The 119361-nt window shown below is 45.9% G+C and overlaps 5 protein-coding genes and 1 long non-coding RNA gene across 7 annotated transcripts; 3 read left to right on the top strand and 3 right to left on the bottom strand.

The window, feature by feature from the left end:
- Nucleotides 1-35085: 35085 nt before the first annotated feature.
- Nucleotides 35086-40903, bottom strand: LOC105910636 (zinc finger protein 883). Its single transcript, XM_012839359.3, has 2 exons — nt 39843-40903; nt 35086-38209 (listed from the first exon to the last, which is right to left on the bottom strand). Exons 1-2 carry the CDS (start codon nt 40321-40323, stop codon nt 36756-36758), a joined length of 1935 nt encoding a protein of 644 aa, XP_012694813.2. The 5' UTR covers nt 40324-40903; the 3' UTR covers nt 35086-36755.
- A 1633-nt stretch (nt 40904-42536) lies between these two features.
- LOC105910647 lies at nt 42537-45641 on the bottom strand. Its single transcript, XM_042709018.1, has 3 exons — nt 45190-45641; nt 44286-44767; nt 42537-43723 (listed from the first exon to the last, which is right to left on the bottom strand). Exons 2-3 carry the CDS (start codon nt 44704-44706, stop codon nt 43467-43469), a joined length of 678 nt encoding a protein of 225 aa, XP_042564952.1. The 5' UTR covers nt 44707-44767; nt 45190-45641; the 3' UTR covers nt 42537-43466.
- Nucleotides 45642-45776: 135 nt separating this feature from the next.
- On the bottom strand, nt 45777-88939 carry megf8 (multiple EGF-like-domains 8). 2 transcript variants are annotated; one of them, XM_031577070.2, is made up of 44 exons: nt 88443-88939; nt 87053-87332; nt 86037-86200; nt 83021-83230; nt 82064-82244; nt 81755-81843; nt 81094-81307; nt 80535-80715; nt 79582-79727; nt 79193-79303; nt 78391-78542; nt 78045-78146; nt 77640-77787; nt 76697-76860; nt 75837-76028; nt 75161-75361; nt 74182-74439; nt 73180-73298; nt 72084-72215; nt 71434-71547; nt 70518-70601; nt 69803-70054; nt 68956-69140; nt 67300-67513; nt 66582-66837; nt 65918-66050; nt 64375-64631; nt 63959-64069; nt 63530-63648; nt 62833-63061; nt 62449-62620; nt 61283-61446; nt 60987-61122; nt 59941-60172; nt 58821-58947; nt 56983-57193; nt 56377-56591; nt 55565-55760; nt 54978-55146; nt 53791-53983; nt 52750-52914; nt 50632-50762; nt 49592-49721; nt 45777-49348 (listed from the first exon to the last, which is right to left on the bottom strand). In XM_031577070.2, the coding sequence occupies exons 2-44, from the start codon at nt 87222-87224 to the stop codon at nt 47783-47785; spliced, it is 8697 nt and encodes a 2898-aa protein (XP_031432930.1). In that variant the 5' UTR covers nt 87225-87332; nt 88443-88939; the 3' UTR covers nt 45777-47782. The 2 variants fall into 2 exon arrangements, with proteins under 2 accessions (XP_031432930.1, XP_031432931.1); XM_031577071.2 differs by lacking the exon at nt 88443-88939 and adding an exon at nt 87865-88409.
- A 2838-nt stretch (nt 88940-91777) lies between these two features.
- On the top strand, nt 91778-95807 carry LOC105910627 (E3 ubiquitin-protein ligase TRIM35-like). The gene is made up of 6 exons (XM_031576031.2): nt 91778-92533; nt 92899-92994; nt 93233-93463; nt 93644-93666; nt 93882-94000; nt 94546-95807. Exons 1-6 carry the CDS (start codon nt 92117-92119, stop codon nt 95079-95081), a joined length of 1422 nt encoding a protein of 473 aa, XP_031431891.2. The 5' UTR covers nt 91778-92116; the 3' UTR covers nt 95082-95807.
- A 996-nt stretch (nt 95808-96803) lies between these two features.
- Nucleotides 96804-101488, top strand: LOC122133251 (zinc-binding protein A33-like). Its single transcript, XM_042709017.1, has 6 exons — nt 96804-97450; nt 97788-97883; nt 98139-98369; nt 98505-98527; nt 98904-99022; nt 99278-101488. The coding sequence occupies exons 1-6, from the start codon at nt 97037-97039 to the stop codon at nt 99811-99813; spliced, it is 1419 nt and encodes a 472-aa protein (XP_042564951.1). The 5' UTR covers nt 96804-97036; the 3' UTR covers nt 99814-101488.
- Nucleotides 101489-105049: 3561 nt separating this feature from the next.
- LOC116222393 lies at nt 105050-109003 on the top strand. Its single transcript, XR_004164622.2, has 3 exons — nt 105050-105406; nt 108683-108854; nt 108963-109003. It is a non-coding gene; the product is annotated as an uncharacterized LOC116222393 (long non-coding RNA).
- The last annotated feature ends 10358 nt before the right edge of the window (nt 109004-119361 follow it).

Here is a 119361-nt window from a genome sequence, read left to right as displayed (position 1 = left end):
AGGCTTTATCTGTCACCAAATGATCAGGTTTTTCAATGTCACAACAACACAAACAACTATTTAGGTCTAACTATGTAGGCAATATGTTTAGCCTTGACAATGAAGGTAGATGATATAGTGCCAAGGCAGCTGAAGTTTAACACATGTTTCTTGACATGCTTGTCCCATTCCACCTAAATAAAACTTCAGCGCCATTAACCATATAGAAAGGATGTTAACCATCATCGCCATTAACCATATAGAAACGATGTTAACTATCAGCGCCATTAACCATATAGAAACGTTTGCCAACTCGGTGTCCCCTTACAGTTATGTTTGAGGCAAAGAGCCAGACCTCCACTGGGACGCCTTGTTGACTGACTGAGTCCTGAGCCCAAATGATGAGGAAAATCCAAATTAGCACCAAGATAATTTAGTCATTTCACTTGGAAGTAAACATCAGCACAGTACCATAAGCACGGCGCTACTGAGCAGCTGAACACATCAGCATAGTACCATACGCACCGCGCCCCAGAGGGGCTGAACACATCAGCATAGTACCATACACACGGCGACACTGAGGCCCTGAACACATCAGCATAGTACCATACGCACGACGATACTGAGCAGCTGAACACATCAGCATAGTACCATACGCACCGCACCACTGAGGCCCTGAACACATCAGCATAGTACCATACACAAGACACCACTGAGCAACTGAACACATCAGCATAGTACCATACACACGGCACCACTGAGGCCCTGAACACATCAGCATAGTACCATACGCACGACGATACTGAGGCCCTGAACACATCAGCATAGTATCATACACAAGACACCACTGAGCAACTGAACACATCAGCATAGTACCATACACAAGACACCACTGAGCAACTGAACACATCAGCATAGTACCATACACAAGACACCACTGAGCAACTGAACACATCAGCATAGTACCATACGCACAGCAACACTGAGCAGCTGAACACATCAGCATAGTACCATACGCACGTCGATACTGAGGGGCTGAACAGAGGCTGAGTCTCAAAGAGTAGCGTTCTAGCTCTGTGACACGTCGTTTCCGCTGATGGTGACATCTCTCTCATCATAGGCCCTCCGCTCCCCAACAGAGACCGTTGAGATTGAGAGTTAATTGGACGCCTCAGTGGACGTGGCGTTCCTCTGCTCATCAGGCCACATCAGATGGGTTTTCTCCCGACATTGAATTTAAAGATTACATCAGGGTGCAAAGGTCAAAAGGACCTTCCATCATCCCGCCTGTTCCCTTTCCACCGCAGACAACAGAGGAGGGCAGATGAGGACGTTCTACGGGGGAGACTCTCTGAGATGGAAAAGATCCCCCCCTGTCAGAGTCTCTTCTCTACCTGCCCAGTCAGATTCATGGAAACAGATGTGAGAGTGACAAAAAAGAAAAAAAAAAAACAGAGAGAAAAAATGATGTGCCACTGTAATTGATTAAATTTAACAGTGAGAGAGGATGATGAAAGCTAACCAAGCATCAAAGCAGGGAACAACAATAAATCAGCAAACAGGGAAGCAGAGAGAGGGAGGGAGAGCAAACCGGGACAAGTGTCAAAGAAGGCGAAGGGAGGGAAGTCAATGCGGAACAGGTGAAGGCATGAGAGGGAAACCGCTGCTGTTCAGGAAACCGCTGTGCAGGGGAACAGCAGACGTGGGATTTGGCAAAAGACAGGGTGAAGTTTGGGAGAGACGGGAGAGATGGGAGTGGCAGGGGTATAGGTATGCGATGATGTCATACGATGAAAATGGCAAGATACAGGACAAGACGTGACTTATAGAGAGAGAGAGAGAGAGAGAGAGAGAGAGAGAGGAATAGTATAGGGAAGAAAGCAGATGAAGAGGAAAGAGAGAGAGAGAGAGAGAGACAGGGAGAGGGAGAGAGAGAGAGAGAGAGAGAGAGAGAGAGAGAGAGAGAGGGAATGGATTGTAGGGCCAGAGGATGAGAGAGACAAGGAAAGAGGGGATAAGATAAAATGAGACAAAGACAGAGGGGCAGTTACAAAAGATAGGATGAAGTGTGTTTGTGTGAGTGTGTGTGTGTGTGTGTGTGTGTGTGTGTGTGTGTGTGTGTGTGAGAGAGAGAGAGAGAGAGAGAGAGAGGGGGAATGTTTGTGTGTGAGAGAGAGAGATAGCTATGGTAAGACAGTGTGAAATGGGGAGAAACCAGACTCCCAATGGAGAGAGAAAGGACAGGAATGGGTAAAGTGAGGGAGACACACAACAAGGGACACACAGTAAAAGAGACACAACAAGTAAGAAACGAACACCAATAGAAACAGTATGAGGAGACCTCAGAGAGAGAGAGAGAGAGAGAGGGGGAGAGAGAGAGAGAGGGAGAGAGAGAGAGAGAGAAAGAGAGAGAGTGACACAGAAAGAAAACCTGAAAGGAGGGCATATAAGAAATGGGGTAGAAATTGAAGGATAGAACAGGGGTAACAACAGAGAAAGCAAAAGAGAAAGAGGGAATGAGAAAGAAGGAGAGTGAAAGAGAGAAAGAATGAGAGAGAGAGAGAGAAAGGGAGAGAGTGAGAGAGAGGGAGAGAGGGAGAGAGGTAGAAAGGGAGAGAGTAAAAGAGAGAGATAGAGAGAGGGAGAGAGAGAGAGAGGGAGAGAGAGAGGGAGAGAGACAGAGAGAAAGGGAGAGAGTTTGAGAGAGAGAGGGAGAAAGGGAGAGAGGGAGAGAGAGAGGAAGAGAAAGGGAGTGAGAGAGAGGGAGAGAGAGAGGGAGAGAGAGGAAGAGAAAGGGAGTGAGAGAGAGGGAGAGAGAGAGGAAGAGAAAGGGAGTGAGAGAGAGGGAGAGAGAGGAAGAGAAAGGGAGTGAGAGAGAGGGAGAGAGAGAGGAAGAGAAAGGGAGTGAGAGAGAGGGAGAGAGGAAGAGAGAGGAAGAGAAAGGGAGTGAGAGAGAGGGAGAGAGGAAGAGAGAGGAAGAGAAAGGGAGTGAGAGAGAGGGAGAGAGAGAGGGAGAGAGAGGAAGAGAAAGGGACTGAGAGAGAGGGAGAGAGAGGAAGAGAAAGGGAGTGAGAGAGAGGGAGAGAGAGAGGAAGAGAAAGGGAGTGAGAGAGAGGGAGAGAGGAAGAGAGAGGAAGAGAAAGGGAGTGAGAGAGAGGGAGAGAGAGAAGGAGAGAGAGAGGGAGAGAGTGATGGTGAATTGAGTGTGTGTGTGTTAATGTGCTGCGCTGTGGATTAGTCTGGGCTGGAGGGGCAGCTGAGCAGAACCAGCCAGCCCTCACAAACCAATCAGGCCTTCATTAGCTCAGGCGGGGGGGATCGATGGGGAGCCCGCATCAATTAAACAGCCCCTTCCCCACCCCGCTCGCTCTCCGTAGCACGTCACCACACACACACACACACACACACACACACACACACACACACACACACTCACACACACACTCACACACACACACACACACACACACACACACACATATTCACACACACACAAACACATACACTCACACAAACACACACACACACACACACACACATATTCACACACACACACACACGCACACACCACAAATATACACACACACACACACACACACATATTCACACACACACACACACGCACACACCACAAATATATACACACACACACATACAAACACCTGACCACTTATATACACATGTGTGGAAACACACACAAACACTGACATAGGGATCTACCTACCACACCTACTCCCACACACACACACACACACACACACACACCACAAATATATACACACACACACATACAAACACCTGACCACTTATATACACATGTGTGGAAACACACACAAACACTGACATAGGGATCTACCTACCACACCTACTCCCACACACACACACACACACACACACACACACACACACACACACACGCACACACACACACACATATTCACTTTTATACCTACAGTACATGAAAACACAAACACTCACCAAGAGACACAAACTTCCTCTCACACACATATTCACTTCCATACACATATCTGCCCTTCACACACACACAAACAGACACACACATTCCTACACACACACATTCCTACACACACACACACACACACACACACACACACACACACGCACACACACACACACACACATAAACAGACACACACATTCCTACACGCAAACATAACGTATCCATTGAGATGACCATATACATATTAGAGTCAAAAACTAAAATATGTGAACACATTAGGGATTGTAAACTAAGTCACCTTGCTCTGTACAAACACACAAAAAAACACACACAAACACACACACACACACACACACACACACACACACACACACATCCCCACACACAGCTCAACAAGGAGGCCAGACTACAGGCCTAGTCACAACAACACATCAGAAAAAGGTCACTTCTTAGCCTTTAATAGTTAAACCAGGACCCTCTAGACTACAACGCTAACATCCCAAGGAGTACCGACCATAATATGTGACATGTACATACAGTAATGCCCAGGACGGTCTAGATGTTGTCTGAAACTACAGGACTGTCTAGATGTTGACTGAAACTACAGGACGGACCAGATGTTGACTGAAACTACAGGACGGACCAGATGTTGACTGAAACTACAGGACTGTCTATGTTGTCTGAAACTACAGGACGGACCAGATGTTGACTGAAACTACAGGACTGTCTATATGTTGACTGAAACTACAGGACTGTCTATGTTGACTGAAACTACAGGACGGTCCAGATGTTGACTGAAACTACAGGACGGTCCAGATGTTGACTGAAACTACAGGACGGACCAGATGTTGACTGAAACTACAGGACTGTCTATGTTGTCTGAAACTACAGGACGGACCAGATGTTGACTGAAACTACAGGACTGTCTATGTTGTCTGAAACTACAGGATTTTCTAGATGTTGACTGAAACTACAGGACTGTCTATGTTGTCTGAAACTACAGGACGGACCAGATGTTGACTGAAACTACAGGACTGTCTATGTTGTCTGAAACTACAGGATTTTCTAGATGTTGACTGAAACTACAGGACTGTCTATGTTGTCTGAAACTACAGGACGGACCAGATGTTGACTGAAACTACAGGACTGTCTATGTTGACTGAAACTACAGGACTGTCTATATGTTGACTGAAACTACAGGACTGTCTAGATGTTGACTGAAACTACAGGACTGTCTAGATGTTGACTGAAACTACAGGACTGTCTAGATGTTGACTGAAACTACAGGACTGTCTATGTTGACTGAAACTACAGGACTGTCTATATGTTGACTGAAACTACAGGACTGTCTATATGTTGACTGAAACTACAGGACGGACCAGATGTTGACTGAAACTACAGGACTGTCTATATGTTGACTGAAACTACAGGACGGACCAGATGTTGACTGAAACTACAGGACTGTCTATATGTTGACTGAAACTACAGGACTGACTGAAGTCCTATAAAACAAAACCAACCCCACATGCACAATGGGAAAAAAATGTATAGATTATCAGGTTGATCATGGCTGTTACAAACCAGGAATGTGTTCATAGTTTAACGGTGTTGGTTTAATGGTTTAATGTTTTTATAAGTGGGTTTCAGGATTCAGTGCGCCAAAGATCCATTTTTCAAGTAGTAGGCCTAAAACAGTTTACAAGTGTAACTGCAAGGTGCATTATCCATTTTAAATGAGATTAAACACAGCCTGGTTTCATGCAAAAAAAGACTGGCTAAATTCCACTTTTCCGGATGTAGCCAGTAACACCGAAACCAAGGCCATGAATAAAGCAGAGCTCAAAGACCCATCAGTTGCTCTCAGTGTGAGAAGTCGGATTGCCCACTTATTCCACTAGCAGGAATTCTAACACAGTAACCGAGATGTGTCCAGATGGCTTCAGACACACCGAGAAAACGCGCGGCATCGATAACACCCAATTACACACACCCTCGCACACAGAAAGTCTTGAACACACAATTACACGCGCTCCGGACACACTTTTATTAACACTCAATTACACACGCGCATAAATCACAAACGAAGCGCGCACGGCAGCGTGACCACAAGAGCGCGCAAGGATCGTTAGCTCGCCCGGACACTGAATATAGGCCGAGACAGAGCGAGCCAGGGAGAAATAGGCAGTCGGAGGATGAGGGTAAAGCGAAAGAAAGCCTTTCTTCTCTAAAATAAACGTGTCTGCTTTTGACTATTACTGGGGCGCGCTTCCTGGCCCCGGCTCGTCACCTGTGCGCGGTAGCATTGACACGTCAGTCTCTGGTGCCTAACGCGATGTGACAGGGCTTAGATTATAATATCTGCCCCATATTACTGAGCATTAACGCTATTACGGCGCTCTGCCCTCACTCTCCCCGCGCAGGTGGGCTATTTGGAAGGTGCCGGGACAGAGAGAGGGCTAGGGAAGAGGGATCAAATGCAGTTTTGAAAGAACTAAGATGTAAAGAACTGAGGTGCGGGTGTGGAAAAGGGTGGAGAGATGAAAAAATGCAAAACTTCGTTCACATTTACGTATTCGTATTCAAATTCTAACCTCAGGAGAGGGCCTCGATAGATAGACGGAGATGTTTTTAAGACAATTTGATGCGGGATGGGTGACTGGGGTATTTTCTATGTTGTGTATGTGAATTCATTGGAATCTCAACAGTTATATGCATGAATAAGTGCCCTGCAAGTTAACCAAATGACACTTGGAGAAGTAATAGAAAGGCATGATGAAAGATAAAAACTAAACTGGTTGCATTCGGCCTGATGATGAGAATCTGCTCTAGGCCTTCTCCCTGCTAGCCTACACATGCTCGTCTGATGACATGGCGTACAAAAAAAACATACAGGCCGGTGTAACTCTTGGGGACGAATATATTTAAAATGTCGCCATGGTAATAACGACCAACTCAAAGCCACCCCAACACTTAGTATGATTTAGTGTTTGTACACGGGCACGCTCGAATTGATATTGCTTTCCACAGCCCTCATTTATTTCACAAAGAAAAACACTTACATTTCTAGTCTTGTTGTTTTAATAAGGGAAATTAATAAGTAAGAATAAATTAATACTGCCTCGCCTATTCCCAACCCCTTACCCTCATCTCCCACGTCAACATCCAACGGGCTCTCCTGCTGAGGATATATTTGCGAAGCGTAATTAACAGTTAATAAGTAAGTGATTAATTATGATTAGAGTGCGGATTCGCCGTAATGGCCTCGTTGTGCGTTTGCAATCAGGCCCGGGCTGTTTACCCGCACGCGAACCTCTCGATTCGTCTCTGTCGGCACGAGCCCATCATCTCAGCCCCAATCTACATATCCGCCTCTGAGCGGGTCGCACGCGCCCGCTCTCATTTGCGCACGGGCCGATTTGTTGTCTGTTGTTGTGGATGAGGCCGCTTTTTCGTCTATCCATCAGACGTTCATTAGCAGCTCTGCCATCAGACAGGTTGCAAACACACACACACACACACACACTCACACACACTCACACACAGAGGGAGAGACAGAGAGAGAAAAAGAGAGATTCACATACATCACACAAAATCATTCTCCTCTACTTTGTGCCTTTATGCCTGTCTGTGTGCATGTGTGTGTGTGTGTGTGTGTGTGTGTGTGTGTGGGGAGGGGGTGAAAGAGCATGGGCATATGTGTGTAAGAGGGATATAGAGGGTGGGGGTGGCACTGCCGGCGTGTAGTTTGGGGGCATCATTTGCCCCCACCAACTGTCAGCCCCCCTTACCTCCCAGACAGCATAACGGAGTGGAGTTTTGAGCGGTTCATCAATCGAAGGGGGATGATGTTAGCAATTGAAGACTCATGCCGAGAGGCACCAATGTTCCACGCTCTGTTTACTCATTTATTTATTTATCTGTCTGTCTGTAACTTTGACAACCATGATGGAACTCTGGCAGGTGGATTAATGACGTCACCCGGCATGTCTGAGGCCTGAGTCCCGAAGACAGGAGCGCGAGGTTCGAGGAGAGGAAGAGGAAGAGGAAGAGGAGAGGCGACGGGTCAAAGGTCAACTAGTTACTGGTCATTTTTTACTTTTCAAAGCTTTTCACTGCGGCATGTGGTTGACAGTAGATTGTTGCGAGGCATTTTGTCAGAAAAAGGTTGTTTTTTTTCCTCTCTCCCTCGGTCCCTCTTTTCTCTTCCCCCCGCCCCCCCCCCCCCCTCCCACTTTCTTTTCCTCTCACACTTTTCCTTTCACTCTCCCCATCCCAAATGTGCATTGCCCAGAAAATTATTTCTTGGTCTTTTCAGCCCCTTTTGTGAACGGCAATCCATTTTTCTTCTCTTCACCGGTGCCGAGTGTGAACGCCAAAGTTTGACCTTCTTGGCAAGATCTATCACTCTATCCGTCCTGCAATCTATCTATTTAGGTTTTGATCTGTCCGTCTTTTAGTGTGTGTTGATGTGAGAGCATGTATAGGCTCATCCGTTCGTCAATCAGGCCTCTTTTGTGGCTCTGTGCAATTATGAGCCTATCTCGCCCGGACACGGGGAGGATGTGAAACTGAAACAGGAAGGAAAATAACAGTCATTTGGAAAATATGCTCTCGAGACAAAAGGGAATACATTTATAGCCTTGTAATGGCCTGGTCAGGACCCTGGACAGCAGAGGAAGAGGTAAAAACTAAAAAAAATGGAGGAGAATGAAATGCATTTGATGTATGCTTTTGCACAGGCTTTCCAGCCATCCTTTTGTATGTTTTTTTTTTATTTCGATCCATCCATCCATCCATCTCTCTCTTCATCCATCCGTTCATTTCTAAAAGGGTTTGTTCTCGTGAACGCTCTTAGATGTTCAGTATGTTGTAAAGAGAATGGAATCCCAATGATAGCTGCACTGAGGCAGGGCCTGATGCGATGGACCTTAGACACACAGGCAGTAATTTAAGGACACAAAGTGACTATTCCTTAATACTGCTGTCTCGGTGTCAGGACCTTGGAGAGCGGAAAAGGCTATGATTGGACGGTGTCTGTTCCACAGAACACAACAAATTGGGGAAGGCGTGGAAACCAAATCCAAGATCAGACTGGAAGAAATATGATCATTAAAGAGGATTAGTTAGATGGTTTGGTGCTATGCTATGTGCTATGTCCAATGCATTTGGATCTATTTTGTTGGGATGAGAGACAGAAGTTCAAAGGGTTTGTATCATTTTTGTTTCTTTAATTTTGTTAACACACATACAACAGCCACCCTTTGTTGCGCACAGATACCCTTTATCTCTCGAGGATAGTCCTCCAAGTCCAACTAGTCCCTGTAATCCAGACTCTAAGATTTAACTCCCACAGATGTATCCCCTGTGAACCAGTAACCACATGTTTGCCTGAAAAACGCCTCCCCCTTTCCCCCTCACTTCTAGGGTGGTATTGGTGAAAAGAGGCTTGAGGTGTCAGATACTGTATTTTCTCTCCATCAGAGCACAGCGGGATTGACGGCGGTTAGAGCTCTCCCGGTAAATGATTTGAGGGAAGATAAAAGCAACAAGAGTTGCAGCCATCGAGGCAACTTGAACTTGAGCGCAGCGGAGCAGGATGAAGGCTGAATGTCCCCCGACTGAAAAGCCTGCCTGTGATGAAGGGGCCCCGTGTCACTCCACCCCTGTCTGCATCTGTCCGTCTCTGCTCTTATTGTGGCATCCATCAATCTGCCCGGCGTCTGTCTAGAACATTCCCACAGGTATCCCACAACACACACACACACACACACACACACACACACACACACACACACACACACACACACTTTCCTCATGGCCCTCTCTCTATAAAGCCTTCCTACGTTTTTTTTCTTTTCTCTCTTTCTCCCTATTTTCTTCCTTTAGTTCCTCGTACCCCTCCCCATCAATTCTCTTTTCCTCTTTCACCATCTGCCTCTCTCCTTTCTCTCTCTCTCCCTCCCTCCCTCCCTTCCCTCTTTCTCTTTCCCTCTCTTTCTCCTTCGTTCTGTCCCACCACCTCTATCCCTCTCTCCTTCTCCTCTCTCCCTCTATCCCTCTCTCCTTCTCCTCTGCCCTCTGTCCCTTTCAATCTCCCTCTTCCTGTCTTCCCCCCCTCTCTTGCCGCGCGCAGGACAGGATTATATATTCCAGTCCGATGCTTTGCATGATTTGGGCAGTAGATGAAGCCATATCCCTCTCTGAGACGCGGGCCCTGCCGCTCTGCCTTTCTCCCGCCTTGTTGTTTAATGTTTCAATTTGGAGGAAGCAAACATTCAATCAGACAGATTAACTGTTTAATGCATGTCATCAGTCAAACTGTCTACAGGAGAGGGGGGGGGGGGGGGGCTCCCTCTGCCTGCGCTCACTCCCACCCCCAACCCCCTCTCCCCGCGCCCGCTCCAGCTCCTGCTCCACGCGCACCCCGTTGGCTCGGAGGCTCCGTCCTCCTCCTCACTCCCCCGCTCCCCGGACCTGCACACACTGTCTACTCTCATATAGAGAGCGGCTCTCCAAGAAGGCAGCCAGACACCAGGCACGCACGTGTGCACAGCCGCCCCGCTGATATACATATAAATACACAATACACGCTGACTACAAGCCACAAGGGGGGGGGGGGGGGGGGGGAGAGATGATGATGCACGTGCTGTAAGGAAGTCAGCGTTAAGGGTGTCGTCGTGTGTGTGTGTGTGTGTGTGTGTGTGTGTAACCCAAAGCAGCTTTATAGCGTTGTTTAGGTCTTTCTGGTTGGTAATTCAATGTGCATAATTCATATGCATAAGTATAATGTCCACAAATTCAATCACCCTGAAATTCATTTTTACAGCCCACTTTTTTTTTTCCTGTCAAGTTGAACTACAAGGACAGAAACTAATACACGCATATATAGAAAATAAAGACATAGACAGGCTGAAACACACACGGACACGTTTACACACACACACATACACACATACACAAAGACATGCACACACACACACACACACACACACACACACACACACACACACACACACACACACACACACACAGACACGCACACACACACACACACACACACATACACCCCCCCCCCCCCACACACACACACACACACACACTCCCACACACACACACACAGCACAGACCAGTGGATAGGGAAATCAAAGTGACAGGGCAGAGGAGAGTGGGGGGAGAGAAAGATTAGCGGAAATGAAAAGCGTAAAAAGGAAAGAGGGAAAGGGGGAATGAGAGGTGGAGCGTGGAGGAAGTGGACTAGACTCTCAAACAGGCTACAAAGGTGTTATCCCATTTCAACCGCAATCTGCAAACAATCCATGCAGATCAACACAAATTAAGCATGGAAACGTCGGCAAATAATCTCTCACAATGACATTGATGCTTGTGGGAAAAATAACTTGATGTGGTGCACCATGTCAATATGTGTATTTGTGAAAAGAGTTTGTCAAAAATGAAAAATAAAGACGCCCCTATGCACTGAACTTCTCTCCTCTTCTATCTGACTCTTCATCTTGTCTTTCCATCTCTCTGCATCCATTTGGTTCCTCTCTCCCGAGCGTCTCCTCTCTCCCCCCTCTCCCCCCTCTCCCCCGACGTGTCTGCTGGATGACCACAGCTCTGAGGGTGTCCAAACCAGGTAAGTATCGACAGCTAGCTCAGATGACACGGAGCCCAGCAGTCAATGCTGAGACTGAGACGCAGGCCAGGGGGTCAATGACAAGAGGTAGGAAGGGAGTGAGACAGAGAGAAGGAGTGGAAGAGAGAAGGAGTGGGAGAGAGAAGGAGTGGGAGAGAGAGAGAGCTATCACAAAACAAAAAGAAAAGTGACTGAAAGAGAACAAAGAGGACAGAGGACAGTGAAAGGAATGGGGAGAAGAGAGTTTAGCTGCTGGAGCTGCGGCAGGAAGCTGCTGTGTCTGTGTTGTATTGAAGTCGGAGTAAAACAGAGGTAGCTGGTGTGTCTGTGTTGTATTGTAATGGAGTAAAACACAGGAAGCTGGTGTGTCTGTGTTGTATTGTAATGTGAGTAAAACAGAGGAAGCTGGTGTGTCTGTGTTGTATTGAAGTGGAGTAAAACAGAGGTAGCTGGTGTGTCTGTGTTGTATTGTAATGGAGTAAAACAGAGGAAGCTGGTGTGTCTGTGTTGTATTGTAATGTGAGTAAAACAGAGGAAGCTGGTGTGTCTGTGTTGTATTGAAGTGGAGTAAAACAGAGGTAGCTGGTGTGTCTGTGTTGTATTGTAATGGGAGTAAAACACAGGAAGCTGGTGTGTCTGTGTTGTATTGTAATGGGAGAGAAGAGAGCTAAAACAGAGGTAGCTGGTGTGTCTGTGTTGTATTGAAGTGGGAGTAAAACAGAGGTAGCTGGTGTGTCTGTGTTGTATTGTAATGGGAGTAAAACACAGGAAGCTGGTGTGTCTGTGTTGTATTGTAATGTGAGTAAAACAGAGGAAGCTGGTGTGTCTGTGTTGTATTGAAGTGGAGTAAAACAGAGGTAGCTGGTGTGTCTGTGTTGTATTGTAATGGGAGTATCTGAGAGACACCGCTTTGGCACTTATTATCAATTTCTATCATATTATGCTGAGATGCCAATGATTGAATCGGCCCAAATTGAAGTGGCATATTAATTGAGTAGAGGAAGTGCTGAATGGGGGGAAGAAAGGGTGAGAGGGCAGATAAGAGAATGGCCAAGAGAGAGGGGGATAGAGAGAGGAACAGGATAGAGAGAGAGAAGAGAATGGCCAAGAGAGAGGGGGATAGAGAGAGGAACAGGATAGAGAGAGAGAAGAGAATGGCCAAGAGAGAGGGGGATAGAGAGAGGAACAGGATAGAGAGAGAGAAGAGAATGGCCAAGAGAGAGGGGGATAGAGAGAGGAACAGGATAGAGAGAGAGAAAAAGGTAATAAAGACAATAGGAAGTAAACAGAGCAGATTGTTTGTTGTCAAATCTATTGTTTAAACACGGTTCTTTGTAGGTTACATAGCAACAATGATGCTATCAGCATAATAAAACTGTCGGTCCTGTTTGGCCGAAGAAAGTTCTCATTCGAAATGTCATCTTTTTTCTTGCCCTCTGAAGGGGAAAACAGAAGACGTTTCAGGAGATTTGGTTTGAAAATTGAACTAACAGAGCAAAGAGGGTCCAGAAATAACAAAAACATACATGAACCGATACAGGAAGACACAAACACGCACACTAACACGCACGCACGCACGCACGCACGCACGCACGCACGCACACACACACACACACACACACACACACACACACACACGCACACACACACACACGCACGCACGCACGCACGCACACACACACACACAAAGCCTGGCTATTGACACCGAGGGAGAGTGTCAGCATGTATTGAACACCAGTGGTAAGCATGCCCTCCTCTCTCCTCCCCCAATCTCCTTGTTCCCTTCTTCCTCTCCCTCCGTTCCTCTCCCTCCACCTCTATTGGATATCAGTCTCTTTTCTTCTAATCATTTCCTTCCTTCTGGTCCCTCTCCTCTTTCTAATGCAATTATCCCTCATTCATTCCTTCCTTCTCTCTCGTTCTCTCTCCCTCTCACTTTCTTTCCTCCCAGGTCACTTCATCCCTCTTATCCTCCGCGCCTCCTTCACTGGGTGGGGGGGGGTACTCTGGCCTTTTTGTTTCTCCTCCGCGCCTCCTTCACTGGGTGTGGGGGGGTACTCTGGCCTTTCTGTTTCTCCTCCAGTCCGCCGTCGATGAGTACTGATCCTCTCCTCTTTTGTTTTTGGGCACTGTTGTTCTTGTTCTCTGTCTTTTATTCTTTTGTTTGTTTTTTATTCTCTTTCTGTGCTTTGGTCTTTCTCTCCTTTCTCAACCCAAACACACACCCTCCACTGGCGTCTCAAACACACACACCCTCCACCGGCGTCTCAAACACACACCCTCCACCGGCGTCTCAAACACACACACCCTCCACCGGCGTCTCAAACACACACACCCTCCACCGGCGTCTCACACACACACCCTCCACCGGCGTCTCACACACACACCCTCCACCGGCGTCTCACACACACACACCCTCCACCGGCGTCTCAAACACACACACCCTCCACCGGCGTCTCAAACACACACACCCTCCACCGGCGTCTCAAACACACACCCTTCACCGGTGTCTCACACACACACACCCTCCACCGGCGTCTCAAACACACACCCTCCACCGGCGTCTCAAACACACACACCCTCCACCGGCGTCTCAAACACACACCCTTCACCGGCGTCTCAAACACACACACCCTCCACCGGCGTCTCAAACACACACACCCTCCACCGGCGTCTCACACACACACCCTCCACCGGCGTCTCAAACACACACACTCCACCGGCGTCTCACACACACACACCCTCCACCGGCGTCTCACCTATCTACCTTTGCTCCACCACGATGGGGTTTGTTCTCCTGCAGACTAGTCTCGACAAAGTTAAGTCTGTGGTTTAAAACAACTTGGCAAAGCAAATCCAGACATGTTGATCTGCACTGCATGATGTATAATAACTCAAAGTGAAGATTCGAATGGTGAAGAGTAATATACATTACGTGATGCATATGTGTTTACTAGTGATCATTTAAGATCATTTAAATGTATATGGTACAGTAAGACTACAAGCATGTGTAAGTATAGAGTATAGAGATGGCATAGACGCATTCAGGGGTATTAGTATCAAGAAGAAGAAGAAGAAGAAGAAGAAGAAGAAAAAGAAGAAGAAGCGATACAGCAGTTGTTCCTGTATTTACTGTTTTCTACTGACTGTAAATGATCTCCAATGGCACTTCAATAGAATAGAATAGAATAGAATGGAATGGAATAGAATAGAATAGAATGGAATAGAATAGAATAGAATGGAATAGAATAGAATAGAATAGAATAGAATAGGTGTGCAGATGGAGCCCAATAACAAGTGAATCCAATTCAGTCCAAAGTCAACAGTCCTAGTTTGTTCAAACTCTTTGTTTTACCTTAAAGACATGTAATGCAAGTTCATCGTGCACAGTTGGTTATTTGGTGATTACAAGGATGACAAGAACTTGGGGGTTAACAAGGCTCTGAACTATATCTGTCAAATAAACTTAGAAGCTACTACTGTTCCATGGCTGTTGATTTCTAATGATTCCAATGGCAAGAGATCAGTGATTACTTCTACCGCTATTTCTGCATGTTCACAACCACCAGTTTAGACTGTTTGTAGATCATTAGGACAGCTCAGCCATCAGTGGACAGGTCAATTAGGCATTAGTTCATCTCAGGACCACAGGCACAGTTTTTGAAATACCAAAAGAAAAGTCTCTTTACTATCCCCAAAACAGCAGGAGATTGCACTGCAAAAGCATACTGTTTGTAGTCCATTGGTGTGAAATGGTTTGATATCCCTATGAGTATTTTGAATATATAGGTAGTAAAGTTTACAGTCCTTGACACGGTTAAAAGATTAAAGATTAAAACCCTGCTTTTTGGAATGTCTCTAACACCTAGTTGATTTATAATGAATCTGTCATGCTATTCTGCTTCTCTTAAGGACTTATTTTAAGTCAATCAATCCACAGTCAGGCCTGCGATCTTCATAGGTGCCATATTCTTGTTGCAACTGTCAATGTACCTTAAAATTAGATTTCGAAAAACTCCTGATTAATTTGCAAACGGTGATGAACCAGTGGTGTTTGCTAGTGTTAAAATTCCAACAGGAAAAACAGACACGCTGTGCCAAGGAAAAGTGAAAAGGAAAACATGCCTTTCATTACCTCCTGTTCGGTCTTAAGAGAAGTTGGAAAGGTCGTGAACGTAAACAGAACGGGGCAATTTCACAGAAACAAGCTCATTGGCTGACAAACACCTTTTCTCAGAAAAGTTGTGAAATCAGCTTCCTGCCCCGCGCGCATAAACAGATGGTTGCTGGAATTGTCCTCGAGCGAAGTTCTAATATAGTTTGCCAAGAACGCGGGTGAGCTATCTGCTTAAACTCCTTATGCAGTTTTAACACAAAAGCTTGTTGAAAGTGAAAGGCGCTCACTTCATTCTCTTCTCCTAATATTCAAATGTATCACTGACATACATTAATATATAGTTTATCATACTGTTAGCGATTCAGAAAAGTAAATAAAGGATTTGTGGCGACGTGATTACATCGCTGTTTAAGTGGGACATTTCTTCGACAGGTCTTAAAGGGTGCTGTCCTTGGTACTGAAATGCTGGTATTTGAGGACGTCTTAACGGTGCTTAAAATACTGCAGACCAATACAATTACTGTTGTGAAACTAAATGAAATGTCTAAACTGGAAAACTGCCCATGGGAAAATGAAAAAAACATCGGATAAAATTGGCCACATCTCCTTAACGAGCATCAGAAATATCTGAGGCCTCATTTAGCGTCCGGACTGAGGAACATCCATTTCAATTAGCCGCTGTAATCCGCGGTGCTCCTCGGTGCTATGCACAGCTTGTCCAACCATGATACCAGCACTCGATACTTTGATCTGGACTGAGGAACCCTGACGCTCCAACTCTTTGTTAAGGATTGTGAAAGAGCTAATCTGACTGACCCGGCGTAACCTTGGCCACCTACACCACGGCCTTGGTTTTGGATCACTGTGCCACGGACACGAAGGCTTCCCGTGAGAAATGCCTTGATCGTTTCATCAACTGCCGTCCAGCTGCGTGCCGAGCACTGTCTGTCGACCTCCCGCTAGCGGAGACAACAGCGAAGACGTCGATGGGAGATTATTTACAAACAGTGAACAATAAACTTATGACCCTTTATTCAGCTTTATTCAGTGCAGATACACGACAGAGCAAATGAGATGGGGTGTATGGAGGCGTTGCGATGGGTTAATAGATAGATGGATGAATGAATGGATGAATGATTTTGTAAACGGTAGGATGATGGAAAGTTTGCTCTCTCTGATAGGAGGGGAGGAGGAGGAGTGGGTTATTTGAAGTTTACAGTGGGGCTAATTGGAGGGTACGATACTTGTCACTGCGTCATTAATAACCACAAATCCATGAAACTACATTTTACATATGAAGAGAGAGGAATGGGCGCGTGTATTTTTATGATTGCGTGTGTGTGTTTGTGTGTGTGAGTGTGTGTGTGTTTATGTTGCCTGTGCGTGTGCGATGGAAAGAAAGAGAGTATGTTTTGCTGATCTATCGGAATAATGCAAATATAATACAGGCCGCAGGATGTAGCTACAAGAGTCCGGTAGAATGCTTTTGATTATTAAATTAATGATGGACAACTGAGGTATCTTGTGTTGTTTTTGTACAACAGAATCGCTTTTTATCCACATAAACTACAGACCCGATCACAGGAGAAGAGGGACTAAGGGACTGGGAAAGCGTGTGTGAGGGAGGCCCTCAAACATGCCCTGCTACCCCCACCTCTCACAGATCTCCTCCAGCACCCCGCTCTCTCTCTTTCTCTCTCCTCCCTCTCTCTCTCTCGCTCTCTCTCTCTCTCTCTCTCTCTCTAAAAAAAGAGCCAGGGAGCGCGACGCGGAGGGCCGCACATAGCTGATCAATATTCGATTTAGTTGCTAATTTAGGGCCTTTCTATAGCTGTCATCGCGTGATGTATGAGTCCTAACCCGAGGTCGCCGCGGAAAAGAAGAAGAAAAAAAAAAGAAAGAAAAAAAAATCAAACACCAGTCAACTTTTCACTTAACAATAGAGCGACTTGAATATTATTTATGGGCGAAAGCGCCAGTTTATGGGTGAATTGCTCCTATTGCTGGCTGTATGATGAAGCGCCTTGTAAGTACACGACATCCAGAAATTGACACACAGGTAAACACACAGAAAAATGTAAACATGACAAAAATACACGTATACTGACAGGCAAAATGTTCGAGCTGAAAATATCCACAAGTCTACATGAATATACCTTTCCTTACAAAGATTAGACATGAACCTGGCCATAAGCTTCGTAGTCATCTATATCATCAATGCTTCGTGCTTCGACATGAATAGATAAAACGTTATGTCAATCATCTTCATGTTTGTTGTTCATAATGGTCATAGCATGTCACTATACATAAAGGATTTGTTTTCTGCAGTAGTCTTTGAACTATTAAATATAATAAGTAGATATATACTGTAACCAAGCAAGACAAATTCCTTTCTTCCTCAAAACCAGCAAAACAGACACACACATACATAGCCCACACTCAGAAAGACAGACACACGAGTATGCTTTATTTCGCCACTTAATGTGTTCTCTATCGATCACTGTTCTCAGGATGTTATCAATAATTTGAAAGCTTGATTAACTTCAACGTTTCCCTAACAATTCTCCGCGTTCATAGTGTCTGGAATTTTTAATTAACATTTGCTTAATTAGTTCGAGATCGTTTAGGAGTAAGTCGCTTTATTTTGGGGGGCAGGGTAAGAAATTAACATAAAATCTCGGCTGATAAATTGATATATTATCAGGAAAGAAGTGTTGTAGGAATTTCTTAGCGGAACGGATCATAAACAGACATCAATCAACGCGAGGCAGCTCTAGACAATGTATAATTCTTTAAAGACATTATTTAATTATTTTGAGGCCTACGACGTTCTCCCTTTCACAAACAGAAATAATGAATGCCGCCATATAACGTCTACTCCGCGTGAAGTGGAAAATTAAATAGCCAAGGCAGCCTCCAAGAAATACAAGGCCATTTAACAAGTGAAACAATTAGCAGAATGGTTTATGCGTTTATCACTCAGCAATGATTGTTGTAGGGCATCTCATAAAAAAAAGTACTTAAAGTCATCTGTTTGGGACAACTTACTGTTGGGGGTGGTCTTTTTATGGCCTGTGAGGCAAGTGGTAGATGGAGACTGTATTGGATCTGTGTAGTATTCCTATAGGCCTATCAGGAGTATGGCTGTGTCCTGACCATTAGAGTCACCCTTTCATTAAAAGTGAGGTGTGATTAAAGCAACCAGCTCATACATCTTAATTGCAATGCACATCACTATTAGGCCTCTGTGAGCGCGCCCTAATAGGAGACGAGGGGTGTTCACATTCATTCGCCCGACTGCAAAGCTCCGGCATCATTGCGTGTCAGCGCTGTGCAATGAGCAGCCACATGCTGACTCAATGGAAGGCAGCAGTTTTAGGCATTTCTATAAGCTAACAGCGAGGAGTATGCATGACCATGCACTACAGCAGATACAGTACTTAATTAACAGGCAAATAAACAATGGAAACTAAACCTGACAGTCTAGGGACATTTTTTCTCTCTCTCTGTGTGTGTCTTGACCCAGACCTTGCACATTTTAGGTGGTCATGCCTTTTCTTAGTCCCTCTTTATCCTCTTTAGTTTTGCTGGTGACTGAAAGTTGTGCATTCTTGCCAGATTGGGATCACTGCAACTGTAGTTTCTGCAGTACGGGCCCCAGGGAGCGCGATGGTTACCCAGGGAACGGTGTTGGAAGGACTTCCTGTCCAATAAACAAATTGTTCCAGCAAATTGCAGATTGGGAGCCTTGGCAGGTGCAATTGACTGTTGTGAGGCGACTTCGACTCCATCCACCTTGCCAAATCCCAATGATCCCGTGCTTAGCACTTTGGCAGGTGTGGATGACTAACTGTAACCTGTTTCATATTCCCTACAGACGGAAAGGTGACTGAATACACAAAACAATTGTAGCAATTCTACTGCTTCTGAGGTCTGGTGAGCATGGACGACAATACGGAAGACTTGTTTTACTTATCATTTCTCAGGCAATGACCAGCTCTCCATACAGCTGATGACAGTCTAATACTAGCTTCTGAAGTTTCCTTAAGGAATGAAAAAAAGAATAGAATAGAAAGAAAAGAATTCTGTACTAGTGTATGTGCATTATAGAGTAGTAGTTATTATAGTTAGTATACTAAACAACTAAATACTTACTTTACCAAGTGCATTATCATGCAAACTCTCAAAGGATGACCGGTATCAACATTACAACACAATATCTGAAGTCCACGCTGAGGTCAAACCAGAACATCTGAAATCCAAATGACATGGAATGGCACATTTAAGAATTTGAGTTCAAGTTAAAAGACTTTTAAGTTATGTATATCGTGCTGCTCCCAGCTGTCAGTGACAAGCGATGCCCATCGCTGTCACTATGTGGCGGTGGTGGTGGAAACCAGGGGGTCGTAATGAAGTTGTGATATGCGAGCTCGGCGCATGGCAGCCCGTCATTAAAGGCAGGCTCTGTCTTCATCACACCCCACTTCCCCACGCGGTGTCGGCGCGGCAGCTCAGGGCCACGCGAATAATTGCATGTTAATGGAGAAGGGTTGTGTGTGTGTGGTGGTGATGGGGGGGTGTTAGGGGGCACGGTGGGCTCGGCTGAGTGGGGGATTGGGGGGGGGGTCGCTGAATGAGCAAGAGGGAAAACTACAGGGTCATTATTTACAGCAGTGATTAGTGGGGTTGACCGACCTGTGCCAGCCATGGAGGCACGTGCTGGAGAATGATTGACAGAGGAGCGTTTGAGAGGCTAAGAGATGGAGAAGGGGTTTATAAGAAGAGTGGAGGAGATTGGGAAGGAGATAGAGGGGTTCCTTCCAACACATATTCTATAGCAACGTAGATTCAGTGAGGGATCATGGACTTGGAGAATTCAAAACAAATGAGCAAGTAGGCAAACAAACCACAAACATGGCTGGATAGTTACATAGATAGATAGATAGAAAGATAGATATATAGATAGATAGATAGATAGACAGATAGATAGATAGACAGATAGATAGATAGATAGATAGAAAGTTATATAGATAGATAAATAGATAGATAGATAGATAGATAGTTATATAGATAGATAGACAGATAGATAGATAGATAGATAGATAGTTATATAGATAGATAGATAGATAGATAGATAGATATATAGTTATATAGATAGATAGATAGATAGACAGATAGATAGATAGATAGATAGATAGATAGATAGTTATATAGATAGATAGATAGATAGATAGATAGATAGATAGATGGAGTCTGTGTGTCTTACAGAGATATAGAGAGTGAGAGCACCTTAAACAGCAGGGTTGCCTCACTTCTAAACTGGCACTGAAACTGAAGGGGCCAAAGAGCTGAGGGACTGGGGGGGGGTATGGGCTAGGGGGGGGAGGAGAGCATGATGGTGGTGGAGGAGCAGCCATAGTAGCAGCATCAGGAGGAGGAGAGGAGGAGGAGGAGGAGGAAGAGGTGGAGGAAGAGGTGGAGGAAGAGAGGGAGAAGAGGGAGGAGGAGAGGGAGGAGGAGGCGGGGGAGGAGAGGGAGGAGGAGGAGAGGGAGGAGGAGAGGGAGGAGGATGAGGAGAGGGAGGAGGAGAGGGAGGAGGAGAGGGAAGAGGAGAGGGAGGAGGAGGAAGAGAGAGGAGGAGGAGGAGAGGGAGGAGGAGGAGGAGGAAGAGGTGGAGGAGGAGAGGGAGGAGGAGGAGAGGGAGGAGGAGGAAGAGGTGGAGGAGGAGGTGGAGGAGGAGGAGAGGGAGGAGGAGGAAGAGGTGGAGGAGGAGAGGGAGGAGGAGAGAGAGGAGGAGGAGGAGAGGGAGGAGGAGAGGGAGGAGAGGAAGGAGGAGAGAGAGGAGGAGGAGGAGAGGGAGGAGGAGAGGGAGGAGGAGGAGGAGAGGGAGGAGGTGGAGGAGGAGGAGGAGGTGGAGGAGGAGGAGGAGGAGAGGGAGGAGGAGGAAGAGGAGAGGAAGGAGGAAGAGGTGGAGGTAGGAGGAGAGGGAGGAGGAGGAGGAGGAGAGAGAGGAGGAGGAGGAGAGGGAGGAGGAGAGGGAGGAGGAGGAGAGGGAGGAGGTGGAGGAGGAGGAGGAGGAGAGGGAGGAGGAGGAAGAGGAGAGGAAGGAGGAAGAGGTGGAGGTAGGAGGAGAGGGAGGCAGGTGGGACCCGGCTCCAGTGGCTGATGGCTCCCCGTGGCTGCCTGCTGCCTGCTGCCTGTGCTCTCCTCATCTGCGGCCTCTTACTCATTTCCTCCACAGCGCTCTCTCTCCTCCTCCCTCCTCCCTCCTCCCTCCTCCCTCTCCTCCTCCCTCCTCCTCCCTCCCAGAAACAAACACAGTGGCCTGGCCTCTCAGGAGGCTTCTCAAGGAAGGGGGGGAATCACCAGCTCTGGGAGAGGGGGGAGAATGGAGTGGGAGACAGAAGGAAAGAGATGGAGAAAGGGAGGGAGACGAAAAGGAGGAGGGAGGGAGGGGGGATGAGGAGATTGAAGCGTTTCTAATTTAAATAAACCCTCTAGCAGACTAAAACTGGCAGGCAGCTTCCCCTCTGTGCAGGGAAAGAAAGAAAAGTAAGGGAAGGAGGGGACAGGGAGGCTGGGGGTGGAGGGGTAGTGAGGGAAAAGGGAAGGAGAGATAGATGGAGGGATATAGAGATGTCTCCATGTGTGCTTGGTCTGAGTGGATGAGCGGAGGAGGAGGAGGAGGAGGAGGAGGAGGAGGGGGGGGGTTAAATGAAAAAGAGAGAATGAGATTAGAGGGAGAAGGAGCGGTCACACAGAAAGAAAGAGGAGAGCATATTGAGATGAGACTCTGGTCAGAGACAGGAGGAGGAGGTGGTGGAGGTGGAGGGGGAGAGGTAGAGAGGCGCTGAGAAGTGTGAAAAGTTTGGAAGCGAAGAGGGACTGTAATTGAAAGAGAGAGCGAGAGAAAAGAGCCATGACACTCCCCTGGTGGCCCTCGCACAACCCCCCCCCCTCTCTCTCTCCCTCTCTCTCTCTCTCTCTCTCCCTCTCTCTCTATCTCTCAGACAGACTGCCTCTCAAACTGCCGCTGTCTGTCTCTCCACTCTTGGGACAACAAAGGTCTGGTGAAGTTTTCCAGAATGTTCTCAGACACCACAGCACAATAAGAGTTGCAGACGACAACATTATCACAGATGTTACATAAACACAAAACCAAATCATTTTCAGTGCGGTTTACAAAACCAAAATAATGTGTAGCTCCTACACACAAGTGAACTATTTTTTTTTGTACGGGTGTTACAATAATAATATTTAGCTTAGAGTTAGAGTTTAGAGTTTTTGAAGGTTGCTATATGATTATGCAGAAACCTTTGAATGCCAGAGGAGCTTTAAAAATAATGACTGAGATAAGGTGTTCCTTTTATGACTAATGGAAAAATCTGCCCCCTCCCAGTCAGAGGAGAGGGAGAGCATGAACTGCAGGTGGTGATTCAAACAGGCAGCGGTAAACGCCATGTAGATCCAGGCTCTGGATTAAAACATGTGTCAAAGAGAGAGAGAGATGGGAAATATGACACGCATCCAATATTTGACAAGATAGGATTACACAGTCTCCCACTACAACGGCACGAGTGTGTGTGTGTGTGCGAGAGCGAGACCTGCGTCTGTTTGTGTATACACTCGTGGGGCAGAGAGTGTGTGTGTGTGTGTGTTTGTGTGAGAAGGAGAGGGGGGGAGAGGGAGAGAGAGAGGGAGAACTCACACTCTCTATTTCCCTTTATCTCAAACACACACACACACACACACACACACACACACACACACACACACGCACACACACACACACACTCTGGTTTGGGTTTGAGCGGCGCTGGAGTGGAGCGGCGACGCGGGGAGAACCATAAATCTTCATATAGCGGCTGTTTTGATTAATGCTGCAGAGTCGAGCTAGGGGGCTGGACCTAACCCATTACGGCCTAATGGAAGATGGAGCGGCGCTGTCTCCACCACTAGGCCCCTGTCATTTGTTCCACTTTGCAGTCCATTTGGCCGAGAGACTACAAGCCACTCCATCAAAAATATTTTCAGAGTTAATTTCCGCCCGCTTAATTCGCCTTGATTCGGATTGCGTATCGAATGGCAGGATCGATTTTCGCCTGGCGTCTAAATTAAATAAAAGAAAGGGGGGGTATACTTTAAGACTGCGCTTGCTTTCTTTCTTTTTTCTCTTTCTCCGTTTCTTTCTCTCTCTACCCCCCTATTTCCAGCTATCCTTCACTTTGGGTTCCCCCTCATTTTTTCGTTGCATCTCATTTCCCTCTCTCTGTGGGTCTGATGATGTTGGGGGGGGGGGGGGGGGGGGGGCGGCACACTGATCCCGCCGACGCTGTAGTTACAGATCAGAAGACTGATGGCTGGGGACCATGGATTTATAGATTCGTTATAAATCGTACACGGACATAAACAAAGACATGAGCTGCATGTTGTATAGATGTTTTGACAAGACATAAGGTTGTAATGTTTGTGTGTTTGGGGGGTGTGGGTGTGTGTGTGTGTGTGTGTGTGTGTGTGTGTGTGTGTGTGTGTGTGTGTGTGTGTGTGTGAGTGTGTGTGTGTGTGTGTGTATGTGAGTGTGTGTGTGGGGATAGCATAAAAACACATCAAGAGTTTTTTAAGACACAAAGGATAAACTAAATTGTGTCAAATCATACAAAATAGAAATGGGATAGGGGGAGGAAGAATTGAAAACATGTTAAAAGTGATTAGGGGCATTAGACTACTGAAGGGGCAAAAAGGAATAAGGAGAAGAAAGCCCCCCACAAAAGGAGAGAGAAAAAAGCAATGGAAAAGAGGTAAAAAGCGCAGTGACAAATTGGTCGAGTGTGTCGCGAATTCCCTTTTAGATTTAAAGCCGCGTGTAGCCTATCGTCATATCTTTCCAGAGTAATTTATTTTCTCATTTCTCTCTCTCCCTCAGTCCCTCTCTCTCTGAATTTATCTGTTGGCCCCCGCGCGCTCGCCCCAGTCACGTGCCAGTGAAGAGGGAAAAAAAGTCAATAAAAGTCTCCAGCGACAACTGTTTCCCCCGCCGGCCTTGCGTCTCCCCTGCACTCTCTCCTTCTCCCCATTGTTTCTGCCCTCTTACCTTGATAAAACTTTCCTTCACTCCGCATGACTCTGTGTCTAGTTGGCCAGGGTCTCTTTCACACCCTCAACATTACTTCACGGCCCTAATTTAAACCTTACCTTACCTACTTTCAGGGGAGATAGCAGGGAACTTCAATCAAGCCAGTTATTCTTCAGGTATTTGATGACTTGCCGCCCCCCTCACCACCTGCCACGGACGCATATAAAACGTGTTGGAGTAATTAAACGGCACGGCTGTCACCTGCTGCAGACTATGATATACAGTGGCAGTCTGTTTAAGCACAGAAGTTAATAGCAGGGCTCAATAATACTTAACCCTCAGGTCATTCCTGCTGTGTCTGCTTTCCCTATGGTGAGGTGCTGTCACAACAGCAGCTATTAGCTCCACAGCGCACACAGTGTGCTCCGACTCAGTGGGTACCTAAAGAGTGTCCCTATAAGGGACCGGTACACCCAGTCCCTTTATGTGCCGCGTCTCTCTTTAGGTCCTCACGTCACTTATTGTGTGATTCTTAAGAAAAAGTGACCCAGCACAGAATAAATGAAACGAATACACAACACAACAGAGTCAACAAGCCTCTGGTAAGAAACACACTGTGTCAATATTAATCTCACTGACAGAAGATCGAAAGATAGCATCTGTCACACATCATCCTCTCTCTGTGCTGTCTGACTGTGGGAGGTAGAGAAGAAGAGAGGGAGAAGGAAAGAGAGAGAGAGAGAGAGAGAGAAAGAGAGAGAGAGAGAGAGCGAGAGAGCGCGAGAGAGAGAGAGAGGCTGATGGAGGTATGAATATAGGGAGTTTGTGTGGGAGAAAGACGGGCAGGTACGGGAGATGGAGAGTCTGTGGAGGAAAGGAGAAGGTGATGGACACAAGAGGAAGGTCTATTTGCCGTGTGAGTGCAGAGACGACACGTTGCATGTAAGGAGAGAGGAAGAGGAAGGTCTATTTCCCGTGTGAGTGCAGGGACGACACGTTGCATGTATGGAGAGAGGAAGAGGAAGGTCTATTTCCCGTGTGAGTGCAGGGACGACACGTTGCATGTATGGAGAGAGGAAGAGGAAGGTCTATTTCCCGTGTGAGTGCAGGGACGACACGTTGCATGTATGGAGAGAGGAAGAGGAAGGTCTATTTCCCGTGTGAGTGCAGGGACGACACGTTGCATGTATGGAGAGAACGAGAGGAAGGGGGGGATTGAGGGCGCACACAGGGGATCAGTTTATGCGTTTTATGAGCATCCAATTGCTTTCATTGAGGCACCATTCTCCCCCCTGTCAATTTCCTCGTTGTGTTCTCCATTTAATTTATGGACCTTCTGCGTGCTTCTACAGTCATCGGATCCAGGCTGCTCCTCGAGAACCGACCAGAGGACTCCGAGGACTTCATATTCAATTCACCAGAGGAATGGTTTGTTAATGAATAGCAACACTAATTAAATGGGGTTCTGGGCTAGATTACTGCTGAGGTCAAAAATTAACACAAATTATGAACTCCCAAGATTATAAAATGACACAACTTCATTTGTCAGAAAAAAACTCTAAACACTGACTTTCATAAACTGAAGTGTCTACATCCATAACATCTCAGCATCGCCTCTGGAAGACGGCATGTATAGATAGGCACCAGCCCCGATAAGTGACTGTGTGGAGACACATAATAGTGACTAGCAGCGTGGAGGAGTTTTTTGGGCCTGACGTGATATCCTGTGCACAGTGGAATTATTTTCATAGTTCGTTTTTGATTGACATACTGAGCTGACCAGGGCCACATGTTCCAGAGTGGCGTCGCATCTCTCCACGAGGTTTAGCAAGAGTGGATTCATGTTTTTGCAAGGGATCATAGAAAACCAAATGTATTTGAAATGCAACTTTTTTTTTATAAACGTTTTTGTTGTAGATTCAGTTTTCCACAGTTGAATAAAATGTGCATTTTATTTTTTGTATATCTGTTTCTTCTTCTTTATGGCTCTTTTGAAATTAAGTATCAAATTACATCAATGCCCTTCGGTTCTTTTGAGCTATGTCTATTTTGTACCTTTTTAAGAGGAGAGCCTTTATAAAAATCAATAGTCACTGGCCATTTAAAGCCCTCTTCATAGCATAAAAGACTGTGAAGCTATCATTAAAGCAATGAAATCTTCCCCAAACTAATAGCATTGGGTCTTGTTTGCATTGGACGTATAATAGAGCAAGGGTTCTGAATTCCTCTCCTGAGTCTGCGGTACTGAAAATAGTCTATATTCCTGCTCCATGCACACCTGACTGAAGTAAGTGTCACTGTCATGCTGTTGACTGGCATCAGATATACCATCCCCTCCCTGTCAATTTCCTCGTTGTGTTGTCCATTTCATTTATGAACCCGGCTCAGGTCTTCTGCGTGGTTCTACAGTCGTCGGATCCAGGCTGACAGTCGTCGGATCCAGGCATCAGATATGCCAATCGTGACATAATCAGCTGAATCAAGAATTTCACTGAAAAGATGTCAAACATGCAGAGCCAGGGGGAGCCAGGGGCGAGACAGAGAGACACGGCCCTTTGAGAGGTCTCTAAATGCTCATGGGTGTGCCATGTACATAGAAACTTGTTCACACATGAAGGCCATTTTTAGGGACGACAGCCAAAAATGGTTGCCAAGCCGATGGCTTTCTCTGAGGGTTCTACACGGAGCTCTTTGTCAGGGCTTCTCCCCAAATGGAAGAGCTATTCAAGAAGCAGACCCATCAGGGGTTCTAGGTTACACCTTTTCTGCCTCCTTGTCTGCCAAGTGTACGGACCGCACATACACAGAGTATACATGTGCATCCTTCTCTGTGGTTCCCAGGGAAACCATCCTACCTTCCTACTGCTGAGTGGTCTTTAGTTCATAGGACCAACACCAGCAGGACCCGTTCAGGTCAGGTGGATAACACCGGCATAGTATTGAAAAGTTATCCATCTACTTTATAAAATGTACATTTCTTCCTTTTTTACTTCATTTGTGTATTTGCTTAATTTCTGTGTTTTTCATTGTGCTTGTTCTACTCTCTCCTCCAGTCATCCTGTTTTTTAGTTGTTTTTAACTGTCATGTTTGCCGACTGTGTCTCCATCTCCGTTCGTGCCTATCAGCCTCCTGCCTTCTGACGCAGTACTTCTCCATTCCATCCTCCATCTCCTCTCCTCTCCTCTCCTCTTTTTTCTCCTTCCTCCACCACAAGTCCAACCACATCCTCCACACGCTGCCTGTTTCCTCCGCTGCCTTCTCCTCGCCTCTCTTCTCTTCCTCTACACTCCCACAGATCCTTGCCTCCTACACCCGTTCGTCCGTCCACCCCTCCTCCTCCGCCCCCCTACACCCCCCCCCTCTTCTCCCGCTCTTTCCCCTGTGATAAATGAGGCTGTCTGTTGGGTGCAGTTCATATTTACTGAGCAGGGGTGCGCTCACTGTCAGCTCCCTCGCCTCTCCCTGCACAGCTCTATCCCCACGCTAAACAGACAGACGGAGCAAAAGGTTAGGCTGGGGGCGGAGAAGAGGAGAGGCGAGAAGGAGAGAGGGAGAGAGAGGAGGGGACACGGAGGAGAGAGGGAGAGAGAGGAGGGGGACACAGAGGAGAGAGAGAGAGAGAGAGGAGGGGACAAGGAGGAAAGAGGGGCCTGGAGTGGCCGCAGTGCCGTAACTCGGCAGCCGTGGAGGTCTAAAGTAGCTACCTGTGATTCTAGTGGCAGGGCTGGGGTAAGAAAGCAGGGTGGTAATATAGCACGGGTTTGGGTCGTTTGTGTGTAGGTTTGTGGGGTAAATGCAAAATGGCAAACTCTGTTTTGTCCAATGCTGACCTCGTCCATTTACTTCTGCTAACTATTACACCCCCCCCCCACCTTCTCCACCAACACACACACACACACACACACACACACACACCACCTGGACCATCTCACTTCCCCAGTGCCTCTTCAAGAGAGATCTCTTAGCTGCAACCACCACAGCTCTGGGCCATTTTGGCCCTGCAATCAAAGCTGGCTATTACTGCCTCTCATTCTGGACAAACAGCGGCAAAATTATACTCTGCTTCATTTGTGTCCTCACACACAGTTTACACACACAAAATACACACACACACACACACACACAAGGTTTACACACACAAAATACACACACACACACACAAGCACTCTCCGGCTCGCTCACACAAGGGGTGTTTATAAGGACCAAAGAACCTGACCTGTGCGTTTGACCCCCTCATGAATGAGAGAAGTGGATATGGGCTGGCCTGAGCCCAATGGGACGCAGAGAGGAGCATCGCAAAGCCCCTCCGGACCCCGGCAGATGCTGGGCTCTTCCCACACACACTGACCTCCGGGGCCACTCGGAGCCAGAGGCGGCGTAGCGTGACGACACCGGTGACATTGGCGCGGCTATTCAGCTACGTGTTCCTCCTCGGCAAATTGACAAAAGCATAGACAGTAAATATGGCGAAAATTGGATGGCGCAAATTACATACACTATCCCTGCCACAAAAGAAAAAAAAAGACATACTAGATTTTTATGGGATCCAATGTTGGGGTAATTCAATTTTCCCTTTGAACCCGAGAGCCGAGTGGCTGTCAATCAAAACAAAAACAAAAATGTTTTTGGAAGTCATTTCAGATAACATGCTACATCCTTGATGTATTTAGTAGGGCTACAATGCAATTCATGTTTCCCTTATTGATACCTGTTAGGCTATCATATACCGTTATATCCTTGTATTTATGTATCAATACCACGATAAGCACACTTTAAAATCTGAACACCAGTAAGAGGTCAAAGGTATTGACTGAACTATGGAAAAAAGACTCTTACGGTCACATTAGACCAATTTGTTTAGCCTCATGAGGAAATAAAAACACAGTTACTGAAAATTCTATCCAATGTGTGTCAAATTGTACAAAAGGAGATGTTTTTTAGATTCCACCAGGTTGATGAACATACAGCACGGATGTCAACAACCCCCCAAACCCCCCCCCCCCCCCAAAAAAAAACAACAACTAAAAAACTAAACACATGCTTATTTATTCTTGGAGAGGTTCGTCTTGGAACGTGCAACATGCTCGGCGTGTCCTCGGGCTCGATCAAGGAGCGGCGTGTGAGAGAGAAAACGCAAGACAAACAGATGGCACTGCTTCTCACTTCAAATTCCCAGTTGCCTCTGTGGACAGCTATCTGTTTCCCCCTGGTGCCACAAAGAAGGAACTACTCCCATTAGCAGACCCCGGTGACAGGCCCAGCAGGGTAACTTATCTGCATTATATAGCAGCTCAAGGGGACAAACGGTGTCACATCCGCCCAATATGATCGTAAGCAGAAGGATGGTGACGTGCCGTTAAAAATCTCCATAAGCATTTGCCCTCGTGTTTGGAGGATGCATATTCTCTTTTCCTCCTTGATGACCTGATCTCGAACTGTCCATCTTCCTTCAGTGCTCCCATTGAAACACCCGAAAACATGTTTGGTGCGCAATCTATCTCAATTTAAAAAAAATCTATTACCTTTCTTTGTACGGCTCGCTCTCCCCGGCACCCGATCTTTAAGAACCGCGCTTGTTCTAACAATTATTACTATGACTACGGCGACACAGAGACAGAGAATTAAAGAATACACTGTGCCCATTCATCTCTCCAACCCTCCCCCTCACGAAGACATCAGGCCGACTAAATGAAAAATGGACACGCTTTAAGAAGTATTGATTCCAGCTTTAAACAAAGGTACACTCAATATTATGTAGCCCTAAATACATCTTTGTTATCTGTGTTGGAGTGCCAGTTACGGCCTGGTCCTCGTAATCACAGACATAAAAATAATAGGCCAATTCCCCATGAATTAACCGAGACAGGCTTGTTTTGGGGCCTTGACCGAGTGATCCATCTCACCACCTCGTCGCCGTGGAGAGAGAGGATGTGTGACAGAATGTCTGCGGGCGTCGGTTGAAGTTTGTTGCCAAAGGGCGACGTTCTTTTCCTTTTAAATTCAGGGGGCTCATAACTATCCTGTGCAGAAAACTATATAATCAAGAAATTATTCTTACATTAACACAAACATCATATAAGAATCTTGGGGACTGAACAAAAGATATTACTGGATTATTACTTAATTATTAATACTATTCAGTATTACTGAATGAAATAAAGATTATCAGTGGACGAAGTTGTTAACTGATAATGTTTATATTTATTTAATTTGTATTTAGCCTATAAAAAGGAGAGGTCAATAAAAGCATGCAATTCATTGCTTTACCCAATTGATTTCAGCTGAACTGGGACAAAAGATCGTCCCTGGCATTTTGTCTCAGGCTGGCCCACCACAGATCACAGCACACTCCTCACCTCTCTTAAATGTGTTATGTGTAGGCTACCCACTGGACCAGATACCTAAACCACACTGCAGTGTAGGCTACCCATTGGACCAGATACCCAAACCACACTGCTTTGCAGTGATTAAACAATTGCAGTGGACAATACAACTGTAAGATCAAATATTTTAAATAGACCAATGAGATCATTTTATGAAGAGAGATAATTGGGTATTAACATTTCAGATCCGAGATTATTGAATTCCCTGATAAAAATGTGCAAAAAGCATCTTTATCAAAAAAGCTATAATATTTCAATAATACTAGTGGTTAGGGACACGTTCGTATTGGAGGTTTCTGTTCTAAATATTCTCAGAGTCCCTCACAGGAGTATGAACCCAGGTCAGGGTAAGAGAAGAGGTTGTGGGTGATTATGAAGCTGGATTAGGGTAAGGGAATCAAATGGGATACGAACCCTGGTCACCGTAGGCACCCAAACATCTTGCGAGACCAGGCTTCCTCATGTAATATGGTTAATTTACATGTGCCCAATTAGTCTATGAGGGCCTCAGCCATAACCAATGGCTCTCTTTTATCAGAGCCACGTCTTCAGGCTCCTCGTTAGACGGATTGCTAAACTATTCCAGTACCTTCCATGACAGTTTTGAGGAATAGAGGAGTCTGTGATGAATCTGTTTACCTCATGAGGGATATGCTTTATTGGAGTGTTCATTGTACATTCCACAAAACGAAGATAAGAAACTGCAGTCACTTTCGTTTTTTATTATATTCCTTTTCTTAACTTATTCGGTCGTAAGTGCTTGGCATCCAGACAACTTGACCTTCCCACTCGCTTGTGAAATGAGTGACGTTTACACCGAGGAGGCATGTTACGGGCGGGTTTTAGGGTAAAACGGCGGGGTCATTGGCCCAATAGTAGAAACGCAAATGGTTTTGTTCTCGCGCTCGAGGCCCCAGGCCATTAGCCCCAGTTGGCCTCAAGATAGCCCTAGCTCACACTGGCCTGATAGCCAATCACGGCTATTGGGAACTCCAAAATTCCCTTTCCATACAGTGCTTAGAAAACTCCATTACCCTGCTGCCTTATGTATGATTCTGTCAAATTTTTCCACCTCTGAAATAGCAACTTCATACACGGTCAAAGGCCACGTTACGCATGGCAGAAGCCCAAACTGCAAGCACCACACTTTAAATGTACCAAGCAAGAAGATCTTATCAATGGTATTGTTCACAATGAATTCTGTTCTTTAACCTGCTCTCGGTCACTCAACATATAATTGTACAACCTCCAACCTCATCTCCTCATCAATATTAAAAACTCTCTTCCACCAGTTTCCCCTTACTGATAGATACACTTCGACATTAACTGGGTATCACTTTTATCCTTGCCCATATCAGATGTCAAATTGGTTAACAGCTGAAGGGTACATGAGGCAGTTGTTGCAAACGTTGTCATGTCAGCCATAAGCTTGGATAGGAGGTATACTGGTGCCGTCCTGCAGCCTCTCACCACAACCAACCCATTTAGATGCCCTTATAATGACCTCCATTGCCATGGTGAAAGCCAACAGTGAAATGGTGCATCCAGCCATGATGCCAATCTCCAGGACATGGTGTAGTTACATGTGTTGGAGCACAACTGAATATCCTCAATATATGCCCCGACTAACGCTGAAATCTTCTCAGGGACCTGAACGCAAGTGAATGCCTTCTGCAGCAGACTGTGTGACACCGATCCAAAGGCTTTAGTGATGTCCAAAAACACCACACTGAGGTCTCTGCCTTCTGTCGTTGCTGTCTGAATTTGATGCCAAATCATGCTACTATGTTTCAAACATCCAGAAAATCCTGGGATTCCTGTTTTCTGCACAGTAATATTTCTCAAGCTATTTGCCTTCTATTAGGAGACCACCATCCCTGCTAAAGAAGATCTTTCCTTCCACATTAAGAAGAGTGAAGAGTGAAGAGTGATGGGTCAAAATTGGTCTATGGTCACAGCGGTCTTCTCTTTTGGAATGAAAATGGAATTACTTTGGAATTATTCTTTTTTTCCATACAATCACTATAAGATTCCATAGATAACATCATCAGGTGTTCCTTTACAGACATGATACCCTAAGGTACCCCATTAGGGCCAGGAGCCGACGCAGCCCTTGCACAAGGCACAATCTCTTGCACCTCTTTCCACCTGGACAGGCCAGCAGTACACTCTAATCCTTCAATAATTCCTCATGAGTGCAACTCCATTCCTAAAACACTCTGGATCATAAGGCCTGTTAGACTCTTTCAGGCAGTTTGCCATGCCTTGATATTTTTGTATATTTCACCTAACCAAGCCCCTGGCCATCTAACCTTTGGTTTCTGTCCACAGAATGTTTTTCTTTCCTACTCTGCTTGATTTATTCTTGCTGCTCACCAGCCGCACGCTGTGTGGACAGGCACAGTCCCGCACCGAATCTGAACTGCCAAAAGAAGAGGAAAAAAAAGCACTGCCACCAAATAGCCTTATAAATAAATGAACAAAGCCTCAACAACTGATTCTTATTTTGTAATGTTAATGGGTAGCAATATAATGCTGGGCCAATAAGGTTCTACTTCATAGACAACATATATAAGACAACATATGTAAAATATATGTTTCGCCCGCTGAATCACAGAGAGCCAACTCTGCTGTTGTCTAGCTAACATGCTACGTTCTACCTTAACCTATCAACCTCTATTATAATGGAAAGGCTACCCTACAAGCACTATTTGGCTCTACTTTATCAACTGAGTTTTTTGGGATGAGGAACTTGAAAGTAGCATAATTAAAAACGTTTTTAATCACCTTACTAATGACGTACTCCAGCTCGGTACTGACATCAGCTAAGCCATCTCAGCTTCTGCTTACCCACTCTACATCACCTTATTGACACTTCTGTTCAATACGGACGGCATGTTTTCAGATGCTGCAGCCCCCTCATGTGGGGTCCCTCGAGGTTAAATACTTCTCCCTTCTGTTCTCATCTTATTTCTTGCCTATTGGCCAGATATTCAGAAAGCATGGGATCTCCTGTCACTGCTATGCTAATGATACTCAAATTATATTTTCCTCTTCATTTCAGTCAAGAAAGTGTACCACCTTATTTTGGCTGCCTTGAAGACGTTAAACTCTGGATGGGTATTAGCTTCCGCAAACTTAATGAAAATAAGACGGAGGTTATTATTTTGGGTTCTCTTGACGTTAGTATTGTTCTTGGTCCACTCACACCACACAGAACGCCTCTATTAAAGGCTATTGAGGTGTGACTCAGATCTAAATTTCGACAGGGAGATAAGTTTCGTTGAGCTTCATTTTACCAGTTGAGAAATGAGTGAGAAGTAAGAAAGTGAGACATCTCCTATCCCACAAAGACTGTGAGAAGGTGGTCCATGCTTTTTTTCCCGTCTTCCAGACTGGACTGTTTCGATGCATTATTTTCAGGGAAAAGCCAAGCATCACTTAATAAGTTACAACTGGACCAAAATACAGCAGCTAGAATTTTAAGACCAAGACGTTTGACCACATTAGACCAGTTTTAGCAGGACTACACTGCCTCCCAGTAAGGTTCAGGGTTGATTTCAAGATTTATGTTTTTAAGGCTGTGAATGGACTAGCTCCAGCCTATACTTCCAATCCTCTGACAATTAAACTCCATCAAGGGCTTTATAATCTAATTTTAAATCAAAGGGTGGTCAAGCTTTTCTGTCATTGGTCATTTTAGGTTTCGATCTGCTGCCTGCTTAAACACTTTCAAAACAAGATTGAAAACCCCTCTGTTACACACTGACCTTCCCTGGATCTTAACTTGGTGATGCGCTCTTTTAACTGCACATAGGCTAATTGCGCTCTTTTAACTGCACGTAGGCTAATTGGAGGTCAGGCTTTTAGTTATGCTTTTAGTCAGTCTGAGGATTGCGCTATAGTTTTTTGGTCAAGTTCACTTTTAATGTGTGTGTTTTTTTTTTTTACTGTGGTTCTTTTCTGTTCTTTTATCCATATTTATGGTTTTATGTTCCTATTTATTTTTCTGTTATCCATCCTTTTTTTGTCCATTTTAGATTTGACTTGCTTATGTTCATTTTGATTTGTCTTAACCATTTTCCTTTTATTGATGTATTAGTTTTAGCTTTTGCTCATCTATCTCTTTTATTCTTTCACTTTTATATGTCCAATATATTTCATTTGTTTTTAGTCTCTTTAATATTTTATTGTTTTCTTCAATTCTTGTTGACTTTCATTGTAAATGTAATAACCTTGACTGGAAAGCACTTTAGTAGTCAGAGATACAAACACAGTGTCGCTGGCTGAAGGACATCTGGCGTACCAAACAAGCTAGTGATAGTAGCAGATCCAACCAGTGGGCTAGCAAACACATACGGTAGTCTGCGTTGAATTTAAACTTGCTTTATGTACACAAGAGGCAAAGCATTTTAACAGCCAAGGCCTGCATGGTTATAGTTAACCACAGTATTTCCATAATTAATGATTGGGCCAATCATCAATGAATCAGTGATTTATATGTATACTACCATTTAATAAAATCTACTGTTGCGATACAAAGTGAAAAGAGAAAGGGAGGGAAATAGGACCAAGAAAATAGCATTCCAACCTTGACCTTCACCTAAGTCCATTGGGTAAATGTATTGATAAATACTAGTTACACGATAATGCCCCACTACTTGCTCTGTGAACAGTAAATGTGAAACAAGAACAAAAAAAAGAGTTTGTCAAGCCGGGCCTCTCATGTTTATTTATTTCATGATCATAAATACGAAAACAAAATTCAAACAATCATCATTTCTCTCTCCACCTCAATCTGACAGGAATAAATTACGCAGCTTTTGGATGTAAGCATTAGCCATTATAACGCACACTGTAGTCAAAGCCCTGCATGTCATAGCAGTAATAATTAGGATATAATCATATGACCAGCAGATTAAATGACAGTTGATCATTGGGATGAATGAAGCATCAGGCCTCAGTTGAGCCAGAAGTACCTTCATCTGCGGCAAGTTAACAATCATCTCCACATTTGGTGTTTGAAACAATCAATGCTTTGGTGTTGTGGTAAGTGATCACTGTCATGCAACAATGGGAAAATTAACATCAACACCAAAACTGTGAGGAAGTCAACCTCAACCCTACTCTACTTGTTAGTAAGTTACTGCATATATTTATAAATGAACCTGTTCATTTGTTTTACCAATTCATAAGGGATGGCCAAATCCCACCTGCCTTTGTGAGATTAGAAACGGCCTACAACATCCGTGGTCAGATAGGGCACAGACTCACTGAAACGGATATTGTAACAATTCAAAAGTGCAAATCAGCAATCCTGTCAGTAATCACTTCATGGACTAATTAGGATTTATTGTTTAACTTTACTTCCAATGCTCTATATATTTTAATGTTCAGTGTTTCGGACAGGAGGCATCATTAGCAGAATTCATGCTGTTAGTGTCAGTCATTATTTCAAAATAGTGAAGAGTGTAGTCAAAATAGAGCCTTGAATCATAACAATAAATAATATGCATGTTCCAGTGGCCCTCTGGCATCACAGCCCTTGAGTGACCAGTGACCATATCACCACGATGCCCACAGCCCTTTGCCCAGCGCTCGCCCCTCAGTGGCTCTTGCGGATGTGCCCACTCAGGTGGTGTGCCCGGCTGAAGGTGAGCGGGCAGTGTGGGCACAGGTAGGGCCTCTCCCCGGTGTGCGTGCGCATGTGGGTCTTCAGGTGGTGCAGCATGATGAAGTTCTTGCCGCACTCCTGGCAGGCGTAGGGCCTCAGGCCCGTGTGGCTGCGCCGGTGTTTGCCCAGGTCGCCCGAGTTGTTGTAGCGGCGCGGACAGTCGGGGCACGCGTAGGGCTTCTCCCCCGTGTGCGTGCGCTTGTGCTTGGTCAGGTCTCCTGACTGGGCGAAGCTCTTGCTGCACTCGCCGCACACGTACGGCCTCTCGCCGGTGTGCGTGCGCTGGTGGTTCTTCAGGTGGGCCACGCGGGTGAATCGCTTGCCGCAGGTGGTGCAGTGGTACGGCCGCTCGCCCGTGTGCACGCGCAGGTGCTTCTTGAGCACGCCGGCGTCGCCGAACTTGCGGCCGCACTCGCCGCACTGGTGCGTCTTCTCCTGGCTGTGGATGCGCTGGTGCACGCGCAAGTTGCCCATGATGGCGAAGTCCTTGCCGCAGTCGGCGCAGCGGAACGGCTTCTCGCCCGAGTGGCTGCGCAGGTGGTTGCGCAGCTCTGTGCGGTGGCTGAAGCTGTGGCCGCACTCGGTGCAGGGGAAGGGCTTGAGGCCCGTGTGCGTGAGCAGGTGCGAGTTGAGGTGCGTCATGCGTCCGAAGCGCTTGGCGCAGTGTGGGCAGGCGAAGGGCCGCAGGCCTGAGTGGATGCGCGCGTGCTTGTGCAGGCTGCTGCTGTCTTTGAAGCGCCGGCCGCAGTCGGAGCACACGCATGGCCTCTCGCCCGTGTGCGAGCGCGTGTGGATGCGCATGCTCTGCATCGTCCGGTAGCTCTTGCCACAGTCGGGGCACGGGAAGAGCAGCTCCTTGCAGTCAGGACCGCTTTCGGCTGGACCTTTGCTGTCTGCATCTGCCCCATCGGCGTCTGCTTCGGTTTTGGCTTGCGGCTCCACTGGGGCCCCTGGCAGCTGGCAGTGGTGCGGCCCCTGGCCCCAGGTCCCCGCAAAGCTCTTCCCGCAGCGGGCGCAGCTGAGCTGGCCGTCTGCGCAGACCGTCTGCAGCCTGTGCCAGCGGACGCAGTGCTTCTGGAGGCTGGCCAGGTAGTGGAAGCTGCGGGCGCACTGGGGGCAGGTGTGGCGTTTGCGGGGCGGGGGGGCGACGGGTTTGGGGTGAGCCTGGCGCTCGTGGGCCTGGAGCTGCCGGAGGGTGAAGAAGCGGCTGTTGCACCTGGTGCACTGGACCATCTGCTGGAGGCCCTCTGGAGCCTCGGAGGCCTGCTTCTCCAGGAGGGCATGGTACTCCAACTGATGGGTCCACTTCAGGTGCTTGTCCAGGTAGGAGCAGTCGGTGAAGGACATGGAGCAGTGCGGACAGGGGAAGAACTGACCAGCGTGGACTGTGAGTAAAGAGGGAAAAAACACACATATTTATGAGAACTGTATTCACATTCATTCAATGATATTCCTTCAGTAAATATAAATCCCTAATTGTATTAGTTGTTACACTAAAATAATTCTGAGAATTCTGTCAGCTTTTACTAGAAGTTTCTCATTTTGATGGGGCGACAGTGGCACAGGAGGTAGAGAAGTCGGTTAGTAATCAGAAGGTTGCTAGTTCGATTCCCTGTCGAAGCGTCCTTGAGCAAGACACTGAACCCCTAATTGTTCCTGATGTGCAGTGTGCCATCAGTGTAAATGTAAAATGTGTATACTATGTAAGTCGCTTTGGATAAAAGCGTCTGCTAAATGACTAAAAATGTAAAAAAAAAAAAATGACTCCAGGCCCATAAGCACCGGTTCCCCTCAGGGCTGCGTTCTTTCCCCTCTACTCTTCTCCCTGTATACCAACAGCTGCACCTCCAGTCACCAGTCCGTCAAACTCCTTAAGTTCGCGGACGACACCACCCTCATTGGGCTCATCTCTGGGGGGGATGAGTCCGCTTACAGGTGGGAGATTGACCATCTGGTGACCTGGTGTGGGCAGAACAACCTGGAGCTAAATGCTCTGAAGACAGTGGAGATGGTCGTAGACTTCAGAAGGAACCCAGCCCCACTCACCCCCATCACCCTGAGTGACTCCCCAGTCGACACTGCGGAGTCCTTCCGCTTCCTGGGCACCATCATCTCCCAGGACCTCAAGTGGGGGCTGAACATCAGCTCCCTCACCAAAAGAGCTCAACAGAGGATGTACTTTCTGCGGCAGTTGAAGAAGTTTAACCTGCCAAAGACAATGATGGTGCACTTCTACACCTGCATCATCGAGTCCATCCTCACCTCCTCCATCACCGTCTGGTACGCTGCTGCCACTGCCAATGACAAAGGCAGACTGCAGCGTATCATCCGTTCCGCCGAGAAGGTGATTGGCTGCAATCTGCCCTCTCTACAGGACCTGTTTGCCTCTAGGACCCTGAGGCGGGCAGGTAAGATTGTGGCCGATCCCTCACACCCGGGTCACAAACTTTTCGAGGTCCTTCCCTCCGGCAGGAGGCTGCGGTCCATCAGGACCAAAACCTCACGCCACAAAACCAGCTTCTTCGCGGCTGCCGTTGGCCTTAGTAACAAGGCCACCTGACGTGGACTCTCATCCCGCCCCCACACCTCAAGCCTGTGTTATGTTAACACACTCTACATTGCACACTGCACATTGCACATCCACTTTTGCACTCCTGCCCTGCTTTTTGTATTGTAGTACTTATTGTGTTTGTGTAGTACTTACTGTGTTTTTATGTTTTATGTTATGTGTAGTACTTACTGTGTTTGTATGTTTTTATGTTTACTGTATGCACCTATACATCAGAACAAATTCCAGGTAGGTGTAAACCTACTTGGCAATAAATACTATTCTGATTCTGATTCTGATCTGATATAGTGTATAGCCGATATTGGTCTAATGATGTAGTAATCTGACAAATAGATTGTATATTATTATCATCTATTTAAATCTTAAAATCTCTCAGGAATTTATTGTAGATGCTTTAGGTGCAGCGCATGGCATGATCTGCGTGTATGTGTGGTCCTGACTGGTCCTACCTGTAGCCAATGACGCACCATCCTCCGGTGCCTCCAGCTTGACGTCTTGATCTCCTTCATCTTCTCTCTTAACAGGCTTGAGATCTGCCTCTCCTGGCTGCGGGATGTCGAAGTCGGATTCTGGTTCTGTTTTTATTTGCACAGCCCACACACTCATCCCCTCACAGTCCGGCTCCAGCTTGGGAGAGATGGCTTCCGAGGGACAGGGCTCTGCAGATGTCACCTCTTCTTTGATTGCCTGCGTCTCATCGTGACTTGGTTCTACTTTAATTCGGATACCGTGAGAAATGCTACTGCCAACAGTAGCCACGGTGTAGACACGGGCAGGGTTTCGCTTGTTTTCGCACTTGACAAGTTCATCTACTTGAGGCGAGCGTTCTAACTTCACACGCACTTCAAGATTGTCTTTGAGGCCTGTTATGCCACTAGCTTTAAGTAGCTTATTTTTCGCTGAGGTGACATTCATTTTTCTGCTGAACATTGTGAACAAACACTGCTAGCTACTGTCGCATGTTCCGTGCACCTAGCTGAATACAATTCCATATATAACAGACAAACATTACCAGCTCAAGTTAGCTTGGCTAATGGTTCATTCCCCTTAGTAATGAAAATGGGCAAGGTGTTATCCTTGAGACAAGAACGTTAAAAGTACCAGATCATGTGCATCGAAAACTACACAGAAAAGAACACTCTATACTCCATAAGGGCATTCAAAAAAACTCGACACGACGAAACTCGGCTTGCTAATTAAGTGTGTGTACAGCACAGACAGGAGCTGTCATTCTGTAGCTAATAAGTAGCGTTAGCTAGCTAGCATAGCTGAACAAAGTATTGTCAGACTACTGATCTAGCTAGCAAGCAAGCAACCATCCAATTTCTCACAGCCAGCCGTCCCTTGTCCACGCCTTGCAATGGCACTGGAAGAAGAAACACCATGACTCTTTATGGTAACTGTTCGTTTGTGTGCATGTACTAATGTACCTGGCTAAATCTGTCAAACAAAAACCTCCTGTACACTCTACCACCTGATCAAGTGTTGATACCGGAAGGTGTCTTTGCCTGCGTCGCGTCTTACAATACGCATGTGACATTCAGCCAACCATGTCGTTCTGCTGTTGTGACGATGAGGGGGTGGGGACATATACATATATATGTCTATGGGTGGCGAGACTAGTAGCCTACTTAGTCCAGCAACTGCACATTTCTAATATAGCAATATAGTTCAGTTAGTAAAGTAAATAATTGGTGTAATTCATCCCACGGAACAATTGCCGACAGAGTCGAATTAGCGCCCTTATAGGTCATACTACCAAATGCTGTTACCCCTTTTCACTCTTTGGACTGTTTTACAATAGTATAATCCCCAAATCATAAGATTGGTGTGTCTTTTTATGATATGAATATATTGAGAGAATTACACCAAACATCTGTGTTAGGGCCTTTTTTGCATCTTTTGTTGTAGATGGAAAGGAAGTGAGAAAAGGCTGCAGATTTAGACAAACATTTAGTGTTTTATTAGTTAGATTTACCGACTGCAGAACAGGACGGAAAGTCAGGCATATAACAACCATCTTCTGTACAACAGTTTCTTCCAACAAGCTTACCAATGGAATGTACAAAAATGAGAGAAATAAAAAGCACAGTGGTAAACAACACAAAATATCAATAATACAACCCAAACAAACACAGAAACACCAACTATATATATATATATATATATATATATATATATATATATATATAAAATAACAAGAAAGTACACACTACATTAGTGGAAATTAAAAGAACAAAGACATAAATAATTAAAAGAAAGTACACAGTACATACATAATTAAAAGATAAATAATATTACATTTTAAATAATTAAACTTTAAGAGTAAAGTACAGTAAGAATATAGTGCAAGTTTAAGACCTCAATTGTAGGCACAAGAAAAGAGAAATGTTTTTAACCTGGATTTATAAATAGCTCCATTTGGGGCACATCTAAGACATTCTGCCGGTTTGTTCCAGATGTATTCTGGGCCCAAACCATTCAGTGATTCAGACTAGTAGCAGCACTTTAAAATCTATTCTGCAACTAACTAGCCAATGTAAAGTAATAAGCTCTGTTCTCTGTATAAAAGTCTAGCAGCAGCATTTTGAATGAGCTGCAGCTGTCTAAAGGTCTTTTTTGGGAAGACCCGTTAAAAGACCATTACAGTAGTTCACCCTACTGGGAAAAAAACCATGAATGAGCTTCTCGTGGTCTTTGTGGGACACCAAACCGTTGATTCTGGCTATATTTTCAGATGATAGGAGGCTGCTTTGTAATGGTTGGTAAGAGTGAGATCTGAGTCTGTAAGAATGCCAAGTTTTCGGACTTGGCCTTTGGTTTGTAAATCTTAAGAGTCAAGGTGGTTGCTAATGCTAATGCTAATTCTCGTCTCTTTTTTGCCAATCACAATAATCTCTGTTTTATGCTTATTGAAGAACATTTTGGCTCATCCAATTATTTATTAGCTCTAAGCATTGACACGGTGAGTTGTTTGGGCTGAAGTCATCTGGTGCGAGAGCCAGATGTATCTGTGTATCATCTGCATTACTATTGTAATCAATGTTGTTATTATATAGAATTAGAGATTGAACAGAAGAGGTCAGAGAACTGATCCCTGGGTGACTCCTCATGTCATCGCCACTCAGATTCATAACTGCCAGTGAAGGACAGCTCCGGAAAGTCCTACCCAATTTCCCCACCTCTCCAGCAGTATTCTATGGTCTACAGAGTTAAATGCAGCACTGAGATCTAGTAAAACCAGAACTGGTATTTTACCTGAATCAGTATTCAGGCGTTTATCATTTAACACTTTTATAAGTGCGGTCACTTTGGTGAGGATGGAAGCCTGATCAAAATTCGTCAAAATGACGCTTGAGTTAAAAAAAAAATTGTTGAGTTGATTGAAAACAATCGAGGAGGACACACATCTATAGTTGTTTAACACAAAGGCATCCAGAGTTCTCTTTTTGAAGGGTGGTTTAACGGCGAATGTTTTTAGTGACTTTGGGGAAATGCCTGATAGCAGTGGGCCATTAATTATTTGCTGCAAATCAGTTTTTACAAATAGTTTTTATAAACACTCAGACGGCAGTGTGTCGCAACACCTCTAGTGTTTAGGCCATGGACCCTGGTTGAGACATAGTCAAAGTGATGTAGAGAAAAATCCATAAAATGTTGCACTAAACGGAATGGGGCTGAACCTTTATTACGTTTAGGAGTGCAACAAGTCATGCTGTACTCTGAGGAATGATAATGGAATGTTAAAATGGCACCTAAAACAGGATAGACTGATGCGTAGGCTAGCCTTTCAATGGGCATATGTGTTCACCATGTCTTAACCCTGTGAGTCCTGACACATCAAATAACAGGCAGAAAATATTTTTTTTGTGTGTGTTTATTAGACCTTTTTTTTATTTAATTTTTTACAAAATACAAAAAAAACTAAAAGATCGTAATCATTTCCATATATGATATATTTGATTCATCGGGTCTTTATGGCAATTTATTGATAACAACTTTTATTTTAGTAACTTGTAATTAAATTGGGCTTAGTTTCTTTTTTTCTAAACTCGAACCTTTATACAAGCTTTTTATTTGGCCTTGTGGTAGGCAATGAAACAGTTTCTGTCCTTGTTCAGGCAAAGATGGACTTTGCATTTCCCACAGTAGACGTGTGAGAAGTGATTGCCTGTGCAGTACTTGCATCTCTGTCGAGTTCCCCACGTGGGGAAATGATCAATGCCGTCCTTCCTCACGTCGGGAGGGACGCTGGAGTTTGGCCTTTTCCGAGGGGGTGTTGCGTGCGCTTCTGGAGAGGATAGTGGTCTGCCACACTTGATTTGGCCATCTGAAATTACACACAAAAACCAAGGAATTGTTTTAGTGAAAACCAAGAAAAAGACATTAGCAAATGAGCCATTGCAACATCCAAGTGATTATCAAGAGAACAGGTGACAATTCAATCTTCAAATTAGTTGAACTCAATAATCAGAACAGTGTATTGGCCAATGTGGTAGGCATAATGCAGATTGCATCATGAATTGCAATACAATGACGATGACTTTCTTTGTGTATCGATCTTTTAGGTGTGGTAGTGTATTATCAAAGGGGTATTTGCTTGCATTGCGTTTGCTTTCGTAAACTGTAGCCTTCATATCAACACCATGAGGGTTGTCAGGCACAACCAGAACCACACAGAGGAGGGCCACCACAATTCTTCATGTTAGTATTCCGGTAAAATATATAGTATGTGGTCTATACTGGTTTAATGGTGTAGTAATCTAAAAAAGTAGATTGTAGGCTATTCTTATATATCTATATTTATTTTCAGGTATTTCTTTTTGGTGCCTCTGGGTGCAACAGGTGACCTGAGTGTTGGCCTAGGTAGGGGCAGCCTTGACTGGTCCTACCTGTAGCCAATGACGCACCATCCTCCGGTGCCTCCAGCTTGACGTCTTGATCCCCTTCATCTTCTCTCTTAACAGGCTTGAGATCTGCCTCTCCTGGCTGCGGGATCTCGAAGTCGGATTCTGGTTCTGTTTTTATTATCACAGCCCACGAACTCACCCCCTCACAGTCCGGCTCCAGCTTGGGAGAGATGACTTCCGAGGGAGAGACGGCTTTCGAGGGAGAGACGGCTTTCGAGGGACAGGGCTCTGCAGATGTCACCTCTTCTTTGATTGTCTGCGTCTCATCGTGACTTGGTTCTACTTTAATTCGGATACCGTGAGGAAGGCTGCAGCCAGCAGTGGCCTCAGTGTAGACACGGGCAGGGCAGTCTTTGATCCCAGTAGCATTGAGTGGCTTCTTTTTTGCTGAGACAACATTCATTTTCCTGCTGGACCTTGTGCACAACCACTGCTAGCTACTGCCGCATGTTCCGTGCGCCCAGCTGAATAAAATGCCATATATAACAGACAAACGTGATCAGTTCTGGTTAGCTTGGCTAATGGTGGTTAATTCCCCTTAGTAATTAAAATGGGCAATCTGTTAACCCGGAGACAAAAAGGTTAAAAGTACCAGCCCAAGCGCAACTCGTTTTGGGCATTAAAAATACATAAAAATAAACTCGACACGACGAAACTCGGCTTAGTATTTAACTGTGTGTTTAGCACAGAGACACGGGGACTGTCATTCTGCAGCTAAGTTATCTAGCAAGTTAAACAAAGTCTTATTGTTTGTTATATTGTTTATCTGTAGCTAGCAAGAAACCATCCAATTTCGTCACTTGGTCACTGCTTGCAATGGCACTGGAAGAAGAAACACCACGACTCCTTATAGTAACTGTTCGTTTGTGTGCATGTAATAATGTACCTTGCAAAATCTGTCAAATAACAACCTCCTGTACACTCTTCCATCTGATCAAGTGTTGATACCGGAAGATCAGTCTTTGATTGCGTCGCGTCTCACAACACGCATGGGACGTTCAACCAACCACATCGCTCTGCTGTTGTGACGATGAATATAACATGGTAAAAGTAACAACTAAACAATTTGAAATTGAAAATACATTTGCAAATGGAAAATGGTCGACTGGTACTTAGTCTAGCAACTGCAAATATATACGGCAGCAGTATGATTTAGTTGGGTGTAGAAGTAAATAAAGACAATTCATCCCACCGAACACTTTCCGACAAAGCCGATTTTGCGCCCCTATAGGTCATACTGCCTAATGCCGTTACCCTGCTTCACTCTACCCTTCTTCACTTTACTGTCTTACAATTATATAGTCCCAAAAGCAAAATATTAGTGTGTTCTTCATGATGAGCATACTGAGAAAATTACACATAACATTTGTACTAGTATTTCTTTAGTTTTATTTTTGCATTTTATCCTGAACTGTAGATGGAAAGGAAGCAAGAAAGTAAACGGACAGAAAGAAAAGGCTGCAGAGTGAGGCAAACATTTGAGTGTTTTATTAGATTTCCCGACTGCAGACCAGGACAGCAAGTCAGGCATATAACAACCATCTTCTGTACAAGAGTTCCTTCCTTAAAGAGACAAGCTAACCAAAGTAATGTACAAAAATGAGAGAAAAAAAAAGAAAAGAAAAACACAGTAGCAAACACAAAATATCAATAATATAAACCCAAACGAGACAGAAACACCCGCTGTGGATGTTGCCTAACCGATGTGCATCATCGACAGAGTGAGTGAGGCAGACTGAGCTGAGCTTTTGTGGAACCTAGATAGAGCAACATTAGGAGTTCACTTATGTAATGCTGAATTCTAAAGAAAAAGGTAGGATAACCATGATCATTTATCATATCTTTTTTACTTTTCAGTCCTTAAATTAAATTTCAGTGATTAAATTATCATGGCATTTGGAGTATAATGTTGACTGTGCGAAGAAGTCTGCAACCTTACAGTCAGATTCCGTCTGTCCCATTTGATTTGCTCAACATAAGTGTGTGTGATGAAATATCTCTAGGTTTGGGCCTACATCAAATGCTGCATGACTAGTGACTAATATTAGAACTGCACATACATAACATAACTAACAACAATGTAACAAAATCCTGCAAATGAAAATACTGATAAAGTCATTTCATGATTAGGTCCTTTCTCTCGTGACAATTTTAATTCTCTCTCACCAGGAGGCAAATTGACATCACGTTTCGAATGGACTTAACCCATTAGAAATATTAATTTATTTTACATTTCTCTTTATTGTGGTTATTTTCTAGATTTCCCTTTGCCTGATATGGTTTTAACCAATCAGAACGTGAGAAAGAACCACTGTAGCGCTCATTGGCTGACTCAATCATCCAATTAAAAAGAGCTAAAAAAAAAAAGAACATCACAGTGTAGCATTAACATGTCCAGACTAGTCTATCAAGCACATCAAATGTGTTTATGTGAAAGATAATCATACCAAAACCAATAAACAAATAAAAAGCTACCAACCAAACAAAAAAGGGCTCCCGAATCAGAGATGACAGAGCTCCTTCATGTAGCGTGTGTGCACAAAAAAATAAAATAAAAATCTAAACCACCTCCAAAACAGGTAGGCTTACAAAACTCAAACTAACCCTTCATTTGATATCCACCACAAGTCTTGCCCATGCAGCGGCATTCAGTCACAGCACCTCAGGAGCGCAAGGCATTTGCAGAGAAGGCTTACGATTGGGAAACTCAAGATACACCGTCACAACCTACACCAAGGAGGGCTGGATGTAGACAGAGATTCCTATATATAAAAATGTGGGCATAAGTAAGCAGTTATAGGTTTCAATTTACAAGCAGGTATCATCATTCTCATAAAAAAAAGCACTACTAGACAAACACATTTCAAGTGTTTGTTTTTCCTTGTTTTGTTTGTTCCCCTTGTGATGGACAATCAGGTTTTTTAGAACATTCAGGTGGACTTGATATCCACCATATCTTTGCTCTCATTGGCTGTTCAGATTGTCACTCAAGGGATCATAAAGCACATATTGGTTCTGATGCAAGTGCACACTCTTACCATTGGTCAGTCCTTAAGCAGTCTGTCTGAATGAATGAGCGGGTCCTTGGCCAAAGCATAGTGCATTTCTGTAGGCTGCTGCCTTGGTCATGTGACATTTAAATGAACAGAGAAGCCATAAATAGACATGTTATGTAAAAGAGGTTGCTTAACTCATTAATTACAGTGTATTTACAGGTACGTGGACACATTTAGCCTTCTGACAACACATCCCACTCCACTGCCATCCCTTTTCTGGCCTACACTTCACTGACACTCTCCGAGTAACATTTCAGAGCTAATGACTTTCAGCCTTCACCTTCAGTAATATTCTCCCTCTCTCTCCCTTTCTCTCCCTAAGCTTATTTCAGTCTCAGCTTCCCTTCTTTTTGCCCGCTTTGCCCTCTTTGGCCTCTCCTCTCCTCTCCTCATCTCTCTCTCCACTGCCTACCCCGACTCCTCTCACATGGCCATGGTGGTGAGATGCTGGTGTCCCAGCAGCCCCTTGCGCCCGCTCCCCGCCCCCTGGTGCGTGCCGGCGCCCCCGTGGCCACAGTACTCCTGCAAGTTCTGCCGCAGGGTGACCAGGGCCGAGCCCAGGCAGGCACGGTTGGGTGCCAGGATGCCCCCGGGCAGCTGGAAGAGCACCGTGGCCACGCCAGCCATGCCGTCGTCGGTGGGCTCCAGCGTGATGGGCCCCACCTTGAAGGAGGAGTAGGAGAAGCCCATGAGCTGGGAGAGGAAGGGGTCGGAGCGGCAGAAGTGCTGGTAGCCGCTGTGGGTGGAGGGAGGGTGGTGGTGGTGGTGGTGATGGTGGGCCGGCGGGTTGGCCGTGGACGTGGGGGCGTAGTGGTGATGGGCGTTCAGGTAGTGCAGAGGCAGGTGCTGCCCGCTGTTGCCGGAGCTCAGCGCCGCCAGGTGGTGGTGGTGGTGGAGGGCGGTGCCCGAGCCGGGGTCTTGCTTGTAGGACGGAGCTCCCGAGCGGCCCCTCTGCCCCATCACCACCCCGCCCAGCTTGCCCGTGCGGGCGTGGGCCAGTGAGACGCTGCCGACGCTGCCGCCTCCGCCGGTCGAGGGCAGGAAGATGAGCTGCGGCTCCTCGGGCTCCAGGTAGACGGTGAGCTTGGCGAAGGGCCGCGACGCCATCTTGGTCATCTCCTGGATGTGGCGGCGCTGCTCGCGGCGGAAATCCAGGAACTGCTTGACCTTCCACAGGAGCACGCACACGGATAGGAAGAGGAAGAAGCAGGAGAAGAAGACGGAGAAGAAGACAAACAGGTCGATGTGCGCCTGGTCCTGCCGCAGGAAGAGCAGGCCCTGCGACTCGCCGCCGCGATCCGCCGTGCCCACGCCGCGCAGGGCGATGTAGAAGCGGCTGGACTTGAGCGAGTGCACCTCGTGCGGGAAGGTGATGACCACGCGGTCGCGCACCTCCCGCACCATCAGCACCGTCTGGGGCTTCCACACGGTGATGTAGGTGATGAGGCCCAGAGCCTTCGCCTCGCGGATCTCCCGCTCGCCCGCCCCGCCTCCGCCCCCACCCCCGCCCCCGCCCCCGCCCGACACCACTCGGCTGGCATGCAGCTGGAGGGGAGTGCCCAGCGGTGCGGAGGGAGACGACTGGTTGGCGAACACCTTGATGGGCGAGGGCTGGAAGGGCATCTCCTTGTTGCCGCGGGCGACGGAGGCGCCGCCGGCCGCCGCGCTGGTCTCGTCCTCGATGCGGATGGCGTGCACGCCCGAGCGCTGGTCCACGTCCACGATGAAGGTGTCGTGCGAGTTGGACACGAAGACCTCCACCTCGCCGAACGTCACGTCGATGGTGACGCGGATGTCCACGTTGGTGAACTTGGGCTGCGCGGCGAAGAAGACGGTGCGTCCCCGCGGCAGGTTGCGGATGGCCGGGTCGTGGAAGCAGTTGGTCTGAGAGGTGGGGTCGAAGCAGCACTCGTTGTCCACGTTGAACTGACGGTAGCACTGACGCCCGTTGATGGGGGCGCCGTTGAAGGAGTCCTTGCACTTCGCACACTGTGGAGGAATGACAGGACATGTGAGAGGCAGGCAGACAGACAGACAGACAGACAGACAGACAGACAGGCAGGCAGGCAGACAGACAGAGACAGACAAAGAGACAAGGACATACATACAGACAGACAGACAGACAGACAAAGACATACATACAGACAGACAGACAGACAGACAGACAGACAGACAGACAGACAGACAGACAGACAGGCAGACAGACAGGCCAACAGAGGGGAAGAGGTGTACCTGTATCTTGTAGCACTCCTTGCGGTCGCTGGCGGCGGAACTCAGGCAGTTGACGGTCTCTGTGTTGTTCTGACAGGGGCAGCCGGAGCCGTCCATGTTGCAGGTGGAGGCGTGGCCGTTACACTGACACCTACAGGCAAGGAGGGAATAGTGAATGAGCACGTCTATGAATGTGGGAGCACAATGTGTGTTATTCTGACCAACATTCTCCCACAACACAGTGATTTCTTTATTGTAAAGACACAGGTAGTGAGTACACACTTAAGAGTTGAAGAAAAATATGACGCGAGTGAAGCTTTCATGTTCCACACACACCGAACGAGAGAGGGAAAGCATTTCAGTTTGCCATGGGAGATTCAAAAATGTAGGATGTCAAACTAACAAATCCATTCGCTGCGGAGGCAAATGCTCAGTATTGAAATTTGGATTTGAAAACCTCAATCAACCGACTCAAACGTCGGTAAACAAGGTCAGGGAGAGGGAAACAAGGCGGCTGATGCTGCACATGGGAATGGGAATATTAGCTCCCATCCACACAAACCTCCTCCATGGCTGGGATCTTTCCCAGGTGATCAATAACGAGGAGAGGAATGGGAGACGGAGAACCTTGAGGCCCCACTGCCTCCGTGGAGGCGCACACACAGGAAGCACATTTGATTCCATTTCCATTCTTTTTTTTATTATTTTTCACAGCGCATCCAATCATACTGCAGGATGCTTGTGCATTTCCAGGGAGTGATTTCACCAAGGTCATACATGGGGTAAGTTGGGGGCACAAGTCCTGCTTGTTGTCACCACCCCAACATTTAATTCAACACAGTGCACGCAGTAGGCAAACAAACTGGGTCAGGTTCACACTTTACTTCTACTTCCACCACCTATCAGTTTCACTCACAAACAGCTGATCTGCCCACCGTGCCACCTGTTCATCTGTTTTGGACAGAGACCTCTGTGAAGAACACCGACACCTGTGCCTGTCTGTGCTGCTCTATTTACAGTCCTGTCAGGGCGGAGAGGAGCGGAGAGGAGCACAGACTCACTTTTCACACTTCCCCAGCAGCAGGAAGTAGCCAGTGAGGCAGTTGTCACACTTGTCGCCCATGCTGTTGTTCTGGCAGTTCACACAGACCACGTCATCCTCCGTGGGGCCCTTGGCAACCCGCTGGATAATCTGCAGTAGGAGAGGTTTTAGTGAGACAAAGAAAGGTGCACAAGACTTAAATCAAGCTTTTACCCTCAGGGCAGTTATGCTGTACGGATGAAAACATCTCATAACATTCATGTAATTTAATCATACTCAGTACACCAGCACTCCAAATGGTTTCGCTGTTCACGGTAATTGCTATGGAGACGGTCACGGCACCAGTGAGAACAAGTTTAATTCACACAGGTGTCTGGTGTGACAGAAACAGAGGACCTAGGAAGACCAATTTCATCACAGATGTTGTATGGTTGTGTTCAGCTTCATCATTATTTACCTCAGTGTGAAGTAGTGTACATATCAGAGATTATAATATCAAAGTAGTCTACATATCAGAGATTATCATATTAAAAATAGTGTACATATCAGAGATTATCATATTAAAATAGTGTACATATCAGATATTATCATATCAAAGTAGTGTACATATCAGAGATTATAAGATCATCATTATTTACCTTAGTGTGAAGTAGTGTACATATCAGAGATTATGATATCAAAGCATCTCTATACTCAGAAAAAAGGACAGGGAACCCATCAATGGAAACTATAGAAACTAATTATTAGGAATGTCATAACAGATCAATATACCAATTATTGATCGGCACGTTATTTTTCTCGAAATGTTTAAGGCATTGATGCAAATTGCAGAGAATTCAAATAGACTTCTAGCCTGGATACCAGACCGAATTTAGCCCCGCCCACAATTTTTTTGGTTGGGAAGTTCGGTCTGGCATTACTCCATTGAGGAGAAATTATCTGCGGACAGACATTGCCGTACCAATCAAATTGTCAAGGCGGGCTTTATACGATGATGGACAGATGATCAACAGTAACGTAACCAACCATGTCATAAAAAGGCGCTTGGTTTGAATTCGTTTACAACAAACATGGCTGCCGCTGGAGAGCTGAAATGTATATATTCGAGTCCATTTAGACATTGACAGTGCATTCATTTTGAAAGAGGAACAAAGAAACGCGATCAATGCATTTGTCAATCGAAAAGATGTTTTTGCCTTCCTTCCTACGGGATCCGGTAAAAGTTTAATTTATCAGCTGGCCCTGGTCACATACTACATTGTTCTGATTGGTTGTAGGTAACCAATTGAGCGAAGAGGCATTTTTTCTCCTGGTTCGGTTGAAACACGCCCCATAATCACAGCCCAATGGAGCGATATCAGACTCATATTCTGACTAGAATTATGAGTATGACATCGTCAGTCTAATAGACTTCTACTATGTGTGTGCTTTCCGGTTCCGTGGTCTGGAGTAATAGCTTTGGGAGTCCACAAGGAGGCGCTATAAAACCTAGGCCTTCTATAGTCATCACTAAGTTACCTTGCTTACCTCTCTAACCCCTACTTTTGTGCTGCTGGTGGATGCTTATTTGCGGTTAGGCTAAATTAGGCTAATGCTATGGCGTATAAACATACTGGAGAATTTGGGGCAAAAGGACAAAAGAAGCTGCGTTCTGAGAGATGCTTAACGTGGCGGAGTGTTCCTGTTTCCCAAAACATGCAAGAGGAAATCTAATAAATAAAGGCAGCCACAAACAACAATCATCGGGGGCCACACAAAATTTACGAACTGCCCCAAGTAGCGAAAGGTTGAATGATTCCACTGCTGTAACAGGTGAAAGATGATCATTTGTATTTTGTAAATGCCATGTAAGGATTTAAAGAGAAAATGAATAAGCCTATAAAATATCATTACGATTGACCATTCACACATACATGTATTGGCTGCTGAACTTTGATTGGCCGTTGGTGACTATTTTATTGAGCAATCCAAATGTACATAAGGAGATGTGTAAGCTGGTGCGGCGGTGGTCATAGTAACCATTGTGATGATATTAGCGCCACGGCTGGAGGGGGTGAAGGCCAAACAGCACAAATAGCACAGTTTCTGCAACAGAATGCAAATGGTATACATCTGAGAACTAAAACGAAACGCTTACGCTGTCAGGGTCCAGAGGATAGTTGTTGATCAGCGCTTTCTCATACTCGTCTCTGGAGAGGCACACGGCACTGTTGCCACGGCAAATCTCACGGCACGGACGACACGTGCCCCCGCCCACGGCCGAGCCCACAAACAAAGGCTTACACTTATCACATGACTCTCCCTGCAGACAGAGAGAGAGAGAGAGAGAGAGAGAGAGAGAGAGAGAGAGAGAGAGAGAGGGAGAGAGAGAGACAGAGAGAGAGAGAGAGAGAGAGCGCGAGAGGGAGAGAGACAGACAGAGAAAGAGAGAGAGAGAAAGAGAAAAAGAAAGACAGAGAGAGATGGAGAGAAAGAGAGAGAAAGAAAGGGAGAGAGAGAGAGAGGAAACAGAGGGATGGAGAAATGGAAAGAAAAGGATAGAGGTGTGGAAGAAGTAGATGATCAAAAGACATCATCAAGACATACAAATAAAAGTCACTTACGACTACACCATGTGTTTATCTATAATGTGTGTGAGTGTATGCATGTGTTTATGTATAATGTGTGTGAGTGTGTATGCATGTGTTTATGTATGATGTGTGTGAGTGTATGCATGTGTTTATGTATAATGTGTGTGAGTGTATGCATGTGTTTATGTATAATGTGTGTGAGTGTATGCATGTGTTTATCTCTGATGTGTGTGAGTGTATGCATGTGTTTATGTATGATGTGTGTGAGTGTATGCATGTGTTTATGTATGATGTGTGTGAGTGTATGCATGTGTTTATGTATGATGTGTGTGAGTGTATGCATGTGTTTATGTATAATGTGTGTGAGTGTATGCATGTGTTTATGTATAATGTGAGTGAGTGTATGCATGTGTTTATGTATAATGTGTGTGAGTGTATGCATGTGTTTATGTATAATGTGAGTGTGTGAGTGTATGCATGTGTTTATGTATAATGTGTGTGAGTGTATGCATGTGTTTATCTATAATGTGTGTGAGTGTTGTCCATGTGTTTATCTATGATGTGTGTGAGTGTGTGTATGCATGCTTGAGAGTGTTGTTCTAACTCACCACAGTGTTGTTGTGGCACTCCAGACACTTGTCCAGCTGACTGACTCCAGCACAGTTGCTGTGTTTGTTGCAGCGGCACTCCGACGAGCAGTTCTCCCCGACGAAGCCGAAGTGGCAGCGACACACTCCGGGAGACACACACGTGCCGTTCACACAGCCCTGAAGACACACGGGCTCACAGTGGCCTGACACACTGCAGAGGGGAAGGGGGGGGGGGGAGAGAGAGTGGGAGAGGGAGAGGCAGAGGAAGAGAGAGAGGGAGGGAAAAAGAGAGAGAGGGAGAGGGAGAGGAAGAGAGAGAGAGTGAAAAAGGATGAGTACAAATAAATGCACAATCACAGTGGCAGCGACAACAGAGAGAAAAAAAAGATGTCCCCTCAAAATGACTGACCTTTTGGGATATTCTCCAATAATGTTTGGCCTTAATCTCTCGCAATTTTAGAGCTACTGAGATATTTTCATAATGTTTCAGCTGTTGAGCTATTCTCTAAGAACGTCTCATTCTCTGTGTAACGATCATGCTGCTGTGATATCCTCCTATAATAACGTCTCATTCACTGTGTAACGATCATGCTGCTGTGATATCCTCCTATCATAACGTCTCATTCTCTGTGTAACGATCATGCTGCTGTGAACTCCTCCTATAATAACGTCTCATTCTCTGTGTAACGTTCATGCTGCTGTGATATCCTCCAATAATAACGTCTCATTCTCTCTGTAACGATCATGCTGCTGTGATATCCTCCTATCATAACGTCTCATTCTCTGTGTAACGATCATGCTGCTGTGATATCCTCCAATAATAACGTCTCATTCTCTCTGTAACGATCATGCTGCTGTGATATCCTCCTATCATAACGTCTCATTCTCTGTGTAACGATCATGCTGCTGTGATATCCTCCTATAATAACGTCTCATTCTCTGTGTAACGATCATGCTGCTGTGATATCATCCTATAATAACGTCTCATTCTCTGTGTAACGATCATGCTGCTGTGATATCCTCCTATAATAACGTCTCATTCTCTGTGTAACGTTCATGCGGCTGTGATATCCTCCTATAATAACGTCTCATTCTCTGTGTAACGATCATGCTGCTGTGATATCATCATCCTATAATAACGGTGCTTTTCTGGTGAACCTGCAGTGCTGTTCTGGTGAACCTGCGGTGCTGTTCTGGTGACGTACCTGCTGAGCACGTAACCCTGGCGACAGGTACAGTAGTAGCCCTGGGGCAGGTCGTGGCAGTCCTGAGACTTGTTGCAGTGGTGGTGCCCGTTGGCACACTCGTCCTCCTCAGGGCAGTGCAGGAAGGACCAGCTGCTGTTCCACTGCGGGCACATGTCCTCGCTCACTCCTACACACACACACACACACACACACACACACACACACACACACACACACACACACACACCACAGACACACAGACACACAGACACACAGACACACACACAGAAAATAAGACCTCATCTTCAGCTCAGCTCACCAGCCTTCCAGTCAGCCTCACATGTTGTAGATCCCTCTACATGCCTCAGTTATTGTCGAACTTTATGTTCCAACCTTAAAAACTAACTAACTAACTGCTCTACCTCCTAAACCTAAATTACTCACTGCCACCCGAGAGATGCCCACCAGTACTGCCCTAACCACCCCCCACCCCAACTCTCAGAGCAGCCTCACCACCAATCACCCCCCCAACCCCCCACCCCCCTCCCCCCGGGTATCCTTCCACCAATCCAATGAAGAAGTCCCTCTAGTGCCCCGGTCCTCACCGTCCAGACCTCCCTGGAGGCAGTGTCCAGCCCCGTTGCCCCCGCGGCCCGCGCACCACCCACACTGGGGCCGGCCGATGCACTGCGAGCACTGGGTGAGCTGGGAGCACTGGGGCGAGCACGAGTCCCCGCTGGACAGCAGACGCCCACACTGCCCCGCCTCACAGCGCAGGGGCACGAACGAGGGGCTCATACACTGCAGCGGAGAGAGAGAGAGAGAGGGGGAGAGAGAGAGAGAGAGAGAGAGAGAGAGAGAGAGAGTGAGAGTGAGAGAGAGGGAGAGGGAGAGAGGGAGAGAGAGAGGGGGAGAGAGGGGGGGGGAGAGAGAGAGAGAGAGAGGGGGGAGAGGGAGGGAGAGAGAGGGAGAGGCAGAGAGAGAGAGAGGGAGGGAGGGAGAGAGAGAGGGAGAGAGAGAGAGGGAGGGGGAGAGAGAGAGAGAGAGGGAGGGGGAGAGAGAGAGAGAGAGGGAGGGGGAGAGAGAGAGAGAGAGATGGGGAGAGGGAGGGAGAGAGGGGGAGAGAGGGGGGGGGAGAGAGAGAGAGAGAGATGGGGAGAGGGAGGGAGAGAGAGGGAGAGGCAGAGAGAGAGAGAGGGAGGGAGGGAGAGAGAGAGGGAGAGAGAGAGAGGGAGGGGGAGAGAGAGAGAGAGAGGGAGGGGGAGAGAGAGAGAGAGAGGAAAAATAATATATGTGATTTAGATGGACAGAGAAAGAAGTTGATGAGAAAATGTAAGCATGATTTACAGGGCAAAGACAATACACTCTAAAAGATCTCCTGTTAAGGGTTAGTGTTAGCGTTAGTGTGTGAGCGTACCTGCTGCAGTGCCATGCTCCAGACGCAGTGCTGCCAGCCCCCGTCGGCACCATGCGATGCCAGGCACTGGGTGCAGCCGGGCAGCAGGTAGCAGGGCACGGGGCAAGGCAGCGGCGGGGACGACTCCACCTGCATGGGCGACACATTCAGCAGCCCGTAGCTCAGGCACGTCCAGTCGTAGGTGGGGTTGACGCTCACGATGCGCCGGGTCTCGCCTAGACACGCACACACACACACACACACACACACACACACACACACACACACACACACACACACACACACACACACACACACACACACACACACACACACACACACACACACAAAGGCACACGCAGCACACACACACAGACACGCACACACGCACAATAAGGAAAGGGAGTGGAAAGCTCACAAATGCTTTCTTGTAGGACAGCCAGTCCCACTTTGATAGCCGTAACTATAAATACATTCAACTGAACAGAACCAATGATGCTCTCTTACTAAAATACAGGCTTTGTTTTGGTCGAACATGTGACGTTTTCTGTGACAATGATCTTGTGATCATATTCCCTGTGTACCGGCGTCACAAGACACCAAAGACACAAAATGGCCGAGTCTCACCGGTGCGTTTGAACTGGCGCGTCCACATGCACTTCCCGGAGGAGGTGCACTTGGGGCAGTCGGAGGCCTCGCAGCTGGTCTCGGCGCAGTTGCTGGACAGGAAGACCTCGCGCTGGTTGATCTTGCAGTCGTGCTCCGAGGTGCAGCTGACGCCGCTGCTCATGCAGGCGCCCTCGGGGCAGTTGGTGCACCACTTACACTGCAGAGCGGGCTGGGGGGGTTGGGGGGGGGGCAGACACAGACACAGCGGGGGGGACTGAGTATTGATACAGTCTCACATATCCACATCCTTTCCCTGCTTCCCTCTGTGCCTGTAAGCACACTCACATCAGAGGCCCTGGGATTCCCTAAGGCATAAACTTTAGTGTTACTGACGGGAGAATTTTTAAGTGCGTCTCTCGCTCACTCTCATACAAACATACAGCGGCAGGAAAAAAGTAAGTGAACCCTTTGGAATTACCCGCATTTATGTATAAATTTGTCTTAAAATATGGTCTGATCTTCATCTAAGTTACGATAGTGAACAAACGCAATTTGTTTTAACTAATAACACAGAAGTTATTGCATTGTTCTTCATCATTCAAACTTTGACAGTGTAGGTTGGAAAAAGTATGTGGACCTAAAGCTAACTGGAGTCAGGAGTTGAATCAAACCTGTCATGAGCCATGCCATGAGTTTGGAGATGTGAGTAAGAGCTACTTTGATGCAACATTTTGAGTTTGCTATTCACAAAAAGCATCTGCTGACGTGAACAATGTCTCGCAAAAAAGATCTCAGAAGACAACGATAAAAAATTGCTGATTTGCATGAAGCTGGAAAGGGTTACAAAGTAAGTTTAGATATTCATCAGTCCACAGCTAGACAAACTGTCTCTAAATGGAGACAGTTTAGTACTGTGGTTAGTCTCCCTAGAAGGCTGTGCCCAGCCAAGATGACTCCAAAAGGCACAAGGCAGAATTCTCAGTGAGGTAAAGAACAACCCTAGATTAACAGCTCAAGGCTTGAAAGGATCACTGGAACTGGTTAACATCTCTGTTCATATATCTACCAGACGCAAAACATGTAGGGTGTTCCATGGCAAAAAAAAAAAAAAAACATTGTTGCACGTCTGAAGTTTGCCAAAGAGCACCTTGACACTCCACAACACAACTGGGAAAATGTTTTGTGAACTGATGAAACTAGGGGTAGGCTTTGTTTGGGAGGAACCTACAGCATTACGTATGGTGTAAAAAGGGCCCTGCATACCAACATGAAAGCATCATCCCAGCGGTGAGAGACGGTGGAGGGAGCATCATGATTTGGGGATGGAGGCTTTGCAGCCTCCAGGGCCGGGACAGTTTGCCATCATTGAGGGGGAAATGAATTCCCAAGTTGATCAAGATATCCTGCAGGATAATGTCAGGGTGGCTGTTCACCAGCCCAAGCTCAGTAGAAGTTGGGTGATGCAGCAGGACAAACCAAACCTACAAAGTAAATCTACAGACTGGCTTACATTTTGTATTTTTTTAAATCCACCTTTTGGAGTGGCCCAGTCAGAGCCCAGACCTTAACCCAATAAAAGATGCTGTGGAATGACCTCCAGAGAGCTACTCACACCAGACACCCTCACAATATGGCTGACCTGAAGCAGATGGCGTCTATGTGTGTGTTTACCTGGATGGGGCTGGAGAAGGTCTATGTGTGTGTTTACCTGGATGGGGCTGGAGAAGGTCTATGTGTGTGTTTACCTGGATGGGGCTGGAGAAGGTCTATGTGTGTGTTTACCTGGATGGGGCTGGAGAAGGTCTATGTGTGTGTTTACCTGGATGGGGCTGGAGAAGGTCTATGTGTGTGTTTACCTGGATGGGGCTGGAGAAGGTCTTAGGGTGGCGAGCGAGGCACTCACTGCAGGTCTTCAGCCGCCGACACTCATCAGGCAGGCGAGGAGTGGGGGAGCAGGGAGACAGACTACTGGAGCAGCCCAGCCTGAGAGAGAGAGAGAGAGAGAGAGAGAGAGAGAGAGAGAGACAGAAGACAGAGAGTTATAGATGATGAAGAAACTTGTGTTGAGTTGAGTACAGTGTGGATGCATTTCAGTCAAAGGCAAGAGAGGAAGGACATAGCATATTTGTGTGTGTGTGTGTCTGTCTGTGTGTGTGTGTGTGTGTCTCTCAGTTTTGGAGTTGTCCTCCATCAGCTGCCACAAATGACAGTGAGGTGGACCACATGTTGACCTCAGCCAACAGGAAGCTTTTTGCTCTGTGGCGCCAGAAGAAATGTGGTGTCCAGCACCCAGAACTGGGTTCCATCTCCACAGGCTACGCGTCCCTGTCTGGCGTAGTTCCCTGACTAAAGTCAGGCTAAAAGGCTGGCAAACATGCAGAAACAGCCTTGTAAAATTATACTTGGACCGAGTTACTTAAGGTACCCTGAGGCCCTCTGCATTGTGGGATTGTACACTCAACCAGAGAGACACACTCAACGCTGTCTTGGCTTTGCCAGAGAGCGGCTCCAGTTCAGCTTCAGTGACTGGGTACCGCCGACCTAAGGTCATAGGTCATTAGACAAGGAACTCAAACTAATTAGGAATCCCAAGAGTTGGATCGGAGAGATACAGGAGATTAGATTCCCTATATGTGCAGAGTCCTAAATGACAGTGGATTTGAGGTTTGAGATACGAGATTAGATTTCAGCTTAGGTAATTGCAACATTGTACATGGTTAGTCTACTTAGTATTGATGTGTTATTGTATCTGCAAAATAATTAAGTGTTTTTAATGACAATTGTCTTCATGAAGCTGTAATAATGCTGAAAGGTCGATACACTAAACTAATAAACTAAACTAATATTTGTGCCTCTGTGTTTATCTCTGAGAGTGTGTGTGTGTGTGTGTGTCTCTGTGTGTGTCTCTCTGTGTGTGTGTGTGTGTATGTGTGTGTGTGTGCCTCTGTGTGTGTGTGTGTGTGTGTGTGTGTGTACCTCTCTGCCATGTCGGAGGAGGCACAGGATCCTCTGCACCACACACAGCTGCCCGTGCTGCTGTTGCAGGCGTCCTGAGAGGTCAGCAGCACACAAGGGTCAGAGGGCAGCGAGAGGGTGAGCAGGCGGCCTAGGGTCACGCCGTTGAACCCGCCCGACAGGAACAGAGTGCCGTCCAAACCCGCCATCGCCAGGGAGACGGAGCGGTTCACGGGATCACCCACACCGGAGCCTGGAGAGCAGGAGAAGAAGAGATAGAGGTTAAGAAAGAGAGGAGGAGAGAGGAGAGGAGAGGAGAGGAGGATAGAGGAGGAGAGAGGAGAAGAGGTGAGGAAGACTCAAAATGTGGATGGATATATTACATTGGAGGAGAGAGGGAGAGGAAAGGTGATGCACAATGACAAATGTTTGAGCACTATGACACGAGTGAGAGTGGGGTTGGTAAAGGGTATCTCCACGCCTGTGATTGGTCCACAGGTCGAGTGCTGCAGGTAACCACAGCTGTGGGAACATCCTTTATCAACCCGACAAACACAAGTGTCATATTGCTTTTATGGAACAGTTCTACCACCCACCAAATTGGGTTTAAAGTTTTAAACGTTGCCAAGCAACGGATACTGTCATTCTGCAGACAAGCTGAGTCAGAGAGGCTATTTGTGCACTTTCATTTGTACACGCAACTGTCTTTATGTTATGTGTTCATTTGTACATTCCGCCAACTTCATTTGCCAATTGCTTATTCAAAAAATAAATAATAATAAATCACTGCCTCCCATTCTGACCTCTCTCTCTCGCATTTTAAGAATAAATGGACCGTTGATGTTGTACAGCTCAACGGTTAAAGTATATCAAACGTGGAGAGTCGGAGTGGGGTTGTGCCTAGATATCCCCACTCATAGAATGCCTTCTGTCCATTCAGTGTGAAGTTTAATAAATTGTTCGAGCGGATCTAAGTGTTTCATGAAAGACTTGGTCATTCTCCACTTCATGTTCATGTGTGCATCGCTGTTTGTGTAAGGGTGGACGTTCACGAGGCTCAACGGTACCAGGCTGTATCCAGGTGTTGCAGTTGATCTGGTAGAGGGACACGATGTTGCTGTAGTCCTCCTCTCCGGTCCGGCCGCCCACGATCACCATGGCGTCCTTCAGCAGGGCAGCGGCGTGGAAGAAACGAGAGAGCGGCTACACGCAGCACGGGGCGGTCAGATGAGCAGCACGGGGGAAGGGTGGAACATAGGAAGTAGGAGAGGAAAACAAAAAAAAGAGAGAAATGGAAAGAGTCTTTACTGTAGGTGACAGGAGCTGCATGTCCAGGAGGGGGGAGGGGGGGGGGGGGTATTACCTTGTTGCCCTGTGAGGGCACCAGCAGTGACCAGGTGAGGTTGGGGTAGTAGAGAGTGTAGAGTTCTCCGGAAGGTTCCACTGCCTCCACGTGGAAGCGGTATCCTCCAAACACGTAGACGGCGTCCGTCTGCTCATGATACACTGCCGTGTGGCCGTACAGACCTGCGGCAAGGACGAGAGGGCAAAGAGTTAATATGGAGGACAGGAGATTTGTAATCATTGCACATTCGAAATAAAATAAACATTGGATAGTTGTAAGGACACATGATTGAATTGAAATGTAATTGAATTGAAAGCCTTTATTGTCATTCAAAATATGGAGCGCTGCTCCTGTTGATAATTTAAGGTTTGAGGACAAACCCATTTTTATTCATGATCTGATTGGACGGTAACCCAATATGGATAGTACATTCTACAACATACCGATGTAAGCCTGTTTGGTGACTTGAAGTGTCTACCTGTGGGTGGAGTGCCCGTGTGTGTGTGTGTGTGTGTGTGTGTGTGTGTGTACCTGTGGGTGGAGTGCCCGTGTGTGTGTGTGTGTGTGTGTGTGTGTGTGTGTGTGTGTGTGTGTGTGTACCTGTGGGTGGTGTGCCCGTGTGTGTGTGTGTGTGTGTGTGTGTGTGTGTGTGTACCTGTGGGTGGTGTGCCCGTGTGTGTGTGTGTGTTTGTGTGTGTGTGTACCTGTGGGTGGAGTGCCCGCGTGTGTGTGTGTGTGTGTGTGTGTGTGTGTGTGTGTGTGTGTGTACCTGTGGGTGGAGTGCCAGTGTGTGTGTGTGTGTGTGTGTGTGTGTACCTGTGGGTGGAGTGCCAGTGTGTGTGTGTGTGTGTACCTGTGGGTGGAGTGCCAGTGTGTGTGTGTGTGTGTGTGTGTGTGTGTGTACCTGTGGGTGGAGTGCCAGTGTGTGTGTGTGTGTGTGTGTACCTGTGGGTGGAGTGCCAGTGTGTGTGTGTGTATCTGTGGGTGGAGTGCCCGTGTGTGTGTGTGTGTGTGTGTGTGTGTGTGTGTGTGTGTGTGTGTGTATCTGTGGGTGGAGTGCCCGTGTGTGTGTGTGTGTGTGTGTGTGTGTACCTGTGGGTGGAGTGCCAGTGTGTGTGTGTGTGTGTGTGTGTATCTGTGGGTGGAGTGCCCGTGTGTGTGTGTGTGTGTGTGTGTGTGTGTACCTGTCGGTGGAGTGCCAGTGTGTTGGGCGATGGTCCAGTTGCCCGTGTGTGGGCTGAACTCCAGCAGGAGCTGGTTGAAGCCGTTCTCAGGGGAGTAACCCCCAATCAGCAGCACACAGGAGTCTCTGCGCACCGTCAGGGTGTGGCCGGCCACCGGGGGCAGCAGCGAGCTCTACAAGAGGAGGGGATGACAGAGGAATAGGAAAAATGAACTTTAGAATTATCTTTTCTCTAAAATCTTAAAAGATAATCTGATTCAACCAAAAAGGCAATTGGAGCTGAACCATCCTCTGACAGTAAAACGTGAACGGACATGAAAACAAAAGGGGCGATAAAAAGAAAAGATAAAGATAAAAAGGAGATGAAAATAGAGTTAGTGAGCACCTTGTATTCCCTCCACACCAGGCTGCTCAGGTTCAGGCTCCACGTATCCGAGACGACGCCCTTCTGCGTGGCTCCGCCCACCACCAGCATCATGTTGTGAGTGGCGGCTGACATGGGGTCGTGATTGGACACCAGGGCGGCGGCGTGGTGGTAGCGTGCTGTGGGGGTGGAGCCTTCCTCCACAGAACTCGTCAGCATCTGAGTCCAGCGCCTCTCTGGTACGGAGTACCTGAACCAATCAGAAAACAATACCATTCACCCACATGTCAACCAATCAGAAAACAATAACATTCAATCACATGTCAAACTATCAGAAAACAATACCATTCATTCAACCACATGTCAAACTATCAGAAAACAATACCATTCACCCACATGTCAAACTATCAGAAAACAATACCATTCATTCACCCACATGTCAAACTATCAGAAAACAATACCATTCATTCAACCACATGTCAAACTATCAGAAAACAACTGAGCTTCATTAGTCACCAAATCACCTATGCCCATTTACAACCATTAATATTATAACTACAGAGATAAAACACTATTTGTCATTCTACAAGACTTTGAGTAGGATTGTGTTGCTATTAACTGCTATTCATTTCAACCTCCACCACAGACCACACAGAGGCTGACAGGACAGTTGGTTAAATGAAGCTCAAAGACGTTACTGAGAGCCAAGCTCTCCTACCTGTAGACATTTCCCAGAATGCCCTCTGAGAGCGAGAGGCCGCCGTACATCCAGAGCGTGTTCTGAGGGCCGGCCACCATGGAGTGGCCCATCCTGTGCAAGAAGCGGTGGGCCTGGTTCTGTGGGGGAGAGGGGACAGCACCTTAGTACCTGTAAGCCCTTGACCTAAGGAAGTGTGTGTGTGTGTCTGTGTGTGTGTGTCTGTGTGTGTGTGTGTGAGTGTGAGTGTGAGTGTGAGTGTGAGTGTGAGTGTGAGTGTGAGACACACAGTGTATCTGTCGTTCACACTTCAAAATGATTCTACATCCGTATGCACCTCTACCTTGGAGGGCTCTTAAGCGGTGTATTTAATCTAAACGAGACGACGCAGGAGTGTGTTTATCTGTGTGTATTCTTCATGGACATAAACGGTGGGCTTGATTGACTCACGGCTGTGAGCTGAGTGTCCAGAAGGGTCCTCCACACCAGAGTGTTGGGAGTGGAAGGGGACGAGCAGTCGGCACCGGCCCAGCCGTCAGCGCACACACACACTCCCAGCGTCTGCGGACCACAGGGAGAAGATCAACACACACACACACACACAGCATCTGCCAACCACAGGGAAAAGATTAAACACGCAACACACACACACACACACACACACACACACACACACACACACACACACACACTCCAAGCGTCTGCCAACCACAGGGAGAAGATTAAACCCGCAGTGCCATCTAATAATGGACACATGCACACTGTAAACTCATGTGGAGAATAAACCTTCCAGGTTTTCCAGAACGCTTGTACGTACACACACACACACACACACACACACACACAGTCCAAGAACCCTATGTTACCCTGTTGCAGGCTCCTCTGTTGTCCTCTACGCCACAGTCCTTGGGGCAGATGGGTCGGTCACACTGGGGTCCTCCGTAACTATGGGGACACTGGCACAGGCCCTGGTGGCAGCGGGCGCCGGCCGGGCACGACGGAGCAGCATCGTCCTCCTCCTTCTCAGACGCCCCTTCCTCGCAGCGGCGCACCCAAAAGGAGGCGTTGAAGCCCTGGGGCTGGGCGGAGGACACGTTGGCCTCGAAGTAGACGGAGATCACGCCTGGGGTAGGACAGCAGGGGGAGGGAGGAGGCGCAGGCCGGGGTCGGAGGGGGAGGGAGGAGGCGCAGGCCGGGGTCGGAGGGGGAGGCACAAAGACATCTACTCAGCCTCAGAAATACATGATGGGGGGAAATGTTGAATGGACACACATTTATGGATGTGTTCACATGTAATGTCTTTTTTTCTGAAGCTGTCAGTGTTTGTTTAACATAATGATGATGTAGACGTTACATAATGATGGTGAAGACCGTGTTTTCAAAAACATCCTGAGCTTTTTTTTACACCGGTTTAACAACAGTGGCATTTTCTTTCTGAAGCTGTGTGATTTTTGTTTTGTTTTGGTTGAAAAAAGTTCAACTTCTCAGGAAAAAAAAACCGCCTACATCAAGCTGACCAATCACAAGAGTAAAGCGAGACCTGTGGTGTCCCATAGCAGGACAGATAGCGATGGACACACTTATTATGTTCCCGTCAGAGCACAGTTAAATATATGACATGCTGGTTAAGCTGTATCACCGATATTCATTTGTGGAGAATAACTGGATGGGTCCTAAGAGTTTCTGGTTTGTCTTTGTGTTTATCTCAGTCTCTAGCAAAACTAGCTAACCTTAACGCTAGCGCTTTCTTCTAAATGAAAACCGCAGGTCAAAGCATTTTTTCATCAGAAAAAGAAGTTAAACATAGCGGACGGCTCCAGCTTTCGAAAAACTAACAAATATAAGAAAAGAGCCTAAGCTGTGTAGCCGACGGCTCTAGATTTCGAACATAACACATATTAGAAAAGAGCCTAAGCTGTGTAGCGGACGGCTCTAGATTTCGAACATAACACATATAAGAAAAGAGCCTAAGCTGTGTAGCGGACGGCTCTAGATTTCGAACATAACACATATAAGAAAAGAGCCTAAGCTGTGTAGCGGACGGCTCTAGATTTCGAACATAACACATATAAGAAAAGAGCCTAAGCTGTGTAGCGGACGGCTCTAGATTTCGAACATAACACATATAAGAAAAGAGCCTAAGCTGTGTAGCGGACGGCTCTAGATTTCGAACATAACACATATAAGAAAAGAGCCTAAGCTGTGTATCCGACGGCTCTAGATTTCGAACATAACACATATAAGAAAAGAGCCTAAGCTGTGTAGCGGACGGCTCTAGATTTCGAACATAACACATATAAGAAAAGAGCCTAAGCTGTGTAGCGGACGGCACATATAAGAAAAGAGCCTAAGCTGTGTAGCGGACGGCACATATAAGAAAAGAGAGACATCGATGGGGAGGTTACTGACCAGAGATGGCTTCCACTGTGATTGGCTGAGTGCGCGTTGTGCCACAGAATGCTCCAATCAGGTTGTGGTCGGAGTGCACCACACCATTTCGCAGGAAGCGAGGGAGGCCGTCGAACACATACACAAAAGAGTTCTGCGGGATCGGCATAGAGAGAGACAGAGAGACAGAGAGACAGACAACATTTGAAAGTCAACATGGAAGGACTTAGTTCTTGACAAATAGATTAGTGGTCATATGTGTTTGAGTGCACAAGCAGAACATGTAGACACAAGTAACCATAGATGCCAGCATAGTTACATTTACATTTAGTCATTTAGCATAGTGATTGTGTGTGTGTGTGTGTGTGTGTGTGTGTGTGTGTACACTGTGTGTGTGTGTGTACACTCAGTACTAACGCTGCACTGTGTGAGTGTGTGTGTGTGTGTGTGTGTGTGAGAGAGTGTGTGTGTGAGTGTACACACATATTCACTCAGTACTCACGCTGCACTGTGTGTGTGTGTGTGTGTGTGTGTGTGTGTGTGTGTGTGATTGTGTGTGTGTGTGTACACACATATTCACTCAGTACTCACGCTGCACTGTGTGTGTGTGTGTGTGTGTGTGTGTGTGTGTGTGTACACTGTGTGTGTGTGTGTGTGTGTGTGTGTGTGTACACTCAGTACTCACGCTGCACTGTGTGTGTGAGTCGGGGTGGAGGGTGAGGGCCACAGACGGGCAGGACTGGCTGGGCGCACAGGGCACCAGGTCCTGGGAGACGGACAGCACCCACAGGCAGTGGGACAGACCGCCCTGAGCCCCATACTCACCCACCGCCCGGTGCCAGCCCAGCGAGGAGGACAGCGGCAGGGGGGAGGAGGAGGACGAGGATGGGGCTAGAACCACAGAGCGGCCCTGGCACTGACGGAAACACGTGCCGTTGTTCCTGAGGGGGAGAAGGAGAGAGAGAGAGAGAGAGAGAGAGAGAGAGAGAGAGAGAGAGAGAGAGGGAGACAGAGAGACAGAGACAGAGAGGGGAAGGAGAGAGAGAGAGAGAGAGAGAGAGAGAGAGAGAGAGAGAGAGAGAGATGTACAGATCAATGGGAGGACATTATTCAGAAAGGTTGGAGATAACACAGCAGAGGGAAGTCTCATACTGTAATTTGATCCACTGTTCTGGCATGGGCCAGTGAGGTTGTATTGCTTAGCTGACTCCTATCAGTATGAACTGTTCAACACCGAAACAGCCAACCAAAGCTTGGAGGGAGACACTTTGTTGTTGATTACAAGAAACACAATAGCAATCATAAATACATAAATACAAACAAATGACGCCCCCCTCCCTCAATATAATCCCCCGCCCGTGATTCATGGGGACTCCCTGTGACCCCTGCCCCCTCCCCCATACCTGGGGTCACCGTAGTACCCGGGCAGGCAGGTGTCGCAGTGCGGGTCCTGGGTGTGGTGGGTGCAGTAGCACTGGCCCGTCTGGTTGTGGCAGTAGCCCTGCAGCGGGTCGCCGTGCCCGTTACACTGGCACGACACGCAGCCCCCGCCCCCCGCCAGCGCCGAGCCGAAACTGCCCGCCCGACACACCTCACAGTGGGGACCCGTCGTCCAGTCTGGAGAAGAGAGGAGGAGAGGAGAGGAGAGGAGAGGAGGATAGAAGAGAGGAGGAGAGGAGAGGAGAGAAGAGGAGGGGAGGAGAAGAGAGGAGAGGAGAGGAGAGGAGAGGAGATAGGTAGGCAGAAAAGAGTTTAACTGGGTGATCCCGGTGTTCAATGTAAATACTGAAGTAAGTGTTGAAATGGCTTGACAAGTGTTTAGTGTGTTGAGTAAATAGAGCCTCTTTGTCTTGGCAGTCTGAGTCACAAGGGGAGTATTCCAAGGACGTGGTTTAGTGACAAACCTGTGTAAGTTAACTCAGAGTAGGTGGTAAACCTCCTAAAAGAAGAACCTTGAAGAATGGCTTTGTTTTGCTGTAGCCACAAGGCTCTTCTATTAGGAGATGTACTACTTACTCTGAGTTTACTTACCCAGGTTTGTCCCTAAACCACGTACGTGGAATCCCCCCCAGGTCCTTAAACAACAAAGCATTTCACTTGTTCACAGAGAGACATGGCAAAACCGCTGGTCCTGGATAGATTACACATGCCTCTTTTCATCCTACGAATACACTTGGACATTTAGAACTATAATCAGTGGGGAATACTGTACCAAAACCTAAAGAGTTCTCCTCTCTACTCTCTCCTCTCTCCTCTCTCCTCTCTCCTCTCTCCTCTCTACTCTCTCCTCTCTACTCTCTCCTCTCTACTCTCTACTCTCTCCTCTCTACTCTCTACTCTCTACTCTCTACTCTCTCCTCTCACTCTCCTGAACAGCAGCGATCCTCCTAGCAGCAGCTCTGTGCTTACAGCCTCAGAACGGGGAACCTGTGTGTTTGTGTGTGTGTGTGTGTGTGTGTGTGTGTGTGTGTGTGTGTGTGTGTGTGTGTGTGTGTGTGAGAGTGTGTGAGAGTGTGTGTGCTGCTGCTGGGGGCTGGAGCTGCTGACCTCTCATCTGACTCTTTATACGGGACAGGCATCGCACACAGCTGGAGGCGGTGGCCAGTTATTTGGGAGAGGAGAGCTGCAACCTGGCCTCTACAAGATGTGCCATGGCGTCATGGGAACAGTCACCATGGAGACAAATAATAGGTGCTGGAAAATAGTCTGTGATGTCAGGACACTTTGTCCCATTTACATTCACTTTGTTATGGTGGCTGTGAACTATTGACACTGTATCTAGGAGGAGAAAAATAAACCTCCCTTTGCCTTGCAACACATTGTGAAAGAAAACGGGTTAGAACCTCTTATCTAGCAAAGTGTTTGTGTTCTTAAAAAAAAAAAGAAAGGGCAGCAAATGTTCTCTGTGCAAAACTGAATGGGTTGGAAATGTGATCATCTCATGACAGCTGTGGTTTAAGTACGTCATCAGTGGGTAGTTCCAGCTGACTCATACATACAGACACACACACACGCACACGCACACACACACACGCACACACACACGTCTGCAGGCTCACCTTGGCAGTCGTCACAGATGCCCGGGGCCGTGATGCAGGTGCTGTGGAAGTTGCAGCCGCAGTCCACGTCACACTCCACCCCGCTCAGCACCAGCGTGGCCGGGTCCGAGGTCCAGCCCAGGGAGCACTCGCACTCGAACCTGGGGCTGCCACTGCACCGGCCCTCTCTGCACTCATTATAGCAGCTGGACACACACACACAGACACACAGACACACAGACACACAGACACACAGACACACAGACACACACACAAACAAACACATTTACATTCAGCTCCTCAGCAGAATTCAGCTTTTACCCTGACACACATTACTTCACTGCTATACCAGTGTAAACATCAGAGAGAGAAAACAAATGGCAGAGAGAGAGAGATAGAGAGAGAGAGAGAGAGAGTCTATCCGCCCGGAAAGACAGATGCGTTAGTGTGTGGGTGTTAATGATACAGAGAATAGAGGCATATTCATTCATGGCATGATGAGTATGAGAGATAGCCAGAGAGAGAGAGAGAGAGAGAGAGAGAGAGCCAGAGAGAGAGAGAGATTAAGTCCCTCATGAGAAGCACAGAATACAGGGAGATGCTCTCTCTGAGAGAAAGAAAGAGAGAAAGAAAAAAAGAAAAAAAGAAAGAAAGAAAGAAAGAAAGAAAGAGACAGACAAGACAGACAAGACAGACAGACAGACAGACAGACAGAAATAAATAAAGAAAGAGACAGACAAGACAGACAAGACAGACAGACAGACAAGACAGACAAGACAGACAAGACAGACAAGACAGAGACAGACAGAGACAGACAGACAGACGGATAGAGATCTAGAGAGACAGACACATTTGACGTCCCACTCACGTCTGGTTGCAGTGATGCACGCCGTCGCCGGTGTAGCCGCGCTCGCAGTGGCACTCGTAGGAGGTGGGCGTGTTGACGCAGGTGGCGAAGGGGTGGCAGTTGTGCAGGCCCAGGCGGCACTCCTCCACGTCCGGGCAGGAGGGGTACGACCACACGGAGTCACTCTGGCCCTCCATCCCCTCCAGCAGCTCATCAAACTCCTCCATCTCCATCTCCTGCAGCAGGGGAGGGGAGGAGGTGGGGGGCTCGGGTCTTCAGCAGGAGAGAGGGGAGGAGAGGAGGAGAGGAGAGGAGAGGAGAGGAGGCACACAGGGAGGAAATGAGTTAGTCAGAAGAAGTAGAAATGGTTTTCACACACGAGAGAGTTTGTCAATATTCATCAAGGCCAGGTCTGAATGACGACATGACCGACACCTGTGGCCCCGTGAACTCTGCTCCTGAAAAAAAGTTGTCACCTGTGGGCTAGTGTGTGTGTGTGTGTGTGTGTGTGTGTGTGTGTGTGTGTGTGTGTGTGTGTGTGTGTGTGTGTGAGAGAGAAAGAGTGTGTGCATTCATGAGTGTGTGTGCGCATGTAGGGAGAAACGTTTTTTGTGTGACTTTGAAACCCAGTCGATGGTCTTACCTGGAGGGTTAGGGTTAGTGTGTGTGTGTGTGTGTGTGTGTGTGTGTGTGTTTGTGTGTGTGTGTGACTCTGAAACCCAGTCGACGGTCTTACCTGGAGGCGCGGACCTCTGCCACAGCCACGCTGCAGTTATTGGCCAGTGGGTCCTCCATTCCTGACCAATCACCTTTCAGACACCTGTCACACACAAACACATACAGCAAAAGCACATTTTAAAGGTAGAGTCTGCGATTCTGGTGAATGGTTCTTGTTATTTGAGCTGAATGGCCAATCAAACTGTTTGCTTCCCATTTACAGAGGCAGGACTGGGTACAAACACCAAGGGTTTCTTAAGCACCTGCTAGAGGACTGTGACGAGTCATTTGGAGAACTTCACAAAAAGTGTATTGATTAGAATCATGACCGGCTCCTTCAACCCAGATCAGTTCTAGATATTGCTGAGGGGAGTCACCAAGATCCAACAGTACAGCCTCTATGCCAACAGCCAACAGACATTTTCATTTGAGCATGGGGCGATGGAGAGAGAAGGGCACATGTGTTTCATGAGGACGTTTGGTCTGTGAGTGCTGCTGTACCTGCCGATGGTGGGGTTGTGTTTGGTCTGTGAGTGCTGCTGTACCTGCCGATGGTGGGGTTGTGTTTGGTCTGTGAGTGCTGCTGTACCTGCCGATGGTGGGGTTGTGTTTGGTCTGTGAGTGCTGCTGTACCTGCCGATGGTGGGGTTGTGTTTGGTCTGTGAGTGCTGCTGTACCTGCCGATGGTGGGGTTGTGTTTGGTCTGTGAGTGCTGCTGTACCCGCCGATGGTGGGGTTGTGTTTGGTCTGTGAGTGCTGCTGTACCTGCCGATGGTGGGGTTTTGTGTGTGTGTGTGTGTGTGTGAGTGCTCCTGTACCTGCTGATGGTGGGGTTGTGTGTGTGTGTGTGTGTGTGTGTGTGTGTGTGTGTGTGTGTGTGTGTGTGTGTGTGTGTGTGTGTGTGTGTGTGTGTGTGTGTGAGAGTGCTCCTGTACCTGCCGATGGTTGGGTTGTTGTAGTCACCACACCAGCCACACTGGAAAGTCTGCAGGCACTCGGAGCACGTGTTCAGAGCGGAACACTGTTTGCACTGAGGAACGGAGTGAACACTGAGAGAGAGAGAGAGAGAGAGAGAGAGAGAGAGAGAGAGGCAGGGGGCCAGAGGAAGAAAGACAACAGAAAGCAGGGGAGAAAGTGATGGAAGAAAAGACAACGTCACTAACTATAAATGTTAACTGACAGACAAATGTGGTATCAGATCTTTAAATCAGATTGATCAGTTTATTAATCTCATGCTTAGAATCAGATCTTTAAATCAGATTGATCAGTTTATTAATCTCATGCTTAGAATCAGATCTTTAAATCAGATTGATCAGTTTATTGATCTCATGCTTAGAAGTGCTGGGTGCCATTTATCTGTCGTACCATCAGATCTTTAAATCAGATTGATCAGTTTATTAATCTCATGCTTAGAACTGCTGGGTGTTTTACCTGTCGTACCATCAGATCTTTAAATCAGATTGATCAGTTTATTAATCTCATGCTTAGAAGTGCTGGGTGCCATTTACCTGTCGTACCATCAGATCTTTAAATCAGATTGATCAGTTTATTAATCTCATGCTTAGAAGTGCTGGGTGCCATTTACCTGTCGTACCAGTCCCTGCACTCTCCGTAGGGGAACTTGGTGAGGTACGCCGCAAAGTAGAAGCACGTCTGGGCTGATTCACACCATGCACACTGACTGGAGTTAGCCAGACACTCCCCACATGTTTGCCTCCTGAGAGAGAGAGAGAGAGAGAGAGAGAGAGAGAGAGAGAGAAAGAGAGTAAGGGAGAGAGAGAGAGAGAGAGAGAGAGAGAGAGAGAGAGAGAGATTAAACACTTACCGTATCTATTATCTATTGTAAGTGAAACATATAGCCTGTAGCCTCAATCACGGCATTGCTGCAAAAGAGCCCTGTGCTCAGTCAATTCTCCCTGAATGAATAATGATGATGATGATATAGTACCTAACCACATGAAATCTTTGGGGTTAAGGCTTCCATCATACCAAATCTTTCCTGTAACCACTACAACTAAAGTTTCGTTTACAGGCTTTGGTTGCGGAACTTAGCCTCTCATGAACAACGACCAAAGCAACACCCAAGCATTTCATCGAATTTCCCCACGAACAACTAGGCCATCTGTTTCACAGAATAACTCTGCCAAATCAGTCAAAGAATAATGGAGTGAATGTCCTGCAACCCTGCAAAGCCTGGAGCTATGAAGGACCTCTATGCACAGACTCCACTTTGATCTTACCTCTTCACAGTCAACTGTACGTGTGAGTGAGAGACCGAGGGGAGGAGAGGAGAGGACATATGGTCACATCCGTGTCCTGGAGAGGGGGGTGACTGGTGTGCTGACAAGAAAGGCTAATTGTCCTGGTGTGAGTGGAACTCCGTGTACTGATGTATATCTAATGTATATCTAAACCCAATTATCTCCACTGCATTGGGGTTGGGTGCAGAGAGTATAGGGCACGTAAGGACAAGCATACATGCTTAGAAAACAGGCCGCAATCTAGAGCCCCAGAGGGTCCTTAGGAGCATCTCCAGAGTAACATCTGAACAAGCCATTTCTCTAGGAATCATCTCTGTGATTAGGATCACAATAATAAAGGAATAAGCACACCCACCACTACATACAACCACACACACTGCCACAGAGAGAGAGAGAGAGAAAGAGAGAGAGAGAACTCACTGGTTGCAGACTTTAGGACAGCCCCCAGGATGGCGGATGGATCCCTCCTGTCGCCCGCGGCGACTGCACTGGCTGTCCCCCTTCTTGGGGTAGTTGAACTGCCACTCACAGTATGGATCCTGCAGCCAACAACACAACAAAATGCTCATCACACCCAGTCACACACACACACACACACACACAACACAATGCTCATCACACCCAGTCACACACACACACACACAACACAAAGCTCATCACACCCAGTCACACACACACACACACAACACAATGCTCATCACCCCCAGTCACACACACACACACACAACACAATGCTCATCACACCCAGTCACACACACACACACACACACACAACACAATGCTCATCACACCCAGTCACACACACACACACACACACACACACACACAACACAATGCTCATCACACCCAGTCACACACACACACACAACACAAAGCTCATCACACCCACACCCACACACACATGACACTAGGCAGTTAATCCACTACAAGCCACGAGACTACAAAGCTGAGAAGGAGGGAGACTCTTATCTTCTCGGAATCACGGAATCTTGAAATCCTGAGACCCGGTAAACCCCCCAATTAATTTATTTTATATGTTTCTTCTTGTCCCTCCACCTTTCCCTGATCAGCCTCTGAGCTGCTGAACGTGGAGCTGACTGGGCTGGCTGGGTGTGTTTACCTGGGAGCAGGTGAGTGCGGAGCTGATAGGGCTGGCTGGAGTGTGTTTACCTGGGAGCAGGTGAGCGCGGAGCTGACAGGGCGGGGGCTGGAGTGTGTTTACCTGGGAGCAGGTGAGTGCGGAGCTGATAGGGCTGGCTGGAGTGTGTCTACCTGGGAGCAGGTGAGTGCGGAGCTGACAGGGCTGGCTGGAGTGTGTTTACCTGGGAGCAGGTGAGTGCGGAGCTGATAGGGCTGGCTGGAGTGTGTCTACCTGGGAGCAGGTGAGTGCGGAGCTGATAGGGCTGGCTGGAGTGTGTTTACCTGGGAGCAGGCGGTGCAGTCCCGGTACTCGTCACACAGGGTGCAGTGCTGCGGTGCCAGCAGCAGGTGGCGCTCTGCCCCGTCCTCGGGCTCGGGCTCCGGCTCGCGGCAGGGCGGCTGGCTGGAGTTGTCCCTGGACAGGCACTGGTTGAGCGTGGGGCACCAGCCACACGACTGGTCCGACAGGCAGGCCAAGCACGAGCGGTACTCCCAGCACGAGTCCGAGCGGAAGGGCTCCAGGAAGAGGAACGAGATCTCCTGTGGGCCGGCGGAGAGAGACCAGAAACAGAGTTTGAACACGGGGATTTCTGCCATGTACACAGTCCACATTCTGGATTTTTCTCTGTGTGTGTGTGCGTGCGTGCGTGCGTGCGTGCGTGCGTGCGTGCGTGCATGCGTGCGTGCGTGTGTGTTTGCATCTGCATTCCAGCTCTGGGTTGGGTTTGTAGTACTGGACTGTTAGCATATTAGCGTGTTTGCGCTACAACCCGGTATTTGTGTTATTTATCTAATGTGTGCTTGCTGTCTACAGATGGACTAGGTAGGCCAAGTAATCAGTAGTTTCTCTATGAACATGCTGATGTATGTGTATGCTTGGTAAGGAAAGATGTACTGCCCTATGCTGACATTAGACATTGGTCACTACCATAAAGAGGGGGATGTACGCCCAAATCATGACGGTAACAGGTCACATACCTGGCTGAAGCCTATATACAGGTTGCAATTTATGAGTAATAGTAGTTCTTGGGCAGAGAAAATGTCAGGGCACCTACCATCTCACCCTAAACAGAAACTCTGTCTGACGGAAATGCCCAATAAACGTACTGCCTACCAGCAACAAGCAGAGTCAAGAGCATTTCTTACACTGTGTGAGTGTGTTAGTCAGACATGTGTGTGTGTGTGTGTGTGTGTGTGTGCGCGTGTGTGTGTGTGTGTGTGTGTGTGTGTGTGTGTGTGTGTGTGGTCCCGTGTAACTCACGCTTCCTCCTGGCAGCGCGGTGCGGTTCCAGGTGAGGGCCATCTCGCTGGAGTGGCCCGAGCCGTTGAGGTAGCCCTCGGCCTGCACCAGGTAGCGGTTCCCCCGGGTCAGGTTCTGGAAGAGGCGCTGGCCCGGTTTGGGTCGGTTCAACAGCCGCGTCTCCTTCTCCTGCTGAGCCACCCACTCGCCGACCACATCCGTCTGCAGAGAAACACACGCCGCTCAAGAAAACAGCAAATCTGAAATCTGAGATCTGCTCTGAGGGCCAGGAGCCCCTTCAGGACCCCTCACTCTGTGCAGAACCATCGGTCAGTAGATGCACATCCAAGTGAAAAATAATCTCACTGATACCTGAGGTGATCCTTGAAGAACAGAGGAATACTTAACTCGCTGCACTTTCCTTTTGAGGTGCTTTGAGCACAAGGTTTTAGTTCATGCTTCTTGATCTTGATTCATAAAAATGTAACTTCATGTTTCAAGAACTGACATTTGAGCTGAATATAAAATGTATCCCAAAACTATTGCTGCATTTGGCATAAAAATGTAATGTGGAACACAAAAAATTGATTCTCAGAACTCTCCCACTACTATCATTACATTCCAATTCAATGATATTCCTCGGTCCTTTGAGTTGCTGTACTAGATCTCTCCATCTTCTTCCTCATCCCTCTCTCACCAGCTCTAGGGAGTTGGGCCCGGCGGCCATCTTGGCGGTGAAGTAGAGCCTCTGGATGCGGGCCCAGACGGAGACGCTGTCGGAGGGGGAGGGGGAGCTCCAGAGCGGGTGGATGAAGCCGCGGAACTGCATCGTCACGTCCATCTCTGTGGAGGGGTTCAGGATGATGGAGGTGCTCTGCAGGATGGACACCTGCGCAGAGAGGAGAGGAGAGGAGGAGGAGAGAAGGAGAGGAGAGAGGAGAAGAGGAGAGGAGGAGAGAGGAGAGGAGAGGAGAGAAGAAGAGAGTAGAGGAGTGGAGGAGAGGAGAAGAGAGGAGAGGAGAGGAGAGGAGAGGAGAGAGAGGAGGAGAGGAGAGGAGGAGAGGAGAGGAGAGAAGAGAAGGAGAGGAGGAGAGAAGGAGAGAAGGAGAGGAGAGGAGGAGAGGAGAGGAGAGGAGAGAAGTGGAGGTGGTTTAGAAGTTACTGTACAGCGGAAAGGAGGCCATGTTGCCATAGAAGACACAGTGGTCTGGATATAGAACGCAAAGACATGCAAACAAAGAATATCACAATCTTTGATTTCAACAGAAAGCGAGAACAGGAGAGAACAGAGGCAAAGAAAAAAGAGGACCAAAACAAAGAAGTAAAACAGAAATAAAAGACGAAAAGTAGACACAGAAACAGAGAGCGGCCTCTGGGCCTCTGGGCCTCCAGCACGAGGTGGCCAGGAGCTGGGGAGTGTCATTGCCCTGTGCTCTGGAGAGAGAAAGAGAGAGAGAAAGAGAAAGAGACAGAGACAGAGAGAGAGAGAGATAAAGAAAGAAAGAAAGAAAGAGAGAGAGAGAGAGAGAGAGGTGTGGGGGCGTGGCGGGTGCGTACCTTGTCAGGCTGTGACTGGTTGCGGGGGTGGTGGTAGGTGAGCAGGTGCACTCCCGGGACATAGTTCTCGGTGCGACAGGAGTGGAGGGAGGTCAGGAAACTGGTCCGCTCCCCCCACCAGCCATACGCCCCTGAGATCTGGTCCACGTGGCACGAAGTGCGCTCTGCGAGAGGGGGCAGAGGTCAGACACATACACACGTTACACCTGCCGAACGCTCCACACATGGAGTGAACACATCACACACACACACACACACACACACACACACACACACACACACACACACACACACACACACAAACACACACCCCGAACGTTCCACACATGGATTGAACACATCACACACACCACACACACGCACGCACGCACGCACGTGCGCGTTATAGCCGCCGAACGCACACATGGAGTGAACACATCAAGGAATTTGCCACAAAACAAAACGCTTGAGTTATTCCCTCTCAGGTAATGCACACATAAAACCTGACATGAAATAGGGATCTATGATCAGTGGGTACCACACAGGGCTGCTATGCTGTCATAGTTACAGTATGTTCCCCTGCGCGTGCGCAATGGTGTTAAGCAGATGAGCTGATCGTGGTCTCCCACAAGGACACGCAGCCTCAGTAGGAGTAGTAGTTCTCTATTCCACTCGGACACGTCAGTGGTGAAATACAGACTCACTGGGTATACTGAGGGTGCAGACACTGTATGGCAGACCAACGCGGCTCACCGGAAGTCACAACTCGTACAACAAAGGGTCACATGCCGCAAAGCTAAAAAAAGCTAAAGGGGTATCCATTTTAGCAGTCAACTTGAACACTAGAAAATCCTGTCTGCTTGCTATTGATTTAAATGCAAAAACAAGAACAAAAACAACAACAACAACAACAACAATAACAAAAGCTGCCCCCTTTTCCCTATCCTGTGCTCCTTCCTCTCACCTGACACAGGTAGGCAGGACTCGTTCTGGACACACCAGCCCAGGTCGCTGGGGGCGCGGGGCAGTGCCCCAGAGGTGCCGCTGAACATCAGGCAGGACTGGCAGTCGGAAAGGAACCGCGCCAGGCCCAGGCACCCGTTACTGCCACACTGTGGGGCGAGAAGGAACTGCAGTTAGAGGGGCGATCATCAGATGGCGGAAAGAGGGCAGAGGAGGCGTGATGGGAAGGATTGGAAAAGGCAAACATGCTAGAGAGATGCAGACAATGTCCGTGAGACACAGAGAGAGAGAGAAATAAAGAGAAGTGGAGATTGAGAGAGAGAGAGAGAGAGAGAGCGAGAGAGAGAGAGAGAGAGAGAGCGAGGGGGGGGGGGGGGGGGGGGGAGTAAGGATAGAGGAGAGTTACCGGATTGGTCGGCTGGTACTCTCGGCAGCGGCCCTCACACCAGCTGCATTCTGGGTTTTTCAAACAAATGCTCTCATCTGGGGCCTCAGCACACAACGCATCCTGTCACACACACACACACACACACACACACACACACACACACAGAGCAAAAACACCAATCAATGAATCTACTGTACTAGGACTCACACATTGCACTCAAAAACATAGCAACACCACAAGCCATGGCTGGTTTCCGTAAGCAGGCGGCCGGGCGGACGTCTTTCCCCCCGGGGGTAGAGCACACATGTCCAGGTGAACAGAGAGGCTGTGGAGAGAGTCAGGTGACCCTGGTCAGGTGACTCACTCTTTTCCCTGGGTCACTGCTGACGAACAACGGGACCTTGTACGCCACCAGGTCGCCCTGCGCAACCCCGCTGTAGCCCCCGGCAACCAGAAGCACGCGGCCCTCCATCACGGCAGCGACGTGGGAGTAGCGACCTCTCACTGCATGGCCCCCTGAGAGGAAAGAGGGAACAACAGAGAGAGAGAGAGAGAGAGAGAGAGAGAGAAAAAGAGAGAGAGTGTTAGAGAGAGAGAGTTAGGGAGAGAGAAAAAGAGAGAGAGATTAGAGAGTGACAGAGAGAAAGAGAAAGAGAGAAACCCATGAGTCATGTCAGCACTCAGACAGGATGAGATCATTGTGTGGTCCTACAGGTGAATCCATTAGCATGTTAGTATGTCAACAACCTGGAGCAAAATGAAAACACAGAAAAAAACATATTTTGGGTCTAATGACGAACACATACATTTGGTTGGCTTTTTGAAGAAAAACAGCATGTGTTTTGCTTGACCTGGACCCAAATTAAGACATAATTGTGTTTGAAAATATGAATTTATGTCAAGCGCTGAGTGGATGAGGTGACAGACACAGCACCATAGAGTCCAAACAGCCCAGACGTTACTGGCCTGGGGCACTGGAACAGAATATGTTCCATGTCCCTTTTAGTATGGAGTTTCTCATCTCCTGGTCTACTCCTGTTTCTCATGACTTGTCTGTTATGGTGTGACAGAATCGTATCTGTCGTTCTGTGGTAAATGACTCCTGTTTCTCATGACTTGTCTGTTACGGTGTGACAGGAGCGTATCTGCTGTGGTAAATGACTCACTGTTACTGAAGGTGTCGCCAGCAGACACCCACTGGTGACAGCCCAGGTGGTAGAAGAAGATCTCGTCGTCATAGCACTTCTCCTCCTGGTAGTGGATGTGAACATTCCCTCCTGCAGGAGAAAGGAGGGAGGTGAGGAGAGGGGAAAGATGGGCGGGGAGCAGAGAGGAGCAAAAGTTGAAAATCAAGGTACAACAAATATTCAACTATTCCAAGATGATTAGTGTTAATCATTAACAAATATTCAAATATTCTAAGTGATGAATGTTAATCATTAACTCTAATGAGAAGCTCCTGAGCACACTCCATTGGCCCAGTACGTGACCGGTGCACAGAGCAGGACCTGAGACGTACCCTACACCACCATGTAGTTGCCTATGTGAGACGTACCGTACACCACCATGTAGTTGCCTATGATGGCGGCGGAGTGGAAGGCCCTCTCCCGTGGGCCGTGGGCCGGGAAGCGTGAGCGGAAGGAGGTCCAGAAGCGCTGGTCCACGTGGAAGGCATCAGTGGAGTTGACACGCTGGCTGAACCTGGAAGGGGGCGGGGAGGCAAGACTCAGGACAGCACTGGAGGAAAACATCGATCAGCTACCAACTACTAGGGCTGTCAGAGGCCATTCTACTATTTCGATACAATTTGATTGTTCAAATAGTTGGACTTTCTTAAAAAACCTTAATAATAATAATAAAAATGTTTTTGTTCAAACGCTTTTGTGCAACAACAAATTGGTGAGGTAGCTAACATAGATGGTTATACACAAGAAATATTCTTTTCTCATTGGCTGGCAGGTGTGTCGATATTTCTGTATAACAGGACACCTATGAAGTAGATCCAGTAATAAACGTTTCATCACCATTCTATATCAATGCTCTAGAAACGTTGAATGGTAACTATAACAACCGTAGTAAATAATGGTTGATTGAAAAGCTGCCCATCGATAAAGGGCACTACATTGAGTGTGTAATCAGGCAAGCTTATGAATGAACAGAATAAATGGATTCTCTCATTTTGCCAAATAGTGTAAACACAATGAATTCTGTGGTTAAATAACATTATCTGCGATTACTAGCAAGCTGGCAAGCTAGCAAGTATAGAATCAGACAAAGCTAGCAAGTATAGAATCAGAAATAGCTAGCAAGCTAAAGGATTCGATTCACTTGTAAACTAGCACAAACTATCCAACGTTATCCATGTCTGTGACTAAACAAACTAAACAGTTTGGGTTCTTTTTAAACTGAACCAAATGTTCCCTTTGTGGGCTATATTAAATTATGATTTCATCCTTCTCTTTCTGAACGTCTGACTGGCTCGCTCTATCTCCTTGTGTGTTGTTGTACCTGGCGGAGGTGGGTCGGTGGCCTCCGTACACCAGCAGTGTTCTAGAGAGGGCGTGAAACACCATGCTGTGGCCAGCGGTGGCGGGAGGTTTGCCCCCCGACGGCTGAACCCCCTCCCACACCCCCTCCTTCAACTTAAAGCGGCTCAGAGACGACGAGAACATGTCCTCCTCCGTCCGGCCTGCACAGGGGGCACAAACAGGCAGAGAGAGGGAGAGGGAGAGAGGGAAAGGGAGAGAGAGAGGGGGGGAGACAGAGAGAGGGAAAGGGAGAGAGAGAGGGAAAGGGAGAGAGAGAGGGGGGAGACAGAGAGAGGAAAACAAAGAGACACACACATGAAGAGAGGTTGAGACAGAGAGACAAAGGAGGTCATGTAAGGCCAGGCCACGTCCTGAACAGGGGCTCATTATGTTGCCATTATGTCTTATCTGTGTATCTGTGTGTGTGTGTGTGTGTATGTGTGTGTGTGTGTGTGTATATGTGTAATGATGCCTACTCCAATGCAGTTAGAGTAGACAGCACAACAACTTACATTTTGAAGTCAGATGGCCTTACTTACCCCCAAACACATAGAGATAGCTATCCACTAGGGCTGCCGCGTGATTGGCTAGTCGCGGTGCTCCCGGGGCGTCTGATTGGCCCAGCTGCTCCCATACATCTGGCTGGGGCCGGTAGATCCATACATCACTGGCTAGAGAGTGGTCGGATAGCTCCCCACCGTAGATCACCATACAACCCTGCCACTCTATGGCAGTGTGGGAGTGCCGCGGAGCCTTAGGGAGAGAGAGAGAGAGAAAGAGAGAGAGAGAGAGGGAGGGAGAGAGGAAGAGAGAGAGAGAGAGAGAGAGAGAGAGAGAGAAAGAAAGAAAGAAAGAAAGAAAGAAAGAAAGAGAAAGAGAGAGAAAGAAAGAAAGAAAGAAAGAAAGAAAGAGAGAGAGAGAGAGAGAGAGAGTGAGAGAGAGAGGGAGGGAGAGAGGAAGAGAGAGAGAGAGAGAGAGAGAGAGAGTGAGTGAGTGAGAGAAAAAGAGAGAGTAGATGCAAAGAAGATAGACAAAACGAGACAGAGCAGAGACAGACAAAAACATTGGAATTGGAGATAAGATCAGATGTGTACACCAAAGAAAGCAAAGACAGAGAGAACAAAGAGAATGCGATGAGAGAAAACTCAGTTCATTATATATTGTTTCTGACATTGATGTAGTGCTATGGTAGGCTCTTACTGGGGCATTGGAGATGGACATCTTCTCCCACAGGTTGGCCTCAAAGCTGTACCTCCACAGGTCGCCCAGAGCTCTGTTCAAGTCAAACCCTGCGCAGAAAACAAGCCAGAAAGATGATCAAAGGCAAAGTGCTCGAGGCACACACACACACACAGACAAACACACACACACACACACACACACACACACGTGACTCTCCTTAGTCTCCCCTCATACTCCCCTTCATCCCATTATTGAATTCCAAAGTCTACAAGTCCCTTCTAGTTATGTTTTGTCTTCGTCCACCACACCATAGGCAGCTTCTCTTACCTCCGAACAGGTACATGGCCCTGGTGGAGGACAGGTAGACCCCTGCGGAGGCCGTGCGGGGGGGCACCTTCACGTCGCCCTCACTCATCTCCCACCACTGGCCCGCACTGCTGTCGTCATGGAGACCGAGCTGGCAGCTCCGTCCAACGTAGCCAGAGCTGCAGTTGCAATGTTCACCTTTCTGTGTGTGTGTGTGTGTGTGTGTGTGTGTGTGTGTGTGTGTGTGTGTGTGTGTGTGTGTGTGTGTGTGTGTGTGTGTGTGTGTGTGTGTGTGTAAGGGTGAGATAAAGAGAGGGGAGGATTCACATGAAAAGGGTTTAATGGCTTATTATGCCTTCTAGACAGAACCTACAGATGAAGCATTTTGGGCAGGACAGACTGAATACAGAACATAAAATGGCGAGCTGTTTCTTTAAGAAGACTCACGCCTGATCTAAGGGCCTTTCAGCATGGCTGCCACAGCACATTTCTGGCCTTTCTGGCCTTGTGTTAAATCGTATGTTAAAATGTTAAAAAGTTTTCTATTATGCTTATGTTAATTCATTTTTATTTTATTGTATTATTATAGTTAGTTTTTAATATGTTGGCACTCTGAGATTCTTTTGAATGAAGAGTGCATTACAAATAAAATAAATTATTATTATTATTATTAGCACACAGCCGGGGCGACACGAGGCGAAGGAGAGTCCAACGTCAATGACTTAATGCTGGAATACATTCTTTAGTTTCCCCCTTTCTTGCTTTCCCTCTAGGTCTACCTCTGTTTGTCCATCATACGCACTGTTCTCGATCTCTCCCTCCCTCCCTCCCTCCCTCCTTCCCTCCCTCTCTCTTTCCCTCTCTCTTTCCCTCTCTCTTTCTTTCCCTCCCTCCCTCCCTCCCTCCCTCTCTCCCTCCCTCTCTCCCTCCCTCCCTCCCTCCCTCTCTGTATCCTACAGGAGCTCCTGCCCTCCTCACCTCATCACAGAGTCCGTGTCTGGTGCAGGCCACGGAGCAGAGGGGGGTGGTGCAGTCCTCTCCCCCCCAGCCCTGGTGACACTGGCAGCGGGACGAGGCGGTGTCGCAGCGGCCGTGACCTCCGCAAGCCCCGGGGCAAACGGAGAAGGAGTAGGTGGCATTAAAGCCCAGTAGGTTGTAGTTGGCGTCGCTGAAGAGATGGAGCAGCATCTGATTAGGGGGCCGGGGGACAGATGGAGGGTGGAGGTGGAGTTGGAAGGGGATGGACATGTGGAGAGAAAGAGGGGGGAAAGAAATGGCAAAACAAGCAAGCATTAAATGTGAACATAAACCACACACACAAAAACAAACAGCGACACACAAACAGTCTCACACACACACACACACACACACAGTGAGACAACAATCCTGTGGTTTGCAGCTGGTCCTGCTCCATGACTCACTTCCCTCATAAAACAGGAGCTCACGCTGGCAGTAGGGGAGGCAAGAGACAGTCCAGTCCTCTCCTCCCCTCCCCTCCCCTCTCCTCTCCTCTCCTCTCCTCTCCTCTCCTCTCCTAACACATTCCACAGACTCAAAGAGAAAGATGAGACAGGAGCTCAGGCTCCAGCACAGCGTAACACAGGCTGTCTCTTCTCTCCAGCTCGTCTAAAGCTCCAGCACAGCGTAACACAGGCTGTCTCTTCTCTCCAGCTCGTCTGAGGCTCCAGCACAGTGTTACACAGGCTGTCTCTCCAGCTCGTCTAAAGCTTCAGCACAGTGTTACACAGGCTGTCTCTCCAGCTCGTCTAAAGCTTCAGCACAGTACAACACAGGCTGTCTCTCCAGCTCGTCTAAAGCTTCAGCACAGTGTTACACAGGCTGTCTCTCCAGCTCGTCTAAAGCTTCAGCACAGTGTTACACAGGCTGTCTCTCCAGCTCGTCTAAAGCTTCAGCACAGCGTTACACAGGCTGTCTCTCCAGCTCGTCTGAAGTTTCAGGTCAGCACTGCTGGAATCAGCTAGCCTGCCATAACCAGACCCAAATTCACTTTGTGAATAGATAGGGTCTGATCACGCCCCATTCGGGATTGTTTGCAGTCGTTGCATCCTAATGGGCGTAGACCTCGGGTTAATTGGGAAACCACTGGGCCAGCCTTTAACCAATAGGCATTGACTACTATATGATTGCTACACTTCCAACTTGGCCACTAACGGTGCAAGCTGATATATTAGCCTTTTCCCAAACCACCTCGGCAGTAAGGAAGCAATGTCTTAGCAGTTGATGAATACGTTCTTCTTGCTCGGGCATCAATTCTTCGATGTTTGTAAGGGTTGCTACTATTGTTTGCATCGCTTCGTCCAGCTCTAGCACTGGCCCCATCGTTGTAACTACATTTCAAACAAACGCTTCAGTTTAACGTCATCGCACTTAGCCACCCTCACTGGTCACTGATTGCAGACCACTCAGAATCCCAGCCTGTTTTCCAAAGAGAGTTCCCGGACTATAATCCAAGCCTGTTATGACAAGAGAGTTCCCGGACGATAATCCCAGCCTGTTATGCAAAGAAAGTTCCCGGACTATAATCCCAGCCTGTTATGCAAAGAGAGTTCCCGGACTATCATCCCAGCCTGTTATGCCAAGAGAGTTCCGGGACTATAATCCCAGCGAAAATTGAGCTGTGAGCAGTAGCCAGGCGGAGTCATGCTAGGAGTCAGCGGCATCAATGACAAACTAGCATGACACAGCTAGAGCAGAGGGAACATAGAACTAGTAGAACTGAACCAGCACCGGTCCACTGTTAGTGCTCTCCCAGCCCTTTACATGTGGTGGAAGTTAGCCTAGCGGGAGCACATTTAGGCCACACTTAACTACCGTTGTCTCCAGAGTTACAGGCTATGCCTAGACATGCGAGTAGGTGAAGATTTGTTTGAGTTTACAAAACATTACATATAGGTCTCGTGCAAGCATGCAATGACTGTAGATGTATTGATGGGCTTACCAGGAAGACATTCCTACAAGACTGCATCATATATGCAAAGCTCATTTAGAATATTCACTTCGGTGTTACAAAATGAACCAAGCATCATATGTAAGCCTCATTATCTCCACCAAAGAGGTTATGTTTACAGTACTGTTTGTTTGACTGTCAGCAGGATTGCACACCAAAAAAAACAACACTGGGCCGTTTTTCATTAAATCTGGTGCAGGGGAAAAGCATGGGCCAAGTAGGAACCCATTAAATGTAGGAGGGGACTCCGGATCTAAGGATTTATTTTCACTTAATTTAACACTGCGGGATAGGACCTGTTGGCGTTGGCAGAGGTCTGCACTCTCAGAGTGCTCTTCTAGTGTAGGTATGTAGTGAGGGTAGAAGACTGTTGATGAGCCCAACTATGGTCTGACGGGAGGACATTCCCACAACACTGACTACAAGCAAAGCTCTTTTTACTATCTACAGCTATTGAGAACGAACTAGGTATTTAGAACGTATTTTAAGAAAGTACTGTAGGTCATATTTCAGCTCTATTTTCTCAAGAGGCTAAATAATTCATATGTCCGTCAGAACACAGATTGTACCTTTCTAAAAGAACATTGCATCCATCTTAGTTATGTGTGGCAGTGATGGAATAGGATGATTCAATTATCTCTGTTATGACCCAGGCTCAAGGTTATGAACAGAGCTCCTATAAGTGTGTCAAATAAAATGAATCATTTTTCAGAATTACCACAGCCACACAACCACATACCAAATTTACAAAATCTGGTCATAAACTAAACCAAACAACTAGGCTGCTATTCTAGGCGTCAACTATACTGCCAGTATTTTCAGACCATTTCTTCCATTCAACAAAATAAGCACTATTAAGCTCTCATTCAGTATAATTTACTAGAAGCCACACAGCTCTTCTATAAGGGGGTACACCACTTACTCTAGAGTTAACTTAGCCAGGTTACCAAACTAACACACGTACTTGGACTACCGCCATGGACAGACAGGATGAAAGACTGAAAGAAGGCCCATGGAGGAGGTTACCTGGCCAGACTTGGCTTCGATAGGCTGGGGCAGGGTGTTGCCACTCAGGCTAGCCAACAGGGGGCTCTGGTAGGAGTCACCGTCGTAAACAAACAGGTAGTCGTAGGTGCACTCCGTCTCCATGAAGGTGAAGTTCACAACGATGCGGTAGTTGCTACCAGGAGCTAAAACAGAAGATAAGGCATCAAAGTCAATCGCACTGACAAGCATTATTCAAACAAGCATGATGTGAGCAACATTTTGTTCTCAGAAAAGCACTTCAGTGATTTCACATGACTAACAACAATATTAATTCTGCATGGGGTTGTGAAGAAGCCCTTTGAGAAGCCCAATCATGCAAATAGGCTGATGGCAGGACGGTCCTGTTGTTCCAAAATGATGTTTATCTGACTCAGTCCTGATATGACCAAACCACTTCATTATCCATTTCACCATAAATTAACACTTTAAGAGAGTTTAAGAGAAAATATGAGGGTAAAATGCCTGCTGGAACTACATACTGCAATGCATCATACATGAGATTTCAAACTGACTCCGTCTGGTGAAGCACATTGCTCTTTCTGGTGGTTAGGTTTATGATGTGTACAAGTGTGGTCCCTATGAGTAAAACCTCCACTTAATTTTGTCATTGAATCATATCCTGGACTTCCCCGCGGCTCCTGAAGATAGCATCAGAGTAAAGCTTCACCTCTCTCATTCCTTTCACACCTGTCACTCACTTAAACAGGTCCCCTCTCACCTCAAACATGACCAAAATCTAGATTTCTCAAACATGGATTAAATTTCCCATTCCAAACGTTTAGCACCTTTAACATCCTTCTCACGTCACATAATCAAGTCTCGCATCCCTGAGACTTCTTCAAAGTTTTTGTCTCTCAACTCTCACATCCATTTCACACCCACTCTTAGTGTTTTACTTCTTCTAATTATTTCTCATCTGACCCATTTCCCCTCAAAAATGACTTTGAAATGTCATCCCAACAACACAAAATGCATTTCAAAATCTTTAAAATCACCTTTGATGAGCCATTCACAGTTCCCATTCACGGAGTAGTTCCCTGGTCCGTCTGAAACATATCCTGGGGGCCCCCTCAGGACCAGTCTGTGGCCCTTACAGTCCCCGGCAAGGCACCCAGGGACCCAGCTGAGCAGTCCCATCCACAAAAGGGCAAGGAAAAGGACCGCCATCCTCTCCTCCACCCCAGGACAGGAGGAGGGAGAAGAGGGAGGGAAGATGTAGCAGAGCTGGGTGAAGTGGTTGAGATGCCAGAGGAAGTTGGTTCACAGGCTAGCAACCTTCAGAAAGAAAGGAAAACGTGTTAGTATTGTAAAGGCCAGTTTTGGCCAAATGGACTTTTGAGACCTAAAAGTGTTGTAAAAGTTGTTATGTCTTCATTAAGAAAACCGCCGTAGCAAATCAACGGCAGGCGCAGTTGCAATAAATAAATGAAATGTTAACCACCATATTATATCTTATAATATCTCATATTATATGTTATAATAACACACCGACACGTCCAACAGTGGTCACAAACGTAGAGAGAGATACACCATAAGCCCAGTCATTTTAGCATACATAGCCGTGTTGCATTAACCCAATGTTTTGGTATCGAAGTCCTTGCCGTTCTTATTGTAATGGGGGGCAAGGGCACGTGATATAGGAACAGATGTATAAAATACCTTGATTTGTATGATTTACATCGTTTGACAGCTAAAATTGTGATCCTGATCTAAGCTTGTTAATACAGCTAAGACAACTTGCAAATCACTCAACAACAGCAGAAGACAGCGTTAATATAATAACGATGAAGACCAACGTAAAAGTTACCGTTAGCATCCCAGCCAGAATAATGAAAACAGGACATACACTAGCAAGCTAACTTAAGCATAATATCGATTGCACCGTTAGATGGCTACGATTTACAGTAAGCTACCTCCAGGAATAACAGATCAGTGCAAAGCAATAGAGATCAAAGTTAGTTGTTGGTTAACATTATAAACCTTCTCTTGCTGGAAGCTATTTTATTTAAATCTAAGAACATTTAGGTTAGCCCACGTTAACGTTGGTCGACATCACTGTCTCTTTAAACGGCTAGCTTGCATTAGCGTTTGTAGCTTAACCAGCTGTTTTGCTAGCTAGCTACGGTAGCAAGAAATGTCATACCTAGCAGACCTTCTTGCCTAGCTAGTTAGCTTGCTCGAATTAAAATGTGACTATCTGTAGAGCTATAATTAAATAGTTAAATGTACCAATGTTCACATACCAAATTGCACGCACAACTACGGAGATATGGCAGTAAACGTCTTACGGACATTGTGGAGATAGAGCTAGCTAACTATGCTAGCTAGCTAACGACCAGCTGTTCCCATCACTATTGTTGACATTATGAATATAACATTACTCACCAAATGCAATGTTTTTATCTCCATGGCTGTAAAGTCCAACTACCGCCAGATACATGAATCACATCATGTATTCAAATAATAATAATAATTATAATCCAGTGTACGATCTAATATACGTCCGCCTCTCGTTTTGCACCGTTCAAGCAAGAATACCTTGCCTGAATCTCCACGGATAACAGTCCTGCTGAGCTCAGCTAGCAACAAGCTGCCTGCCTACATCAAGCGTTGGCCTGTGTTCGGAATGGTACCTGGGTGAGCAGCCCAATCACTTATCCACATTTGAGATTATTATTTTATGTACCCAGCGTCGTGTTAATTGTATAATGCTATTCGTGCATCGTGTATTGTGGACTCAGATGCGCCCGATTCTCTATCCTAGTGCGTCCAATTTGCAGACAATATAAATTCTCAGCAATTACACTCAGTTGTCTTTGATTGCAGCGCCGTGTGTTTGTTAGTGCGCGCTGGTTGTCATCACAATGCCGTTATCAAAACCCACAAAATTGTGCCCTCTACTGACAAAAACCGGTGAGGTCAACATTAGCTGTATTTCCATTCCATATTAATAATAATTCATAATAATGTTAACTGCATGGAAATGTATTGATGAAATCACCGTTTCATCGAGATAATTCCTTGGACTGTTGAAAGGTTTACATTTTTTTTTTTCAATTTTAGTCATTAGGCAGACAACCAGTGTTATTTAGGCTACATTAGACAAACTATCAAACATCAGTGTTGTTGGTGTCAATGGTTTGAGTTGGGAAAACTAGCAACATTTCAGTTTTCACTTTTATATATGTGTAGCCTACTTCCAATGAATAGATTCTTACAGAACTTTACAGAGCCGGAGATCTAAACCGCACGTCGATCCGAGTCCAGCTCAGAAGGCTGGTAGCACTCAAATAAAGTTCCCCTTGGAATTTCTGTTTCCCTTCTGCCACTATACTAGTATTCTTTCGTGCTTGCTAGGTTAGAATAGAATAGAATAGAATAGAATAGACTTTATTTGTCATTGTGCATTAGATACACAACTAAATTTGTTTGTGAAACCACTAAAAAAAGTGCAGTTGTGCTGGGTGGAGGGTATGAGAGTTGTGTGATTATTTAGTTCTGTGATGGCCCTGGGGATGAAACTGTTCTGCAGTCTGGAGGTGCGGGCTGTAGTGGCCCGGTAGCACCTGCCAGAGGGTAGCAGGGTGAAGAGATGGTTTGCGGGGTGAGTCTCATCCTTCAAAATGCCACATGCTCGGCGGAGGCAGCATGTTCTAAAGATGTCGTCCAGGGGAGGCAGTGGAAGTCCAATTATTCTCTCCGCAGACCTTATGACCTGACTGAGGGATTTCCTGTCCTTGTCTGTACAGTTGACGTACCATGCAGTGATACAGTAGGCCTATGTGAGGACACTTTCAATGCAACAGTGGTAAAAAGACTTAAGCAGCTCGGGAGACAGGTTGTTTCTCTTCAGTATTCTCAAGAAGTAGAGCCGCTGCTGTGCTTTCTTGACTGTGGCGGTTGTGTTCATCACCCATTTCAGGTCCTCTGAGAGCATAACCCCCAGGAACTTAAAGCAGGAGGTCCTCTCCACTTCCTCACCATTGATGATGAGGGGTTGAGGGTTCGCCTTTTGCCGTCTGAAGTCAACTATGATTTCTTTTGTCTTTTTGACATTCAGTGTCAGGTTGTTTTGTTTACACCATCCTGTCAGTCTGTCAACTTCGTCTCTGTAGGCACTTTCATTTTCGTTGGTGATTTGTCCTACCACAGTCGTGTCATCTGCAAACTGTATTTGAAGTATGGGTGTTGGTGCAGTCATATGTGTAGACGGAGTAGAGCAGGGGACTCAATACACAGCCTTGTGGAGCTCCGAACATATTCACAGATCTATCGTAAGCGAGGAGTGCAACTGGATGCATGGGAAGTGAATGGTTCAAGAAGTATTTTCTTGCGACTGAAACTTGGAAACCACTGACCTTTGAAAAATTCGTTTCACAATATTTCTAGCCAATTTCATAGTTATCTTGAGATGAAACCAATAATGTCTATGTTTATAAAAGCAAAAATGCCAGTCTTCATTTTCTCTGTGACTGATTTATTGTCTCAAAACAATCAACAAACAAACAGCATAGACTGCTGTGTTTAGAGCTAGGCTCAGGCAGAGCAGGTGAAAGCTTAATGTGACATATAATAATAATAATTCATTTAATTTATAGTGCACTCTACATTCACCTGAATCTCAGATTACCACAGTACATATTGAGAACATAGTTAAAAACAACCTATAATAAAATACATTTAAAAAGTAAGAAACGCCTTTCTGAATAAAAAGGTTTTTAGGCCAGTCTTAAAACAGTCCAGTGTCTGTGTTGCCCTTAGGTGGTCAGGGAGGGTGTTCCACAGGCACGGCGCTGCCGAGCAAAAGGCCATGGTGCGGAGCTTGGTGTTTGGGACCCGCAGGAGCGGCCTGTTTGTGGATCTGAGGGTGCGGTTGGATGTTTAGGGAGTGATAAGTTCTTGTAGGTAGGGGGGTGCATGTCCATTTATACATTGATGGGTGAGTAGTAGGACTTTGTAGTCAATACGGAATGAGACAGGGAGCCAGTGTAGTGAGTGTAGAATGGGTGTTATGTGATCGAATTTCCGGACTCTCATCAGGATCCTGGCAGCGCTGTTTTGGATGTACTGCAGCTTCTGGATGTTCTTGCCAGTGATCCCAGTGAAGAGCGAATTACAGTAGTCCATTCTTGAGGAGATAAAGGCGTGGACGAGTCTCTCTGCATCTGGCAGGGGTAAAGTTTGGAGATGTTTTTGAGATGATAAAAGGAGGTTTTGCACAGGTGTTTTATATGGTCATTAAAGGTGAGGGTCAAACCTAACTCCTAGATTAGTGACTGTGGAGGAGAGGGGTATGACCTGACTGTCGAAGGTGCGATGAGTTATGGAGGATGACTGAACCTGGTGTGGAGTGCCAACAAGAAGGACTTCGGTTTTGCTACTGTTGAAATGGGGAAAGTGGTTTCTCATCCATGCCTTTATCTCTCCAAGACAGGCGGTGAGACATGACATGGCAGCAGAGGGGCTTGTGACATATGACTACTGTAAAAGACAAAAAGAAAAACAAGGAAACGAGGAAATTAAATAACTGAACTGAATAGGAATGTAGTCAACCACTTAGGTCTATTACGCTATTGTATGTGTGACAACACATACAATTTTCGTTTGGGAAAAAATGCTTTTGCATAATTTTGGGGACATTTTATGATATTCAATTACGTCACTCGTATAGTGTAGAGTCGCCAAAATCACTTCAAACTAAAAATAGTCTACTTTACTTTTAACCGTCAATTTCAGTAGACCTGTGACTGAGGTTAATTATTAAAGCATCGAAATAAAATCCCAACAGAGGGCAGCACATGCAGAGATACATACAGCCTCTGAGATGATCTCACATCCTCATTTCTGAGAAGCAGGAAGTCAGGCGAAGTAAGTAGCGTAGAACATTCTACAGTAGTCCAATACATACATATGTTCTGCATATGTAAGTGCTAAATATAAACGATTCGGCAAACTTCATAAGGAACAGAAAAGTTGTTAAACGCGATCTATTGAAAGCGAAAGTAAAACGTGTGCGAACGTAGGCTACCAATAATACCGTAGCCTAAACATTTGGAACCATGGCTGATCAAGATGACATTACAGACAGGCCATCTCCACTGGAAGAAGATTTAACTTGCCCTATATGTAAGAGTATCTTCACGAACCCAGTACTGTTGTCCTGTACGCACAGCTTCTGTAAAGACTGCTTGGACCAGGCCTGGAAGAATAAAACGAGGAGGGAGTGCCCGGTCTGTAGGAACAACTGCAACAACGAGCAGCCCATACCTAACCGCTCTTTGAATGCTGCTTGCGAATCCTATCAGAGGCAGAAAGGATGGTTTGGTTCCGAAGCTCCGAAGATGGTGTGTGGTCTTCACAATCGCGATTTTGCACTCTTTTGCGAAAAGGACGAGATACCTGTGTGCACGGAGTGTTTGCCGCTTCACTGCGGGCACAAGCTTATTCCACTGGACCAGGGGATCCCGATTTGTAAGGTGAGGCAATGACAGGTCAAGCTATTCAGAATTTGTGTTGTGTGTACGTGTAGCTACTGTGGAGCTTTATTTGACTACTCTTCGTTAAACTGTAAAACTTTAGCAAGGTATGACTGTAAGCGTTATCACGCATGCGGACTACTGCACGTAGTGTACTGAACTTTGACCTCATGAAGTGCGTGTCTCAGCAAGCAGTTACACACTTCGACATATATATCTATGGTTACACACACACACACACACACACACACACACACACACACCAAGGCTGATCTGTATGTATCTGATTTACATATAATGTTGTTGTCAGTGTTGAAACAAAGACAAGATCTTTGTCCTGTTCTAAACCGTTTTGTTTCCTGTAGGGCGAGTTGAACATAAAAATTAACATCTTGGAGGACAAAGTGGACTCTTTCAAAAGGATGAAAAGGCGATATGAGAATACAATTTCCTTCATACAGGTAATACAAGTATTTCAACTCAATCACACAGATGTAAGAGATCATAAAGTAATTTACTTTACCATCTGTTATGCAATATATGGCTGTAGGCTGCCAGACCAGTTATATTCAGAGGTCAAATTAGTAAACATCTTCAAAACACCTCAATGATTGAGTTTTAGATATTTAAAAGGTATAACGCCTCAGTTTCAGCTTCTGCCTTTCAAAGCCTGTTGTCCTGTTCTTTCTCCTCCCTCAGGACCAATCAGAGACAGCGGAGAAGCTGATCAGGCAGGAGTTTGATCGCCTACGTGAGTCCCTCAACCAGGATGAGGAGTCGCGGATCCAGGCCCTGAAGAAAGAGGAGGAACAAAAGAAGCAGGCTGTCAAAGAGAAGGTGGACATTCTGGCCAAAGACCTCGCCAGTCTAAATGATCTCATCAATAACGTCAGGAAGGAGATGGGGGGCGAGGACCTGGACTTTCTCCTGGTAAGGCAAACGCACATGACTACGAATGACCAATGTTCTGTTGGTATTATGCCAGCCTTCCACTAGAAGTCAGCAGCTGCGCATTAAACTGAGTCTCTGTCTGTTGAGTTCTATGGAAGTTTCAATCTGAACAATGTTGAATGTTGTTGTTTTTTTCATGGTTCTTCTTTTAATTTTCAGAACTTCAACAAACTGAAGCATCGGTATGTACCACAGTGTTTGCACTCCCATACCATACCTCTTGTGTTTACCTGTAATTCTGATATCAGACTATTATATATGCATTACACTATGAATCTGTGCCCCCATTTGTTATATTTGATGGATGAGTCCTACTTAGCGGTAAACCCTGTAAAATGAGAACCACCCCATGGCAAACAGTCAGTACTGTGCTTATGTGCTCTCCTGTGTGTCCCAGTGCACTGTGGACAGATGAGGGCCCTCAGAGGGACCCGGCTGAGCTCATTCATGTGGCCAAGCACACCGGAGCTGTGGGCTACAAGATTTGGGAGAAGATGCAGAACCAAGTGCAGTGCCGTGAGTAGTCCTGGAGCTGGTGTGGAATGGTGGGAACAGTGAGACAGCTGTGCTGCTAGTAACTTAGAAGCTGAATAGAGTGTGTTTGGTATAGTTAGTCTCCCTTCTTGACATGAAGTCAGATACGAGACAGATTGGGGTACGCAAGGAACTGGTTGCTCTTAAATTGAAGTTTAGTTTAGTTTAGTTTAAAAGTTTAATTTAAGTTAAAAATGCCTCATAAACAGAAAGTAATCTTCTATAGGACAAGATGACCTGGTACACTTAAAATCTTAAAAGTGTTAAAAGTGTTTATGTGGCGGTCTTTAACATATTATGATTATCAATATAATGTTCAGTGGACATTGGAATATTTGACACCAAAGGCATTGCCTGATTGTCATGGATGTAGATTACTTTGCCAAATACATTCTGAAAGGACACAGAGATGTCCTCCAAAACAGGGCATTCTTTTCTTCCTTTGTCATATATACTCTGCCTAATGCAAAAAAAAACATCATTCAATTCCATGTGTGTTTCACTGTACATGTTTCTTCCATCATCAGTGCCCGTGATCATGGACCCAAACACCATCTCGCCCTGGCTGCGCATTAGTCCTGACTTCAGCAGTGTGATGGAGAGCAAGGAGCGCCAAGCCTTCCCAGACAACCCAGAGCGCTTCGACCCCTGTGTGTTCGTGCTGGGCTCTGAGGGCTTCGGCGCCGGGCGGCACCGCTGGGACGTGTACGTGGGCGACAACCCTAAGTGGGTCCTGGGCATCTGCAAGGAGTCGGTGGTGCGCAAGCGCAGGTTCACCGTCACTACCAATGGCGGCGTGTGGACCATCGGCCTTAGCAAGGGCGTGTACAGCGGTCTGACCTCGCCACGCACCGAGCTGAAAGTGGACCGCCGGCCCGAGACCATACGGATCAAGCTCAATATGGACAAGGGCCAGGTGTCCTTCTGGGACAAGGTCAACGGCCGCCACCTCATTACCTACACTGACAAGTTCCCCAACAGGGTGTGGCCGCTGTTCGGGCCCAATCTGCACAGTACCCCCATGAAGATACTGCCCTCCAAGGTCACCATTCACCAGCAGTAGCCCCTGTTGCCCAGCGTTCCTCTACCCAGGAGCTGTTTCACAGTGTTGATGTCTGAATCACCAGTCGGAACAAGCCAACAATGTGTCACAGCACTGTGAATGAAAAGTGAATGGAATGAATGAGAAGGGGAGTAACTGCATATCCTTTGTGCCTTAAATGCCTTTTTTTCTGTTTTTGCTTGTGTCATGTTTTAGAGATATGTAATTTCCCCTCTGGTAGGTAGTTAAACGCACTGTGGTGGACAACTTTATCTTTTTTCCTCTTCTTTTTTTTTTGGAAAGGGTTTTTTGTCATAAAAGTCTTTGAATTCCTGTTTTGAGAGAGAGGATTGTGAATGCTATGTCTTGTTTTTATTGTCACTCCGCATTCTGGCTCCTCTGGGTTGACTTGTGTGCGCCTCAATGTTGGCAATTCCATTTTTTAGTTCAGTCTGTCAGTTTACCACTAGGGGGCAGAGTGTGGCTGTGCTGAAGTTACAGCCAAAATAGTTTTTGGGGAATGTATTTACATGGTTTTGCTGAGGATATGTGCAGTCTATGCACAGAAGTCACCAAATTAATGTCGCTGGTATGCAGCAGTCTGTCAGTATTTCAAGCTGTACACAGAGTCTTTTAACAGACCCTAATGTGGAACATTGGCTTGTGGCAGAGCTTTCTGTGGAAGCATGGTTTTGCAGGTTTCATTTCTAACCAAACATCAACTTATAAAAAGAAATGAAATATAAATCAGGCTTTGAGAAAAGTTTCTAAAGCATTGTCACACAGATGTGAAAACATATTAATCTGAAAAAAATATGCATTTAATGGCAATAACAAATGTTTTAATCAATATTGTACAACCCCAAATCAGAATCAATTGGGACGGTATGGAAAATGCAAATAAAAAAGAAAGCAGTGATTCATAAATATACCTTGACTTGTATTTCATTGCAGACAGTATGAGCACAAGATATTTCATGTTTTGTCTAGTCAACTTCATTTGATCTGTAAATATACATCCATTCCTGCCATTCACGCCTGCAACACCTTCCAAAAAAAGTTGGGACGTGGGCAATTTAGGGGTGGTAATGAGGTAGAATAATGAAATTTTTTTGTGATTTAAAACTAGTGATGTCAGCAGGTCATTGTAATCATGATTTGGTACAAAAGCAGCATCCAAGAAAGGCCTAGTCTTTTAGGAGCAAAGATGGCCCGTGGATCACCAGTTTGCCAACAAATGTGTGAGCAAATTATTGAAATGTTTAAAAACAATATTTCTCAATGAAAGATAGGAAGGGATTTGGATATTTCACCCTCCACGGTGCATACAATAATTCAAAGATTCAAGGAATCTGGAGGAATTTCAGTGCGTAAAGGGCAAGGGCGTCACAAGGCGAGGGAATCTGCAGAGGAGAGCCCAGGCAGATAAACAGTGGGCTGATGTCTTGAGTTTTTGGTTTGGTTTCTAGTTTATTGTAGAAAGACCTTAAAATAGGGTTTATCATCCAAAAACCTTGACTAATGATTTAAACATAGAGAAATATTGTCGTTATGTATGCGTTATAATGCTATGATTTTACTGGTCTGGCCCACTTGAGATCAAAGTGGGAAGTATGTGGCCCCTTAACTAAAATGAGTTTGACACCCCTGGTCTAATCTAATTGTAACCGTCAAGTTAGGTAGACCTGTGACTGAGGTTAATTATTAAAGCATCGAAATAAAATTCCGACAGAGGGCAGCACAGCCTCTAAGATGATCTCACATCCTCATTTCTGAGAAGGAGGAAGTCAGGTGAAAAACATAACAACTTTCTACAGTAGGCCAATACATAATTTTGATCTGCATATGTAAGTGCTAAAAATAAACTATTCGGAAAGCTTCATAAGGAACAGAACATTTGTTTAACGCTATCTATTGAAAGCGAAAGTAAAACTTCTGCGAACGTAGTCTACCAACAAGCCTAAACATTTGGAGCCATGGCTGATGAAGATGACATTACAGACAGGACGTGTCCACTGGAAGAAAATTTATCTTGCCCTATATGTATGAGTATTTTCCGGAACCCAGTACTGTTGTCCTGTTCGCACAGCTTCTGTAAAGAATGCTTGGACCAGGCCTGGAAGAATAAAACGAGGAAGGATTGCCAGGTCTGTAGGAACGACTGCACCCAGGAGCAGCCCATAGCTAACCGCGCTTTGAAGGATGCCTGCGAATCCTACCAGAAGCAGAAAGGATGGTTTTGTTCGAATGTGAAGACGGTGTGTACTCTTCACAATCGCGAGTTTCAACTCTTTTGCGGAGAAGACGAGACACCTGTGTGCGTGGAGTGCTTGACGCTTCACGACGGACACGACCTTATTCCACTGGACCAGGGGATCCATTTTTGTAAGGTGAGGCAATAACAGGACGAGATATTCATAATTTGTGCTGTGTGTACGTGAAGTTGCTGTGAAGATTTATGTGACTATTCTTCGTTAAACTGTAAAACCTTAGCAAGTTATGGCTGTAAGCGTTGTCACGCATGCGCACTACTGCACGTAATGTTCTGAACTTTGACGTCGTTTGAAGTGCGTGGCTCAGCAAGCAGTTATTACACACAGCGACATACACTGCATATATCTTTTACACACACAGGCTGACCTGTATGTATCTGATATACATATAATGTTGTTTTCAGTGTGGAAACAAAGATCTTCGTCCTGTTCTAAGCTGTTTTCTTTCCTGTAGGACAGGATGAACATACAAATTAACATCTTGGAGGAAAAAGTGCACACTTACAAAAGGATGAAAAGCCGATATGTTGATACAATTTCCTTCATACAGGTAATACAAGTACCTCAAGTCAATCACACAGATGTAAGAGACCATAAAGTGATTTACTTTACCATCTGTTATACTGCAATATATGGCTGTATGCTACAAGACAAGTTATATGCAGAGGTCTATCAAAATAAGTACAATTAGTAAACATCTTCAAAACACCTCAATGATTGAGTTTTAGATATTTAAAAGGTATAACGCCTCAGTTTCAGCTTCTGCCTTTCAAAGCCTGTTGTCCTGTTCTTTCTCCTCCCTCAGGACCAATCAGAGACAGCGGAGAAGCTGATCAGGCAGGAGTTTGATCGCCTACGTAAGTTCCTCAACCAGGATGAGGAGACGAGGATCCAGGCCCTGAAGAACGAGGAGGAACAAAAGAAGCAGGCCATCAATGAGAAGGTGGACATCCTGACCAAGGACCTCGCCAATCTACAGGAGCTCATCAATAACGTCAAGACGGAGATGGAAGCAGAGGACCTGGACTTTGTCCTGGTAAGGCAAACGCAGGGAGAAGTCAGCAGCCGCACATTAAACTTAGTCTCTGTCTGTTGAGTTTTATGGAAAATCTCAATCTGAGCAATGTTGAATGTTGTTGTTTTTTTTCATGGTTCTTCTTTTCATTTCCAGAACTTCAACAAACTGAAAGATCGGTATGTACCACAGTGTTTGCACGGCCATACCATACCTCTTGTGTTTACCTGTTATTCTGATATCAGACTATTATATTTGCGTTACACTTTGCATCTGTGAAAAGTCATGCCAGTGCTTTATTAGTTGCATCATGGTAAGTTGAAAAGGCTGTTTTTGAATGTATCTGAACCAACATGCATTGCAACTCTGACTTAAAACTCTCACAACAACTCTATGGTAAATGTCTTTTTATTGGCCATGCCATCTTGCCCCCCATTTGTTATATTTGAGTTATTGCTAAGGATGAGTCCTACTTAGCGGTAAACCCTGTAAAATGAGACCCACCCCATGGCAAACAGTCAATACTGTGCTTGTGTGCTCTCCTGTGTGTCCCAGTGCACTGTGGACAGATGAGGGCCCTCAGAGGGACCCGGCTGAGCTCATTCATGTGGCCAAGCACACCGGAGCTGTGGGCTACAAGATTTGGGAGAAGATGCAGAACCAAGTGCAGTGCCGTGAGTAGTCCTGGAGCTGGTGTGGAATGGTGGGAACAGTGAGACAGCTGTGCTGCTAGTAACTTAGAAGCTGAATAGAGTGTGTTTGGTATAGTTAGTCTCCCTTCTTGACATGAGGCCGATTGGGGTATGCAAGGAACTATACTGGTTGCTCTTAAATTGAAGTTTAGTTTAAAGTTTAATTTAGGTAAAAAATGCCTCATAAACAGAAAGTACTGCCATCATATTCACTGTACATGTTTCTTCCATCATCAGTGCCCGTGATCATGGACCCAAACACCCTCTCGCCCTGGCTGCGCATTAGTCCTGATTTCCGCAGTGTGATGGAGAGCAAGGAGCGCCAAGCCTTCCCAGACAACCCAGAGCGCTTCGACCCCTGTGTGTTCGTGCTGGGCTCTGAGGGCTTTGGCGCCGGGCGGCACCGCTGGGACGTGTACGTGGGCGACAACCCTAAGTGGGTTCTGGGCATCTGCAAGGAATCGGTGGTGCGCAAGCGCAAGTTCACCGTCACCACCACTGGCGGCGTGTGGACCATCAGCCTTAGCAAGGGCGTGTACAGCGGTCTGACCACGCCTCGCACCGAGCTGAAAGTGGAACACCCCCCCGACACAATCCGGGTCAAGCTCAATATGGACAAGGGCCAGGTGTCCTTCTGGGATGCTGGCAGCAGCCGTCACCTCCTCACCTACACCGCCAAGTTCCCTGAGAGGGTTTTTCCGCTGTTCGGCCCCAATCTGCACAGTACCCCCATGACCATCCTGCCTGCCAAGGTCACCATTCACCAGCAGTAGCCCCTGTTGCCCAGCATATCTTTTGCGCCTTAAATGCCTTATTTCTGTTGTTGCTTGTGTCATGTTTTCTAGATATGTAATTTCCCCTCTGGTAGGTAGTTAAAAACACTGTGGTGTACATCTTTATCTTTTTTTTTTTTTGGAAAGGGTTTTTTGTCATAAAAGCCTTGGAAGTCCTGTTTGGAGAGAGTGGATTTCGAAAGCCTTGTCTTGTGTTTCCTGTCAGTCAGAAGAGTCTGATGGAATAGAGTGTTCTCCTGACGACAGCATTCCAGCTCCTCTGGGTTGACTTGTGTGCGCCTCAATGTTGGCAATTCAGTCTGTAAGTTTACCACTAGGGGGCAGAGTGTGGCTCTGCTGATGTGAGCTGAATTTACAGCCGAGTCTATGCACAGAGGTCACCGAATTAATGTTGCTGGTATGCAGCAGTCTGTCAGTAATCCAAGCTGTACACAGAGTCTGTTAACAGACCATCATGAGGAACATTGGCTTGTGGCAAAACCTGTGGCAGGCTTAATTTCCAACCAAACATCAATTTAGAAAAAGAAAAAAAAATAGAAAACAGGCTCTGAGAAAAGTTTGTAAGGCATTATCACACCTATTAATCTGAAAAATGAAGCATTTAATGGTAATAACAAACAATATTATTTTATAACCATACTTGCAATAAATGCATTGCAAAAATGTATATGAATTATTATTATTATGCTGTGTAGACAATTACAAATGCCAGGAATAAAGTCATGCATGTAAATGTGTGAACCTGTGGGTGTGTGTGTGTGTGTGTGTGTGTGTGTGTGAACTTGTGTGTGGGTGTGTGTGTGTGTGTGAACTTGTGTGTGGGTGGCCGCCTTGGAGGTGTTCATTCTTCACTGGAACAGAAAAGGTGTGTGTGCGTGTGTGTGTGTGTGTGTGTGTGTGTGTGTGTGTGTGTGTGTGGGTGGGGGCAGAAATGTTCTGATCGCCTTGGAGGTGTTCATTCTTCATTGCTTTTTCCCCCTTTTATCTTTCATTATTTGTAAAGCCTCTCTAACCTTCTGTAACTGAATGGAAAGAAATGGTGGGAGAGATGACAATGTACACTGAGATTTGTCAGAGCGTTCTTTGGGTGAAAGGGGCTTTCATGTTTGTATTTACATAGCAGCGAATCAGCAGCTTGTCTATGTCGGTTTGACATTTTGATGATTCTCGTAAAGTCCTTTATTAGTTGTTAACAACATGTGGAAATGTATTTGCTTACTTACAAAAGTAACCTCTATCTGTATGACATTTGAGCTAATTCTGTTTGGGCTATGATAATGTGTAAGAAAAAGAATACGGAAAAAAAAAAGCTTTCTAATGAACGCGTGGGAGTGAGGAGCCCGGTCTGAGCAAAGCTAATCTCACCGCACGTTGGGGGTGAGACACGTCTCTGGCTGCCTGAGAGCACTAAGGCCCCATAGCACAGGAAACCACAAAGGTACAGCAAACGGAGAAACACACACACACTTCCCCTGCGGATGAAAAGCTCTGCACACACACAGACACACCTGCCCTTGGCACATTCTCCTGATCCTTACGATTTTCTCAGGTTTGAAAGCAAAAATGACGGCCTGAGTCACACTGCTAGCTTTTAAACAAAGCCTACGACTTTTTCCACCTCAGGAAAAAATTAAATAAAAACATATACAACCAATTTTTGTTTTTGTGTCTGTTTGCTAGTGTCGAGTAGCCCTAAAAACAGGAAATGCTATACGACCATGTGCTCTGTTGAAAGTCCAGGCTGATTTCAAACAAGAAACCAATCCCAAATTATTTTTCATTGTTTCTAACCCCTGACCGATTGTTTTTGCTCAAACTCCCGTGCAGACAGACTGAGCGGTCTCCTCCCTTTGGCTTGTACAGGCAGCTCACACCAGTTGGATCAGTTTCTGAACACTACACTTGCCAGGCAGGAATCAGAAGTGGGTCTACCGGTCCTGTTGGTACGCAGTGACAGAAGCTCACTAGGTCTAGGGCTAATGAACTTTGTCTTCGGTTATCGTCGCCAGGCTGTGACACCGTGATCTTTCCCACATGTGCATCGATGCTCATTCATTAATCCTATCCTATCTGAAGTCATAATGCAGAACAGTAAATAGTCTGTACAAACTCCAAATGCATCCAGCGACCTACGGTCCTCTAGCCGATGTCCTGCCGCTCAGCTGCTAGGTCAAAGTCATGATGGCAGGTTGACTCCCCTGGGCTGAGAGTTGCTCTTGATAGGGAAGTAAATGCATTTGTTAGTGAGAAGTGAGAAAGGGCCAAAATGTACAGTCTCTCTCCAGAACAGACTAGTGCAGAACAGGCTAATCCAGAACAGGCTAGTGCAGAACAGGCTAATCCAGAACAGGCTAGTGCAGAACAGGCTAATTCAGAACAGGCTAGTGCAGAACAGGCTAATTCAGAACAGGCTAGTGCAGAACAGGCTAATTCAGAACAGGCTAGTGCAGAACAGGCTAATCCAGAACAGGAGGTCCTTTTTCCCAGCTGCCATAAAACTATGACTATATGACTATATGACTATATGACTACACTGTTTTTCACTATACATTCTACATCCTACACTGTACATAACTGTATTGTATTGTTTGTTTGTATTGTATTGTCTGTATATATTGTTTGTAATTATTGTAAATATGAGAGAGCTGCAAGACACCAGAATTTCCCCACGGGATTAATAAAGTATTTATCTATCTATCTATCTATCTATCTATCTAATAGTTGTGTAAACACCCATGAGAGCATCCACATCTCATCTTATCACCTCAGCATGGAAGTACCGAGAGAAAATGTCTCGTGTGTCTGAAGAAAAGAAAAAACTAAACTAAAAGCTGAGCAAGTGTGTGAGCAGGCCTCTGTGCAGGCGATGGGAGGCGCTAAGTGTGTCAGTGTGTTAAGTGTGTCAGTGTGTTACGTGTGTTAAGTGTGTCAAGTGTGTTATGTGTGTTAAGTGTGTCAGTGTGCCAAGTGTGTCAAGTGTGTCAGAGTGTTAACCTGTAAACCAACCTGGAGGGTTTTGTCAAACCCATCTGTCACCCTGTAAACCTCATATGAACAACAAAAGCTTTTCACAGTATCTCATGTGGTCTGCTGCTGTGAAAGCCTCCTATTGTGGGGTGAATGTAGGTATCAGTTGTAGTAAAATATGCCTGGATTTACTGAAGAAATACACAGTGATGTTTGCATCTATTATCTGACAAAACCTAAAATACATTTGCTGTGTTTAATACCCTGTGTGTTTGTGTGTGTGTGTGTGTGTGTGTGTGTGTGTGTGTCTGTGGTCTGTGTTGCTAAGTTACAAGCTGAAATGAAACTTTTGCTGTCATTATAACAATCACAACCATAATATTTAATATATTTTACCATAATTACTTTTTTGCTTGTGCTTTTGGTTCCCTTGGTTCTTAGTGTCCATGTTTGTGGGTTGCCATGGATTCCCTATGCCAGGGACAAAATGGCGTCCAGTGGAGTCGAATGAGCAAGAGTGCTGTAAACAAGATCCAATGATTCTCTGACAACCACTCCTGTAGATCAACAACACTCAACACTCACGTGGTTCTTCATGTAAACATGTGGCTGTTCTGCCTAATAGTCTACCAGAGTTTAGTGTTTGGATTTTTTTGGATTGACAAAGTTGGTAGAGACCTTGTACTTTAAGCCTTTAAATATTCTTTATAATACTATACAATGTTAATTTGATCATAGTCTTTATGCATTATGGATAATTCATACAGAATAGATGTTCTGGAGTACAAAAAACACTTAGGGAGATTTTTTGCCTGAGAGACAAGAAAAGTAAAGGTGCCTCTCAATGTTCGACGTGAGACTGGAGAAGGGCAAATCTTATTGTTAACTTCTTCTTTCACGTAATAATGAAACTGATCTGAAAAACCACACACACACACACACACAGAGAAAGAGAGACACACACACACACAGATGCACGCACACACCTGTTTAGCTTCCTTGTCTCCTTCTTTGTCAGAAACCTTCATGAAAATGTGCTTCTCTCAGCACATCCCCCATCCTCTACCCAACCTCTAGCACGTCATGGGGACCGGGGTTTCGTCTTCCGTGCCCTGTGGTTGTGCTTCCTGTGTGCCTCTCTCGGTAATGACTGTGCCCCATCACATTTACCCCCTGTGCCCATCACTCTGTGCCCATCACTCTGTGCCCCCTGTGCCCATCACTCTGTGCCCCATCACATTTACCCTCTGTGCCCCATCACATTTACCCTCTGTGCCCCATCACTCTGTGCCCATCACTCTGTGCCCCATCACTCTGTGCCCTTCACTCTGTGCCCCATCACATTTACCTACCCCCTGTGCCCCATCACTCTGTGCCCATCACGCTGTGCCCATCACTCTGTACCCATCACTCTGTGCCCCATCACTCTGTACCCATCACGCTGTGCCCATCACTCTGTGCCCATCACTCTGTGCCCCATCACTCTGTGCCCCATCACATTTACCCTCTGTGCCCATCACTCTGTGCCCATCACTCTGTAACCCATCCCTCTGTGCCCATCCCTCTGCAACCCATGCCCCTTGCTATGTATGCTGTCTTTGTCTCAGTTAGAGGAAATGGCTGAGAAACTTACATGGCAACTTTGTCTTTCGGTAGTGACTGCACATGATCAAACAGCATTCTCTGGGCCCGTGATAGGAATGGATGCCTCTTTTAAAACATCCCATGCTGATTGTTCAAGTGAGCGGCCACTGTGTGATGGTCGAATTACGCCACTAAATAGTGAGGAAGCAGATATTTCCTAAAACTATGTGGTATGCAACGTGTTGTATCACAAAACATTTATTTTTCTAGGGTTAGGGTTAGGGTTAGGGTCGACGCAAGTGAGTGAGTGTGTGTATGTGCTGGCCAGCTGTGGTACGCTATGACGCTCTCTGACTAAGTGTGAATACTTTAAAGGGGCCATATTATGAAAATTCCACTTTTTTAGTGCTTCTCCACGTTAATTTGGGTATCTGGCATGTCTACCAACCCAAAACCGCTGGAAAAAAACCATTGGCAATCTTTGTTATGGTTCCTCTTGGTCAGAAACGTCATGATTTAGTCTACGAATGAGATTCCCGTGTCTTGGCCTGTCACAAGACATTGGGAGGTTCCCTACATGGCCTTGGCCCACCCCCCCCCCCATCCCCCGCCCCCCCCCCCCCCCCCCCCCCCACACACACTCGTTACATATAAAACATTTGCCAGAGGGCATCAAAGCCGTTATTGCAAAGCTCAGATATACTCTGAATAGCTAGCTAGCAGCATGCAGCAAACGAAGCAGCAAACAAAGTCCTCAAGATGCGCTGTGGTCGGCTGCACAGATCCTCACAGATCTATACATCATGTTCCAGCCTCAGAAGAGACAAGAGCGAAATGGATTGATTTCATTTTTGAAGGCAATGTCCCGGAAAGAATTGGCAAAATTCTGTTTGTGTGCGCAAACCATTTTGAATTGGACTGTTTTGCCAACCTGGGTGAATATAACGCTGGACTCGCAACAAGATTGACCTTGCAAGCGGGTTCAGTACCATCTATCCGTCGCATTTCAGACGAGGGAAATGTAAGTATTTTTTTAAAATAATTCTGGTACGTGCATTGACCATTTAGTGTGGGTGGTTAGGGACGTTAGGAATGTTGATGGGGGATGTTAGCATTGTTGCGTTTTGGGGAACTAGTATGTGTAATTTTCGCGAACAATAACCTTTAGTTAAAAAATAACTATAACTTTTTTAACATTAGCGTGTAAGACCTTGCCTCGGAGCCAGCTGGTGTATATAGCTGTAGCAGTTAAAAGTTCGCTAGAAATGTGGCCAATGTGTTGAATTTTTCTGTTGGCAATGTGATGCATTATAGGCCAGGCAAAGTAGTGTTTTTCGACAGACAAATTGTAAAAGAATTTTTTGCAGCTTAGATCATTTCTCTGAGGTGTCCAGAACAACATACTAAAAGTCCTAAGAAATCCTAGTTGAGGAAATATGTTAAATTCTCATCAATCCGAGATGTGTGCCAATAAGGCCAGGCAACATTACACCCCAATGGGGCTATTTTTTTCCTTTACTCCTATCAAAATGAAACTTTACACAATGAAACTACCCATGAAAAGTAAACATTTTTGTATTACAAGTTTCTTTGAAAATTAATTTTAATATGCAAATGAGCTATACACTAATCGAATATGCCCAAAATACACCCAAATAGGCTTAATGTTTTCCTTTACTCCTACCACAATAAAACTTTACATAGTAAAAGTATACATGAAAAGTAACTTTTTTTGTATTACAAGTTTCTTTTGAAATGAATTTGAATATGCACATGAGCTCCACACTTATTGAATACGTCCTAATCTGCATAGGCAGAAACACCATTCATATGTATAACAAATACATCTGCCCAATCTTCATTCAATCATCCTAATGCCAATGGGTGATGGCAATGCTGCTTTTAGACTGGCCTCTAACCTGAAAACTGCCTGGCTTGGTAGTACCTGCCAGGGGTATAACCCCCCGCCGGTATAGTCTTCAGGGTCACAGAGGCACACAAGCCTCCCCACCACGACAAGGTAGCAACAACAGGGGAGTTTTTTTTGTTTTTATTTTTAAAGTCTTTTTTTTTTTTAAATCCAGCCTGGATCCTCAACCCCTTCTCTGTGGCTCTTGGTTCTGGCACCCCCTATATCAGTTCCTGGTTTGTTCTTTGCTTAATTCTTCCCCTCTGGGTCGTATTCATCTGATAAATCAGGCAACTGTGAGTTTGTGCAGCTAGTACCACGACATTCTCCGCAAATGGCAGTGCAAGGGAGTCCATGTTTTTTGCATGTGCATCTCTTTGTGCTGCAGTCATTCTTGCAACTACAGCGGACTACATCTAGTATTTCTGGTGGTGCCGCAGGCTGATCGGTCATTATTGGCATAAATCTCCCATCCAAAACATGCCACCCCCAGTCTTTTGGGTCCATACGTTCACTTCCTCCTTTCCACTCCATCATTTGGTAAGTGACCAGAAGACTATGGAACTTTGCAGCTGTTGACGTTGGAGGGAGAGTTTGAGGTTCCACTGGAGATGAGTTCTGAGTTACTTTATCACAGAATCGCCTGTATCTCAGCATATCCAGTGATTCATCTTTTTCGTCCCCATACAGTGATACTAGAGCTTTTTCACCTGCTGCAATGATGATGCCTTTTCCCACATTTTCCTGTGACTGTCTGAACACCTTAGCTTGTTCGAGAAAGCTAGTGTCATTCTTTACTTTTTTCAGTGCCATTCCCTTTCCTATGCCAAATAGACGAGACGTAGAATCACAGCCTAAAATGGCATGAATAAAGAGGAGATTGTCACACACCTTGGGACCAAGTAACTCCTTCGTCTACTTTATGCACCATATCCGTCTTGTTTTTGTTGCTTTCTTTGGTTCTGGTGCCAGAAACAGCTCCTGTGCATTCAGATCAGCATGATGCAACAAGAGTACTAACAAGTCTGTGTCATCACCTACTAAGACTGTGTCTTTTGTTCTGGCAGAGGCAATGGCAGTTTGGACAATGACACATCTGCATCGTGCTTTGCATGGTCTGTGATACACCCAGCCTTCTCAAGTTTAGCACTGAGATAAAAGAAGAACCGTTGTTTGTTTTCCTTATTGTTAAGGAACTGGTCCTTTTTGGATTGGATGATCATGTCACCAGAGAAGTGTACAGTCACACCGGGAGTAGCACCTGTCCGACGCAGTTGAGTGGCATCTTTTATTGTTGGTTCTTCTTTGTAGCCATCAAAGACTATGATAGTAGTCTTACCATATTTCTGTGTGACATATCTGACATATCTGACTATACTGGCGGGGGGTTATACCCCTGGCAGGTACTACCAAGCCAGGCAGTTTTCAGGTTAGAGGCCAGTCTAAAAGCATTATTGCCATCACCCATTGGCAGTAGGATGATTGGATGAAGATTGGGCAGATGTATTTGTTATACATATGAATGGTGTTTCTGCCCTTTGCAAATTAGGACGTATTCAATAATTGTGGAGCTCATGTGCATATTCAAATTCATTTCAAAAGAAACTTGTAATACAAAAAAAGTTACTCTTCATGTATACTTTTACTATGTAAAGTTTTATTGTGGTAGGAGTAAAGGAAACAATTAAGCCTATTTGGGTGTATTTTGGGCATATTCGATTAGTGTATAGCTCATTTGCATATTAAAATTTATTTTCAAAGAAACTTGTAATACAAACAATGTTACTTTTCATTGGTAGTTTCATTATGTAAAGTTTCATTTTGATAGGAGTAAAGGAAAAAAATAGCCCCATTGGGGTGTAATGTTGCCTGGCCTTATTGGCACACATCTCGGATTGATGAGAATTCAACATATTTCCTCAACTAGGATTTCTTAGGACTTTTAGTATGTTGTTCTGGACACCTCAGAGAAATAATCTAAGCTTCAAAAAATTCTTTTACAATTTATTCTACTTTTGGCTCCAAAAGGGGTTAGTTTGCCTGGACTATTAGGCTAGTCATGTCTGCCTTGTACAGCAGTTCGTTTGGATGTAATAGGTGTGATAATTTACGTTTGCATGGGTATATAGTGCCTACCGCAAACAGCAAGAACATTTCTGTGAACTATTTGTTAGGACTTCGAGATGTTAACACTAAAATGACCTGGCAGTGAAATTATAGGCTTTGTGTAAAACTTAGCAACATTAGCATCTTGTAGTGTGTAGGAGCCAGCTGATGTATTGCCTCAGTACAATTTATATGTATAAATACATATATATAAACAAACCTAATAACCAATGCCATAATCATTTTGAATCTATAGTTATGTTTTCCCCCTTTTTTTTACAGGGACACCAGCCTTCAGCAGATTAGAGAAGGTGTTGACCAACAAGAGGGTTCTGAAAGATGTGGGGAAGCTGAGCCCTCACTACCAGACCTCGTCGTTGGAGTCTTTCCACAGCGTCATTCTGCGTTTTGCGCCCAAAAACGTAGTCTTTCCTTTTCTTGGAATGTTATGCAGGTAACAGTACGATCATTTTTTCAAAGAAATATATACCTATTATGTATTATACAAACTATTATACACGCATACACACATGCTCTTATAAGTATTATTTTCTCCCCAAAGACTCTACCTGGCAGTCCTGCATTTCAATGAAAATGCTGGGCATCCCCAAGCAACAAGTTCAGCTGTTGAGCCGCTATTTAAAGTGAACCTCCTAAAATACAAGAAGGGCGAGTGCACTGCAAAGCCGGTGAAAGCAGAGCCAACCTTCCGTGAGTCACAGGCTTTATTTGAAATTCCACCAAGTCAAACAATGTACAAACAGTATGTGAAACTTAAATAACATATACATTAACTGCTGTCTTTAAATGGTCTTCATAATAAATAGAATAATATAATTGCAAAATAATTATAAAATAAAATAATAAATACAATATAAACAATAAATAAAAACAATGTAAAAGTTTTGGATTTTTTTTTGTATTACAGAGTACGTGGATAACCTGTTGGACCTCATCTTTCACAAGGTTTTTCAGGACCCGGCCCCATATGTGAATGAGGTGCTGAAGATCCCAATACCCGCGGATCTCTCTGCCCAGTTTGAGAAACCTGACAAGCGGGAAGTTGTAGCCAGCTATGTGTCAAGGTTCAATAGAGGGCAGGTCTGAACCCCGTATACCTTCCTTGAGCATCAGGGAACACTCTTCGTATCTGGAGCACAACTCAGGACGGCAGGACGACCCTGATTCTCCGGCCCAGATAGCCTCAACACCAGCCAACAAAGCTTCTGTACGCCAAATACCTGTAACGTCTAAGCAAAGTTTACATTGTATAAGAGAATAAAAGGTGATACACATATATAAAGTATTCCTTTGTTTACAGTATGGCTACAGATGGCACAAAGTGTAATTTTGTAATCAGTTTTTATTATACTTTTTTTTTGTATTTATTACATATGTACCAGCTATTACATTTAATAACTATGTTTAAAAAGCACTGTGGCATTCTTTCTAGCAATCTTTCTGACAATAAAAGTGTATAGAAACAGTTTTGTGTGCCTTTAGTGTTTGATAAGTAACATGTCAACATTTGACGCGTGTAAAATGAGCAGTTAGCAAAGTAATACAGAGGGAAGGGTCATTTATTGTATTTTTTTCCTCAGTCATATTTGTATTGCAGAAATGACTAACTCATGCATAAAAAAAAAAAACGTACTGCTCCATTCCTCTTAGACGTAAAGGCCCATAATCTGCCCTATAAACATTCGATGCATTCTGTAGTGAGTACACGTTCAAACACACAGGTTCAAGGCCTGGGTGATCGACCATACATGTAGTTGGGTTCTGAAGCTGCAGTAGTCTTCTTGTAACCTTGAATATTGAAAGTGTAAGTGACATGGAATATAAAACAGATGATGACTTCATATTTACAGTGCCATTCAAAATGAATTCACACTACCTGTGGTATCTCCCTGCAGCATACATGCTCAGGCTCCGTAGGCATTTGATCACACTTGCCACAAATACACCTGTATAAACAGAGTTTTAAAAAGTGACAACTTTGCAGGTAAAGTTTATTTGAAAGTTGTGTTCATATTACAGACATAAGTCATCAAATAAGTCATAAGTCATCAAATACAACGATTTAATAAGTAAACAAGGTTTAAACGCTAAATAATGGAGGTAAAAACGTTACCCCCACCCCTGCTTGGTCAATTACTGTTGTAAGATAACACTTTAGTTTACAGATGGAACTTTACTCATGTAGCATTTATATCTTTATGGCGTTCCCGTTACTTGCATTTACACAAACACTTTCACAAACAGTAACTTACATAAACACACTGTATTTGCTACATACTCATACATGCACAAATTATTCACGTATCTCGAATCTCTAGCACCACTATGCTCTCAAAACCGCTAACAAGACTGTGAGACCTTAGCCGATGTACAAACAAAAAAAAATGTAGAAGTGACAAAGGTAACTTACCATTCAGAAACGTCCTGTTGAGCCCTAACTTCTCGAACTTGTTCGGGAGCCTTTTCTTGTTCAGGGTCTGACTCTGGTTCAAAACGATATGGTTGCACGACGCTATCTTCATCTGCAGTAGCCATATTTCTACAAAGGTAATGGCTAGCTGGGCAGGCAGCAGCTAGGCGAGCGCATCTCGTGGAGGAGGGGGGAGGGGAGAGGGGGGAGGGGGGAGCTGGCTCATTAGCATTTAAAGGAACAGGCACTCAAAACAGGTCAATCTGTGGGGAGGTGTTTTTGACAGGGTAAAAAGGGTGCTGTTTGAAATGATTCTTGTGGTATTTTGACCAAAATATGTTACAAACATTTCATTGAGACCCCAAGGAACCATATCAACTTGTGGAAAAATGGGCATACGATGGCTCCTTTAAGACAATATATCTGGCCATTGACTGTTTTTAAAGGGGACATTGTTTGAATTGGAAAAGTGTACGGAGTAGCTCGATGCCAAAAGAAATCCTTCAAATGTACATTGGTAATACAGTTAAGATCGCAAAGAGTTCGTCAACTGTTTGAGATCTGTATATAAACCACCGTATCGTTTGAAGTACGACCGAATATTGCATTATTCAGACTGATCTGTGCGCTAATTTCAGAAATGAGTCATGCTGCTGCTAAAGCTTTCCATTTCTTTCAATTATTCAATTTCTTTCAAGGGACCGTTCTTACACAAACTGAGGTAAATCAAACAGCCACTCTCAGTTCTTTAATTGTGTTATTCTGTGTGTTATTTTGTTGTTTGTTTCTTGGTTTGTGGCCTTTTCCTTTTCTTGTATTTGCAAATGCTACAGCCACTGCTTCTATGCTCGGATCACGCAGATAACACTCAGGTGCGATGTCTATAGTTTTGGTGTGATTTAAGCTTAAAAACGTCCTGCTTTACCCCGCTTCATGTACAGTACTTTTCAGTTGCCGTTTATGGATGTTCATCCAATCAATTGTTATAACTTGCTTATTGAAGTTGGGCAAAGCTATCATGAATGGTATGAATGCCAACACCTTCTTACTGTCAGGTAGGCCTGAGGTGTGTGTGTGTGTGTGTGTGTGTGTGTAGGTCTCTGAGCAACACGCTTAGAGGGTGTCTCCACTGTGAAATAAACTCCAAGGTAAGTAATGGACCGTAAGGAATGGACCTGGAAAGGTACAAGTGCTTTGTTGCTCCAGCTGTACTCTATCGGGGTACAAGCACTGTGCCTTTATCATAGGTACATTTAGTACCTTCTTGTCTGTTCCCAAAAAGAACATTTCAGCCTCCCTAGTGACAAAAATGCACCTTTATGTCCTGGTACCAAAATGTACCCATTGGAAAAGTACTAAATTGGTACTAACTGAGGTACAGCTAGAGTGACATGCCATTGTGTACCTTTATGAGGTTAAAACATACCCCTAAATCAGACAACAACAGCTAAAACATACCCTTAAATCAGACAACAACATTTACAATTATTCACTTGAACCAACAATTAGTTTACATATTTTAAAGCAACATTTTGGTGGTACACTGGCTTGTAAAACGGAGAATGGCGTCTGCGCCACTGTCACAGTACACTTGGTGTGCCTGGCATTGCACTATGTAACTTTGGGGTACAGAGAGCGAGACCTCTCGCGAGAACTACGTAATTCTTTATGGCACCACTTCATGCAACAACATCTAGATCTGCTAGCGCGGTATTCTCTGTATGGACATCAGTCTTCGTCGATTTCACAACAATAAGCCTGGGAAGTTTGCAACTTCAAAAACCTAACTCAGCTAGCTTGTAATAAATTACACTGTCCAATGTATGTCGCCGACAACATTTTATTAAATTAGACATATTCCACATTCAAACGCTTAAAAAAACGTAAGCAGTATCTCAGCGAAACAAAAATTTGTCATTCTTTTTTTTGGGTTATTCTTTGGTTATGTTAGCATTCATCTTCAAAGTCACAATAAATAAAACTGCATATTTGCGCAAAATCTTGTGATATTACTCCACCTTGTCAGTCTACGTCATTCTTTGGCTTCTGCTGTTTTCTTTGTCGGTTCCATATCCTTCAGCTTGTCAACAAATGCACGTGTACACAAAGTATTTATGACAGTGGTGTAAAAGTGAGCTACATTCTGCAACTTTAGGGGGAACTCAGTAGCAAAAAATACCAATTCTCGTGTAATGGGGCTTTACCATACATTTACATTTACATTTAGTCATTTAGCAGACGCTTTTATCCAAAGCGACTTACAAGGATGTATACACATTTTTACATTTACACTGATGGCACACACTGCACATCAGGAGCAATTAGGGGTTCAGTGTCTTGCTCAAGGACGCTTCGACAGGGAATTGAACTAACAACCTTCTGATTACTAAAGGACATACAATTTTTACATAGTCTCTCATTTGTTTTCATTTTCCAGTGACATCACTGCTCATAGTCCTTTTTATAAAAGTGCTGTGTAAAAGAGACCAAATTTAAATCATCCACACAATGACAGTTATTTTTGAGTAGGGTACTTTCTGTGCTGCTAGTTGACATCCCCCACTTGTGGATTCTTGACCACCTTTTCACCTGTTTCACTCTCATCACTGGACATAAGGCTTGACCACCTCTTCATCTGTTTCACTCTCATCACTGGACATAAGGCTTGACCACCTCTTCATCTGTTTCACTCTCATCACTGGACATAAGGCTTGTAACTGTTTCTTGTAAAGCTGCAAGATAAGGAAGCATTGATTATAAATCAGGCCTTATACCGTCATTTCCAAATATGACGGTAAAATGCTACACTTAGTTCATGTGTCTTACAACAGTAGAATAGCAATATGTGGTTCCATCAGTCCCCCATATGAGCATTTCTATGCTCACACAAGAACCCCCATGCAACAACCAATCAGAACAGGAAAACATTATACCTCATTTCTGATGCTTCCAACTTCCTCTTTTAACACTCAGAGTGAGTGGTCATTGGTCAGATGTACTGTCTGGATGTTTCTCACTTAGTTAGTGAAACCTGCTGACCAGCTCACACATACACACAAACACATTCACACACACACACACACACACACACACACACACACACGTGCGCGCACGCACGCACGCACAAGCACTCGCTCGCTCACGACACGTGCCAACTGACACGAGGGGAAACAAAGACAAGACAAATTAATTTGAGTTACAATACGGACTCAACACATATATAACATATAGTTTTAGGAAAGGTCTGTCTCCTCACTATCCATCACTAGTACCCTAGTTCCATCACTGGCTAATAAAGAAATATGTAGGCATAAAGTGCCACCCTTCCAATCAAGATAACAGGATATGTTTTAGGCAGATCAATCCAACGTGGGCAGTGATGGTTTGTGATTGTGATCCCTGTCAAAGAACAATGTTGCCACACCTGTATCCAAAAGTTTCATTTATCACTCGGCGATCAACAACCCGCCAAGGCAGAATAGGCAGTTTTCACCATCAAAATAGGGCCCCTTACTGCCCCGTACTGCTGCTTTACAATGTTATGTATGAGCAGGATTGGGGAGTAAAGGAATACATGGAACGGCGTTATGTAATAAGGATACAAAAAAAGGGTAACTGCTCCCTGGTTCACACATGAGCTGCGGAAAATAAAAACAGCTGGGCGTGTCCTGGAACGACGCTGCAGACACTCTGGGCTCACTGTCCATAACCTGGCATTCCGTGAGCATCAAAGGGCCTACTGCAATTACCTTAAAGATGCTCGCTCACAGTTCTATTCCAGCTTAATAAATAAAAACCCTGGAAACTCTAAACAGCTTTTTTCCACCATAAAACATCTCCTGAAGCCACAACCATCCTCTTCAACTGAGGCTACAGAGGAGCAATGCAACAGCTTCATTGACTTTTTCAGATCCAACGTCAACAACATTCGCTCTCTGATGTCCAGCTCTCCATCTCTGCTTCCCTCTGACACCAACACCTTATCTGCGAGTGTGCTGTCACCCCTACATCTCGCTGAGGTTCAGGAAAGCCATGTTGAGGAAATCGTCAGAAAAATGAAATCCTGTACCTGTACCCTGGACCCCATTCCCACTGCTCTGCTCAAGTCTCACATCCCCACTCTCAGTCCTTTCATCACCAAAGTTGTTAACCTTTCCCTTCAGTCTGGCTGTGTCCCACCTGCTCTCAAGGTTGCTGTCATCCGTCCCCTTCTCAAGAAGCTCACCCTGGACCCGGAGGTTCTAGCCAACTACAGGTCTATCTCCAACCTTGCCTTCCTGTCCAAAGTGCTAGAGAAGGTAGTTGCTTCTCAACTTCAGGACCACCTCAAACACAACAAGTTGTTTGAAAAATTTCAGTCAGGATTTCGTTCAGCCCACAGCACTGAAACAGCTTTGCTTAGGGTAACGAATGACCTGCTGATGACAGCCGATGCAGGATCACCCTCACTCCTCATCCTCCTGGACCTGACTGCTGCATTCGACACAGTGGATCACACTATCCTCCTAGAGCGCCTCCACACCACCATTGGACTAGCAGGCTTTGGCAGGACTGAATATGTCTCACTGGGAAGATACAAGTCCAGACTGCTCCCTGTCTCCTGTGGTGTTCCGCAAGGGTCGGTCCCCGGCCTGATCCTCTTCATTATTTACATGCTCCCCCTCGGTCGTGTCATCAGCAGACATGGGATGTCTTTCCACTGCTATGCCGATGACACACAGCTTTACATCAGAACTGCCCCAAGCCCCTCTGCTGCCATGTCATGTCTCACCGCCTGTCTTGGGGAGATAAAGGCATGGATGAGAAACAACTTTCTCCAGTTAAACAGTAGCAAAACCGAAGCCCTTCTTGTTGGCACTCCACACCAGGTTCATTCATCCTCCATAACTCATCTCACCTTCGACAGTCAGGTCATACCCCTCTCCTCCACAGTTACTGATCTAGGAGGTAGGTTTGACCCTCACCTGACCTTTAATGACCATATAAAACACCTGTGCAAAACCTCTTTTTATCATCTCAAAAACATCTCCAAACTCCGCCCCACTTTAACCCTGCCAGATGCAGAGAAGCTCGTCCACGCCTTTATCTCCTCAGGACTGGACTACTGTAATTCACTCTTCACTGGGATCACTGGCAAGAACATCCAGAAGCTGCAGTACATCCAAAACAGCGCTGCCAGGATCCTGATGAGAGTCCGGAAATTCGATCACATAACACCCATTCTACACTCACTACACTGGCTCCCTGTCTCATTCCGTATTGACTACAAAGTCCTACTACTCACCCATCAATGCATATATGGACATGCACGTAGTTACGTACCCCCTTTTGCGTGCTTGCGTGCATCTCCCAATTTTTTTGAACTATCTGACAAAGCTACGCAAGACGCACGCAGCCTGCAAGGCAGTGATTGGTATAAAGTAAACCCATCGCTGTTTACCTTGTGGGCAGTAGCATGCTAACATTAGAAAGCTGGCTCAGACACCTCGCCAATCCCCTCAGACGTATTTTACTCTAAATGTTCACCAGTCCGTCGATGCCACTGCGTGACTATGCAGTAACGCAGTCGTAGAAGCATATTTCAAGCTTGAGACGAAGGGGCGTGAGTTGAAGTCGAAGGGGGCGTGGCAGGAGCAGAGTTCAGCGCTGGCGTGACATATATGCACACATCAAACCACAACCACACGGCCCTCGTGCCCATTTCCCTTCAGGGCAACAAACTGAACTAGTTCACATTTCCGCCCAACAGGCCCACGCTATATTGCAAAGGGGATTGGGCAAAAAGTGTAAAATTATGCAAGGTATTTGTTTGTAAAAACTGTTGACAGTGAGAGGGTGTTCAACTTCTACTAAGAAAATTGGGGGATGACCACTTTATTTTTATTTTCAATAGTTCATACTTTCTTCTGTGTTGTCGCAAATGATGTGTGATTCACTAGTGAAATGATGCATTTGGGCCCAAAAAGGATATCCTGACATTCCAATCAATACAATTGCACATAAAAAGAGCTTCACATATTTAGTATTGAGTTCAGTTTGTTGTCTAACACATAGCTATGACAATATAGTACATTTTTTTTTTTTTTTTTAAATGAGATGGAGAGAAGAGGTGGGGAGTGGGATCGGGAAATAACAGCGGGTCGGGTTTGAACCCGTGTCCCTGTGGGCGTTCAAGCCCGTATATGGTCAGGGCTACTGCTTGTGCCACACTGCCCCCCAATATAGTACATTTTGATATTTGTACCATACTTAGTTCATTTCCACAGTAATAAGTAGGACGCCCACACCAGATGCTATTTATATAGCACTACTACTGCACAAATGCAGAAACTATGTCATCTGAAAAAGCTGGTGTGTGCTCTTTTAGGAGGGGTTTTTGGATAGCACAACCACTTCATGAAATGCAAGTGACCATTGAGTTGCACAGTTTATGACTCTAGCAGTACATGTCTTTGTCTTCAAGGTTGGACCAATGTTTTTGGCATTGAGGAAATCTAAAAGTAACGGAAAGTAATCAAGTTACATTACTTTAATATTTTGATACTTGGATTAGGTTACTGAATACCTGTTTGACAGGTAGTCAGTAATTGTATCGGAATACATTTTTAATCCTCCCAACCCTGTGTATGAGTGATTAGAGGTTGGGGTAAATGTTAGGATGGGGCAGAGCAACTGGATCATTAAGTGTCTCTTATGGTCTGGGGCAGATGGGAAAGAGATTCATTCTACCATGAAGGAGCCACAAGGACTAGTCAAGAGTGAGACTTAAGCCCCTTCAAATAATGGCAAAACTAGGTATAATTAATTTAATTCTTATTCCTAATTCATTCATAGACCAAGATGAGAGAGTTTGTTTGAAAATGTGCTGCAGTTGCAGTGTAGGACTACAGGGAGGTAATAAGAAGGGATGTGATCTAGATGGATTCATAACAGTACACACTATCACATTCAGAATCCCCTCCATTGCAGAGGGCAGGAGGACTGTAGTTGCAATCATCCTTTTGAAGTGTTGCACTATTGATTATTCCTGTAATAAAACTAGAGCATCTTTTGGGTTTTGACTTGATGCTGTGGTTCCACCATTCCAGTGTCTGGTATGTTTCCCTCCTAGTGATATATCCCTCATTCCAACGCAAGTTCAAATATCAGTTTTACCAGATGCCGTGTTAAAGTGGTCAGATGTATGGTCTTGATGTTTCTCACTTAGTTAGTGAAACCTGCTGACCAGCTCACACACACACACACACACTCACACACACACACACACACACACACACACACACACACACACACATACATTCACACGCACACGCACACGCACACGCACACGCACACGCACACACACACACATGTGGGCGCACGCACAAGCACTCGCTCGCTCACGACACATGCCAACTGACACAAGGGGAAACAAAGACAAGACAAATTAATTTGAGTTACAATACGGACTCAACACATAACATATAGTTTTAGGAAAGGTCTGTCTCCTCACTATCCATCACTAGTTCCCTAGTTCCATCACTGGCTAATAAAGAAATATGTAGGCATAAAGTGCCACCCTTCCAATCAAGATAACAGGATATGTTTTAGGCAGATCAATCCAACGTGGGCAGTGATGGTTTGTGATTTTGATCCCTGTCAAAGAACAATGTTGCCACACCTGTATCCAAAAGTTGAATTTATCACTCGGCGATCAACAACCTGCCGAGGCAGAATAGGCAGTTTTCACCATCAAAATAGGGCCCCTTAAGCCTGATTCATTGTCAGCCATTTTTACGCAGACACGCAGAGCCCTCTCTGTCGTTGCAAACCCTCTCCGAGCACCTCTCCGTGGCCTGACGTGCACCTCCCAAATTTTAAAACTATCCGTCGAAATGACGGAGAGCCCACGGTGACCGAAGGGCTGTGATTGGTCCAACCCATGCTGTTTACCTTGCGGGTAGTAGCATGCTAACAATAGACAGATGATTTCACATGTGAAGGTTGAATTAGCAGAGCAATAGCACAGCTGTAAAATGTTGCAATCCACACAACATAATGGGAGACATAATATGAGAATTCAAAAGAGGACAAATTATTGGTGTGCGTCTCACTGGCGCATCTGTGACCCAGACAGCAAATCTTTGTGGTGTATCGAGAGCCACGGTATCCAGGGTATTGTCGGAATACCACCACGAAGGACGGATCACATCCAACTGTTGACGCAAGAGAAAGATATCTGAAAGGGATGCTCGGGTACTAAAGAGGCTCACCACCCAGACAGTTGCGTGCCCAGAGTGAAGCACGGGGGTGGATCAGTGATGGTTTGGGCTGCAAAATCATGGCATTCCCCAGGCCCACTACTTGTTCTAGATGGGCGTGGCATTCCCCAGGCCCACTACTTGTTCTAGATGGGCGTGTTACTGCCAAGGACTACTGACCCATTCTGGAGGGCCATGTGCACCCAATGGTTCAAGCATTGTACCCTGAAGGTGGTGCGGTGTATATGAATGATAATGCACAGATGACTTGTGCATCTCCACTCCGGAGA

The sequence above is a fragment of the Clupea harengus genome, chromosome 11 (assembly GCF_900700415.2).
Source record: "Clupea harengus chromosome 11, Ch_v2.0.2, whole genome shotgun sequence".
NCBI lineage: Eukaryota > Metazoa > Chordata > Actinopteri > Clupeiformes > Clupeidae > Clupea > Clupea harengus.
The sequence above is the reverse complement of the archived record's forward strand: the minus strand, read 5'-3'. Positions and strand labels throughout refer to the sequence as shown.

What these genes read in the sequence shown, in the direction of transcription:
- LOC105910636 (XM_012839359.3), bottom strand. Translation starts at nt 40,323, where the DNA reads ATGTTCAGCAGAAAAATGAATGTCACCTCAGCGAAAAATAAGCTACTT. An exon ending in TGGTGCGTCATTGGCTACAG is followed by an intron (nt 38,210 to 39,842) that starts GTAGGACCAGTC and finishes CTTTACTCACAG; the next exon opens with TCCACGCTGGTCAGTTCTTC.
- LOC105910647 (XM_042709018.1), bottom strand. Translation starts at nt 44,706, where the DNA reads ATGAATGTTGTCTCAGCAAAAAAGAAGCCACTCAATGCTACTGGGATC. An exon ending in TGGTGCGTCATTGGCTACAG is followed by an intron (nt 43,724 to 44,285) that starts GTAGGACCAGTC and finishes GTGTAATTTCAG; the next exon opens with ATGGCCAAATCAAGTGTGGC.
- megf8 (XM_031577070.2), bottom strand. Translation starts at nt 87,224, where the DNA reads ATGGCGGTCCTTTTCCTTGCCCTTTTGTGGATGGGACTGCTCAGCTGG. An exon ending in CTATCTCTATGTGTTTGGGG is followed by an intron (nt 80,716 to 81,093) that starts GTAAGTAAGGCC and finishes CCCCCTGTGCAG; the next exon opens with GCCGGACGGAGGAGGACATG. An exon ending in TGTCCTAAAGTCTGCAACCA is followed by an intron (nt 72,216 to 73,179) that starts GTGAGTTCTCTC and finishes TCTCTCTCTCAG; the next exon opens with GAGGCAAACATGTGGGGAGT.
- LOC105910627 (XM_031576031.2), top strand. Translation starts at nt 92,117, where the DNA reads ATGGCTGATCAAGATGACATTACAGACAGGCCATCTCCACTGGAAGAA. An exon ending in AGGGGATCCCGATTTGTAAG is followed by an intron (nt 92,534 to 92,898) that starts GTGAGGCAATGA and finishes TGTTTCCTGTAG; the next exon opens with GGCGAGTTGAACATAAAAAT. An exon ending in GCAGAACCAAGTGCAGTGCC is followed by an intron (nt 94,001 to 94,545) that starts GTGAGTAGTCCT and finishes TTCCATCATCAG; the next exon opens with TGCCCGTGATCATGGACCCA.
- LOC122133251 (XM_042709017.1), top strand. Translation starts at nt 97,037, where the DNA reads ATGGCTGATGAAGATGACATTACAGACAGGACGTGTCCACTGGAAGAA. An exon ending in AGGGGATCCATTTTTGTAAG is followed by an intron (nt 97,451 to 97,787) that starts GTGAGGCAATAA and finishes TCTTTCCTGTAG; the next exon opens with GACAGGATGAACATACAAAT. An exon ending in ATACAATTTCCTTCATACAG is followed by an intron (nt 97,884 to 98,138) that starts GTAATACAAGTA and finishes CTCCTCCCTCAG; the next exon opens with GACCAATCAGAGACAGCGGA.